The 129969-nt window shown below is 59.7% G+C and overlaps 14 protein-coding genes across 29 annotated transcripts in view; 8 read left to right on the top strand and 6 right to left on the bottom strand.

The window, feature by feature from the left end:
* PITPNM1 (phosphatidylinositol transfer protein membrane associated 1) overlaps positions 1 to 10101 on the top strand; it is a 13671-nt gene extending 3570 nt beyond the window's left edge. The window contains exons 5-24 of one of the 2 annotated variants that reach the window (XM_030332280.1): positions 125 to 349; positions 1824 to 2150; positions 2227 to 2322; positions 2405 to 2512; positions 3180 to 3241; positions 3334 to 3584; positions 3899 to 4088; positions 4171 to 4278; positions 4565 to 4722; positions 4812 to 5017; positions 5484 to 5654; positions 6301 to 6465; positions 6709 to 6857; positions 6975 to 7085; positions 7539 to 7655; positions 7819 to 7967; positions 8054 to 8203; positions 8284 to 8467; positions 8785 to 8913; positions 9552 to 10101. In XM_030332280.1, coding sequence (XP_030188140.1) covers positions 125 to 349; positions 1824 to 2150; positions 2227 to 2322; positions 2405 to 2512; positions 3180 to 3241; positions 3334 to 3584; positions 3899 to 4088; positions 4171 to 4278; positions 4565 to 4722; positions 4812 to 5017; positions 5484 to 5654; positions 6301 to 6465; positions 6709 to 6857; positions 6975 to 7085; positions 7539 to 7655; positions 7819 to 7967; positions 8054 to 8203; positions 8284 to 8467; positions 8785 to 8913; positions 9552 to 9815 — 3320 coding nt within the window. In that variant the 3' untranslated portion in view covers positions 9816 to 10101. Of the gene's footprint in view, positions 1 to 124; positions 350 to 405; positions 542 to 1823; positions 2151 to 2226; positions 2323 to 2404; positions 2513 to 3179; positions 3242 to 3333; positions 3585 to 3898; positions 4089 to 4170; positions 4279 to 4564; positions 4723 to 4811; positions 5018 to 5483; positions 5655 to 6300; positions 6466 to 6708; positions 6858 to 6974; positions 7086 to 7538; positions 7656 to 7818; positions 7968 to 8053; positions 8204 to 8283; positions 8468 to 8784; positions 8914 to 9551 lie in introns of those variants that run through there. The other variant, XM_030332281.1, reaches the window with a different exon arrangement.
* A 575-nt stretch (positions 10102 to 10676) lies between these two features.
* Positions 10677 to 17430, bottom strand: LOC115525221 (aryl hydrocarbon receptor interacting protein). Of its 2 annotated transcripts, none has more exons than XM_030332291.2 (6): positions 17197 to 17429; positions 13576 to 13755; positions 12175 to 12363; positions 11537 to 11713; positions 11301 to 11442; positions 10677 to 10993 (listed from the first exon to the last, which is right to left on the bottom strand). In XM_030332291.2, exons 1-6 carry the CDS (start codon positions 17293 to 17295, stop codon positions 10788 to 10790), a joined length of 993 nt encoding a protein of 330 aa, XP_030188151.1. In that variant the 5' UTR covers positions 17296 to 17429; the 3' UTR covers positions 10677 to 10787. The 2 variants fall into 2 exon arrangements, with proteins under 2 accessions (XP_030188151.1, XP_030188152.1); XM_030332292.2 differs by having other exon boundaries at positions 10921 to 10993; positions 11309 to 11442; positions 17197 to 17430.
* A 9952-nt stretch (positions 17431 to 27382) lies between these two features.
* Positions 27383 to 32371, top strand: TMEM134 (transmembrane protein 134). 5 transcript variants are annotated; one of them, XM_030332295.1, is made up of 8 exons: positions 27383 to 27617; positions 28506 to 28570; positions 29065 to 29154; positions 29307 to 29383; positions 31335 to 31418; positions 31584 to 31628; positions 31847 to 31900; positions 31987 to 32160. In XM_030332295.1, the coding sequence occupies exons 1-8, from the start codon at positions 27444 to 27446 to the stop codon at positions 32067 to 32069; spliced, it is 672 nt and encodes a 223-aa protein (XP_030188155.1). In that variant the 5' UTR covers positions 27383 to 27443; the 3' UTR covers positions 32070 to 32160. The 5 variants fall into 5 exon arrangements, with proteins under 5 accessions (XP_030188155.1, XP_030188156.1, XP_030188153.1 ...); XM_030332296.1 differs by lacking the exon at positions 31584 to 31628; XM_030332297.1 differs by lacking the exon at positions 31335 to 31418 and having other exon boundaries at positions 27384 to 27617.
* A 5432-nt stretch (positions 32372 to 37803) lies between these two features.
* Positions 37804 to 57799, top strand: LOC115525224 (protein tyrosine phosphatase receptor type C associated protein). The gene is made up of 3 exons (XM_030332300.1): positions 37804 to 37810; positions 55609 to 55651; positions 56937 to 57799. The coding sequence occupies exons 2-3, from the start codon at positions 55649 to 55651 to the stop codon at positions 57558 to 57560; spliced, it is 627 nt and encodes a 208-aa protein (XP_030188160.1). The 5' UTR covers positions 37804 to 37810; positions 55609 to 55648; the 3' UTR covers positions 57561 to 57799.
* CABP4 (calcium binding protein 4) lies at positions 38624 to 41192 on the bottom strand. Its single transcript, XM_030332299.1, has 6 exons — positions 40830 to 41192; positions 40429 to 40459; positions 40202 to 40345; positions 39273 to 39382; positions 38768 to 38915; positions 38624 to 38652 (listed from the first exon to the last, which is right to left on the bottom strand). Exons 1-6 carry the CDS (start codon positions 41190 to 41192, stop codon positions 38624 to 38626), a joined length of 825 nt encoding a protein of 274 aa, XP_030188159.1.
* On the top strand, positions 44153 to 45649 carry GPR152 (G protein-coupled receptor 152). 2 transcript variants are annotated; one of them, XM_030332286.1, is made up of 2 exons: positions 44168 to 45415; positions 45476 to 45649. In XM_030332286.1, the coding sequence occupies exons 1-2, from the start codon at positions 44168 to 44170 to the stop codon at positions 45647 to 45649; spliced, it is 1422 nt and encodes a 473-aa protein (XP_030188146.1). The 2 variants fall into 2 exon arrangements, with proteins under 2 accessions (XP_030188145.1, XP_030188146.1); XM_030332285.1 differs by having other exon boundaries at positions 44153 to 45649.
* Positions 48483 to 55165, top strand: CORO1B (coronin 1B). The gene is made up of 12 exons (XM_030332287.1): positions 48483 to 48592; positions 49982 to 50034; positions 50789 to 50991; positions 51249 to 51371; positions 51477 to 51606; positions 51792 to 51973; positions 52061 to 52180; positions 52847 to 52951; positions 53036 to 53181; positions 53426 to 53483; positions 54230 to 54508; positions 54691 to 55165. Exons 1-12 carry the CDS (start codon positions 48570 to 48572, stop codon positions 54814 to 54816), a joined length of 1548 nt encoding a protein of 515 aa, XP_030188147.1. The 5' UTR covers positions 48483 to 48569; the 3' UTR covers positions 54817 to 55165.
* Positions 57800 to 57901: 102 nt separating the features above from the next.
* RPS6KB2 (ribosomal protein S6 kinase B2) lies at positions 57902 to 63742 on the bottom strand. Of its 3 annotated transcripts, none has more exons than XM_030332289.1 (15): positions 63571 to 63731; positions 63224 to 63264; positions 63005 to 63125; positions 62652 to 62720; positions 61985 to 62132; positions 60832 to 60889; positions 60629 to 60729; positions 60414 to 60504; positions 60238 to 60328; positions 60007 to 60114; positions 59227 to 59289; positions 59012 to 59089; positions 58815 to 58919; positions 58596 to 58708; positions 57902 to 58335 (listed from the first exon to the last, which is right to left on the bottom strand). In XM_030332289.1, exons 1-15 carry the CDS (start codon positions 63640 to 63642, stop codon positions 58152 to 58154), a joined length of 1443 nt encoding a protein of 480 aa, XP_030188149.1. In that variant the 5' UTR covers positions 63643 to 63731; the 3' UTR covers positions 57902 to 58151. The 3 variants fall into 3 exon arrangements, with proteins under 3 accessions (XP_030188149.1, XP_030188148.1, XP_030188150.1); XM_030332288.1 differs by having other exon boundaries at positions 58815 to 58922; positions 63571 to 63728; XM_030332290.1 differs by lacking the exons at positions 57902 to 58335; positions 58596 to 58708; positions 58815 to 58919; positions 59012 to 59089 and having other exon boundaries at positions 60260 to 60328; positions 63571 to 63742.
* Positions 63743 to 64685: 943 nt separating this feature from the next.
* On the bottom strand, positions 64686 to 73532 carry CARNS1 (carnosine synthase 1). 3 transcript variants are annotated; one of them, XM_032594937.1, is made up of 9 exons: positions 73160 to 73532; positions 71622 to 71895; positions 70793 to 70882; positions 70055 to 70542; positions 69648 to 69822; positions 69473 to 69558; positions 68540 to 68771; positions 68167 to 68447; positions 64686 to 66880 (listed from the first exon to the last, which is right to left on the bottom strand). In XM_032594937.1, exons 1-9 carry the CDS (start codon positions 73160 to 73162, stop codon positions 65654 to 65656), a joined length of 2856 nt encoding a protein of 951 aa, XP_032450828.1. In that variant the 5' UTR covers positions 73163 to 73532; the 3' UTR covers positions 64686 to 65653. The 3 variants fall into 3 exon arrangements, with proteins under 3 accessions (XP_032450828.1, XP_032450827.1, XP_030188144.1); XM_032594936.1 differs by having other exon boundaries at positions 71622 to 73532; XM_030332284.2 differs by lacking the exons at positions 68167 to 68447; positions 68540 to 68771 and having other exon boundaries at positions 71622 to 73530.
* Positions 73533 to 78364: 4832 nt separating this feature from the next.
* TBC1D10C (TBC1 domain family member 10C) lies at positions 78365 to 84466 on the bottom strand. Of its 3 annotated transcripts, none has more exons than XM_030331038.1 (10): positions 84390 to 84466; positions 83924 to 84102; positions 83073 to 83172; positions 82766 to 82873; positions 82571 to 82677; positions 82257 to 82371; positions 81571 to 81636; positions 81258 to 81447; positions 79348 to 79502; positions 78365 to 79046 (listed from the first exon to the last, which is right to left on the bottom strand). In XM_030331038.1, the coding sequence occupies exons 2-10, from the start codon at positions 84073 to 84075 to the stop codon at positions 78699 to 78701; spliced, it is 1341 nt and encodes a 446-aa protein (XP_030186898.1). In that variant the 5' UTR covers positions 84076 to 84102; positions 84390 to 84466; the 3' UTR covers positions 78365 to 78698. The 3 variants fall into 3 exon arrangements, with proteins under 3 accessions (XP_030186898.1, XP_030186897.1, XP_030186896.1); XM_030331037.1 differs by having other exon boundaries at positions 84372 to 84436; XM_030331036.1 differs by lacking the exon at positions 84390 to 84466 and adding an exon at positions 84238 to 84343.
* A 976-nt stretch (positions 84467 to 85442) lies between these two features.
* On the top strand, positions 85443 to 88704 carry PPP1CA (protein phosphatase 1 catalytic subunit alpha). Its single transcript, XM_030331041.1, has 7 exons — positions 85443 to 85578; positions 86118 to 86249; positions 86402 to 86632; positions 87231 to 87335; positions 87733 to 87956; positions 88040 to 88174; positions 88249 to 88704. The coding sequence occupies exons 1-7, from the start codon at positions 85524 to 85526 to the stop codon at positions 88357 to 88359; spliced, it is 993 nt and encodes a 330-aa protein (XP_030186901.1). The 5' UTR covers positions 85443 to 85523; the 3' UTR covers positions 88360 to 88704.
* On the bottom strand, positions 88479 to 94384 carry RAD9A (RAD9 checkpoint clamp component A). The gene is made up of 11 exons (XM_030331040.1): positions 94199 to 94384; positions 94042 to 94112; positions 93507 to 93635; positions 92965 to 93079; positions 92785 to 92884; positions 91077 to 91186; positions 90846 to 90955; positions 90702 to 90766; positions 90488 to 90610; positions 89518 to 89722; positions 88479 to 89432 (listed from the first exon to the last, which is right to left on the bottom strand). The coding sequence occupies exons 1-11, from the start codon at positions 94230 to 94232 to the stop codon at positions 89337 to 89339; spliced, it is 1158 nt and encodes a 385-aa protein (XP_030186900.1). The 5' UTR covers positions 94233 to 94384; the 3' UTR covers positions 88479 to 89336.
* Positions 94385 to 105302: 10918 nt separating this feature from the next.
* CLCF1 (cardiotrophin like cytokine factor 1) lies at positions 105303 to 114728 on the top strand. Of its 3 annotated transcripts, none has more exons than XM_030331584.1 (3): positions 105303 to 105441; positions 111295 to 111461; positions 113308 to 114728. In XM_030331584.1, the coding sequence occupies exons 1-3, from the start codon at positions 105426 to 105428 to the stop codon at positions 113800 to 113802; spliced, it is 678 nt and encodes a 225-aa protein (XP_030187444.1). In that variant the 5' UTR covers positions 105303 to 105425; the 3' UTR covers positions 113803 to 114728. The 3 variants fall into 3 exon arrangements, with proteins under 3 accessions (XP_030187444.1, XP_030187445.1, XP_030187443.1); XM_030331585.1 differs by lacking the exon at positions 105303 to 105441 and adding an exon at positions 106588 to 108237; XM_030331583.1 differs by lacking the exon at positions 105303 to 105441 and having other exon boundaries at positions 108567 to 111461.
* Positions 114729 to 122160: 7432 nt separating this feature from the next.
* Positions 122161 to 123980, top strand: POLD4 (DNA polymerase delta 4, accessory subunit). The gene is made up of 4 exons (XM_030331586.1): positions 122161 to 122478; positions 122730 to 122819; positions 122999 to 123110; positions 123478 to 123980. The coding sequence occupies exons 1-4, from the start codon at positions 122382 to 122384 to the stop codon at positions 123500 to 123502; spliced, it is 324 nt and encodes a 107-aa protein (XP_030187446.1). The 5' UTR covers positions 122161 to 122381; the 3' UTR covers positions 123503 to 123980.
* Positions 123981 to 129969: the final 5989 nt, after the last annotated feature.

Here is a 129969-nt window from a genome sequence, read left to right as displayed (position 1 = left end):
CACCTCAGTGGGCAGCCTCTGACAAGTCCCAGACTCTGTCCTGGCCTCGGCTTCCTGGCTGCAGGGAGGAGGTGGCAGGGACGCAGGGGGTCCGTGTGGCTCAGTGCCGCTGGAACCCCCTCAGATACCATCGACATCGTGCGGGACGCCGTGGCCCCAGGAGAATACAAAGCAGAAGAGGACCCCCGGCTGTACCGCTCGGCCAAGACTGGCCGGGGACCGTTGGCCGATGACTGGGCTCGCACAGCGGCCCAGACCGGGCCCCTCATGTGTGCCTATAAGCTGTGCAAGGTCGAGTTCCGCTACTGGGGCATGCAGGCCAAGATCGAGCAGTTCATCCACGATGTCGGTGAGCACCCAGCCACAGGAGGCTCCCTTTACCCAGCATGCACCAGGCCCCGTGTTTGAGCCAGGGACGCTCCCCGTCTACTGGGGACACAGAAGCATAAAGCCATCGTTTCCACTTGATATGGTGGCACTGAGGCAGAGGGGAACAGCACAGCCTGGCTGGGGGCCAGGGGAGCCTAGCCTTGAGGTGGAGGTAAGAGTCAGGAGGGCAAGAGGCTGGGGGCCTGAGCTCTGAGGTCCACGCAGGCTCTGACGTTCAGAGATGCTGCTTCTCATTCATGAGGCTTCCCGGATTCCCCAGCGTTCTGCGGGCCCGGGGAGACTTAGAAACTCTCGGAAGGGTCAGCAGCCCCAACCAGCAACACGCGAAGAAGTACAGGCTGTGACTCTGACTCATCCTCTTGGGGTCCCTCCCGCTCCCAGCTCCCCTTCTCACCCTCCTAAAGCTAACCCCACAGCCCCTGCAGCTCAGCCCTGCCCCATCCCCCAGGTCTAAGGGTGGGCCGCCTGTAGGTACAAGAACCCCGGATGGGGGCCTCTGGGGGCCTGGGCTCCACGGGACCTCTATTGAGCTACTTCGCGTCTCTGCATCTTTGTTTTCCCTTCTGTGAATGAGCAGGAGGCCGGGCCAGGTATCAAGAGCTAACATCCACTGAGCATTCACAACATGCAAGTTCCTTTGCCGATCACTTCTCATGCAAGATTTCCTCTAACGCCCTGACACCCCTCCAGAGTGGGAGCTACGATTCCCATTTTACAAATGAGGGAACGGAGCTCAGAGAATAATCCAGGCTCCTTGTCTTGCGTTTGTAAAAAATACCAAAAAGCACAAATAAGAAAACGAAATCACCCACAGATACCCGCTAGTAAGATTCCGATATATATTTCCTTCCAGGAGTTTATAATTATAATCCAACCCTTATTAATTTCTTTCCTAGATATTGAAGCTTCTAACTTTATTCCTCTGCTTAAGATGAAAACATCCCAGAATGGGTATCATCTTTCACTACAAACTTCATTAAGTGCCAACGCTTCCATTAACTATTCACACCTTCATTAACTATCAACAATTTCATTAACTGTTAATGCCTTAATTGTTGACTTCTCGGAAGAAGTCAGCAGGAAGCCAGCTGAAAGACAGCGAGAAGTGGCCTTGGTCCCAGCTGCCCAGAGTCTTGGGGTTGGGTTTGTGCTCCGAGTTGGGGTGTCCAGAGGCACGAAAGAGGCAGGGACAGAGGGAGGGAGCCGGGGCAGGAAGGCAAATGCCCCAGTTTCTAGTCCCATCTCCTGGGTGGCACCAGCCTCGCCCTACTCCGTGGCTCTGGGTGGGTGGTGTGCCCAGGGGAGCCATCACCCACTGTAGAGGGCTGGGAATGTTGCTGCCCGGGGCAGTGGGGGGGGGGGGGGGGGGCAGTGGCAGGGAAACTCGGGCTCGGGGCGCGGGGGGCCATGTTCTGACGCCCGGGCACCTCCAGGTCTGCGTCGAGTGATGCTACGGGCCCACCGCCAGGCCTGGTGCTGGCAGGATGAATGGACAGAGCTGAGCATGGCTGACATCCGGGCGTTGGAGGAAGAGACTGCCCGCATGCTGGCACAGCGCATGGCCAAGTGCAACACGGGCGGTGAGGGGCCCGAAGCCCAGGCCCCTGGGAAGCCTAGTGCTGAGGCCCGGGCTGCGGCCAGCCGTGCCGGCACCCCCGACCGGCCCGAGGCACCCTCCGGCCCCGATGCCTCGCCCGATGCCAGTTTTGGCAAGCAGTGGTCCTCATCTTCCCGCTCGTCCTACTCATCCCAGCATGGAGGTGAGGCTGGGGCACGGGGAAGCCAGGGAGCCGCCCTCGGGCCGGACCCCAGGCTGAGACTGAGGTGGCCCTGCAGGGGGCGTGTCTCCCCAGAGCCTGTCCGAATGGCGCATGCAGAACATCGCCCGAGACTCTGAGAACAGCTCCGAGGAGGAGTTCTTTGATGCCCACGGTCAGCACCAGAGCCCTGCTGGGGGCAGGGGTGTCCCTGAGCGGCTCCTACTGCCCCATGACACGGCCCCCTGTCCTTTTAGAAGGCTTCTCGGACAGTGACGAGGTCTTCCCCAAGGAGATGACCAAGTGGAACTCCAGTGACTTCATTGATGCCTTTGCCTCCCCCGTGGAGGCTGAGGGGCCCCCAGGTAAAGACTGCCGGCCACCAGCGCCCCGCATGCAGGGGGCACTCGGCACCGCCCAGCCCTCAGCTTGATGGGGCCCTAAGTTGAGCGCCAATCCAGAGAGAGTGTGCGTTGAACACGCAGGTGAACGATGGGCAGGTGAGCGAGGATAGATGGGGGCTTAGAATGGACTCCAAGTTCAGACATAGCACAAAACGTGGAGGAATTAACGTGGAGGCCAGGAAGGCGACACGGGCGAGGTAAGATGTGAGCCGGACTTTGAGGGATTGCACCAGCTCCGTCCCACAGAACTTGCAGCCGTGACGGACATCCACCAGCCACGTGTGGTCTTCCGGCACTTGAACTGTGGCTCGTGAGCCTGAGGAGCTGCAATTTGTGTTGTACCTTAATTCCTTCCCATTTAAACAGGCCCCTGTGGCCAGTGGCCACCATATTGGACAGGGCAGGATTAGAAGTTTTCCAGGCAGACGGGCATTGTGGGGAGGAGGCGTCCCTCCCAGCAACGGGACAAACACGTGCAAAGGCCCGGCCGCGTGAGATGCCCCGTGAGAGTCTGGTGAGAGAGGTCAGAGGAAGAGGCAGACAGCGAAGTGAGGGTACCCGAAGTGCCGGATGAGGGGACCCCCGCAGGCCCCTCAGTCTCCTTCACTGGCTATCCCCCGTCCTATAGACTCTGGAACCGAGGCCACCAAAGACATCGGGGATGGGGCCCGAGCGCCCAGGGACTCAGAGGTGAGTACGGCCGGCTTCCCCACGTGTGCAGTTCTGCCCCACACCAGGCAGGCTACTGCTCTGACACCCGGGCACCCCATTGTGCCCCACAGGGCCCAGACGGAGCCGGGGAGCTGGGCGCCGAGGCGTGCGCCGTGCACGCCCTCTTCCTCATCCTGCACAGCGGCAACATCCTGGACTCAGGCCCTGGAGACGCCAACTCCAAGCAGGCGGACGTGCAGACCCTGAGCCTGGCCTTTGAGGCCGTCACCCGAGTCCACTTCCCCGAGGCCCTGGGCCACGTGGCGCTGCGTCTGGTGCCCTGCCCGCCCATCTGCGCGGCCGCCTATGCCCTTGTCTCCAAGTACTGGTCAGGGGCGGAAGGGCGGGGGACACACAGGGTCTCCAAGGTGCAGATAGCCACCGGGGGCTCCCGGGACCAAAGAGGCCCACGGGGGGAGGGGGCGGGGGAGGGGCGAGGCGGGGAGGCCAGCCACCCACCCGGCTGGACTTCAGTTTCTAGTCAGTGGCTCCATCACAAAGGCCCCCTGGGTGCCGATGCTCCCCACAGAGGCGCCGCAGAGCTGGGACTTGCCAACAGGCCGAGGGGACTCGGAGGGGGCGGTGGAGGGGCCGGAGGCCCTCCCACCCACCCACCCGCCGCCCCTCCTCCTCCAGCCTGAGCCCCTACAGCCACGACGGTGACAGCCTGTCCCGCTCCCAGGACCACATTCCACTGGCTGCCCTGCCACTGCTGGCCACCTCATCCTCCCGCTACCAGGGCGCCGTGGCCACCGTCATCGCCCGCACCAACCAGGCCTATGCTGCCTTCCTGCGCTCGTCGGAGGGTGCCGGCTTCTGCGGGCAGGTCAGGGGTCGGGGACGTTCCGGGAAGCTTGCCGCTGGAGCCCTGCGACCGTCCTCCTGATGGCGCCGCTCTCCCCAATCAGGTGGTGCTGATTGGAGACGGCGTGGGCGGAATCCTGGGCTTTGACGCACTTTGCCACAGTGCCAGCGCGGGCACCGGGAGCCGGGGCAGCAGCCGCCGAGGGAGCATGGTCAGTGTGGCCGGACCCTGCCAACTCAGGAGAGGGCTGTTTCTCCAGCTCTAGGTCTCTAGGTCCCCCCCCCCCCCCACCACCACCACCACCACCGCCGCCTCCCCGCAGTAGGACTTCTCTTCGGGCAGCTTCCCTGCTGCTTCGCTCTGTCCCCTCTTGGGCTCTGCCCCAGTTCCTTCCTTGAGTCCCTGCCCAACCTCCAAGCCTCTCTCCTCGCTTCCAAATAAGTAGAAATCGAATCGTCTCCAACCCTAAGGATATTTTTGTCCCCCGTTCTGTCTAGAACAATGAGCTGCTCTCCCCGGAGGTCGGCCCAGTGCGGGACCCCCTGGCAGATGGGGTGGACGGGCTGGGACGGGCCAGCCCAGAACCCTCAGCCCTGCCTGCCCAGCGTACCCCCAGCGACATGGCCAGTCCTGAGCCCGAGGGTGCTCAGAACAGGTGACACTCCTGCCCCATCACCCGTGCCCTGGGCTTGTGCTGGGCCGTGGAGGCAGCAGCGCTGAGCACCCCTCCCCCCCCCCCCACAGCCTGCAGGCGGCTCCCTCCGCCACCTCCTCCGGGGAGCCCAGGCGGGCAAGCACAGCCTCCTGCCCCCCTGCTGCCACTTCTGAGGCTCCCGATGGCCCCACCAGCGCCGCCCGCCTTGACTTCAAGGTCTCCGGCTTCTTCCTCTTTGGCTCCCCGCTGGGCCTGGTGCTGGCTTTGCGCAAAACCGTGATGCCCGCCTTGGAGGGTGAGCCCTGAGGGTGGGGGTGGCAGCCACGCCTTTTCCTTCATCTGTCCCTCTGCCGTCCCCTTCGTCCCCCACGAGATGCTGGTGTTATTGCCATACCTCACTGAACAAATCAAACGGCCTGGCTAGAGAAGGGGAACCCGAGGCCCAGAAACTTGCCAAGGCCAAGTTTCCCAAAGCGCACCAGGAGGAACTCAGGCCCACACACGCTGCTCTGCGTGAGCCGGGGTCTGGCTGGCAGGAGGAAAGGCTTCATCCTGAACCCCGTCGGCAGATGAAGGGTCTGCTCTCTTCTTAGCTGAGTCACCTGTCTCACATTAACAGGACCCTGGTGACCTCTTGGGGAGTACAGGTCGGGAAGGGCCGGTTCAGGGTCACCCCAGCATGCCAGGTGCTGCTTCCCACACCCCCTACCTTCCAGCATGCCCAGCTGAATCTCCTCCTTCCTTTATCTTCTGGGTACCAGTGGCCCAGATGCGGCCCGCCTGTGAGCAGATCTATAACCTCTTCCACGCGGCCGACCCCTGCGCCTCCCGCCTCGAGCCCTTGCTGGCCCCCAAGTTCCAAGCTATCGCCCCACTAGCCGTGCCCCGCTACCAGAAGTTCCCCCTGGGAGACGGCTCATCCCTGCTGCTGGGTATGCCCCCAACCAAGATAAGGGGGAGAAGGAGGAGGGCACTAACAGGGAGGGATGGCGATGGGCGCCCCTCCCCCAGGAAGATGTGAGGTGGTTCCCACATCATTGGTAGCCTCTCGTGTCGCCACTTCCAGGACCAAGGAGCCCTACCCTGGCCCTTTGTGAGGTCTGGATTCCCCAAGACCCTCTGACATTCTCTGCCAAGGAGTGGGGGGCAGCGGTGATGTCTGGGTTAAAGAGAGGAGCCAGGGTGGCACCGGGGTGCCAGTGTCTGAGAATCGCCGCAATGTGGAGGGGCTGCTGTATGTGTGTGGAGGGGTGTATCCATATACACTCGTGTTCACGGATTGGTGTGGGGCATGTACACGTGGGTGTGCCAGTGGGTACCCGTTTGGCCCCATGAGACAAACGGGACTGCACTGGGGTGGTGGTGACAGGCATTCTGGAAGGAACACAGTTGGCTGTCGGCCCCTTTTCACTTCCACCCAAATGTAGGGCACTTCGGCGTCAGCCAAGACCTGACCAGGGAGGGCTGGCAGGGAAGGTGGTGGATGTGTGAGGGCCAAGCTGTCCTGGAACCCTCAGATGGGAAGCCGGCAGGGCGGCCCGGCTCAGACCACGGCTCAGGCTGCCCCACCTTCCCCAGCTGACACTCTGCAGACCCACTCAGGCCTCTTTCTGGAAGAGCTGGAGATGTTGGTGCCCTCCACACCCACCTCTGCCAGCGGTGCCTTCTGGAAGGGCAGTGAGTTAGGCACTGATCCACCGGCCCAGCCAGCTGCCCCCAGCACCACCAGTGAAGTGGTTAAGAGTAAGTCAGCCTGCCCCCCAGACTGGGGAGGGGACCCTTATTCTACCTCCCAAAGCCCAGCTGAAACACCCTTGCCCCCCGCCCCAGCATTTGCTCTGGGACGAGGGGGCCCCGGTACCCAACCCTGGGCTTGGCAAAGAGCAGGCTCGGCAGAAAAGAGGGAGGAAAGAGTACCCAGGGGCCAGACACGTGGGCACGAGGTGGGAGGCCACCCCTGACTCCCTGCCCAACGTGGCCGTGCAGTCCTGGAGCGCTGGTGGGGGACGAAGCGGATTGACTACTCGCTGTACTGCCCCGAGGCGCTCACCGCCTTCCCCACCGTCACGCTGCCCCACCTCTTCCACGCCAGCTACTGGGAGTCGGCTGATGTGGTGGCCTTCATCCTGCGCCAGGTGGGCTCGGGGATCGGGCATACAGGGTGGGAGATGCGCACTGGACAAGGATGGGGAGCCGCCGGCCAGAGGAGGGGCAGACCCAGGTCCCCCGGTCACGTGGCCTCGCGTGCACAGGTGATCGAGAAGGAGCAGCCACAGCTGACGGAGTGCGAGGAGCCGTCCGTCTACAGCCCGGCCTTCCCCAGAGAGAAGTGGCAGCGCAAACGCACGCAAGTCAAGATCCGGGTACGTGCCCGCCCCCTCGGGTCCTCGGGAGATTCTGGGGAGAGAGGCCCAGCCCTCTCTCCGCAGCATCCGCGCCCCTCACCACCTTCCCGCGACCTCCCCGGGTGCCGTCCAGCCCGCTGTAGTCCTGGCCCCGCCCCCTCGAGTCTCGGCCCCGCCCCTGGGAACCAGGAACCTCCTCCCCTCCCACCGCTAATTCGGGCCTCGGATCCCAGCTCTCCCCACCCAGCCTCATCCTCTGCGTCCCGTCCCGTCACGGCTCCGCTCCCTGGGAGCCGAAGTCCGCACGCAGGCACTCGGGACCTCAGGTGGGGGTCGGGAAAGCGCCCACCACCCGGGCCTCGCTCCTCCTGCAGAGGCCCCGCCCCCACCTGGGCTAGGGTCCCCCTCAGCAGCCGCTCCTGCAGCCACGTCGTCTCCCGGCCGCGGTCTCACGCCGTCTCCTCTCGCCAGAATGTCACTTCCAACCACCGGGCAAGCGACACGGTGGTGTGCGAGGGCCGCCCCCAGGTGCTGAACGGGCGCTTCATGTACGGGCCCTTGGACGTAGTCACGCTCACCGGAGAGAAGGTCAGGACGCGGCGGTCTTGGCCCCGGGTAGACCCGCCCCCATCGAGCCGACCTCGCACCCGCAGGGAACTCTCGGTCCCGTCTACCCCCGACGACAGCCCGCCCAGACCCTCCTCCGCTCAGGCTCCGCCCCACGGGCCCCCTCGCCCGCTCTCCCCACCAGGTGGACGTCTACATCATGACGCAGCCGCTGTCAGGCAAGTGGATCCACTTCGGCACTGAGGTCACCAACAGCTCCGGCCGCTTCACCTTCTCGGTGCCCCTGGAGCGCGCGCTGGGCATCGGCGTCTACCCGGTGCGCATGGTGGTCAGGTGAGCGCCAGGCGGGCGGGGGCTTCGGCGGGGCGGGGGTTCCGCCGGCCTCGACCCACGCCGCTCACGCCGTCCGTGGGCCGCAGGGGCGACCACACGTACGCCGAGTGCTGCCTGACCGTGGTGGCCCGCGGCACGGAGGCCGTGGTCTTCAGCATCGACGGCTCCTTCACCGCCAGCGTCTCCATCATGGGCAGCGACCCCAAGGTGCGCGCCGGCGCAGTGGACGTGGTCAGGTAGGAGCGGCGCCACCCGGCTGGTCGCGGTGACCGACCCCACCCTCGGAGATGGAACCGAGCGCCGTCCCACCCCACAGGCACTGGCAGGACGCCGGCTACCTGATCGTGTACGTAACGGGCCGGCCCGATATGCAGAAGCACCGCGTGGTGGCCTGGCTGTCGCAGCACAACTTTCCTCACGGCGTCGTCTCCTTCTGCGATGGCCTCACCCACGACCCGCTGCGCCAGAAGGCGATGTTTCTGCAGAGCCTGGTGCAGGAGGTACGCCTGGCCCCCGCCCCCGCCCCCGTCCCCGCCTGGGGCTGTAGGACTTGTGCAGGCCCATCTGGTCCCACCCCCACGGTCCCGGGACCCTAACTGGCAAGAGGGGCCCCCCGAGGGCCCGGCCCCCTAGTGGTCCGAGAGGCCCCTAGTCCTCTGGACTAACTCCGGCTAGTGTCGGGGCCTGGTGACCTAGGACCCCCGTGGCCCCGCCTCCATCCGGCTAGACCCTCCCGGAAGCAATCGGACCCTGGATGCCCAGCCGAGCGCCCCAGTCTCGCGGCCCTAGGGTGGCTGACTGGCTTCTCCTGCCACAGGTAGAACTGAACATCGTGGCCGGCTATGGGTCCCCCAAAGACGTGGCCGTATACGCGGCCCTGGGCCTGCCCCCGAGCCAGACCTACATCGTGGGCCGTGCGGTGCGGAAGCTGCAGGCTCAGTGCCAGGTGAGAGCCAAGTGCAGGCCGGGATTGGGGGCTGGCCCGGGAGCCGGAGCCTGGGTGTGAGGCCACGAAGACCACCTCTGTGAAGAAGCACCTGACGGGGGCGGCTCCAAAAAGGCCAGCTGGCCTCAGGGGACTGGGCTCCTCCTAGGACAGGAGTCACGAACAGCTCGAAGCTGCTGGGCAGGGATAGGTAGCAGGCGGAAGCGTGCTCAAGACCTTGAACGTTCCTATCCACCCCCGCAAGGCCCTGGCCATGGACCTTGAGCTTCCTGAGCCTCAATTTCCTGTCTGTAGAACGGAAGTGATGAGATGGCACCAACCCCCACAGCTTTCACGAAGGCCACTTAATGCCTACGGGGGTGGGAACAGAGTAGGTGCTTACTGTCAGCCGCTGTTACTTCCCGCCAAGATCCCAGGAAACTGAAGCCCCGAGAGGGGCAGAGATAGGAGGAAAGCCAGGGTGCTCTGGCTCCCGGTCTGGGGTTCCTATCTGCTGAGAGAAGACACCGGGTCAGGCTGTGCCGGGTCCGTAATGCTGCCAGCACTGCCCACGAGCCTGGGGAGGGACGGGGACAGGTGAGGCTGCGTGTGGGCCTGAGACCAGCAGTGCCCTCAGCCCTACCCGTCTCTGCCCACAGTTCCTGTCAGACGGCTACGTGGCCCACCTGGGCCAACTGGAGGCAGGCTCCCACCCTCACGCCCCCACGGGGCCCTCCAGAGCCGCCCTGGCCAAGAGCAGCTATGCTGGGGCCGCCCCCGTGGACTTCCTCCGCAAGCAGAGCCAGCTGCTTCGCTCCAGGGGGCCCAGTCAGGTGGAGCGGGAGAGCCCGGGGACACCGCCCACCACCCTGGCCCGAGGCAAGCCCCGAAGCATCAGCCTCAAGTTGGACAGCGAAGAGTGAGGCCCGGGCCGTGGTGGCCCGGAGTTATTTATTCATGCACTCGAGGGGCCCGAATGGCACACGGGGGGGGGGGGGGGGGGGGGGGGGGGGGGAGGCTGGGGGCCCAGACCTCTGGCCCCCCAACCCCACACCCTACATCTTTGTCTGCCCCTCGGTGTTACTTCCCTTTCACGGGGGAGGCACCCAGCCTCGGTGGGGGGCGGGGGGGGGGGGAGGAGGATGCGGCCCAGAGGCTTTTCCAGTGTGTGTGAATCCATGAAAATAAACCACCTGCATCCCACCTGACCGCCCACCTGTCTGGTACCACAGGGCAACCGAGCCCAGTTTCCAGTTTGATGGGGACACTGAAGGGCAGAGGGGCCGGGATGTGACTAGGGTCACACAGGTTAGAGGCGGGGCCAGGATGGGGGACTGGGCCTTGGAGGTCTCATGGAGGGCTGTGTCCTCCCTACCTGAGGCCTCCTCCTGAACAGTCCTCCCACCTCATCCAGCCCTCCAGACCCGGGCCGGCCTTTCAGTTCGCAGGGGCCCCGACTCGGCTTCCGACTGAATCCTCTGCCTCCCGAGGCGGGGGCCGTGAGGCCACGGGACCAGAGGCTGAAGGGGAGAGCTGCACTGGGGGACCGTCTCACTCGGAGCCCCCGGCTGTGCCTTTGTCTCCCCCTGAAGACTGAAGGCTCCCAGGAACCTCAGCTGGCACGTGGCCAGCAAAACACACTTCCTTTGTGACAGAGACCATCCTCCTTATCTCTGTTGGGGACACTGAGGCCCGGAGAGGGAGGACCCCGATCCTTTGCCTCCCAAGACCACCCGAGTACCGGGAAATTCTCTCTCGCGATGGAATCAGCCCGGCAGGACCAGGGAGAGATAAATACGGCCTTTATATACGGAGAAGCATGACGGAGCGGGGGCAGGGGCGCTGGCGGCAGCAGCAGGGGGCAACGCAGGGCAGGCAGGGCCGGCAGAGCCCCATCAGTGGGAGAAGATGCCCCGGAAGCGAGCCTTGTCCTCTTCGTCCTTCTGCCGGATGCGTGCCTCCAGGGCCCGAAGCTCACGGCTCACGATGGGCGCCAGGGCGGGGTCCAGCTCCAGCACCTTGGCAAAGTCAGCCTGGGCCTCCTGGGCATTCCACACGGCCGCGTGCGCCTTGCCCCGCTTGAAGTAGGCCTTGACGTTGTCTGCAGGGGTAGCAGCGGGCAGCAGGCACGCGAAGGCATGAGTCGGGGGCGGGGGGGGGGGGGGGGGGGGGACCAGCCAGCCGTCCGGCCTGCCTTCTGGCACCACGGGCCCCTCGTGGGGCAGAGCCCTCCCGACCTGAGGATGCCAACCACACCTCTAACCCCATGACACGTTCACAGGTCACCGGCACGGCAGGGCCGGTGGAGGCCTGGGTGGAGGACATCCCTGCGGGCTCGCGCAGGGGCTCGGCGGGGTGGGGGGGGGCGGTCAGAGGCCCAGTTGCGCGGCCCGGTGCCCCGCGCTCACCGTCATACTTGTTGAGGATGGAGGAGCAGTGGTCCAGCACCTCGTAGTACTCCTGGGCCACCAGCTTGCACTGACAGTAGTTGAGCAACAGCGGCGTGATCCGCTGATCCAGCTGGATCCAGTCAGGGGACCCAGGCTGCTCCTGGGGGCAGGGGGGCGGGGAGAGGGCAGGAGATGCCGAGAGCTGGGTCCCTTGGCGCCACCTCGCCCCCTCCACCACAGCCTCTGGGCGGCACCTTCATCTGCAGGTTCTTGAGACAGGCGATGGCGTCGTAGTACTTGGCGGCGGCCTCCCTCACGTGGCCCTCACGGTACAGCCGGTTGCCCTCCTGGTGGATGACCGGCACCGCCTTCGCCTTCTCCTCATCCGTCATGGCCCAGGGGTCCTGCTGGTACGTGCCAGGGCTCTCCACCTGCCAGAGCGCCGGCCGGGTCAGGGGGCGGCCCCAGGGGCACCCCCGCTTCCCCGGCCGCAGACCTGACCTCTGGGCCGGCCGGGCCTCTGGACGCTAAATACCAGAAACAGAGCCCCTTGCTCATCCGGTGACCATTCGACAAACAAACGCTCTAGGAGCACCTCCTACCTGGCGAGCACTACCAGGTTCCAGGGATAGAACAGCGAACAAGATGGGGACGGTCCCCACCCTCACAGAGACGGGTGGAAGCAGAGGGGCCCCAGGAGGGACACCCACGGGGACTGCCGGGGGCCCCGCCAGCTGTTCTCGTACCAACACCCCCGTCCCGTCCCGACGCCCGCCCCCACCAGTGCATCCACCGAGCCCCGCAGCCCCAGGCAGGCCGGCAGGGCCAGGTCCCGCGGTGAGGCCAGGCAGGGCCGGTTTGGTGAGGCACCTGGGGCCTGGCGGCCCCTCACCTTAAGCATCTCAATGTCGAAGATGAGAGGCTGGGGGTTCTGCTGCAGGGCGTCCAGATCGGCATGGCCCAGGGAGCCGTGTTCGTGCATCTGGGCGATCCCGCAGCAGTGCCGCTGGCCCTCCAGGGGGTCCTTGCCAGCCGCGATGTTGCGTAGACTCTTGGCCACCAGCGGATACAGGACCACGTGCTGCAAAAAGGCGAGCGGGCACCAGGGGTTCTGTCAGCAGGGGCTGCCTGGTCACCGGGCCCAAGAGGCCCAGCCCCTGGCCCCACCGCCACCTTCGAAAGGACACTGAAGCCCAAGGAGGGGCAGCAACCGGTCCGGTTGAAACGCAGGAGGGCCTTTCCCTCAGGAGTCCTCCGGCCTCCAGCCTTCTATTCTGGCCAAGTCCCCAGCTCTTGCCACACTCTCTGGCCCCCAAACCAAGCCAAGCACCTACCCCTCCTACCCCGACACAAACACACACTCTCCCTCTCCCTGTGAACCCATCTCCCTGCCCTTACAAGTTCAGCGGGATTCATGCCTCTTCCCCCGTCTTCCTAGGGGTGTGGCCCACAAGCTGGACTTGTCACCACTACTGGGGTCCCCTACGTTCCGTTCTCAGTGTCTCTTCCTTCTCTCCCGCCCCACCCCCACCCGCCTCAGGGCCTATCTCGGGGCTGGGCTCAAGGTAGCGACTCAAAGCCCTCGGCGGAGACCTCTAGGCAAAGAGGACCTGGCCTTTGACTTTCACTAGGAACAGCTGTTGAGATGATGGGACCCAGACTCCCCAGTTCAACCAGCTCCATTCACGGTCCCTACTGTCCGCAGCGGGGGCAGACTGCTACAGTAACATCCAGCCGGCAGACATGTCCTAAGTCTCGGTGCTGAGCATCTTGAGCTGGGGGTGAACACATCCAGTCCCTGCTTTGCTGTAGCTCAGACCCAGGTAGAGGACCAGATCCTGGTCACGCAGGGCATAAGGGGTTAGAGGATCCAGGGGAGGGTGTTGAGCCAACCACCGGCAGTCACGGAGGGCTTCCTGGGGGTAGTGAACCCAGGAATTCACTCTGAAGGATGAGGGAGAATCTTGGCTGAGAAGGGGATGGAAAGGAAAGGCAGGGAGGTGAGTGGGAGGGGAAAACTGACAGGGGTCAGACCCTACAGCTTATATATGTCTAGCCTGGCAATGATGAGGGGCCAGAGAGGACCGAAGAAGGAGTCGTACGGGTCATGTGCAATCCCCTGGCTGCAGTCTGTCTATGAAGAGGAGAAGGCGGAAGAGGCCAGGACCCTAACGTCCTGTTGGTATGGCGCCCTAGAGGGAGTTGGAGGAGGCCTAACCAGGGCAGAGGCCCTGGGATGGGGAATAGGGGATGACTGCACAGACACGACAGGCAGGTGCGGGACACCGGGTACCTTGACATCGCAGCAGAACTGGGCGATCTCCCCTTCACGCATGGTGCACACGATGGTCTCCCACACAGGCAGCTTGAACTTCTTGCCAATGATGAGCTCCATGGGCTTGCCACGCACCCGGCTGTCATCCAGCACAGTGCCCTCCTTGTCGCTGTGCAGAGTCCGGTAGTGGAATGTGGCCTGCGGGCCACACGTGGGATAAGGCGAGGGCACACACTCCCGCCAAGCCCCCAAGGACAAGCCCGGCTCTCAGCCTGCAGATAGCACCAAGGGACAGGGCTCGCCCGAGGGTCACCACCTGACCTTTACCCCACCACCCAGGGGAAGAAACTAAGTCACAGAGAGGGAAGTAAGGGGCCCAAGTCACATGGTTGGGTGGTGGGGGGGGACGGGCTGGGATGGGACCTCAAGCACTCTGGCTCCAGATATTGTTTCCACAAATATTTACTGAGCACCTACTACGTGCCTGAGCTCTGTGCTAGACACAGTAGTAGGTAAAGCAGACAAAAGACCCTGTGCCCATGGAGTTCACGTGGAACTTCTAAAGGAAGGACATGAGCCTCAAACAAAACAGTGGAGCTAAGGGTTATGGATCAGAAAATAAAATGCAGCAGAATAAGAGGGCGAATCTATACACGGGGCGGCGGGGGGACTCTCTGAGGAGGCAACATAAGCCGAGATCCGAACAGAGTACAGAAGAGAGCACACCGGACAGGTGCTGGCGTACAAAGGGGTGTGAACTTTCTAGGCCAAAAGAGCAGCAGTGGGATTGTGTGGTGTGTTCAAGAAGCATCAAGCCAGGGGCGCCCGGGTGGCTCGGTCGGTTAAGCTTCGACTTCGGTTCAGGTCATGATCTCGCGGCCTGTGTCGGGTTCTGCGCTGACGGCTCCGAGCCTGGAGCCTGCTTCGGATTCTGTGTCTCCCTCTCTCTCTCTTTCAAAAATAAACATTTAAAAAAAGCAGCAGCGTCAAGACAAGTGTGGCAGAAGCAGAGTGAACGAGGGGTGCACTGTGGGGTCACCGGGGCCTGCAGGGACGGATCCCGCAGCGCCTGAAGGCTGTGGTAAGGACGTTGTGTCTTCACTCGGGGTGGCTCCAAGCAGAGGAGGACGGGACCCAACTCGGGTTCCAGTGCTGCCCAGATAAGAAGAGGAGGCAGAGAGGCGAGGGCGGGTGCAGGAAGGGGAGTTAGGAGACTACCACAGCCGGCCTGGGGGGACAACGGCGGCCTGGACCAAGGTGGTAATGGGAGAGGTGGTGAGAAGCAGTCAGATCCCGGCTGCATTCTGAAGACTTGTGGAACCGAGGAGAACTAAAGGGGCCGCAGAGACTGGGGGGTGTTTTGCCTGAGCAACCAGAAGGTCGGGGGGCCCTTAACTGAGACGGGGAAGGCTTGACGCAGTGGGTGAAGTCTGAGCTGCTGACCAGACATCCAAGCGGAGATGGTCATTTGGGAGCACGTTTAAGGAAGAGGTGCAGCCAGAAACACACACGTGGGGGACGCCTGGGTGGCTCAGTCGGTCAAGCATCCTACTGGATTTTGGCTCAGGTTTGTGAGATCGAGCCCCGAGTTGGGCTCCAGGCTCCGGGCTCATGGTGCAGAGCCTGCTTGGGATTCTCTCTCTTCCTCTCCCTCTGCCCGCCCCCCACCCCCCCCCCCCCACACACAAGCATGTGCACATGTGTGTGCTCTCTCAAAATGAATAAATTAAAAAGATAGCTTCACATTGAAAGAAAGAAAGAAAGAAAGAAAGAAAGAAAGAAAGAAAGAAAGAAAGAAAAGAAATACACATGTGGGAGTAGTCCAGGCAAGGAGAATTTCTTATTTTTACTTTTTTTAATGTTTATTTAGTTTTGAGAGAGCAAGAGAGACAGAGTGCAAATGGGGGAGGAGCAGAGAGAGAGAGGGAGACACAGAATCCGAAGCAGGCTCCAGGCTCCAACTGTCAGCACAGAATCCGATGTGGGGCTCGAACCCATGAACTGCGAGATCATGACCTGAGCCAAAGTTGGATGCTCAATGGACTGAGCCACCCAGGCGCCCCTACTATTATGTTTTAAATGTTTATTTATTTCTGAGACAGACCACGTGCACAAGAGGGGAAGGGGCAGAGAGAGGCGGGGGACAGAAGATCCAAAGCGGGCTCTGCGGCTGACAGCAGAGACCCCAATGTGGGGCTTGAACTCAGAGCCACAAGATCATGACCTGAGCCGAAGTCGGACGCTTAACCAACTGAGCCACCCAGATGCTTGAGAGTTTTCTAGAGATGAGCCTGGGGGAAATCATCTGGGGGTGAGTGCAGAGAGAAGAAATCTGAAGACTGAACCCTTGGCAGGACATAGGTAGAGAAGCCCACGTCAACAACAGTACCTATCCCACATTGTGGGAATGGAAGGAAATAAACTTGTGTAGCATTTAGCACAGTGCACTCGGAGCATTCAATCTAACCTGGGGATTGTTATTTAATATTACCTGTCCCTGTTTTTTGGTGTCATTGTTCACCTATCTCACTATCTTTACAATGTGTCTCCTCCGGGTGTGTATTCCATCCAGAATCTCCCTTGCCAGGACCTTCTTCAAGGCCATCAACCCCCCAGCCCATGGGAGCATGCATCCACACCCACACCTCTTCTCTCCGCTCAGAAACGATCCCTCTCAATATAACTGATCACCAGAACCATGCAGCTCCCCTCTGCTTTCAGGGCACTCACACCGAGCCAGGCTAGGATCTTTACCTGCCCAACCTTGGCAGAGTTCTACCCCAGGAGCGTGTGTTCATTCACAGCTGCTCTGACTTGTGGAGTCCTCAGTCTAGGCCAGGATCTTTGATCATTCTCTCCCTGTGCATGTTCTGTGTGGCTGCTCTGCTGGGCCCAGGGGCTGCCCCTGGGAAGCTCCTTACTCTACAGACAAGTGGCAACTGGGAAAGGCACTCCAGGAGGAGGGACCTGCATGAGCAGAAGCACGGAAGCCTGGAGGCATAGGTTGTCTGGGGGAGGGGATCAAAGAGGACTGGATGTACCAAGGAGGAGGGTGGTAGGTCCTTTACCTTCCGAGCCCTTGTCCCAGCCCTTGTCCGTCCTGAGCAACATCACTTAGAACTGCCGAAAGGCTCTCGTCTGGCAGACCTGACCTCTGGGCATATTCAATGGGTTTGCGTGCCCTGGGGCCTCACTTTTCCCATCTAAACAATGGGAGCTGGTTTAACTGTTTTCAGTAGGCCCTCCTATCTATACAAGAACTTCAACCTTGCAACCCGGAGGCCCCGGGCTCCCTTCCCCAGTCCTGGGGCACCTCCAAAGTCCCAGGTTTCCTGCTCCGGGTCTCCTCCAGCTCCAGGTCGGCTTAGACACTGAGGCCAAACCCCTGCAACGTTCTTACGATGACTGACGGCCTCCCCGACCAATGCAGCCACACGGCCAAGCCACGGGGCGAGGCAGACGTATCCAAATTCACCCCGTACTGAAATTCAGACCAACCAGCGTCGAGCTCGGCATGTGAGCAGTAGGGTCACCGGCCACTACTATCTGGGCATGCGCAACCTCTCGCCTAAGGCCTCCTCCCGCCTCGCATGCGCACCGCGCCGCAGAAGGGTTGAGGGGAGGGGGCTAGGCACGAACCTTGGTTCCATCCTGAAAGTCAGGGAGTTCTCCTCGGCCTTCCTGTATCACACGCTTCTGGATCCCGTCCTCCCGGAGTCTTGCGATGAGATCCGCCATCCTTCTTCCCCGCTGCTCTCTTTCGGTAACTTCCGGACCCGTTCGGCAGCTTCCGGACCTGCTTCGGCAACTTCTAGAGCTTCGGCAACTTCCGAGATGGCGCCATTTTGGCTGAGGGCGGACGCCAAGAAGGGACTAAACGTAGAAGCGGACGGTGATTGGTTCTCTGCGCGGCGGCCGAGCGCGCGCGTCACCAAGGGGCGGGGCCTGAAACCCTCTGGGGGAGGGACCGGGTCTGTCAGGGAGGCGGGGCCAGGGTCTGCCCGGCGGGGCGGGACGGGGCGGGGCGGGGCGTCCCTAGCAGTTGCGTCCTGGTGTGGCTTTGGACCGGCCCTCGCGAGTGGTTGTGTGCCTGGCCCCCCGCCAGCCCGTTTAAAGTTGTAGTAGTTGAACAACATTACAGGGCTCGGAGAATGGGAGGACCCCATCCGTAACGCCACTCCCTAAAACTACTATTATTGTGTATTCTTTTCAGGCCTTTTCTTTTTGCATCTCTAGCACAATGGTGACTTTTGCGTCCTGGATTATTCTCTTTAAAAATAGATAAGTGAAAAATAAAAAATAAAACGAGGAGTAAGAGGGAGGGGAGGGAGGGCTTCAGTATTCCTGGGAGTACAGTAAACTCCCAAGAAACTGTGAGAGCCCCTTGTGGGCTCGGGAGTAGTGTGTCGTCCACTGAATCCACAGTGACAAGCACACAGTAGGTGCACATTAAATATTAGGAAATACATAACTGAGGGAAGTGAGGTACTTTGTGGGCTAAAACGAGGTTTCCCTCGGCCTCTGGAAACTAGCCGTGAACAATAGCGGTAGGAGTCTTCTCCCAATGTCAAGGTAACCCAGTAAGGGGACTGTCTTGAGGCCTGAGCCGGGCCTTCATCGTATCCTCCTAACTGGGAAGGATTATTGTCCCTCCCTTCTGACCCAGGTGCTAAAGGCTTCAGATATTTACTGTGATTCATTTCCCACAACAAGTCCCGCTAGAGAGTTGGGACCTCAAAGGGGAAAAGGAAATGTGCTTTGTTTGCTTGGTTTTTGCGTTTTACCAACACAGGAAGTTTTATAGGCAAGTTCTGCCAAATTTTGAAGCAACAAGTAGTCTGTATTGTATACACATTGTTACAGAAAATAGAAAAAGTGGAAAAGCTGACCAATATATTTTATGAGGTGAGTTTAACCTTGATTGTTCCTGAACCAGGTAAGTATACCACAAGACAAGGAAAGTATTTTTACTGATAAGTGTAGATGTGGAAAAGACTAATTGAGATATTAGGCTAATTGAATCCACTAGTGTATATAAAAAGGCATCAATGTGCTAAGTGAAAGTCATTCTCAAAAAGACAAGTTAGGGGCGGGGGAGGGGGGCATCTGCGTGGCTCAGTCGGTTAAGCATCGTTGTCGGATTCCTGGTTTCCGCTCAGGTCATGATCTCATGGCTCCTGAGTTCAAGCGCCACATCAGGCTCTGTGCTGACAGTGTGGAGCCTGCTTGGGATTCTCGCTCTCTCTCTTTCTGCCCCTTGCCTGCTCCCTCTCTCTCTCAAAATAAATAAACAAACTTAAAAAAAATACAACTACAATATAATTCCATTCATATAAGGTACCTAGAGTAGTGGAATTCATACAAAGTTGAACAGTGGTTGACTGGGGGAAGGGAAAATGGAGAATTGTTGTTTTATGAATATAGAACGTGTTTCACATTATGCAAAAGTCCTAGAGATTGGCCGTATAACAGTGTGAATATACTTAACACTACTTAACTGTGCATTTAAGAATGTTTCAGATAGGAGCGCCTGGATGGCTCAGTCTGTTAAGCTCTGGACTCTTGATTTCAGCTCAGTTCGTGATCTCACAAGCCCTGTGATCAAGCCCCAAGTCAGGCTCATCACTGGGCCTGGAGCCTACTTAAGATTCTCATTCTCCCTCTCCCTCCCTGCTCCTCTCCCGCTTGTGTGCGCACTCTCTCTGTCTCTAAAACAAAACAAAACAAAAGTTTAAAATAGCAAATTTTATGTTATGTGTATTTCCTCACAATTAAAAATTGATTTTTTTCAGAAAAAAAATTAAAAGCATCAAGATCAAGTACAGCTCATTCCAGTGACAAAGGAATGGTTTAACATTAGGAGTATCTATCATTGCAATTCATCACATCAGTGACCTGAAGGAGAAAACTCATATAGCTATCTCAAAATATTCAGGAAAGGCATTTGATGAAGTTCTGTGACTATTTATGATAAAAACTTACAGTTAGGAAAAAAGAGGAGCTTTCTCAGAATGATAAAAAGCCATATGTGATTAAGTATGATGGAATAAGTATTCACACTTCTTTTTTTGTTTGTTTCAAATTTTTATTTAAATTCTAGTTAACTTACAGTGTAATACTGGTTTCAGGGGTAGAATTTAGGGATTCACACCCAGTGCCCATCATAACAAGTGCCTTCTTTAATACGCATCACCCATTTAACCCCACATTCCTTTCAATATCAGGAACAAGGCAAGGAATGCTCTCTACCGACAATACTGTTCAGCATAGTATTAGAAGTCCTGGCCAGGGGCGCCTGGGCAGCTCAGTCAGTTAAGCGCCTAACTTCCGCTCAGGTCACGATCTCGTGGTTTGTGAGTTCCGACCGCCTCAGGCTCTGTGCTGCCAGCCCGGAGCCTGCAGCCTGCTTTGAATTCTGTGTCTCCCTCTCTCTCTGCCCCTCCCCTGCTCATACTCTGCCTCTCTCTGTCTCTCAAAAATAAATAAATGTTAAAAAAATTTAAAAATTTGGGGCGCCTGGGTGGCGCAGTCGGTTAAGCGTCCGACTTCAGCCAGGTCACGATCTCGCGGTCCGTGAGTTCGAGCCCCGCGTCAGGCTCTGGGCTGATGGCTCAGAGCCTGGATCCTGTTTCCGATTCTGTGTCTCCCTCTCTCTCTGCCCCTCCCCCGTTCATGCTCTGTCTCTCTCTGTCCCAAAAATAAATAAACGTTGAAAAAAAAAATTAAAAAAAAAAATTAAAAATTAAAAAAAAAGAAGTCCTGGCCAAAGCAATAAACCAAGAAAAAGAAATTGTGAGAGTGATTCTATCTACATAGAAAATCCAACAGGATCTATGGGCAGACTTTTTTAACAAATTAAAGAATTCTTCAGTGTTGCAGGGTTATAAAATAAAGCTACCAAAAGTTAACAACACTCTTCAAACCAACAATAACTCACTAAAACATGAACATAAGATGCCACTCACAAGAGCAATAAAAGTCAGAAAGCATTTCGGAAGTAAAAACACAGCCTTGAGCTTTGCGGAGCGAAAAAATTTAAGGACATAAAAGAAGACACGAATAACTGAAGTGACATACTTTTTTAATGATTAGAAGAGCTTAACATTTGAAGCTGTGATTTCTCCTGATATCAATCTAGAAATTTCATTGAAATCTCAGTGAAAATTAAGATGGTTTCTGGAGAACTTGGAAAACACTTTTACAATATTTCTCTAGAAGAATAAAGGTTCATAAAAAGTTAGGTCAAGTTTCCAAAAGATGACCAAAGGTGGGAGGGGGCGGGGCTTGCCCTGTCCTATTAAACCACACCGAATGGGGCGCCTGGGTGGCTCGATCAGTTAAGCGTCCCACTCTTGATTTCAGCTCAGGTCACGATCTCGCAGTCATGAGATCGAGCTCCGCATCAGGTTCCGAGCTGAGCATGGGGCCTGCTGGAAATTCTGTCTCTCTCCCTCTGCCCCTCTCCCCCACTCATGCTCTCTCTCTCTCTCTCTCTGAAACAAACAAAAACCACTATAAACCATAACAATCAATAGCATGTGATACTGACTGAGAATTAGTCAAGCAGATGAAAGGAACCAAAGGAGAGCTTAAAATACGTATGTATGCTAACAACTGCATACTTGTATGATGAAAGTGGGACCACAGTTCCGAGGGAGAAAGAACTGATTGGTCGGCGATGCTGGGAAAACTGGCTCACTCTACGATGAAACACATCTAGATCCCTTCTTGCACCACATCCAGAGACAGAATCTGTGGCCTTAAGGATCTTAATATAAATTGTGATACCTACCATTGATCGAGTGCTCATATGTGCCGTGCCCGTTACTGTGCAGGAAGTCATTTAATGCTAAACGAATGCTATGAAGGAAATACTATTATTACCTCCATCTGACAAATGAGGAAACGAAGGCACAGACAATTTGTGTAACTTGCTCACGGCTGGATGAGGGTGAGGTGGAGGATGTGAGCCGTGCGAAGTCAATTTGTATCTTTATTTAAATTGTTGATATTTTGTTCATCGTGTGTTTTTGCCTTAAATCTGACTTTGAAAAACAATGCATTGAAGTATTATTGACCTTGCTTACTGGATCTTTTGGTATCCACTTAATTTTTTTACACTAGTCCCGGCCCTCCAAATCCCAACACTGGTCTGGCTCCAGATTCCGTGAACTATCTTATTGTGACACTTAGTAAAACTGTCGGGCCAGGGGCGCCGGGGTGGCTCAGCCGGTTAAGCCTCGATTCTTGATTTTTCCTCAGGTCATGGTCTCGCAGTTCATGAGTTCCACTTGGACTCAGCCCCGCATGGATCTCTGCACCGATAGAGCTGAGCCTTCTTGGGATTCTCTCTCTCTCTCTCTCTCTCTCTCTCTCTCTCTCTCTCTCTTCTCTCTGCTCCTCCCTTCCTCCCTCTCCGTCAAAATAAATAAACTTTAAAAAAAACAAAACTATCAGGCCACTAGAATACGACACTGGAGAATATCTTTGTAATCTTGGGAGGGGGGAACACTTCAAACAAAACTCAAAGAACACAAACCTGATGGGCTTGAATATATAAAACGGAGGATTGTTTTTCTTTCTTTTAATGAAGGTTTGTATAAAGTAGAAGCAGAAGAAAATGAATATATTGTCCGATTTCTTTTTCAAAAATGAACTGAATGTTAAAAAAAATTTTTTTAATGTTTATTTTTTGAGAGAGAGAGAGAGAGCGTGTGCAAGCAGAGGAGGGGCAGAGAGAGGGGGAGACAGAATCCAAAGCAGGCTCCGGGATCTGAGCTGTCAGCACAGAGCCTGATGTGGGGCTCGAACTCACAAACCGCGAGATCATGACCTGAGCCAAAGTCAGCCGCTTAACCTCCCTCCCCCCTTCCTTTCTTCCTTCTTTTACAAATTCACAAAGCTTTGGAAGGAAACGCAGTAAATTTTTGTTTACAAATGGCTTGATCTACCTCTTTTCCTGGTGCCTCTGAAGTGGACGTTTAACTCTTGTGAGACAATCGTGGGTCCTCTAGGTCCTGGTCCACAAAACAAACCAGGCAGCGGTCAGCAGCTATCTCTACTTGGACCCAGACACCCGACTCCGACGATACTGCCAAGAATCAGACCTATATGGCTTGTGAGCAAAACAGACGAAAAGAGGGAACCAAACAGGACCAGTTATCATTTTCCACGTATGTCCACAGGTTTTTGTGTTTTGAGTTGGCCTGGAGTACGAGTTTAGAGAAAGCTAAGGAATATACCAAGTGCTACCATGAAGAGATCCTGGATCCACAATGGAAGGGGCGTGCCACCTGCCCCTCTGCTTCCACCGAGAACAAGCCCGGAAAGATGATGAAACTATCGGGAAGGGTGAAGTTATCCCTCAGGAAGCAGACTTCCGGATCAGGTTTGAGACACCGGGAGTAAAGGGATTTCTGGCAGGTGGTCCATAAAAACATACTAGACTGAGGCATGGGAAGAATAAACAAGCACTGTTTTTTTAAAAAGCTCTTCCAGGGGCACCTGGGTGGCTCAGTCAGGCAAGCGTCCGACTTCAGCTCAGGTCATGATCTAGTAATTCGTGGGTTCAAGCCCCGTGTTGGGCTCTGTGCTGACAGCTCAGAGCCTGGAGTCTGCTTTGGATTCTGTCTGTCTGTCTGTCTGTCTCTCTCTCTCTCTCTCTGCCCCTCCCCCACTCATGCTCTATCTCTCTCTCTCTCAAAAAATAAATGGACATTAAATAAAAGCTCTTCTGGGGCGCCTCGGTGGCTCAGTCCGTTGCGCGTCCAACTTTGGCTCAGGTCATGATCTCGTGGTTTGTGAGTTCAAGCCTCGCATCGGGCTCACTGCTATCAGCACAGAGCCTTCTTCAGATCCTCTGTCCCCCTCTCTCTGTCCCTCTCCTTCTTGTGCTCTCTCTCTCTCTCAAAAATAAACATTAAAAACAAACCCAGAAAAAGCTCTTCTGGGATGACCTGTTTAAGACAGAAACAAAACACCTCCCAGTTTAACCCGTTTCTGACCAAAAGTCAAACCAGGGCTGACCCTTGAGAAAAAGTAAGTTCAAACCTCTCACAGGGGCATCTGCCTGGCTCAGTCAGTACAACATGTGACCCCTTGATCTTGGGGTTGTGAGTTCCAGCCTCGTGTTGGGTGTACAAATTACTTAAAAATAAAATATTTAAAAGGAATTAATGAATTAGTTAAAAAAAATACACAAAACCTCTTGCACCCGTGGGTGGGGGGCAAGAAAACATGATGTCTTTTTTTTTTTTTCAACGTTTATTTATTTTTTTGGGGACAGAGAGACACAGAGCATGAACGGGGGAGGGGCAGAGAGAGGGGGAGACACAGAATCGGAAACAGGCTCCAGGCTCTGAGCCATCAGCCCAGAGCCTGATGCGGGGCTCGAACTCACGGACCGCGAGATCGTGACCTGGCTGAAGTCGGACGCTTAACCGACTGCGCCACCCAGGCGCCCCCATGATGTCGTTTTTAACGAATGTTAAAGAGGAATAATTTCGGGGCACCTGGGTGGCTCACTCAGTTGAGCATCTGACTCTCGGTTTCAACTCAGGTCATGATCCCACGCTTCGTGAGTTCAAGTCCCACATCAGACTCTAAGCTGACAGCAGGGAGCCTGCTAAGACTTCTCTCTCCCTCTCTCTCTGCCCCTCCCCCGCTTGTGCTGCCTCTGTCTCTCTCAAAATAAGTAAATAAACAAACAAAAAAAAAAAAGCAGCACACTTTCAAGGCTGAAAGTGGCCTGAAAACTCTTGTTCTTTATTTGCTGATTAGTGATATGCTGTAGAAAATCATGAGTCAAGGGTTTAGTCCCATGTATATCATGGGTCAAACGACTCATGAACACGCCAAGCAAGGCCACGTTCTTGGAAGTTTACACAGTTTCTGGTCTGGTCCTGCCCTCAATGGAAGCTGGGAACACAGTGAGATATTTAGCACCACTTTCCTATAACCTAGTCCGCATCCCGTGGACCCAATCCATCCTTGGGGGATTTGCCTGTTTGTGCCAGTGTCCGTAGGAGGCAAGGGTTTGCTGTGGTCGCTGCCAGAGTCTTCCCCCTGCGTGTTGCTGCCGGGGCGTTTCCAATGCGACTGGAGACACGGGTTCTGAGCAGCCGTCCTCACTCTGGGTCCGCCAGGAACCTGTCCGTGGCCATCTCTACCCTGGGCCAGTGGTATTTCTCTCTCTCTTTTTTCTTTCTTTCACTTTTCTTTCTTTTCTTCTCATACTTGTAGGAGGGGCTCTGCAACGCAAAAAGCAGAAGTAGAAGGATGAGAAAGCGGGAGACAGAGAAGGGTTAGCTGTTCGTGGAAAGTCTTAGGACCTTGTCCTTTGACACCACTGGCTTTAGAGAAGTCCTCAAATAGAAATGTGGAGAGAACTGGAATTCAAGTGGAGGGTGGCAGGGGTGTGGATCCCCAGGCAGCCTCGTTTGAAAAAGGCACAGGTTGCGATGGGCGGGGGTACGGGGCAGCCCAAACAGCCAAGGCAAGCTTGTTTTGCAAGCTGGCAACGCAGTTAGGGCTGAAACCATGCTGGGGAGGCCTGCAGCAGAGGGTCTTTGAACTCAGTATTCCACTTCAGCAGGTTTCTCACCTGAGTCCGGGGGAGGGTTCGTGGGGCGTCCCCTGCAGGTCTTTGAGCGAGAGTGCTGGGGTGTGGGAGAGGAAGTAGCAGGCCCATCCCGGAGCCACTCCAGGGCAGTGCTGACATCCAGAGCCCCCATCATCCATCGGTGGGGGGTCCGGCGGGAGCCAAGGCGGCGCTCACGGAGAACGCCCCCGTGGGACGTGGGCCCAAGCCTGCACTCCACCCCAGGACTCCGAACATTGTTAACGAAGGGAAACTCCGACAAAGTAAGGAGACAAAGAGAAGAGATATGTGCAACACCAAAGCACTGATACTTAGCTGTGTGTAGACATGCAAATCAGTAGAAAGAAGGCTAGAAACCCAATAGAAAAGATAGACAAAGGCTCCCCAAAGAGACAGTTCACAGAAGAGGGAACCACCATGACTGCCAAGTGCATGGACAGCTATTCAAATTCCCTAGTCATCAGAGAACCCAGATGGAAGTTAGGAACCACTTCAGATTCGTCAGATTAGCAAGCATCAGAAAACTGGAAAGCCAAGTGCTAACGGAAAACCAGAACCCTCGCGGTAAGTGTGGAAGTTCCAACAGCCACCCAGGAGAGCATCGTCGGTGCTTTGGGAAGCCGAGGGTGCGTGTACCCTGCGGCCTGGAAGTCCTACTTCGAGGAGAATTCTCCCACAGTCCATAAGGAGACAGTTGAAGACAGGTGTTCGCAGCAGTGACGTATGTGACAGGGGCACTGAGGCCAAGCTAAGGGGTGCATCACTGAAGGGTGTGGGGGATACTAAGAGTACTGGATGCTCAGCGTGGCATATTACATGCAACTAGCAGAAGTAACAAATGAGATGCATGTGGAAAACATTAGTGTTGAGTGTAAAACCGTAAACAGGATGAGTCTTACACACGACAGCATGTTTGTAGATTTCAAGCATCCATATAGGAGCCAAGCCATGTATAGAAGAGAACCAGACAGGATTCAAGGAAGCTGCCTGAGCACACCGAGAGGGGCCTTATTTACAGTGGTGACGCGTCACAAACCGAGGAGGAGGAAAGAGTCAACTCTGCCTATGAGGTCATACAATGAAGTGTGGTGGGTGGGGGATGAGCATCCCTGGAACCAGGGGAGCTTGGGTTCCAACCCCAGTTCTACCACCTGTAAGCACTGGGGATTTGGGCAAAGCATTCATTCATTTCATCCACAAATATTTAACGAGCATCTACTCAGGGCCAAACACTGTTCTGGGCACGGTGGACACGCTGGTGAATAAAACAGTGTAACATAAGTTACCCTCGGATAAGTGCCGTGTAATGTGATACTGACTTTAGATTGCATCATCACGGATGGCATCTCTGACACCTGACTTTCCAGCAGGGATGCAGATGATGAAAGGACCCAGTTGTGAAAGAGCAAGGTTAAGTGCTTTCCAGGCACAGGGAACAGCATGTGCAAAGGCCCCGAGGTGACAATGAGTTTGGCCTGTGTGGCTGGGTAGGTGAAAGAGGGGCAGAGGGGGCTTGAGGAGATTGAAGATGTAGGCGGGGAACAGATCATTCACAGCTTTGTAGGCCTTAGTCAAAAAGAGCTCAGATATTATTCTAAACACAATGGACACAATGGACAAGAGACAGTTTCATACAGAGGAGTGACTTAGCAGCATACTTTAAAAACAAAACAAAACAAAACATTTTTTTCCTTAAGAGTAATACACAGAGAAAAAGATGAGATACATTTTAAAAGATCACTTTGGCTGCTGAGTGGAGACTGGATCGGAGGAGTGGAAGCCACATAAGCTTTCTGAGCCTCAGAGTCCACACCTGCTATGGTGAGAATACCCAACCGGTGCAGAGCCGCGGTGAGTCAAGGTGGGAACACAGTCTGGTCCTAGGAGTCTCCTTGGCACTCGAGGCGCAGGCTGGGACGCGCAACGCTCCATCTCGGGCCTGGGGTGCCCCTCCAAGCCCAAGACGCAGACCTACGAATTGCAAGCGAGCGAGCGCTGCAGCCGCTGTGGCTCGCGTAGGCGGCCGCTGGGAGGCGCCGGAAACTCTGCGCCGTCCCCAAAGGAGGGCCCGCCCACTGGCCCGCTCGGCGCTCGGCAGCTCCGGCCTGCCGAGGGCGAGCAGGGGCGGGGCCGTTACGTGGGGGCGGGGCCTCGGCCGGGGCGCCGGACTGTCGCAGTCTTAAGCCTACAGCACGGGGCGGGGCCTGCGTGCGGGGGCGGGGCCGCGGCGCTCGGGGCTGGCGGGCTCGGATGGCGGCGGCGCAGGGCTCCTGAGCGGGCCGGGGCCATGAGCGCCGCCCGGCCCCAGTTCAGCATCGATGACGCCTTCGAGCTGTCCCTGGAGGACGCGGGCCCGGGGCCCGAATTCAGCGGGGTCGCCCGCTTCGGGCCGCTGCACTTCGAGCGCCGAGCCCGGTTCGAGGTGGCCGACGAGGACAAGCAGTCCCGGCTGCGCTACCAGGTGAACGGCCCGGCCCACCTCAACCCCAGCCCGGGTCCGGGGGGTACCCCAGGCCGAGGCCGGACCCTGGAGAACCCCAACTCAAGGGAAAATCTGTCTAGACGCCCCTGCCTACGTAGCCACTGATTCAAGGCCCTGCCCAGACCCTCCCAATTCTGATTTTGGTCCCCAGCCACCGAACCCGGGAGTTCTTCCCCTAGCCCCAGCTGGAAATCCCACCCGGTGTCCCCACTTATCCTGGGTCGGGACCCAACGCCCTCTTTCCCCGCTGGGCTAGAGAGCTCTTCTTGTCCCTGAACCAGATCTTGCCCAAACTCCGGAGCAGACCCTCGAGCCTTCCACTCTCCCGCTTCTGTTCTGGAAGTCCCCACCCCATCCTGCCCCCGCCCCCACTCCCCTACCCCAGAGCTGGAGGCCCTCACTCACCTGATGAGTCCTTACCCATGCCTTGACTCCCACTAAACTGGGAATCTCCAATCTCCCTGAGGGACTTCCGCCAAGATCCTTTTATTCGAGCCCTGTATCAGATTCCTGCGCCCCAAACCTGAAAACCAGGACTTTTGCCCTGTGGCACTCCAAATCCGGAGCCTCCATACTGAGCCCCTGAAACACCATTCTGAAAGCTCCACCCTGACTCCCAAACTTGGGGGCGCTCCTGGACCTGGGACCATGTTGGGAGCCCTCAACCAGCACCCCGCCCCCCACCTCCTACCTGGGTTTCAGTTTCTGTGAATCATCAAACCCGTTTTGCGGGGAGGGTGGAGGGCCAGGTGAGCAGCTGTCAAGCGGCCAGGCAAACAGCTGTGTGGGCTTGCTCTCCTCTCCCTGAGAAGGGAGGAGGAAGGGCCTGGGCCCAGTAACCCCTCTGAGCCCTGTGTTCTGGAATAGAACCTGGAGAATGATGAGGATGCAGCCCAAGCCTCTCCGGAGCCGGATGGGGGAGTCAGCATCAGGTCAGGGCCAGGTGGGGACCCGGCCTACGCCTCTAACCCTGCTCCCGGCTCCTTTCCCCAAGGTCCCTGGCCAGTTTCCCACCTCACACTACTCAGCTCTGTCACATCCTGTCCTACAAGGATTCCTAGCCCGATCCCCACGCCCCTCATGGGCTCCCCTGTCCTGCAGGGTCACCCTACCCCAGTGCCAGCCTCACCCCCCCCCACACACACCCCCACCAGGCTCTTTCTCCTGCAGAAAACCCCTAACCTGGTCTAGCCCCTACCTTCCCCCAGGTCATCTGTCCTGCAGGAATCCCTAGCTCGAATCTGCAGGTTTTTTCCATCCTCGGTCCTGCAGAGACCCCAGCCCTTGAATCCTCCTCACTTTGTCCCCTCTCAGTGCCCCCTATCCCGCAGGGACACCCATCCTAATCCCTGTACCGACCCCCACCACGTCATTATGACCCCTTCCTCACTTGCCCTGCCTCTCACTGGGCCCACCTGGCCAGCAGGGATTCCAGCCGAACGTCCATCCGCAGCTCCCAGTGGTCCTTCAGCACCATCAGCAACAGCACCCAGCGATCCTACCATGCCTGCTGCAGGTGAGAGCCTGCCCTGCTTAAGCCACCTGCAGTCTGTGACCCAGACCAGGCAGGCCTGGCTTTCCCCCTCGGTCCTCTGGGTGGGGAAGAGTGATGGGAGAGGGTGGGGCTCTTGTCACTTCTCACACTCATCCTGCTGTCCTGCCCCCCAGCTGGACGCAACACCCTTTGATCCAGAAGAACCGCCGGGTAGTGCTGGCCTCCTTCCTACTCCTGCTGCTGGGGCTGGGTGAGTGCCCCTGTGGGTCCCCTGCCTACCCCCGTGAGGGCGCCGTCCTCCCTTCGTGCAGGGTCTGGGTCCCCCTTGGCCCACGGAGCCTCCCTACATCCAGCTGACTGCCATCACCCCACCCCCATTTTACAGGTGAGGAAACTGAGGCCTTAAGAGGAGCAGGCCCGGTCTCCTGGACACACAGCCAGGAAATCACACATAGTGGAAAAGGGAACCTGGTCCCATGCTCCAAACTTTTCTCTTTTTTTAACTTAGCCATTTAATCCCTCAGGGAGCAAAAGAGCCAACAGCTACCATTTATTCTGTGGCTACTTCAAGCCAGCCGCAGGGTAGGCTTATTTCCCGCCTTACGGAGGTCACACAGAAAGTGAGAGGTGGGACCGTGACCCAGAACCAGTACGGAGACAAGTGCTCAGGGATCTGCCCATCCCCGTCGACAGGGATTCTGAGCACCCTGCCGGCCCGGCCCACGGAGCACCTGTCGCGTCCCCATCCCTGGAGTCTGAGAGCTGAGGAGGACCCCTCCCTGGCCCTCACCGGGTACACCTAATGCCCAGATGGGGAAAGCGAAGACCAGAGCAGACAGATCTCCCAGCCAGATGTTTTCTGACTCATTCTGCGGGGCTGAGGAATCAGGATCCCCAGCAGGGACCTAGGGTCGGGATCAAGAGGGGCTCGTGAGGACAGCCCAGCTGTGGCAGCTGCTCTCCATCTTCCAGCACGGTCAGAGTCCCCTAGCCAGAAAGCTGAGCAGCGTCCTCGCCTCGGCTCTGAGTGTCTACGTGTGGGGGGAGGGAGCCACCAACTTCTCCAGTCCCCACTGCAAGCTGGGCACTGGTCATACGGGCCACCTGCCTTATCCCATTCTCTCTCCCAGTACCCACAAGGGCAAGCATTATTACCATCCCAGTCCAGAAATAAGGACAGAGGCTCAGCCAGGTAAAGGGACTTGCTCAGACCTCAGCTGTGAGGTAGATGGGCTGGGATTTAACCCCACATCAGTGACATTACCAGGCCTATAAAGGGCCTTTGTAGGACTTAGAAGACACCTCCTCTGAGTGGGCAGGGTCCCCAGCCCTAAGCCAGGGTGGCAGGTAGTGTTTCAGCCCCCACCATTCCTTTTTTCAGGTGCTCTATACGGGGCACCAGTCACCTAGCAGTCCATGGTGGCCCCTCGAGCCTTCATGCCGTATCGCTCCCTTGCTGGAAAGCCCAGCTCCCCCACCGCCCCCAATCCCATCCTCTAAGCGGGGACCCAGGACTCTGTAGGTCTGAAAAGTTGATCCAGCCATGACTTCCCCAAACCCACTGTTCTCAGCCAAAGTTCACATCCCTCGTTGGGGTCTACAGGCCCTGCCAGACGCCTCAAGCCCGGGCTCTTGCCTCTCCAGTCTTCCACTCTGGAAGCTCCTGGAAAGCCCCAAGTTCCTTCCAGACTCTAGGCCTCTGCCATGCTGCTCCCTCCGCCCGGAGCATTCCAGTTCTTTTCTGCCTGCACCAAGCCCATAGCAAAGCCTCCAGAGTCCAAGCGCCTCCTCCTTCCACATGCAGCTCTCTGCGTCTCAGTTTCATCTTCTGTGAAATGGGGATGATAATACCTGTTTCATTCAGTCACGGTGACAATAAAGCAGTGCAGGTAACAAGCTTAGCCCAGTGCCTGGCAGCACCTGGTAAGTAACAACTAAATGTTAGCTGCTACAGCTGTCACCACCCCTGCTCAGCGTCATTGCTACTGCCTCCAGGAAGCCCCTCCCGATCCCCCAGGCTCCCCCTGCCGCCTGCTCTGGCCTGCCACACCCCCATCACTGGATCGTAGCTTGGAGTTTCTTGTTGGTTGCACCACTAGGGAAGGGCCATGAGGGCAGGGACCTCATTCGCTTTTCCCTGTGGGATTCCCAGTACCAGGCACACAGCAGGTGTTCCATAAATGTTTGTCGATTGACTAAAGGCCACACCACGGAGCAGAGGAAAATCTCACTTCAGACATTTCCCAGGCCCTGCCAGGTGCCCTGCTCTGAAAACACAGAGCTTGGTGAGCTTCCCAGGAAGGGTCCTCTGGCTAGGGAACCTTCAGTTCAGGTTGGGGACACTCCTGGGGCCTAAGCCTTGCTGGGGGTGGTGGGTGGAGTTCCCCGCCCTGCCGCCAGCCCCTGCCCCCGCCTCCCCCCCTCACCCTCGCGGATCCATCTGTGTGCAGCGCTGATCCTGATCGCCGTGGGACTGGAGGTGGCCCCCTCGCCAGGTGAGCGCCCGCTCCTACCTCCGCAGGCAGCGGGGTTCCCCACAAGAGAAAAACTCCTCCAGGACCCGCGAGCCCCCAACCCCCTCGGAAGTTTGCTTCCACCCTCACAGCAGGAAAGGACCCCTTTCACCGCCGCGAGACTTGACCAGACAGTGACCCGCCCCCCCTCGGTCCCGCCCCGGTGCCTCCCAGCCTTGACTCGGCCCCTCCTCCTGCAGGTGTCTCCAGCGCCATCTTCTTCGTGCCCGGCTTCCTGCTGTTGGTCCCGGGAGGTGCGGAAGGGCTCCGGGCAGGGGCGGGGCGGGGCTGGGGGCGGGCCGGGGGCGGGTCTCGGCGCTGACCGGCCCCGCCCCCGCAGTCTACCACGTGATCTTCATCTACTGCGCCGTCAAGGGCCACCGGGGCTTCCAGTTCTTCTACCTGCCCTATTTCGAGAAGTGAGCCGCGGGCGGACCAGCCGCGGGGATCCAGCCTCGCCTGCGAGCGGCCCCAGGGGGCGCTCCTCGGCCCCGCCCCGCTCTGGTTTCCTCATCTCAAGGGAAGGACTGCAGGACCCTCGAGCCCCCCCAGCCCCCTCGAAGTTTGCTCAGGAAGTTTGCCCACTACCCAGGCCCGGGAAACTCGTCCCTCGCCTGTTCTGTGCCTTAACTTATTCTCGAGCCTTGGGGCTGCTGCGTTGTTGTTTTGTGCTAATAAAAGAATGTACTTCACTCCAGGAGAGACCTTGATCTCCCTTTCCCGCCAGCCCTGCCCAGCCCGTCGGCCTGGCCACAGCCCCTCCCGCAAAGCCTGAGGGAAGCGCTGGCTGCAGCTGAAGGCTCCAGGACCACCCGTCTCCCCCCCCCCCCCCCCCCCGTTGGACCCGCGACGGTCCTGATGCTCTAAGACTTGCTCCTCCGTTTTAGGTACGGAGCTGGGCCGGGGACTCTATCCTGCAAGCCTGGAGCAGCCTCCCGTCACCACCCAGCCCTTAGCAGAGCTGGCCCTGCCCATTCTCTACCTGGAGGCGCAGCAGCCTTGGTGCCTGCCCAGGGGGCCCTGGCCAAGGGCACTGGGATGACGCAGGCCTGGGGCCTGGAGGCTGGTATCCCGGTTGCAACGTGGCTCTGGGGCCCTGGGCTGCCACAGCTCTGAATGTGGGCCACGACAAGGCAGCAGCCCAGCCCTCTCCGCCCATTGCCCTACTTCCGGGCTCAAGGGTTGGGAGAAGCAGGGGTGAAGACAATGAGAGGCAGGGCGCGTGTGACAGAACCTCCGTGATCGAGGACTCTCCACAGAACAGTGGAAACAAACCAACTCAGAATTTTGGGAAACCAAGGCATCTCAGAATCTCACGAGCCAGGAAACAATCTTTGAGAACCCTGAAATCTGAGATCATAATAGCTACCATTTATCAAACTCTTAGAAGGCAGCAGGTCCTGTGTTGAGCACTTCGCACAGGTTATTTCTGATAATCACCACCTCGGTCCCATTTTACAGATGAGGAAACCAAGATCCAGAGGGACGGATTCGCCCAAGGGCAGGGTTGGGAACATAACCCAAGGCTTCCAAGACACCTGGGGGTGGGAGGGAGAGGTGAGGGCACCCAGCCTGTGTGGGCCCCAGCCGACCACCCCAGGGAGGGAGGGCTGACTGAGGAGATCCTGTTCATACACTTAGAGGTTCATACTCTGTCTTCCGAGTGAAACACGAATGGCGGTGAGAAGAGACATGGGCTGTGCCGCAGCAGCCAGGAGAACGTCTTTGGGTTTCTGTGACTTTGCTGAAAGAGTTAACACCCAGACTCCTGTTCCCACTCCTGTTCTCCTGGCCCACCCAGACTTCCCAACCTCAGCCCCCAATCTGGGCACTTTTGGGGGCACCAGCCGGATACAGGAATTTCTAAATCAGTGGTTCTCAAAGTAGCTGTAGGAAAGGATCAGTGTTCCTTTCTAATCCATCATGGACCAATACTGTGGTGAGATCAAATAACAATTGGAAAAGTGAGAGAACAATGACGTTCAGAACATAAGCCCACAATTTGTGTTCCCAGATTAACCAGACCTAAAATTACATCTCAGTGAATATAATCAGACCAAACAGGAAAGAAGGAAAATTATGAAAACTATTCATTGTGAGCAAACAGGTAATTAATACAGAGTTGCTACTGTGCTCATAACTTTTTATCATTTCACAATCTTTTTTTAAGTTTATTTTATTTTTTTATTTTTGAGAGAGAGAGAACGAGTGCAAGCAGGGGAGGGGCAGAGAAGGGGGCGGGGGACAGGGGATCCAAAGAGGGCTCTGTGCTGACAGCAGCGAGCCCGATGCGTGGCTCAAACTCGTGAACCATGAGATCATGGCCTAAGCCAAAGTTGGATGCTCAACCAACTGAACCACCCAGGTGCCCCTGTCATTCCACAATCTTAACACCAAGCTATTCCAGAAGTAGTGGAGTCTCCATGTAAGACTACGGCAGGTATAAGCAAGCTATAGCCCACAGGCCCAATACAGTCCCCAAGATAAAAACGGCGTTTACATTTTAGTAACAGTTGGGGGAAAAGTCAAAGAATAGTAGGATTTCGTGAGACAAAGAAGTTTACAAAATTCAAATTGCAGTGTCAATAAACCAAGTTTAATCAGTTAATTACCAAATTTCCACCCCAGCCATCCCTGTTTGTATGCGGACTGGGGCTGCTTGGCAATTTTAACTACAACCGCAGAGCTGAGCAGTTGTGACAGAAACCGTAGGGTCCTCAAAGCCTAAAATCTTTACACTATCTGGCTTTTTACAGAAAAAGTTTGCCAACCCTTAGTCCGTATGAACGTGTCGACAGAACACTGAATCACAACATTTAAGGTTTTCACGAGGGGCGCCTGGGTGGCTCAGTTGGTTGACCCTCCTGCTTTGGCTCAGGTCATGATCTCACAGCTCGTGAGTTCGAGCCCCGCGTCGGGCTCTGTGCTCGCGGCTCAGAGCCCGGAGCCTGCTTCGGATTCTGTGTCTCCCTCTCTCTCCGCCCCATCCCCACTCATGCTCTGTCTCTCTCTGTCTTAAAAATTTTTTTTAAAGAATTTAAAGTGCTTGATTTTTTTTAAAAAAAATTTTTTTTTCAACGTTTATTTATTTTTGGGACAGAGAGAGACAGAGCATGAACGGGGGAGGGGCAGAGAGAGAGGGAGACACAGAATCGGAAACGGGCTCCAGGCTCCGAGCCATCAGCCCAGAGCCTGACGCGGGGCTCGAACTCACGGACCGCGAGATCGTGACCCGGCTGAAGTCGGACGCTTAACCGACTGCGCCACCCAGGCGCCCCTAAAGTGCTTGATTTTTGCTGGTTAATTTTTGAAATCCAAACTGGGTTGACAGTAACACTATCCTCAGGGGATCATGAATAGCTAAACTCTAAATGCAACTTTCTTCTTCAGTTGAAAAATACATCGATCGTTGTGTCCAGACGAGGAACGTTGGATTTCTTTAGTGAATTGTGACTCATTTTATCCCTAATGCTTTTTGCCTCCTAGCCCATTTCTGTCTGCTATGCCTGTACTTTTATGAGTTTTCTTTGGTTCATTTTCTCCTAGTAAATCTGTGTTGCAAGCCATCACTTTCAGCCTTTTGATTCTCATTATGCTCCTCGAATGTGCCTTAGATCCTACACTCCGCTGTGGGGAAGAGGCTGCTCTCTGCCCCCCAGTAGAAGAACCTTTGGTTTTTAGCTGGGCACGTGGCCACCCCAAATAAAGACTGCATTTCCCAGCATCCTTTGCAGCCCCCTGTACCAGGTGAGGAGCCCTCCCTAAGAGAGTATAAGTGGTTCACGCTCTTTGTCCCTCTTTGTTCCTTGTTCCTGCCTCCATCGTGCCACCTGGAAAACATACAAACTTGGGGATACCCCAGCGCCTGGTGCAAGGAGCTTGGGTTCCTGAAGACCATACGGCTGGATTTCACCTAAGAAATAAACTTCTCTCCAGTTTTAAGGCGTTGCTGTTTGGTGTCTCTGTCAGTCACAGGGAACCCAATCGAACATTGAAACTTTCTTCTGGGACTGAGACTCTCTTTTAACCAAAAAGCTTAATCTGCTTAGAATTATTGTAATTTTGATATGTTTAGGGATTACTCCTATCTTCTGTTTTACTTTGTTTTAATGTTTTCATGAGGTTTTTCTTTACTTCCTCCCCCCACCCGCTGTCTAGTCTTCTGGTTTAATCAAGAATTATTCACTTTCCCTCTTTTCTTCCTCTACGGATTGGACCATTGAAGGGAACATTCTATCTCTATTTCTGGTATATTAATGGCTTCAAAATAAAAGATGAAGATTTGCACTGTTTTGAAGTTTATTGCGGGGGAGGGGCAGAAAGAGGGGGACAGAGGGTCCGAAGCAGGCTCCGCGCCGACAGCAGAGAGCCCGATGTGGGGCCCCGCCTCAGGAACCGTGAGATCACGACCTGAGCCAAAGTCAGGCACTTGACCGACTGAGCCACCCAGGCGCCCTGTATTAATGGCTATTCTTAAATGGTTAACAAAGTCTGAAGCTGACCAATGCATCTATTCTCCTCTAGGAAAGATGAGGAAAAGATTTTAGCATACCTAAAGTATTCCCTCCCGTCTTCTGTTTTATTTTGTCTATTATTTTAGTCCCTCCTTATTTTTAAAATCCCCCAACTTAACCTTTTTATCGTTACTGCCTCTTTAGCTCCACAAATATGTTTACTGATCTCTTTCCTGACCATACTTTAGTACATACTCGCCTTTCTTCTGGTCTGAATTTCCTTCTTACTGAAGGAAATTCCCTTCAATGAGAGCACATGGGTAGGAAACTCTTACCAGCCTCTGTTTCCTGAAAAAAGTTGATATTTCACCTTCCTTCTTGAATAACGATTGAGGGAGGTAAAGTCTCCTTGGCTGGCAATCGTTTTCCTCTGCATGCTGAACAATTTATTCCACTGTCTTCTGGCAATTATTGTAACCAATGAAAAGTCTTTGTAGAGGGGCTCCTAGGTGGCTCGGTCGGTTACCGACTTCGGCTCAGGTCATGACCTCACGGTTCATGAGTTCAAACCCCACATCTGGCTCTGTGCTCGCAGCTCGGAGCCTGGAGCCTGCTTCGGATTCTGTGTCTCCCTCTTTCTCTCTGCCTCTTCCTCATTCGCATTCTCTCTCTCTCTCTCTCTCTCTCTCTCTCTCTCAGAAATAAATAATAAAACATTTAAAAAAAAAGAAGAAGAAGAAGGCTTCGTAGGGCCTAATTTCTGCTCCTCGGTAAGTAATCTGACTTTTGTCTCCAGTTGAATTGTGTATAAGGTTTTCTTCTGTGTTCTGAGTTCTGCTGGAATGCATCTAGATATATATTTGTTTCTGTTCATCCTTCTGAGGCTCCACTGTGTTCCTTCCATCTGGGCATTTGTCTTTGTGGAAGTCTTTATGGAAGGATTTCAGCCGTCACGTCTTTGGGGGTTGCCTCGTGTCCATTCTTTGTATTTTCTCCTGAGACTCCTGATGATTTTTAACTACTCTTTAATATTTGCCACCTGTTTATCCCTCAGGGCTACCTTATAGGTAGATGTAGCTTCCCGTTCACTAATCTTCTCTCAAATGGTGTCTAATCTGCTGTTTAACCAACCCGTTGATTTTTTTTTTATTCCAATGGCTATCTCCTTTATTTTCAGAAATTCTTTTATTCTTTTTAATCTTCCTATTCTGTTTCATACCATCCCGTTACTACCTATTGGCCTCTCTCCCTTCTTTTTTTTTTTTTTTTTCAACGTTTATTTTTATTTTTGGGACAGAGAGAGACAGAGCATGAACGGGGGAGGGGCAGAGAGAGAGGGAGACACAGAATCGGAAACAGGCTCCAGGCTCCGAGCCATCAGCCCAGAGCCCGACGCGGGGCTCGAACTCACGGACCGCGAGATCGTGACCTGGCTGAAGTCGGACGCTTAACCGACTGCGCCACCCAGGCGCCCCTTTCCCTTCTTTTATATCATTTCTGTTTGCATTGACTTTGTGGCCTCTTTCGGATTTTTCTGTTACTTACACTCGGGGGTGCTGATTTTCCTGTTTGTTGCATCTGCCTCGTCTCCCTCACGGGGACTTGTTTTCCCATGTGATCTGTAATTCTTTGTCATGAGTTCATCTTCAGAAGGGACAGGGCTGTTGTTTGTTAAGTCCCATGTGCTCTGGGTTGAAGAGTGCTCTTCCGGTAGCTTCTCCCTATTTCTTCAGCTTCCCATACCGTGGAGATAGACCACACTCCTGCCTAATGTGCCAGCCTGAGTCCCAGGTTCCTTAGGGTAGCTTTGTCCACTCAAGGCCCTAGACGTCCGTACCCTTGCTACTTCCTCACGCTGGTAGATGGAGGTATCTTTTGGTCCCCTTTTCAAGAACAGGGTAGCCCTCTGAGACCCGGGAAGGTGCTCAGGCTCCTGTCCTGTTCCCCAGCCTCTTACAGGTCTTCTGTCATCCATGGGTGTCAGAGCCCAGGCTTCCGAACCTCTCTCCATGTCTGAAGCCCCCATGCTGTCCCCTCTCTCCCGCCACCCGGCTCTGAGTTCTTGCTTTGTCTTTAGTACTGGGGTCATCCCTGGCTTTCTTTCAAGTTCAGTTTTTGTCTTTTTAACATTTTTACACGGGTAGTGGGAGGCATCCAGCCACGCTCTCAATTCACCATGTTTCCAGAATCCCCCCAACTCCACGCCCCGCCCCTGTCTTTGATACTGCGGTGCCGGGGAGCTTGCTACCCACCGAGGGTGTGGAGAGATCCAAATCTTGCTCACCCTGGAGAATGATGGACGGCAGAGTGCAGGTTCCCTCCGGGCAGCTCAGGTGGGAGGAAGGTGAGAATGAAGGGGGGTGGGTGACATCGAGCAGGCTCTCCAGCCAGGTGTTGTCAAGGACCGAAGAAGCCTGAGGGCTGCTGGGTGGTCTTCCATTCTGAGGCCTCAGGGGGAGGGCGTACGGCATGAACCCTGCTGGCCTGGGGCCAGCGGGGTAACGCATTCTCCCTTCTAGAACTTCAGTGGGTGAAAAGCATCATCACAAACTCTGGGGGAGAGAAGGGCAGGGCTTGGGCCAGTCCTGGTCAGGGATCCCAGGACGCGCTGGGATCATCCTGGGAGCTGGAGGGGTGGGGGTGGGGTCGTCTGGGAAGGAGACTCACCGTCAAAGTCTACGGTGCCATCCCCGTTGAGGTCCACTTCTCGGAGCATCTCGTCCAGCTCAGGACCCGCCAGCGGCTCCCCCAGCAGAGCAGGTGCTGCCTGCCGCAGCTCTGCCACTGTAATTCGTCCATCTCTGTCCCTGTCAAACTAGGATCCCAGCAGGGCTCAGTCCCTCCCACCCAAAGCTGGCTCTGCCCAGACCCGTTTCCACCTTGCCACATCCTGTGCCTGGATGTCCCCACCTTCGCCCACCGAAACCCTCCTCCTCCTCCCAGGCTGAGACAATAGGCCCCTCCTCCAGGAAGTCTCCTTGGGTGGATCCTCCAGCTGAGAGCGAGATGGCCCCTCTCCAATCCCTCCCTGGCCCAGTCCCACCATCCGCAGGGCTCTGGGCCTCCAGAGGCTGGGCCCCCCCCCCCCCACCGTCTCTCTGGCCCAGATGGGAGGCCAGTAGGTCTGCCGCCCAGCTGCCCACCCAGCGCCCGACTCGACCACGCTCCACACCTCTCGGAAGGCGATGCGCAGCTCCCGCACCCCCAACATGTGTGCTGTCTCCTCCCTCAGCTTTGGGCCCATCAATTCCACAAACTCCTCGAAGTCCACACGGCCACCCACTGCGGAGGCAGAGTGTCACAATGGAGAAGGCTGGGGCCCCGAGAAAGGACTTCACAGGCGCCAGCCTCTCCCCAGCTCTACATCCAGGAAGGAGCACCCAGCATCCATGCCCTCGGGGACGGGGGTAGGAGGTCAGAGCCCCGTTCTCCACAGAGATGACAGGGCCAGGTGCCTGAGTGCTCTCAGTGAAGCACCTGTGTCAAGGGGGAAAGAGGCCAAGGTTTGGAACCAGGCAGCCCTAAAGTTAAACCCTGGCTGTGCTGTCGATGGGGCATGGGTGACCTTGGGTGCCGGCGGCCTTGGGCGACTTACTAAACCTCCTTCCTCATCCGGGGGCAAGGGTGAGAGAACCCACTCTTAGGTGCTTCCGGGGGTGTGCAGTTGGTGGCTCTGACATGCTGGGACCCCGTGGGCAGCCATAAATGCCTCTTAAGGAGTATGCCCACGTAGTCCCGCCGTTCTAAGACGCCATCGATTACGAAAAGCACCGGTGGTCAAATAACAGCTTTGGGGAAAAGAAAAGCATTGCGCTAAATGTTCACATCAAGCGTAAGCCACATCCCATTTTGCAAACCACAGAGCACATGCAGGTGTCCTGGAATGAAGGGAATCTGATATTTGACAATTTAGCTAATGATAATCACACAAGCGCACGCCCATCCGACATTTAATCGCCTGCAGCGGCCAGGGTTCTGTCACAGTCGGTCTCACTGAACCTCAGGAGGTTCTTTTCAGGAGCCTCAGGAGGGTCAGAGAGACAGAGAGCCAGATGGCTGCCGCCTCGCCCCGCCCCGGGCCGGTGGGGGTCAGCCACTGACTTCGCATCTTGACGTGCTGGGAGACCTCGATGAGTTCCATCTCAGTGGGCATGTAGCCCAGCGTCCGCATGCAGGTGCCCAGCTCCCGGTAGCCGATGTAGCCGTCACGGTCAGTGTCAAACTCTTCAAAGGCGGCCTGAAGCTCTGCAGGGGAGGGAGGTCAGGCCCGGGCAGCCCGGCTCAGGGACACCTCCCACCCACCACTGCCGCCAGCAAGGGCCACTCACCATCCAGCTCCTCGGGGCCCAGCTCGCGGTCCTGCAGAGGCACAGTCCAGCATGTCCCTGGGGGCCATCCTGCCTCCTCCAGCCCTAGCCCACGATGGCCTGGGTAGGGCCAGTCTCACAAGGGCAGGAGAAGGCAGCTGAAGTCCCACGACCCCCAGAGAAAAGATGACCCCCCACCACTTCCGGTTCCTGGGGCCCAGAGCTCTCCCAGAATCCTGGGTTTGAAGACTAGCCCAAACCAGCCAGGCCCAAGACCAACCCTTCCCCAAACCCTGCCTCTACAGCTCAGGCTCCCGGGTCTGGAGCAGAGGCGCCAGGAGGCCTGAGTACTAGGGGCAGGGTGGGCGGAGTCCAAGGGCACAAGTGTGTCCCCCTCCTCCCCAGCCCGGGCCCCACCTGACCTTCCCGAAGATGCGGTTGAGCAGGGGCCCGTATGTCTTCTGGGCAGCATCGTGCTGGGTGCCAGTGCGGTGTCGGTGAGACTGGCGACGACCGGCTGGCCTGGGGGCTGCAGGGCCTGTCCCCTCCTGCCCTTCTCCATTCCCAGAGAGGCTCTTGCTGCTCCCTGGGGCCTCGGGGCCAGGGATGGGGGTCTGCTCCTCGGAGCCACCAGCACCCTTCCGGGACCCTCGGGGTCCCCTGTCCTTCTTGCTCCTCCTCCTGGTCAAGGGCAGGCCCTCAGCACCGCTCCCGGAAGCCACAGCCTCCACAGGAGGCTTCTGGGGGTCTGGGCCACGCTGCCCCTTCGCCTGTTCTGTGGCCATGTGGAGAGGGGCGACAGAACTCTGAGATGCAGCACCAGGGAGCACCCTTGGTTCTCAGGGACCATAAAGCTGCTTACGCACCCCTACCCTGAGAGCTGATTGCCTGGGATCGAGCCTTGAGGGGGATTAGGGTAAGTGAGGCAGGCAGCTCCGGGCCCTAATCCCGGCCCTCTGCCTGAGGGCAGAGACAGATGGGTCAAGAGAACTGCCCTCAGCGACAAGGGTGCCGGGACACGGTGAGCTTCGCACTCCGGCTCCTAAGTGGCCTCAGGAGCTGGGACACCCAACCATTTCACCTCCCTGAGCCTCAGTCACCCGATCTATAAAACGGGGGCAATATTGCTGGAGTCAAGGACTCAGCCGGGTTGTGTGACACGAGCAGGACTCAGCTAAGCAAGGACGAGGGACGTCATCTCAGGAGAAAGAGTGTGGGAAAGGATAGGAGAGGTGCCCCTCACGGGGACATCGTGGCTGGGGCAGAGGGTCTGTGAAATTGAGGAAGCGAGGCCAGATCACAGAGACTGAGGGACATGGGGGTGATTTCGGAGGAGGTGGCCTCCGGGGGGACCCAGAGCCCGCCCTGAGGCACAGGGGCCCAGGGCGAGGAGGTTTTAACCACGTGGCTCTGTCAGGGATGGGGTGGCCTGGCTGGTCACTCGGCCCTGCTGAGCGGGGGTTAGGGTTTCCCAGGGAGCAGCCCCATGCCCATGAATGTTTGATGTCTTCTCAGCTTGGGTTTCACGTCGGCCGCCTTAGCGCCGCCAGGCGCCATGTCCCAGGCCCCGGCGTGGGGCCCGGCAGATGGCCGGACCACTGGGCAGGCAGGCACGCCCCTGCTCCTTCCGGCCAGCGGCCTGCACCTCACAGGTAAGCCAGGCCTCACCTGCTGGGGCTCGGGGGAGCCCAGGGCTCTGATCCAGTAGAGGCTGGAGCTTGCAGAGTGGGGTCTGCCTGAGCACTAGGGGAGAGGAAGCCACGGGGCTGAAGGCCAAGGGGCTGGAGCCATGGGCCACGGGCAGGATCCAGCCTTTCTGGGGCACCTACTTCCCCCCCCCCCCGGCTCAGCGCTGCCATGGGGACTTTCTCCGTGTTCCAAGGGAAACCCCCTGGGCCAGTGAGGGAAGGCGGGCGGAGTGGGGGGGGGAGGGGTAGCAGGCCCCTATCATCACACTGCCGAGCCCCCTTCTCCTTCTGATGGTGGCCTCAGGGGCCACCTTCTGCCTGAGCTGTGAGAATGAGGACGGGGCCATAGGTGGGGCTCGAGGATGATGAAGGGGCTCCAGCTGCTTCCAGGACGGCCCTTCTGGCCCCAGGCTGCCGGGCCCTGAGTTGCAGACCTCACCCTGAGTTCATGAGCTGCGCTTGCTGTGGGGAAGGGCCTCCTCTGGCCCAGGCTCCTGCCCACCCTTGGCCTCCTACAGGCCCACGGGACCCTGAGCCTCCCCTTCTTGGAATCTTAAACACTTGAACTCCAGGATACCAGAAGGAAAGGGGCTTGCGATGATCCGATGATCCGATGATCCGACCGAGTGGTTTTCAAATTGTCTTCCCTAGAGCATCCCCGGGGCTCCACTGTAATATTTTATTTGAAGATTCACCAGCTTTAAAAATATGTTTGAGGGGCACGTGGGTGGCTCGGTCAGTTAAGTGCCTGAATTCAGTTCAAGTCATGATCTCGCGGTTTGTGAGTTCGAGCCCCGCGTCGGGCTGTCTGCTATGAGCAGAGAGCCTGCTTTGGATCCTCTGCCCCTCCCCTGCTCTTTCTCTCTCTCTCTCTCTCTCTCTCTCTCTCCCTCTCTCTCTCTCAAAAATAAACATTTTTTTTTTTTAAAGAGAAAAAACTGGGGCACCTGAATAGCTCAGTCGGTTAAGCGTCCAACTTCAGCTCGGGTCACGATCTCATAGCTTATGAGTTCGAGTCCCACGCCGGGCTCTGTGCGGACAGCTCAGAGCCTGGAGTCTGCTTCGGATTCTGTGTCTCCCTCTCTCTCTCTGCCCCTCCTCCACTCGCACTCGGTTTCTCTGTGTGTGTGTGTCTCTCAAAAATAAATGAACGTTAAAAAAAAATTTAAGGGGCACCTGGGTGGTTCACTTGGTTAAGTGACCGACTTCGGCTCAGGTCATCATCTCGCGGTTCGTGAGTTCTAGCCCCGTGACAGCTCAGAGCTTGGAGCCTGCTTTAGATTCTGTGTCTCCTTCTCTCTCTGTCCCGCCCCCACTCATGCTCTGTCTCTCTCTCCCTCTCTCAAAAATAAATAAACATTAAAAAAATTGTTTTTAAAGGATGTGGATATGACATCTTTATAGAAAAGCATTTAAGGGGCGCCTGGGTGGCGCAGTCGGTTAAGCGTCCGACTTCAGCCAGGTCACGATCTCGCGGTCCGTGAGTTCGAGCCCCGCGTCGGGCTCTGGGCTGATGGCTCGGAGCCTGGAGCCTGTTTCCGATTCTGTGTCTCCCTCTCTCTCTGCCCCTCCCCCGTTCATGCTCTGTCTCTCTCTGTCCCAAAAATAAATAAACGTTGAAAAAAAAAAAAAAAAAAGAAAAGCATTTAAAAAATTAAAACTAAATAAAGGAAAAAGAAAAAAATGTAAAATATATAGGTATATACATGTATATATCTGTTTAAAAGCCTCGGTCCAGTCTACTTGGGCACACTGGGATTCCGCGTGGCAGAAGGCTTAGGTCTGAGTCTCAGTCCTGGCGCCTCTCGTCCTGTCTCTGACCTTGGGCAAGTCACTTATCCTCCGAACCTTCCTCTCCTCACCTGTAAAATGGAGTGTCTGAGGACTACGCGAGGTAATCTGTGTAAAGTCCCTGGCAGAGGCTAACTGCCCCGAAGGTGATGACGATGGCTCAGAGAGGGACAGTGACTTGCCTGGAGGTACACAGCACCCTCTCTCATACTCAGTCCCTCATGATTTCATTGGTTCATCAGGCACCCGCTCCGTGGCCAACAGCACACTGGGGACCTCGGATGGACACTGCTATGGAAGCCAACCTGGGTGCCGCTGGCCACGGGCCCCGCACGGAGCCGGACGATGAAGACGACTACCCCCAGGGTGGCTGGGACACGGTCTTCCTGGTGGCCCTTCTGCTCCTGGGGCTGCCAGCCAATGGGCTCATGGCGTGGCTGGCCGGCTCACAGGCCCGGCAGGGAGCGGGCACGCGGCTCGCCCTGCTGCTGCTCAGCCTGGCCCTCTCTGATTTTCTGTTCCTGGCGGCAGCGGCCTTCCAGATCCTGGAGATCCAGCACGGAGGCCACTGGCCGCTGGGGACGGCCGCCTGCCGCTTCTACTACTTCCTGTGGGGTGTGTCCTACTCCTCCGGCCTCTTCCTGCTGGCGGCCCTCAGCGTGGACCGCTGCCTGCTGGCCCTGTGCCCGCACTGGTACCCCGGGCGCCGCCCGGCCCGCCTGCCCCTCTGGGTCTGCGCCGGGGTCTGGGTGCTGGCCACGCTCTTCAGCGTGCCCTGGCTGGTCTTCCCCGAGGCCGCCGTCTGGTGGTACGACCTGGTCATCTGCCTGGACTTCTGGGACGGCGAGGAGCTGCCGCTGAGGATGCTCGAGATCCTGGGGGGGTTCCTGCCTTTCCTCCTGCTTCTCGTCTGCCACGTGCTCACGCAGGCTGCGGCCTCCCGGACCTGCCGCCGCCGCCGGCCAAGGCCCACGGCCTGCCGGGGCTTCGCCCGTGTGGCCAAGGCCGTTCTGTCAGCCTACGTGGTCTTGCGGCTGCCCTACCACCTGGCGCAGCTGCTGTACCTGGCCTTCCTGTGGGACGTCTACCCCGGCTACCTGCTCTGGGAAGCGCTGGTCTACTCCGACTACCTGACCCTGCTCAACAGCTGCCTCAGTCCCTTCCTCTGCCTCCTGGCCAGCGCCGACCTCCGGGCCCTGCTGCGCGCCGTCCTCTCCTCCTTCGCCGCAGCTCTCTGTGAAGAACGGCCTGGAAGCTTCACGCCAGCGGAGCCACAGACCCAAGTGGACTCTGGGAGTCAGACTCTTCCCGGGCCAGTGGCTGGGGCCCAGCCCCAGGGGAACCCAGCGGCACAGCCACGGTCGGACGCTGTGTCCCAGCCTCGGGGGAACCCCGCGGCACAGCCACGGTCGGATTCAGTGGCCCAGCCACAGGCAGAGCCCGCGGCACAGCCACGGTCGGATTCAGTGGCCCAGCCACAGGCAGATTTTGTGACGCAGCCTCAGCTGAACGCCTCCGTTCGGCCACAGGTGAACCTTGAGTCCCAGCCCCATTTGGACCTTGTGGCCCAGCCACAAGTGAGCCCCGAGACCCCCGGACCTGCCTCCGGCCCAGCTCTCAGCCCCTGTGATGAAGCGTCTTCTGCCCCATCCGCGGATCCCCCCCCGGAAGCCCCTGAGAACCCAGCGGTGCCTGCTGACTCTGAGGGAGAAAGTCCCGGCAGCGTCCCCCCAGAGGAAGCCCCTGGAGCAGGCCCCACCTGAGGGTCTGGGAAAGCTCAGGCCCATCAAGGCAGTGGAAGAGCCAGAGCCAGTCAGAGACGAGGGGAGCCGTGGAGGAAGTCATCAAAGAAACCCCCCTCAAGTCCCTTGGGGCTGGCAGGAGGACTTGGGGGAAGTGAAAATGAAGCACCAAAAGTCCCAGGCAGTTTGTCGTGATCGTCTCGTCCCTACCCAGGTCCCCCTCAGTTTCTCCATGCTTGCCCCCCCCCCCCAGTAGCCCAACAGTCACAGCCGACCGGGTGCTGCTGGGCTCTGTCCTCCAGCACCCCTGGACCGCACTGCCCACCTCCCCCCCAAGTCTCAGTCCTGCGGGAGAAAGACAGCAGGGGTGACTTCCCCGAGCTTGTGCCGATCTCCCCGGAATCCTTCCTCCACTCTCTCCTCCCTGTCTCACCCTCTAACTCGGGCGCGAGGAGGATGAAGGAAGAAATCTCTGCAGAAAAGGAGGCACTTAAGAGCCAGAAGGAACCTGGGGTCCTGGGAGCCCACGCAGGCTGGCCGAGCCCTGTCCACCAGCCCCCCGGCCCCCACAGGCAGTGAGCCTGGCGCAGGACCTCCCTCAGCAAGGCAGCGGGAGCGGAGGCGATGAGAGCCACCGAGCCCGGATTCAAATCGGGGCTCCGGTGACGGCAGGAGCCTGGCACACAGCAGGGGCTCAGGGAACAAATGTTCTCCATTCGCCGGCATCCAGGGAAGTCCCTGCAGGGGCCGGAGACGGAGGAGAGGAGGCGCCACCTTGGCCTGGGCATCTGGGGTCTTGTGAGCTTTGGGGCAGATCGGCTGTGCCCACGACAGTCCTGGGCCACGGATGCCCAGGGGGCCTGAGAGAGCGTCTGCTCCACTGAAGGGTTCAACTAGCGTCCACCTGCCCCCCCCCCGCCCCCACCACGGGGGGCTGCAGGTAGAGAGTGCTCAGTCCTGCCTCCACCTGAACCCCTCCTATGCACTCAGCCCACGCGCAGAGATGGGCAGACGTCCAGACAGAGAGCCCTGGGGACCAGTGGCTCCAAAAAGGGTACAGGCCCCCATCACACAGCATCTCTGGGGCAGAGCCGGCCTCTTCCGTCTCAAGGCGCAGACACGGCAAGAAAAACGGGGAAGTGCCGAAGGTCTAATTCTGAACCCCCCACCCTACTTCCCTTCTTCCCTTTCACCCTTCTACACCAACCCCCTGCTCGCTCGCCCTCCACCCCCGCTGTGTTCCAAAATCGTGAGCCTCTTCCCCTTTGCCCCCCTCCCCCAGTCGTTTCCCAGTAGCTCAGTGTTGTGACCTGTAGCAGCTGAGAGCCGCCCCTACGGCAGACACTTAAGTGCTATGCTTCCAGGGTGCTTCCCTCTTAAAAAGGCAGCAGGCTGTCCTCGATTTCCTCCTCTGTACAATGCGGTGGTCATGTTCCCCTTGCAAGGGCTGCTGCTATCATGAACTGAGCCCGGGGATGCCGAATGGTGGCGGGCGCGGTGTTTGTGGCGGGGGCAATGCCAAGGGCACAATTAGGGCATGTCCTGGTGGTGGAACTGTGGACACCGAGGCCGAACGACGGACGCCGTTCAGCGATTTCTGCACAGGCACACATTTGTTGAATTCGGTCCTTCAGCAAGTGTTTATCGAGCACTTGCTAGGTGACTCTCCAGCCAGCCTCCCATTCTGGAGACACATGGGTGGGGTTAGGGGCATGGCCGCTGGTGTCCCTCGGCGGTCTTTTGAATCCCAGCTCCACCGCTCACCAGCTGTGTGATCTTCAGGAAGGCTCTTGGCTTCTTTGGGACTCAGTTTCCGCATCTGTAAAATGGGGGTGATAACAATGGTTCCCGGGCCAGGCCTGGGAGCAGGACGGACCCACGGGCCAGAGCCCACGTGGGAACATCCTGCCCGCTAGGCTTTGTCTGCTCCACCGTACTGCCTGCCCCTCTGCAAGAAATGCTTTCACCCTGGCCCACCCCATTGGGTGCACCCTCCCTGGAGGCAGGGGCTGGTCTTGCAGTGTCCCTCCCCTTTCTCCCAGGTAGCGGTCCCAAAGCTTTTTCAACATGGCGGGCAGATCAGGCACTCAAACCCCAGCGCCAGCCACCTGCCATCAACTCTGGTCCCCACTCCAAACCCAGCATTTCGGAGAGTGGGGCAGCCCCATCTCCAAGGTCCCTGAGGGGGAATCTCGCCCATAATGGGTAATCGCGACCCAGGAGAGAGGGCAGTGCCGTGAAGGGCTCTGTGGGATAAAGAGGAGTTCTCCTGGTGACCCACAGAGTTTTGTTTTGGAGGAAACATGCACACCCGAGGCCACAGAGGTTGAAAGGAGGGCTCATCCCTGACATTCCTCAGTCCATCTACCTCACCCCTAACACACCCCACGGGGCTGGACTCCTGTTGCCTTCTGGGAGACTCACGCCTTCTCCAGGTGAGAGGTACCCCTCATGGAGAGACTCATTCTGAGAGCTGTGAATACGAACATCGTCGATCCTACATTCAGGACTGCTGTTGGTTCTTTCACTCAACGTACACGAATTGAATGCATGCTGAGCGCTAGGTCTCATTCTAGGTGCTTCGACACGGTGGGGAACAAGACCAAAGACCGGGTGCTACCCTCCACTTGCTGACATTCTAGCGGGGCGAGGCAGACAAAAAGCAAACACACAATGGTTACACAAGACGACGTCAGATCGTGATTCAGAAGGATATGGGGGGAACAAGTCAGGGCCAGAGAGTGACCAGTGAGGGGTTGGTTGGGGAGGGCCCTTTGAGAAGGCAACATTTGGGCAGAGCCCTGGAGGAAGTGAGGGTTGGAGCCTTTTCACAATCTGAGGGAAGCGTTTCCAGATGGAGTGAACAGGATGTACCCAGGCCCCGCAGTGGGAAGGAAGGTGGTTTGTTTCGGGGACAAGAGGATCAGTGTCACTGGGCCACATGCAGGGACAGGGCAGAGGAAGGTAACAAACGGGGGAGGGGTATGCAATGACGGCGCATGTTATTTCAAGTGTGACAAGGAGGAGGGAAGGGAGGGCTTAGGGTAGGGGTGTCTTATCTGGGCTTTAGACAGACCTCTGGCTGTTGCCTGGAGGGCGCAACGGAGAGAGAGGCTAATGTGACACTCCCTCTTCCAAAGCACCCTCATTCCTGTCCTTTTTTGGAAGGGTCTGCCTGCCCCACGGTTTATGGAACAAAGGGAAAAGCAAGGACTTTGGAGCCAAACAGATGGGAACTAAATCTCGGCGGGGTGACCTGGGGCAGGCACCCCTCTCTCTGAGTTGTTTCCTCATCAGGGGAGGAAAGCAGTGAGTAGGGTACGAGCCCCAGCCCGTGTCAGACACACAGTGGGGCCTCCTGCAGCCCCAGATAAGCCCCCTTCTAGCTTTGCTCTTCCCTCCTCTTCCCACCTACCCCCCCCCCTTTTTCTGGGAAAAAAGAAAAAGGTGACCAAGGGGTGATGATCAGGGTCTCAAGGAAGGACTGAGGGAGGCGGCCAGTGCCCTGGGGACACCAGCCCCGGGCGGAGGGGGCAGATCTGCCTGTCCGACATACAGAGACACCTAAGTCCCCCCGGGGTGGGACACGGACAGAGATAGGGTAGATCTAGGGAGGCCAGTCTGGGCCCCGTCACAGGAGCTAGCTAGGAGGGAGACATCTGCAGACAGACCACTAGGCCTCCGTGGGAGATGGTCGGGAAGAGAAAGGAAGGTGTGAGCGATCTGGCAGAGGGCATGTCCCCGTTTCTATTTTTAATAAGGAGGCCCGGCAGACCCCGGGGGTGCTCAGGGGAAAGAAGGGGTTGGCTGGGGCCTTCCGCTCACCCCTTAAAACACCGCACCGCTGGTGCATTTACACTGTTCATCAAGAGCGTGTACTTTTGTAACCCTTAAAAAGAGGCACGTGAACACACGGGCTGTCAGACCAGATACTGTATTTTTGGAGTGGGGGGTGGGCTGGGGGACCCGGAAGAATGCACCGGGATGGGGATGGGGACTGGGACGGCGGGCTGCACCCAGTGCCCGTACTCCCGAGGGCTCCGCCAGAGGAGAGGATGGCGAAGGGGCAGCGGTCTGCGGGCGGGCAGCGCCTCGCACCTGCAGCCCCTCTGGCCCCACCCCTGCTCCTTTGCCCTAGAGGGGCCCGGGTGCCTGAGGGGCAGGGCTCGCCCAGGCCCCGCCCCTGCGCCCCCGTGGCCCCGGTGCTCCCGGCCTCCTGGGGCGGCTCGCAGCCTCCCGCCCCGCCCCTCCGCGCGTGACCTCGGCCCCGCCCCCGCGAGCCCCCGCCCCGCCCCCCCGCCCCCTGCCCCCGGCTCCTCTGTCACTTCCTGATTCCCGCTTCCTGCTTCCCAGAGGCCGGGATCCGGAGCCGCCCGAGGCCGGTGCCGCAGTCCCCGGCGTCCCCGGTGAGCGCGGCGGGCCGGGACTGGGGTCGCGGGCGGGGGACCCGGCTGGGCTGCGGGGGCGGGGCCGCAGGAGGCTGGGGTGGGGGTCGCGAGTCCGAGGAGCCCTTCCCCTCCGCGGCGCCCCACCCTCTGTCCCCACTCCCTGTGGCCACCCAGCCTGTCCCCTCTTGGTTCACCTTGGACCCCGCTCCGAAGGCGCCCTGGGATGCTCTGCGGCCGGGAGCGGCGTCCTGACCACCCCCCTCCCCCCCCCCCCCCCCCCCCACGCCCAGTCCTGCCAGGCTCCCTGGGCCGGCCTGGGGCTCCCGGCAGCTCCCTGCCCATTCCTGCAGGCACTGCACATTCCCTGGGGCTCGGAACTGGGGCCGAGTGCGGCTCCACAGAGGAGTCCTTTCCTGCCTCTTGTGGCTGTCCAACCCATCAGCCAACTTCCAAATCCTGGGCAGGAAGGAGCCTGCTCGCAACTGACCGGGACCCTCCGAGGAGCTTGCCCTGCTTTGGCACCTCCCACTTCCCCCACACATACCAGAGTCAGGGAGGGGCCTGGGTAGGGTCTCCGCAAAGCCCCTCCCCACTCAGCAGCGTGGGCCTTGGGTCAGTGCATTTACCCCCGCCCCGGAGTAACTGAAAGCCAAGAGGGTTACAATGACCAGGCCCCTGGTTGCATCCTCCCCACCTCCCTTCGTGCAGCCCCTGGGAGGGATGGGGGTTGTTGGGGTGGGTGAGGGCTGATCCAGGCCTCCCCGCCCTGCAGACATGTCCTTCCGCAAAGTGGTCCGGCAGAGCAAATTCCGGCATGTGTTCGGACAGCCGGTCAAGAATGACCAGTGCTACGAAGATATTCGAGTGTCCCGTGTCACCTGGGACAGCACCTTCTGCGCAGTCAACCCCAAGTTCCTGGCGGTGATCGTGGAGGCCAGCGGCGGGGGTGCCTTCCTGGTGCTTCCCCTAAGCAAGGTGGGCCCCATCAGGGCTGGGGGAAGGACTGGAGACTCGGCCACACCTGCCGGGCCTGTCTGCTCACTTCACATTCCGTATCTCGCCCATCCCCACACTGTTGGACAGGTGTCATAATCTACATTTATTGCCCAGGTGGTATTAGCACAGATGGAGAAAGTTTTTTATTGCCACCGAGGCAGAGTCAGGGCCAGAGGCAGAGGCAGAGGCAACAAACATTTCCTGCTCACCCTTGACTGCCCCTCTCATGCCCGCAGACGGGCCGCATCGACAAGGCCTACCCGACGGTGTGTGGACACACGGGACCCGTCCTGGACATCGACTGGTGTCCCCACAATGACGAAGTCATCGCCAGCGGCTCAGAGGACTGCACAGTCATGGTGAGGCACGGGGCTGTGGTTGGGCCCGGGTCACAGGTGTGGCTCGAGGCTGCGGGCAGCGGGGCCGAGCAGAGGCCTCCACGGGCATCCCCACCCCTCCCACAGGTGTGGCAGATCCCGGAGAACGGGCTGGCCTCCCCGCTGACGGAGCCGGTAGTGGTGCTGGAGGGGCACACCAAGCGAGTGGGCATTGTCACCTGGCACCCGACCGCCCGCAACGTGCTACTCAGTGCAGGTCTGCGCCGCCCGCCCCCCCCCCCCCCCCCCGCCCCTCTCTACGCACGGTTCCGGAGCCCCAAACCCTCACCCGGGCCCATGTGACAGGTGGTAAAGCTTGACCGCAGAGGTCAAGAGGCCGGGTCTGGGCCCGGGAGGGTGGTCCAAGCCAGCCTGGTGGGCTGATGGCCCCCTGCCCGGCAGGCTGTGACAACGTGGTGCTCATCTGGAACGTGGGCACGGCGGAGGAACTGTACCGCCTGGACGGCCTGCACCCCGACCTCATCTACAACGTCAGCTGGAACCGCAACGGCAGCCTCTTCTGCTCTGCGTGCAAGGACAAGAGCGTGCGCATCATCGACCCCCGCCGGGGCACCCTGGTGGCGGTACGTGGCCCTGGAGGGCCGGGGTGGTAGTGGACAGGCCCAGGGGCTCTGTCGGGGTGCTGTACTGACCACTGTGTCCCCGGACAGGAGAGGGAGAGGGCTCACGAGGGGGCCCGTCCCATGCGGGCCATCTTCCTGGCGGATGGCAAGGTGTTCACCACGGGCTTCAGCCGCATGAGCGAGCGGCAGCTGGCACTGTGGGACCCGGTGAGTGGCCGTGGCCAGCCTGAGGGGGCAGGCTTGATCGAGACTTGGGCCCCACCCTGGGCACGGAGGGCAGGAGTCACCCCGGAGAGAGGCCTGTGGTTCCCGGGTTCTCAGCCTAGCACCTGAGGCTCCCGGGACCTGGAACCCTGCCAGCCTCTCCTGTCCTTGCCCCTTGCTCTCCAGCCTCCCCGACTGCCTCCAGCTTCCTCCGAGTCTCAGCCCACATTATTCTTGCCAACCGAAAGGCCCTTCCCTCCTTTGCTTGCCTGTTCCCATCTGGCTGCCCTTCAGGACTCCGTGCAGAGGCCCCCTCCTCCAGGAGGCCTCCCAGCCCTTCCCCTGAAGTGCTCTGTCCCACAGCCCCGTGCTTCTGTATGGTGACCTCCGCAAGTCCCTCTGAGACAGAGCTGGTGCTGCCTGGTGCCCCCAGCTGCCACGTGGTAGGGACTTTCTCAGCACCGGCTCAGTGGCCCGCAGTAGGCTAGGAAAGTGAGATCCTGGGAGTGGAGGGGATCCAGGAGGGCGGGAGAGAACCCGTCTGGTGTGGTGGGGGCAGTGCCAGCTGGCATGCGAGGCTGCTTGGGGCCAGTCCTGATGGGGGGCTGGGATGGTGAGGAGAGGCGGGGGAAAGACTCTGGCCTGACTGCCCCCCACCCCACGTGCCAGGAGAACCTCGAGGAGCCCATGGCCCTGCAGGAGCTGGACTCCAGCAATGGGGCCCTGCTGCCCTTCTACGACCCGGACACCAGCGTGGTCTACGTGTGCGGCAAGGTGGGGCTGGGCAGGCCTGACGGGGGGGGCAGGGAAGAAGGCTGCCTGCCTGAGCGCTGACCCCTGCCCCCTCCCCCGCCACAGGGTGACTCCAGCATCCGGTACTTTGAGATCACAGATGAGCCCCCCTACATCCACTTCCTGAACACGTTTACCAGCAAAGAGCCCCAGAGGGGCATGGGCAGCATGCCTAAGAGGGGCTTGGAGGTCAGCAAGTGTGAGATCGCCCGGTAAGAAGGGCCTCCCAGGTGGCTGGCTCCAGCGGCAGAGGCCAGGCCATGGCGGCCGTCCAGGGTGAAAGGTCAGATCTCCGGAGGCTGCTCAGAGCAGGAACCAGCCCACAGCAGGGCCAGGGTCAGAGGTCAGAGTGTGGAGGGGCTGGGGCGAGGCCTGGGAGTGGAGAGTGCAGGGAGCCGAGGGAGCCAGTGAGGGGGAGGCCCCACCCATGGCTCCTCCCTCCCCCGCCTTTCCCAGGTTCTACAAACTGCACGAACGCAAGTGTGAGCCCATTGTCATGACCGTGCCAAGAAAGGTGAGGCCACCCGGTCCCCCGCCCACCCACTCGGGCAGGCGTGTGGTCTGTGAATGGGACACGGTTGAGTATGGATGTGGTCAGTGGGCTGGTCATACCCAGCCGGGTGTTGGGCTTTGCCAGACAAGACAGGCAGGGCTGGGACAGGTTGAGCTGAGGCCCTGCTCCGGAAGAGCCACAGGAGATGGGACAGGAGCCGGGCAGCTGTGGAGGGCTCCCTGTAGTAGGACACGGGACCGACAGCATGGCTAGGGTGGGCATAAGCCAGGCAGGGGGAACAGAGGTGAGAATGGAGAGCGGACGGGAGTCTGGCCGTAGGGGGGACTCCCATGAGGAGGGCATCAGTCCCGTGTGGCCTAGCCTCAGATGTCCAGCCAAGAGCCTTGGACGAGCTTCGTCCTCCACTGAGTGGGCCGTTGTGCGAGCCGGGCACGTCCCAGGGAGCAGAGCTGTGAGGGAGGCTGACTTACACGGCTCCCGGGATCCCGTGAAACCACGTAGCTGGCCCCTGCTTAGGAGTGTTGGGAAGGCTTCTGAGGGGGTTGTTGGCGTGTCCCGAAGGGAAGTGAAATGACAGGTTTGTGCTTGAGAGAGGCCGCTGGAGGCCAGGCCATCGGAGGATGGGTTGGCAGGGTACAGGCCTGGAGGCCAAGGCAGTGATGAGAGGGCGGCTGCCCAGGGTCCCGATGAGAGGACCCTGACACTGGGCCCCTGACCGATCCCGACCTCCCCCACCCCCCGCCCAGTCGGACCTCTTCCAGGACGATCTGTACCCTGACACGGCTGGGCCTGAGGCGGCCCTGGAGGCAGAGGAGTGGGTGAGCGGGCGGGATGCCAACCCCATTCTCATCTCCCTGCGGGAGGCCTACGTGCCCAGCAAACAGCGGGACCTGAAGGTCAGCCGGCGCAACGTGTTATCCGATGGCCGGCCTGCCGTGGCCCCCAGCTCGGCCCGCCTAGGAGCCTCCACATCCGCTGTCGCCACTCACGCTACCGCCCCCAGCGGCGGCCTCGCCGGAGCCGGGGTACGTGCCTCACAGTCGGGGCGGTGTTGGGAAGCCCCAGGCGTCACCCTGGTCTGCTGTGTGCGCCCGAACCATTCGCCGCCTGTCTGCCGGGCTCAGGCCCCTGCCTGGTAGATCTGGGGAGGGCTGCAGCTCCACGACACCTGACCGCCTATCCCCCCCCACCCCCACTGTCCCTGCAGGAGGCTGGGAAGCTGGAGGAGGTGATGCAGGAGCTCCGGGCACTGAGGGCGCTGGTCAAGGAGCAGGGGGAGCGCATTGGCCGCCTGGAAGAACAGCTTGGCCGAGTAGAGAATGGGGACGCTTAGGACCGTAGGCCCAGGGGGTGCCACTCCCCCTCACCTCCTCCTCCACTCCCTTCTCACCCAGCCTCTGTTGGCAAGTCCCACCGCCAGCTGGCTGCCTCCTGCGCCTGCCCAGGGCCTCTCGGGCAGGTTCGGGGGCAGTCCACACCCTGTCCCATCCTGTGGGCCCAGGCTAGAGCCACCACCTGGCTCTTGTCATTGTTACCGTGGAGGGTTTTTGTACCAAGGCAAGCTTCTACCCTGAGGGACCATCCCCCCCCCCCCCCCCCCCCCAGTTCCCTGCTCCTTCCGCAGAGTAAGCGGGAGGCACAGGCTCTATATTTTCATTCCAAATAAAATTCTCTTTCTAAAAGCCAGGTTTGCCATTCTGCAAAGGGTGGGGCTGGGAAAGGAAGTCTGCAAGGCTGGGGACAAATGAGGCCGACGGGGATCCCAGATCTGAGGGAGGTCTGGGGGCCACGGGCATCCCCCACAGCCGGCGCTTCCCTGAATTCTGCCGAGTAGAGAAACTGAGGTCGCAGACCTGTGGACACCCGGGACGGCGTCCTGCTTTGAGCTGGTGCCATTCCTCCTTTTGGAGGCCTGGTCACAGGCCCCAGAGCCCAAGCGTCACCCGGCGAGAGACCTATGAGGCTCTGGTGTGGGTCAGGGTGGTCCCGAGAGGCCCAAGGCCCCCCACCAGGGGATATGGCAAGGGAGTGTTGGGTGGGGTGTTGTGGGCAGGAAGCGGAAGCGTCGAGTAACCCCCAGCTGCCGCTGAGCGCGCCAGAGCTCACTTCCACTCAGCACAGTCAGAGCTGGCGGTGGGCGCCTGAGCACTGAGGCCGGCGGACTGATGGTGAGCCCGGGAGCCCACTGGGCCCTGCAGTGGGGGCGACAGGTCGGGGCTGGAATGTCTGGGCCCTGGGAGCTAAGGGAGGATTTCTCCCCCACGCCCCATTGGGGCCCACGGGCAGAAGCAGCCGGTCAAGGGCAGAGGCGGGAGACCCCGGGCGAGCGTGGGGCAGAAGCCGGGCCTTCCTCTCCCCTTACCGCCGAGCTGGGCCTCCCTGGGATTCAGCATGTGCCCCTAGCACCCCACTCCGGGCCTAGACCCCCTTCAAGAACCTTTGCTAGACCCTCTCTCTCACCTGCTCTGCTTGGGACCTGGGACCTGGGCGGAGCCTGCCTGCATCCCTGGAGCCCAGGCAGAGAGAGGGCCTGGGGCGCGCGAAGAGGAGGCTTGCTTGAAACCTCGGCACCCCTCCCCCCTCTGCCACCTCCCCCCTCTGCCTTTTTCCAACCGCAGGCTTCCTCTGTTAGCAGCACCAGCCTCCCCCAGCCCCTGGCCCTGCGAACCTAAGGCCCCCAGGGGACGGGGAGTTGAGCGGAAGTGGTGCAGCTGGGGCAGTCCCACGTGTGGGAGGGAAGAGGGGCTTCAGGGGCCCCCATCCTGAGGCCTGGCCGGGTGGAGGGTAAACAGTTGTCCTGGAGGTGGTCCCTCCATCCCAGGCCTCAGGAAGAGCCAGCCCCGACAGCCAGCCTCGCGGGCCACCTCTCTCCTTCGACACCCCACGGGCAATGTGGACACTTTCAACCAGTATTAACTGAGCACCTGCTATGCGTGCTGGGAATCCAGTGCTGGAGCCGTAAGGATCCCTGTCTCCCTGCTGCTTACGCCGCTGGGGCAGAGACGGGGTAGACGGCAGGCACCTGCCGGCTGTGTGAGGCGCGCAAGGGAGAGGAAAACAGAGCCAGGCTCGGCCAGGCGCGGGGGGGGGGGGGGGGGGGGGGGGGGGAAGCGGCAAGGCAGTACTCCGGGTCAGATCGGGCCTCACGGAGATGGTCTGAGCCAAGGCGAGCCGGCAGCCGTGTGGCTCTCGGGGATGGGGCATCTGGGCGGAGGGACCAGGCGGCGCACGGTCCCCTGGCAGGCGCAGGCTCGTACAGCGCGGGTGGGGTGGCGAGGGCAGGGCATCGGAGGCTCCGTGGCCAGATCTCAAAGGACCGGGGCCCTGCTAAGGACTTGCGTTCTTCTGCTTGACTGTCCCCGTTTTGCCCAGGAGGCAATTGAGGACCCAGGCACCGACTCCCCCCGCTCCCCGCCCAGCCCCGGTGACGAGCCCCCGCCCGTCTCCCCGCAGGACCTGCCCTGTGCCCTAGGGCTCGGGACACTGCTGGCCCTGCCGGGGGTCCTGTGCTCGGGCAGCGGCGCCTCGGACGGCGAGGGCCCCAGCTCTGGCACGGTCGTGCTGCTGCTGCTCCTGCTGCTGCTCCTGCTGGCCGCCGGCCTGGCGCCGGCCTGGCGCCGCCTCAGCCGCGACTCGGGGGGCTACTACCACCCGGCCCGCCTGGGCGCCGCCCTGTGGGGCCGCACGCGCCGCCTGCTCTGGGCCAGCCCGCCAGGCCGCTGGCTCCGGGCCCGGGTTGAGCTGGGGTCACCCGATGAGGACCCTGAGCAGCAGCAGGACGAGCAGGACGAGGAAGAGGACTACCACCTGGTCGGAGGCCTGGGGGAGACACAGTCCCGGGACGAGGACCAGCCGCGCGGAGAGGGGCCCGGCCCACGGCGGGCGGCAGAGCCCGCCGAGGCAGCACGTGACAGCAACGCCGACGGGGGCCTGGGCCTCAGCTCCCAGGGGCCGGCGGGCTCAGGGGGCAGCGCTGAGGCCCTGCTGAGTGACCTTCACGCCTTTGCTGGCAGCGCGGCCTGGGCTGGCAGCGCTGAAGCGCCCGAGGGCCAGGGCCTCCACGTCACCGCACTGTAGGAGCCCGCGTGGTGCCACATCCCCGTCGCCGTGCCTCTGCTCCCCAAAGCCGCCACGGCCGCTTGGACACAGCCCGCCCCGGACCCACTGTCGCGCACATCCCCAGATGGAGAGTCTCAGACCATCACTCCCCCACCCATTCGGGCCCCAGAGCCGCGCATGCCTGTCCCCATCGGGAAGGCCACCCATCCCTATGGGCACTGGGCAGCCACCTGAAATAAAAGCCCTCCAGCCCTGTGGCTCTGTGGTCCCGCAGCGACCCTTTCCATCTCTTGGCAGGGGCTCCTCCCGGCGCCACCCCACCCACTCCTGCCCCCAGAAATCCAAGTTCAAGAGCCAGGTCAGTGCCATGATTCGACATTTTAATTCGCCAAGGGCACAGCTCAACTGCAGGAGGCCAGCTGGGCGGCAAGGCCACTCCACCGACAGCCACAGCCTGTGGCCCTCTGTGGGCACGGTCCAGGGGCACAGCCACCCCCAACAGAGACACACCCTCACACACACTCACTCCTGTACTCTTGGTCTTGGACACACCTCCAGGCCTCTGGAACCGGCCCAGGGTCCCGCCTGCCCTCACAGCCACCCGTCCTCCTAGCGCCCAGGGCGCCCACGGCCCCTCTTAGACTTCTTGGTCCCTGAGGGGGGTCGGATGGGGAGGGGGGCAGAGCTCGAGGGTGGCGGTGGTGGTGGCAGGAGAGGAGGTAGAGGGGACTCCGTGGGCTCCAATGGGCCAGGGCTGGGCCGGAATCCCTCAAAGGGTGAGAATTTCAGGGGGCTGCAGGGAAAACCAAGGCTGAGTCAGCACCTACTGGCACTGGGGTCAGAGGGCCAACTTCCCCACCTGCCTGGGCACACAGACTATGAGGTCAGGTGCCCAGCCAGGCAGCCTGTGCCACGAGGGGTCCCCAGTGGCAGATGACAAAGCGGAGGCTAGCACTGAGATCCAGCCAAGGCAGCCCTGGGGTGGACGGGGCAGAGCCAAAGCTAGAACTGGCCTCCTGCTCCAGCTACACGCTCCCTTCTGCCCTGTGGTACCTGACCGGGGTCCGGGGGCTGCTGTTCAGGCGCCTGGGGGAGCGTAGCTTGGGCTGGAAGGAGAAGCCCTCCTTGCTGCTGTCCAGGACGGAGGGCGCCACGTACGTGAAGCCCTGGGAAGGAGGTGCAGGGCAGGGATGGGCAACGCTCAGCGTCCCCCGCTCCTTAGCCACAATCCTTCCCGTGTCCCCATAACCCTCGGGCCACAAAGGACCTCACCAGGAAGGCCTGGTTGGCGCTCTCACTGAGGGCCGTGTCATCTGGACTGTCCACTGGCGTCTGCCGTGTGAAGTGGATGTCAAACTGGCTCACGTCCTCCTCCGACTGCTGTGAGCGACCCGAATGGGGAGGAGGGGTCAGGGAGCGTCCAAGATGGGCCCTCCACCTGCCCCCAGGCCGGTGGGACCTCCACTCACCAGACAGGGCCTGAAAGGGGGGTCTACGCGGCGAGCCAGGAGGTCATCCCAATTAATGTGTCGGAAGAAGGGGTGTCTCTGTGGGTAGAGTGCCCCCAAACACCACCATTTCACCCTCTTCGGCTCCCTCAGTAACTCCCTCTGCCCTGAGGCCCTGCCTGCCCCCTGTCCTTTGGGGGCTCAGCCCCGCCCTCTCCTGATGGTCCCAGACCCACCTGCACATCAGCAGCGTCTCCTGGGCCGCCACCCATCCGTTGGCTGGGATTCCGCTTCAGAAACTGCGGGGCGAGGGCAGAGGGTGAGGGTCTGGGGGATAGACACTGACTGTGTGTTCCCCTGTGTTCCTGGGGGCTGGCTGGGGCGGGGAAGGGTGGAGGAGGGAGAAGGCCTCTGGAGTTGGGTCTCCACCTACGGGCCACCCTAGGACTTCCGAACTTGGTCCAATGGGCCCTCTGCCACGAAGCCTTCGTAAAGGCACCTTAGTCACCGGGATCACTCCAGGGCACTCCAGCAGGGATCCAGTCTCCAAACCCACCCTTCCCACTTTTATCCCTAATGATTGCCTTCGTGATGGGAGAGCAGCTAGCTCATCGTGAACCTTTTCTTTGGCTGATGAGAGCTTGGACTACAAATATGTACAGGGTCAGCAGCTGGTCTACAACAGAGCTAAGGCACAAGCTCGGTGTCTTGGAACCCAAAGCAGGTGCCGCTTCATCCCAAAGGCATACTGCACAAGTGGGGATGTCGCACAGCCCAGAGGACCCCGTACGGGGCCTAGAAGACATGGGGGCTGGACCAGGGGCAGGAGGGAGCCCAACCCCCCCCCCCTTTTTTTTTTTTAAGTTTATTCATTTATTCTGAGAGAGAGAAAGAGAATCCCAAGCAGGCTCTGCACTGGGGCTCGAACTCATGAACCGTAAGATCATGACCTGAGCTGAAATCAAGAGTCCGGACGCTTAACTGACTGAGCGCCCCCAGGCGCCCCCGGAGCCCACCTTTTTGACGAGGTCCCGGGCATCCGGGGTGAGGTAGGGGGGCAGTGTCAGCTTCCCTTTGATGATCTTGTCCATGGTTTTCTTCCGGTTCTCCGCAGTGAAGGGTGGCTGGAGAAAGCAGACAGTGAGAGGAGACTTGCGGGCTTCACCCCAGGCCCTGCCCCTGGCCGGGATGGGGACCCCCTCCCACCCCTCTCCCCCCTCCCCTCCTCCCAAGGAGGCTGGACTTGCCGATCCAGTGAGCATGTCGTACATCAGGGCCCCCAGGCTCCACCAGTCCACCGCCCGGTTGTGGCCACTGCGCACCAGAATCTCAGGGGCCCTGAGGGGACGGGTGAAACCATCAGCCCGGCCAGGCCTTTCCCGGCAGTTCTCCCCACCCCTGGTCCCAGCCAGGTACCACCTACATGTACTCAATGGTGCCACAGAAGGTGTGGGTGACGGCACCCTCATGGATCGACTCCTTGCAGAGTCCAAAGTCTGTCAGTTTGATGTGGCCTGGGGAAGATGTTGGAGAGGGTGGTCAGGGCCCTGGCTCACTGCACGGTGCTCCTCGGCCCTCCCGGCAGATTCTGACCCGCCTCGCAGCTGCGGGGGGCAGGGTGCACGCGCGCATGCGCACCCTGGCTGCTGAGCATGATGTTCTCAGGTTTGAGGTCCCGGTAGATGATGCCTTGGGAGTGCAGATGGCCCAGGGCCAGCGTGATCTCTGCCAGGTAGAAACTGCAGAGACAGGACAGGGTGAAGGCAAGGGTAGGGGTGGGGCTTGCTCCGGGGAGAGGGGATCCCTGGAGCCCCTCAGGAGAGGCAAGAAGTAATACCGACCAGGCCGTGTCTTCCAGGAAGATGCCCTCTCGCTCCAGATGCGTGAAGAGCTCACCGCCTGCGACACAAACACGTCAGCAGCTGTGTGCTGGGAGCAAGTGCCTTCGCGCTCTGAATCTTGGTTTCTTCTTGGGGAGAGTGGGACTCATAATTCCGGCCCTACCTGCCTCACAGAGCTGCCGTGGGGATTCAATTCAATTCAGCAAACATCTACCGACGCCTACTCGGTGTCTGGCCCTGTGCTGGGTGAAGCTGGGGACACAGAGATGAAGAGACCCAGCCATTGCCCTCAGGACGCTCAGTCTAATGGGGAGACAGACATGCACACAGGTGCTCTAACATGCCAGACTGAGGCAACAGCTCCAAGAGCTTACCCCAAAAAATCTCACAGAGGCGGCAAAATTACTCCTAATGTGAGGGGACACAGCCCACGGTAGCAATGAGAATTAAGGGGGCGCTGAGACAGACACAGATACTGGAGCTCACAGGGCCCATCTGGTGCAGATGGGACAGGGGGAGGGGTCAGGCCCCACCACTTCGTGGCCAGCAGGGGGCACCAGGCCAAGGAGGCCAGGCTTATCTGAGCAGTTACAAGGAGCCATGACTGTGAGTGTTGGGGACAATTCCATGCCGACACGACGAGCACCCTGGGAGTTCGTGGAGGAGACATTAGGAAGAGGGTGAGCTGAAGGCCTCAGGCCCGGTTTGGAAACAACTGTGACTCGTGCCCTCCCCTCAAGAGAGTGGAGATGATGGAGGACGCTGCCAAGAATGAACCAGCTGGATCTGGGACCTGATGGGACACAGGGCACCCAGGAGAGAGGAGCAGGACATGAAGGGGTGGTGGATGTGGACAAAACAAGCCCCTGGGTTTCTGTACGAACTCCCACTGTTCCCGTCCACCCCCAATACAGGTGAGGGACACAAGAGGTGCTGGACAGACGTTTGCTGAATGAATGGATGGATGGATGGATGGATGGATGGATGGATGGACGGACGGATGGATGAAGGGATGGATGGACAGACGGATGGATGAGTGTGGGGGCCCCCTAGCCATTCTACACACCACATCTCTCCGGGCTTCCCCCAGAGCTCCCAGTGCTTCCTGGCTGGTTCCCTGGCCCTGGTTCCCCCGCTGGGCCCGCGCTCATACCACTGAGGCACTCGAGGATGAGGTAGAGTTTGCCACCAGTCTGGAAGGCATAGGCCAGTTCCACAATGAAGGGGTGCTTCACTGACTCTAGAATGTTCCGTTCAGCCCGCGTGTGTGCTGTGTCCTTGGCGTTGCGCACAATTTTGGCCTGAAGAGGCGGGGATCACAGTCAGAAGGTGGGTGCCTCGGGCTCCTTTAGTCCCTCCAGCCATTACCCTTCCGCCACCCTGTCTCACTCCATTGTATTTTTTCACAATCCCGCTAACGACGGTCATCCTTCTCAAGGACTGATTTATCCTCTAGAGGTATATCTCCACTTTAGCACGGATGGCATTTGGGGCAGGTAATTCTTTGTTGTGGGCGCCGTCTTGTACATCGGAGGATGTTTAACAGCGCCCCGGGCCTCTACCTACTGGATGCCAGGAGCACCCTCTCCAGCTGTGACTCAAAAATGTGGAAATTGCCACATGTCCCCTGGGAGGCAAAACAGCCCAAAGGCGAGAACTACTATACAATAATATAGCCGCAATGGACAATAAACCAGCAAATGCCCAAGGCTGGCACCGTTTCCACCATCACGTTCACTAGTGTCTTCCCAAAGCCTGGAAGAGTGCGTGGGGAATGGCAGCCACCGAGTAAGGATTTGCTGGCTGAACCAATGACTCACCTTCCTCAGGACTTTCATGGCATATATTTTTCCCAAATTGGTGCCCTGCACCTTTCGCACTTGGAACACCTGTAGGGCAGGGGAGACAGGATTAACCTCCCTCTCCATAGCCTACCTTCACAAAGCTCCACCCTAAAGTTCCGGCCTTGAGAGAGAGAGAGGCCTAGGCCCACCCAAGGGTGGGGCAGGAAAGAGGTCGGGGCAGACTCTGAGAGGATTTGCCTTTCCCTCCTTTATGTTTTTACCCCAGAGATCTACAGAGGCTCTAGTGATCTACAAGTCTAATTTGTTTTGAGACCCTCTGCTGCTGCAAGACTGAGGCGGGGAGACCAGCAGGGGAGAAGGGCCAGTACCTTGCCATAGCCCCCCTTGCCCAGCACACGCAGCAGCTCAAAGCAGTGGGGCCCGATGCGCTCGGGGCCCAGGTTCACACTGGTCTCCGTTAACTCCACCTCCTCGCAGTGTCCCACAGGCCTATTGACGCAAGAGGTTAATGGGGGCAAGGCTCCAGTTCGCCCCAGCCCTTTCCCTCCCTGCACACCGCCCCCCCCCCCAACACAACCCGCACTCACTCCAAGCCAGCCGCCCTCAACTCGCCATGGGGCCACACGTCCTGTGAGAAACCGAGGGGTAAGAGCCAAGGAAGGTACCAGGAGCCCTCCCCCTCAAGCTGGACTACTTGGCCCGGGAGAGGAGGGGGTCAGGAATGGGAGCTAGGGGGCGACGGGCCAGCACTGGGGAGGAGAGGCCGAGGGCAGAAAAGGGAGAACCAGGGGAAGGGCTGGGGTGGGTGAGGATGGGTCAGAACTTAATGGGGGCCGGGATCTGAGACACCGGCTGGGGGGAAGCCAGAGCCATTCCACCGCCTAGGGGGTGGGATCGGCTCCGGGATCGAGCCGCGCCCAGGAGGACCACTCACCGAGGGGCTGAACTCTGGCTCGCCCTCGCTGCCTTCCTCCGTCTCCAGGTCCAGGTCAAACACGGCCGCCATAGCGGCGCCGGCCCGGCGGGCCCCTCGGCCCTTGCTCGGCCGCGCTCGGACTGACAGTCCGGGGGGCGGAGGGTAGTCTGTACATCATCACTCCGCGACCGAGGCCGCGGCGGCGCGCGCCGATGACGTAGGGAGCTGCCCCCTCCCTCCCCCAGGGCCGCTTAGTCAAGGAGGGGAGAAAAGATGGCGCCCAGCGCAAGGCCTCTCGGGAACCGGCTTAACCCTCTTGGGCGGGACCTTCTCAGTCTTGCCTGCACTGTTCCCCCGGGGCGGCACCGGACAAGGGCTACCTGGAAGGCGCTCATCTTGGTTCTGGGGAGAGTTTGAGTGTGCCTGGGACAGAGGCACAGGCAGGTATGGCTGTAAACTTAACTCCCAGCCCCGTTCAAGCCGTGCGCTGGCTGCGTGGCTGGGTGGCTGGGTGCTGGCTGGGTGGCGAAAGGCAGGTCGCGTCTCTCTGTTCGGTCCTGAAAGAGAGGTAGCTGCATCTCAGTCCCCTTAACGTGCCACCTGACTCGAGGACCCTGCAAGTCAAAGCATATACTGGGTGACGACGGCTCCACGCCCAGGTCAGGCTGGGCTTTTTTGCCAGCTTCTTGCCAGAAAGGATTTGGGTCTCATTGATCCACCCGTAAATACGGGCTTGTGTTGAAGTTTGCTCCCATGCCAATTTAAGTACATTTCTTAATTTTGCTACTGGTACAGAATAGGTGCTTAATAAAACTTGGTTAAAAGAATGAATGAATGAATGAATGAATGAATACACCAAACTGGGTCTGTGACTTTAGATTTGGGCATGGATTCTTGTTGGGGTTCTGGGCGGGGGGGGGGTCCCGTTTGGGTCCCATTTGGGTCCCGTTGTGGGTGACCATGGCAGGCCCCCGCTCATGGTCAACCCAGAGGCCCGGCCGGTGTGGTGTTTTATCCTTCGCTCCAGATGCTACAGGTATCCCGTAGCCACCTCTCCCTCCTCCCTTCCCCACCTCCCATCTAGCTGAACCTGAGAGGTGTTGTCCAAGTCACAAGAACCAGATACCAGATACTTCATTAGTCTAGAAGCCTTTATTTGGGGAGGGATGCTTGTGGAGCTGGCCACAGCTCCTGTGCTGTACAGAGGCAGAGTTATTAAAACAGCCTCCCCTGAATTAGGAAGGGAGTGTAGACTCTCCTCTGCCAATGCTAGTTATGCCAGAGGCCAAAGCACCAAAGCTTGGTGGAGAAGGTGCATGCTGCATGGGAGAAGGCGTTCGCTCGTCTTAAGGCCACATACGAGTGAGGGCGGGGAGGTGAGTGGGGTTTAGAAGCTGAGTGGGCACATGAGGCTTAGCAGAAGTGGAAACCTGAATCTTGTATCTCGTCCCTTGATCCTCTATCTACTGTGGTATGACCTTGAGGCAATGGTTGTTCCTCCCTGGGCCTGTTTCCTCATCTGTAGAATGGGGCGGTAATGTCTGCCTGGAGAGGAGATGGTTACTGCTGACCCCAGGCCACCTGCTTCTACCGTTGAGGCCAAATGAGGCAGGCCGGGCACTGCCGAAAGTTGTCAGCAGGCTCTAGAGAGATCCTGGAATTTGCTAAATGAGGGGTGAGAGGAAGAGGACAGGGTTTAGTCTCAGGTTTTCATAGGATTTGTCCAAGGCCAGGGGCCAGCCAGCGTCTGTCTTCCTGTAGGCTGCAGGAAGAGAGGCAGGCAGACCTGGAGGGATGACAAGGATGGGCTAAGTTTGGGCCTCTCTCACCTCCCTGGGGCAGGTGTGCGTGTGTGTGTGTGTGTGTGTGTGTGTGTGTGTGCAGCTGCTGTTGCTTCTCCACGGCTAGAGTCTTGGGACAGGATTGGGGCCTTTGGGCCGGACTAACAGCAAAAGGGGCCAGCGGCCCCCCCAAGATACTTTCTTTTGTGGCCCTCAAGCCAGGATGCCTTAATGTCAAATGGCCCTGCCACTCTGGAACAGACCTGAGGCCTCCGGGTGAGCCAGGCCAGAACTGGGGCAGGGCTATAGGAAGAGAGGCACTATTTGAAGTGGGACAGGAAGTGGGCAACAGGGTAGTGGGGCCCATCGATGCCCAGACCCTGGCAGAGGCCCAGCAGGCGGAGACGAGCCTCAGCCAGGCTGGGCCCGGCACAAGCCACACTGCAGTAGGGCTCCTCGTAGTCACCAGGCACCAGGACCTCCTCCAGCAGATTGAAGCGCAGCAGGCCTTGGTCATGAAGAGCCTGCAGGGTCTCACGGCTGGCGGTGGAACTCAGCGTCTGAAGGTGCTGGGAAGCCAGGCACATGACGCCCACCAGGTGGCCACGGGCGCGTGGGTGGCTGGGCAAGGCAGGCCGCAGGCCACAGGCCACCATAGCTGCAGCCAGCAGCAGGTCCACACCATAGAGCTCCAGGATCCAGTCTCTCAGGTAGAAGCCACCCATCCGAGGGTTGATCTCGATGAGTTTCGGCCCGGCCCTGGTGAGCTTGAGCTCCACGTTGAAGACCCCATCCAGCAGCCCGCAGCCCAGGCAACAGCGGAAGGCCGCCTGCACCAGCTGTGCCTCCTGCTCCGGTGCCAGCCCAGTGGGCATGCAGGCCGCCGTCTCAGTGAAGCCAGGCAGCCTCGTGGGGCCATTGTCGGAGACGAAGGCGGCCAACAGTCGCCCACCATAGACCACCAGATCCACGTCGTGCTCGGTGCCCTCGATGAACTCCATCAGCAGCATGGCATTCCCCCAGCCCAGCCCGATGCCGGGGTGGTCGGCCTCACCCTGCAGGTCGCGGGTGATCCGGGAAAAGTGTTCGTGGCACTGCGGTGCGTCCTCCACCAGCCGCACACCCACTGCGCCTGCCCCAAACTCCAGCTTCATGACACCCGGCAGGGGCACCTGGTGGACGGCCCTCTCCACATCGGCCTCACTCTCCAGCGGGCAGCAGGGCACGGCATGGAGGGAGGGCGCGGGCCAGGGTGGGCCGTGGCAGCGCAACAGGTGCAGCTGGGTGCAGCTCTTCTGCTTGGCCAGGCGCATGGCAGCCGGGGGGCTGCAGGGCAGACCCAGCTCCTGGCAGAGCAAGGCCGTGAGTACTAGGCAGTCGTCCCAGTAGGAGAAGCAGCCATCGAGCTGCAGGCCACGTGCCCGCACCAGTTCCGCCAGCAGCCGCGCATTCTCTTCGTCCCTCCGGTGCTCTGTCACATCAAAGTGGATGAAAGTCTGCACCAGTTGGGATGCAAAGTGGTTGGGATCCGACTCCACTAGGTGCAGCTGCAGAAACCACCAGAGGGCAACACACCCAGGTCAGCCTCTGCCGGACGCTGGGGAGATAGGATGGGGCCGCGAACGTGGTTCTGGCCCTCAGAGGCGACGGAATCACCGGTTCTAAGTGCTCAAAAAAACATCTGTTGATGACTGACTAAACGGAAGGTGCAGAGATAACACACTTAACCCAGCCTGAAGGGGAAGGAAGGCATCTCAAAGGAGGCAATACTTCGGTCGGGAGCTGAGTAAGAATCAGCCAGAGGAAAGATGGCAGGAGGGAAAGGGTGTGATCTGAGTGGGCAGGGGCTGGAGCAAAGAGAGAGAGAGGGCTGCTGGGCTCATTCTCACTCTGACCAGAGCTTGTAGGGGAACCACCAGGGTTAGGGTTTGGGACAGGTGGTCTGGTGGCTTTGGGCATCATGTTCTTGGCCATCATTCACCCAAAGAGTTCTGACCCTCAGGGGGTGCCCACAAAGGAATCCAGTGGGGCCCTGTGCCCCAAATCTCACTGCCTGCTGGGGGAACACAGACACAAAGCAGCGGGTAACCAGGGCAGAAGAGAGGGGAGGGTGGCTGTCTGCACAGTAACACTAGGCGACGGGAGGAGTGGACATTCCAAGTGGAGAACACCGTGTGCAAGGCAGGGAGTGAAAAGACGTGGGAATGGCTGGGGGGAGAATTTCCTAGGGCGCGTTGTACTGCAGAAGAGGGAAGAGGAGGCCACTGTGGTAGATTAGGGCCGCAAAGAACCTAGACATTTGGCCTGTTTTATCTGTTCAGTGCAGATAAGAATGTCTGCGCCGCCTGCATGGCCCCGGATTCTGTGATGTGAGGCCACTGCTCTGAATCTGATTCGCGATGTGTGAGCTGCTCCCCAGCACTCTCCTCACGCCCTCGGGAATCCAACCTCGAAGGGTCTGCCCTTCCTGCAGCATAGGGCCGGGCTCCTCAGCCTGGCATTCGGGGTCCCGGTTCTGATACTAACACTGAATGACCCCCTCCCCCCACCACTCCAGCCCTTCTACGCTGGTTTCTTTTTGCCCCGAAGGGCTCTATGCCCTCCCGGGGGGCCTCTTACACCCGGCTGGAGCAGAACGTGGCCGGAGGCCAAGAAGTTTAGACTTCTAATCTTGGGCGGGGCGGTGGGCCCCACCCCTACTCCTGGGCTCTAAAGCCCCCAGCGGACACGCCCGGCTCAGGCTCCGCCCCTAGCGGTGCTGGCCCCGCCCCCGCGCCCAGGGCACCGCCTCCACCTCCACTGAGGCCCGGGGGGCAGGCCCGGCCCCGCCCACCTTGAGCCCGTAGTCGCGCGCCGCCTCCCACACGAACTTCTTGCTGACGCCGCCCGCGCCGATCAGCAGCAGCTGCTTGCCCTCCATGAGGCAGTGCGCCGAGCGTCGCAGCATGGTCTCCACGAGCGGCGCGGCCGCGGCCTCCCGGGCCGCCGGCTGCGAGCGCTGCGCGGCCCACAGCCCCTCGAGCGCACCGCACGCCTCCAGACACAGGCCGCCGTTCAGCTCCAGGGCTACGGGGGTCAGCGCGCGGTCTGCCACAGTCAGCGCGAAGTCTACGCCTGGGCCGGGGCGGGAGGACGCGGGCTCAGCGCCGCGCGCCCTCCGGCCTCGACCCCCGCCCCCGGCCCCGGCCCGGGCCGCCCGCGCTCACCGAGGAAGTCAGTGCGGGCCCGGCGCCCGCCGCGCTGCTCAGCGCTCAGGCCGGCCTCCAGGGCCAGCACGGCGGCCAGCGCGGCCTCGGCCGCTGCCTTGACGCGCCGCCGCACGACCGCCACCTGCGTCGCCTCACCCAGGCCGCACCGGGCCAGTGCCACCTCCAGCGTCTGTGGCAAGGAGCTCCGGTGCCGCAGAGGCCGGTCCTCACGGCCCACACTGCACACCACCTGGGCAGGGTGTGGCTGAGGGTGTCGGTCCGAGAGCAGCCCTCCCAGGACTGACACTGCTCCCCCACCCCCGCCCCTGCACTCCTACCCCGGTGCCCGGAGATCCAGGCCAGACCTCTCACTGCGCATTCAAGTAGCCCAGTCCTCCTTTGTGACTTACGCTGCACAAGCCACTTTCTCCTGCCACTGCCCATCTGGTCCTTTACACCCTGAGGGGCGTCTACCCAGGCTTCCGGGCCCGGCTAGGGTCTCTGTTCCCTGAAGGCTCCAAGCCTACTTGCTGCTGCGGGCCCCGGGGGCCCGTGCCACCCCGCTTGGCTCAGAGCTATGCTCCCCGGAGGGTCCTCAAGCTGCCCTAAGTCCCCCAGCTTGGAGGCCCCCTCCTAAAGGGCCCCGGACACTGGAGGTTCAGGGACCCTCCGTCAGCCCCTTCTGTGGGCAAGAGCTCCTTGGGAATAGGATTCAGCCCTGGGCCCTGGTGCCTAGTATGGAGCATCAGAGCTCCTGATGGAGGAAAGGTGCAGGAAGGGGAGGGAAAAAGCTTCAGACCCAGGAGTCCTCCAGGACACCACCAAGATTCCGCCCAAAGATTTTGTCCTCTCTCTACCCAGGGGCCCTCAGCAGCTCATTGGAGCTGGGCTGCGTTGGGCTGGCCTGGGCTGTGGCAGCAGGGTCAGGACCCGAACCCGGGCCACGCTCACCTTGCTCAGCAAGGGCCTGTCACCCTGTGTCCGACATACCACAGCACAGATCCGCACAGCCAGCTCAGGGCCAGGTGGGGGACTGCCTGGGGAAAGACATGAAGCCTGAGCCCAGCACAGAGCAGCCAGGAGGCTGAGCCGGCACCCACTCCTGGCTGGCGCAGGTGGCTCTCACCTGGGAAGGGCAGCCGGGCAGGTGGGCACACAGCCTCCACCAGGACACTCTCCTCCTCCTCCAGTTTCTCCAGCAATGCCAGCACCATGTCGACCACTGTGCCCAGCTCCTTTCGCGAGTACAGACGCAGTGCCTGCCGCCCCCGCCAGCGCCAGCCACTGAGCTTCACGGCCACCTGCAACAGGGAGGGGAGGGGGGCCTCCTTACCACCCCACGTACGTATGGGGTGGGATGCTCACACGTAGGATCCAATGTGTAAACTGAAGTAAGAAGGCAAGGGGTCGCCACAGAGGTAGGCCAGCGGCAGGACCCCAAGTTGGGGACAACTTCCCAGCAGGACTTGGTAACCATCCGTGGGTCCCATCCCGCTGGCATCTGCACAGACCTCGGAGGCAGGAACCTGTTACCTGCAGGGCATCACCCAAGGCCTCGGAGTGCAGAAAGGCCTCTACTTCCTCCTTCACCAGTGTCTCCTGGCCCTCTTTGCCACTCAGCTCCACCAGCCGTAGTCCTGGGCTGGCATCCCCTACCCGCAGCAGTGCTGGTGGCTTGTAGGTGAAAGCCAGGGTAGCTGGCACAGCCACGCCACCCTGCTGAGCCAGCAATCTCCTGGTCAGCAGCCTGTCTTCCAGCAGCCGGGCCAGCTCAGCTGAGGCTCCTGTGGGGCAGGTCAGGTCACGGGCAAGTTCAGCCGCCTCTCGACCCCGGCCAGGTCCCAGCCCCAGGCCCGCCAGGAAGTAGGTGGCTCGGCGTGGGGGGACAAAGTCATCCAGGAATGTCAAGCCCCCCGGGTAGAAGCTCACGGCCTTGGAGACCAGCAGGGCCGACTCGCCCGGCTGCCCAGGTGCTGGCACCTTCATCAGCCAAGCAGGGGACAGGCAAAGGAGCATGTTTCCTGCGGGCAGAAGGAGGACGGCTGCTGGCCAGGGAAGGCTTAATGCCCCCAAGCCCTCCACCTCCAGCCGGGGGACCCCGGGTAGTAGGGGGCAGCTGCTCCCAGAACCCACCCCCACTCAGAGCATGGCAGCTGGCCCAGTGGAATGCAGGCAGTTGCCAGGGTCAGTGGGTATTTTGGGATGTGGCCGGGCCAGGGCAGGGCTGCCCTTTCTGCAGGAGGGGGTGGGGGAACTTGGGCACACACTCACCCGGGCTCTGGACCCCTCCTTCCAGCAGCACGGACAGGAAGGTGCCGGGGGATCCCAGAATGCATAAGGTCACCTCCGCACCAGGGCAGCCTCGGGAGGGGAAAGAATGTGGCCAAGCTCAACAGGGGCTCCCCCCGATATCTTTCTGCCTACCCTCCCCTGTTCCACAGCCCTGCCCTCTTCTTAGGCCCCCAAGTCCTTCCCAGAGTGGGATGAGAAGAGTAGAGAGGACAGAGAAGAGACTGGAGAGAGAAGGGGCGCTGCCTGCCCATCCCACCCCATGAGGGTGGCTCCCTTCTCTCTGCAGCTGGCCTGGAAGATACTGGAGGCTGGGTGACCGGAGACCTGGGTTCTAGCCTGAGCTCTGACACTGACTTTCTCTGTGACCCAGGGCCCCCATGTCTCAGTTTCCCAGTGTGTGATCCCCAGGAGAGCCCAGTCTGTGATTTTCATGTCTTCTACCTGTGAACCCCTCTGTCCACACAAAACCTTTGTGGCCATCTAGTATATTAAACAGATAAAGCAGGGGAGGAGTCTTGAGTCCCAGCTGTTAGCAGCTCCCAAGGCACTTCTATAGAAGGTTTCGCTCCACAGAACATGGATTGCAAATCCCATGGCTGGGTCTTCCGGGATACGAGGGAAGTCTGGATCTCTGCTTTACTGGTGCCAGATGCCCTTTGAAACAATACTTGCCTGCCCAAAGTTTACTGGCCTTGCTTCCCTGGCTTCAGATCCAGACAGAGCCTGGGGGAAGGGGCTGACCTTGACAGGGAGGGGAAGCAGGCCGGGCTGAGGGTGCCTCCCTCCCCTCCGCGGAGCCCTCGGATACCTGTGCGGGGCACCTGGCTGCGGTCCTGGGTCTCCGGCAGGCCAGCTTGCTGCAGACAGCTCTGGAGGAGGCTGTAGTGGTAGACGGTCCACGCCCGGGCCTCCGCTCCCTCGAGGGAGCCCTTGCAGTCCAGGCCCACGTCATGGCGCCAGGAGCCAGAGAAGCAGCCGGGGGGTGGCAGGCCAGCGCCTCCTCCCCGTGGGCCCTCCTCTTCCTCCAGGTCCTTGGAGGCCAGCGGGCAGTCCCACGCGGGACCCAGTGGATCCAGAGAGAGCTGAGAGGGGCAGAAGCGGTGGGTCTTGGGCAGAGTGGGCAAGGGGCACATTAAGTCACCCAAGGGTACAAGCCCGCCACGCTCCTGACCGTGGGTGATGTTTGGGGCAGACCCTGTCCTAGGAACCAGGAGAGGATGGAGTCGGATTAGGGGATGAAGGCCTGTCCCCAGGAGCAGGCAGGTGGGAGTGCCCCGGGGAGGGAGGGGTGGGTAGAAAGCAACGTGCTGCTGGCTGGACCACTGCCCCCCATCCCACGCCAAGGTCTGCCCTAGCTTGGTTCACAGGACCAGAGGTTTTGGTCTGTTTGTTCATCAAGGCAGTCCTGGTGCACAAGACAGTGGCACGCCATAGCTCCTCGACCAATGTTGACTGAAGAAGAAATGAACAAACGAGCCGAGCGATCACTCTCGAGCCGCTCATTTCTCTCTGCTTGTCCGTAACCTGCCATCACAGAGTTCTGCTGAGGCCTAAATACGTAGACGGATCCGGTCCACTGCCATCAAAGTAGGTCTTGAGGACCTACTGTGTGCCCAGCCCTGTGCTAGGCATTGGCAGGGGAAAAAGCCGGTGCCCTTTTTTACAGATGTTCTGAGTCATGGAAATGCTTTCTTTGGGTGAAATTTTACACCCCTGCCCCTCTCTGAGTCTGGCTGACTCCCAGAGGAGGCTGCTCAGAGGCTCAGTGTGAACACAGTGGGGGACACAGGTGGGCCTGTCCTCCGGGGGACAGGCTGGGCTACCTCGTGAGGTTCCTTTGGGCTCTGTGGGGGCCTGGCATCTGCCCTGTCCCACCCCAGGATGCCAGTGAGGCTTGGACTACAGTCATGGGGAGACCGCGTGCTGTGGCCCCGGAGGGCAGGTCTGGGCCCGAGACCTGGGCTTGAATCAGGGCTAACCAGTGCCAAATTCGGAGCCTCGTGCCTTCTCTTGGAAGGTGTGCTCCCCGAGAGCCCAGACTGTGTGTTCACTGATACATCCCCACCCCCAGAATGGTGTGCACAGATGTACGTGCACGATAAGTGTTGCAGGATGAATGGGTGCGTGCCAAAGGGGACCAACAGTGCCCATCCCCGGGGCTGATGGGGGAGCGCCTGGCACACAGAGCTGGGAGGCAGCAGGGGTGTGTGCAGCTGGTCGCAGGCCCCAGTCGTCTGCACGGGGGTGCCCCCAGGGTTAGGCTGTTGGATGCCAAACTCTGCCCTCTGAGCCCTCCCTCTGGCCAGGGGCTTGGGCCTTTGGGGGGAACGACCGGAGGATACTCACCATCTTACAGGTGGGGTGGCTGGCAGACTAATGGCAGAGACAAGGGGAGAGAGACCAAGGCGGGAGTCAGGGCAGCGGGGTCTGTACCCCACTGCCCAACCCCTAAGACGGGAAGAGAGGTGGCCGCCGCGGTGCCTCCCCCTCACCCCGTCCCTGACAACAGGTGTCCAAGGCTGCCCCACCTCCACCCCAAGGAGGCGGGGAGATTTCAGCCTCTGGGACCCCACGGATCCTGCACCCCTGAGCTCACACATCGCGGGCTGAGCCAGGCGGTCCTGGGCCCTTCCAGCGGGCGGCGAACTGGGTCCCCGAGGCCCCTGCCCCCGCAGCCCCGCTCCCTGGCTCTCCCCGGGGCGCGGGCAGGAGCCGGGGTACCTGGAGGGCGGGGGCGGAGGCGGCGGCGGCGGCGGCGGCGGCGGCGGGGCTTGGCGGGCGGCGCGGCGGCGGTGGCAGCAGGGCAGGAGCGGGTGGCGCCGCTTTATATAGCAGTCCCCGGGAGGGAGTGCCCAGTGCGGGGCGGGGGCGGCGCGGGGCCCCAGCCAGCACCCCACCCCCCACCGCCCCGCCGCGCGCGACCCAGCCGGAGACCTGGGCTCCAGGGTGGAGCCGGGGAGAGACGGACAAAGTGGAACAGCCGGCCAGGTGCCAACGGACGGGGATGGTCAGAAGAGAGGGTCACAGACACGAGGCTGTGGGGAAGAGAAGGCGCAACCGGGACAGGGGCGGAGAGAGCCCGAGAGAGGGACAGAGGGAGAGAAAGTCCGGGAATGAAGGAGGGATGGAAGAAAGGGGGAGGGAGGCGCGGAGGGAGAGGGAGAAGCCGGAGAGGGCAGAGACCGGTGGCCGGGCTGCCCTTGGCCTTTGGGGGTGGGGTGGCCAGGAGAGCAGTCGGGGCACACAGTCTGGAGTCCTGCCCTTGGATAGAGTCCTGGGCTCCCTAGCGCATCCAGGCCACAGCAATGTGTCTCAGCCAGAGCGCTCTGGCCTAGGGCAGACTGTCTCAGAAGCCCCTGTTAGGCAGGGGTCCCCACACATCTGTGGGGTTCCTGCCTCACCTCTCCTGGCCCCCGCCAGAGCAGGCACCAATCAGTAAGAAGACCCCACGAGTGGGGCAGTCCCAGTTTCCCAGGGTACCCTCTGCCCTGCAGGGGGCCAAGAGGGAAGGGGGTGCCCAAGCTGTGGGGTTCCCAGTGGATCTGAGCACCGGGGGGGGGGGGGAGTATAGGATCTGCTTCGCCCAAGTCTGCTGGACGCCAGCGGTCACACCCAGCCTCCCCAAAACAAACAACATGACGCCCAGGTGCACTCACCCAAGCACCCACAGAAGAACACCTCAAGAACTTCTCGAGAAGTCCGTTCTCTTGCTGCGCGGGTAGCCCGAGCTCCACTGTGATCCCACTGGTGGGTGCAGGGGTGGGGCACGGGTGTCACCAAGGAGCACGAGCCTTGGCAGTTAACAAGAGTTAAAAACTGAAACTCAACCGAGGAAATTTTAAATATTCTATTGGCTTTACCCAACGATGCATAAATTGGCAACATCCCATCTAGCAGATAGAAAGGAGCTCTGAGAGGCTGTGCAGAGTGGAAGACTTATGGGCAGAGGGGAGCAAGGGCAAAGAAGTTGCACTGGGCAAAAAAAAGTGGGTTCTTGTAAGATCACTTTCCTTGAGGGAACGGAAGTCTATCAAGCACATTGCCCAACTAGTGCTGACGGGTGATTCCCGATCCTGGTTTAAGAATCCATTTCTGAGGGGTGTCCGGGGGGGCTCAGTCGGTTAAGTGTCCGACTTGGGCTCAGGTTATGATCTCGCAGTTCTCGAGGTGGAGCCCCGCATCAGGCTCTCGGCTTTCGGTTGTCAGCGTGGAGCCTGCTTTCGGATCCTCTGTGCTGCCCCCCCCCGACCTCTCCCCTGCTTGTGCACATGTTGTCTCTCTCAAAAATAAATACACATTAAAAAAAAAATTCATTTCTGGGAGAGCTGAGACCGGGTTTGGCAAAGTGGGGCTAAGCATAAGCATCTCCATTTTGAGCCTCTGGGGGTTTTTTGTTTTGTTTTGGCTTTTAATTTTTAATGTTTATTTATTTATTTTTTAGAGAGAGTGTGAGCAGGGGAGGGGCAGAGACAGAGGGAGACACAGAACCTGAAGCAGGCTCCGGGCTCTGAGCTGTCAGCACAGGGCCCCACGCGGGGCTCGAACTCACAGACCGCGAGATCATGACCTGAGCTGAAGTCGACTGAGCCACCCAGGCGCCCCGAGCCTCTTGTTTTTAACACAAGCCATGCAGCCTCTGCGGACTCAGGTTTTTCATCCTCGAGTGGGGATTATGATGCAAACGTTAGCCCAGGCTTGGCAGGGCAGGGGGCACCTAGCAGAAGGTAAGCGCTCCCCCCTGTAGCGTGTCTTGACTTTGTGCTGTGCGGAGGGCTTTGCGTGCTGTATCTCCCTTCACCCTGTGAGGTGGCAGTTACGAGTCTCTGCCGCTTACAGATGAGGCAAGCGAGGCTCAGAGGGTAAGAGGGCATTTCCTGTGTGGGGACTGCGGGGAGCCCAAGTTTGGCTTCCGGATGGTGGATGGTGTGGGGATGGGGGGACCCCTGGGGTGGGTGGCGGCCCAAGATGGGGGCCATGGCGGGGATCCAACTGCCTTCCACGAGTAAGTTTGTTTATTTCAAATGTTCGGTTATTTTGAGAGACAGCACACAAGTCGGGGAGGAGTGGGGGGGGGGGGGACAGAAGATCTGAAGCAGGCTCCTCGCTGACAGCAGCGAGCCCGACATGGGGGCTCGAACTCACAAATCATGAGATCGTGACCCGAGCTGAAGTCGGCCGCTCAACAGACTGAGCCACCCAGGCGCCCCCGTTTATTTGTTTATTTTTAAGTAATCTCTCCACCCAATGTGGAACTCAAACTCATGACCCCGAGATCAAGAGTCACATGCTCTTCCGACTGAGCCAGCCAGGCGCCCCTGCCCTTCCACTTTTTTGCTTGGCCCCTACTCCTGTCCCTTGGGCGGTCCCAGGCCAGTGGACATCACCGGGCGCCATCCCAGCTTCAGTCCCTGCGGGCTGAGTGCTGTCAGAAGTATGGCTTGCCTTCCCTGAGCCCCCTTCCGAGCAGGTTTGTCAGTAGCCGGGGCTGCCAGGTTTAACTGAGTGTGGTTGTGCAGGTTGCTCACTGCACAAAGGTACCCAGCTCAGTGGTGACCTTCCCTCTGCCACGTGGAGCTGCATGTGCCTGGAGGAGACAGATCTTTTCCCAAGTAGCGTGCAGGTGTCCTAGCGGCTAGCATAGTCTTGTGAGGACGACGTGCGCAGGTAAGGGTTTACGTGAGGAGGGAGCTAGTTCTCTTCTGGTTGGACGCCCCCCACACCCCGCCTGGCTCGGGCTCCCCACGTAGATGGTTGATAATGGCACCTGCCCACAAAATGCTTCCCCGAGTAGAAAACGCAGTGACTCAGCCCTAGCTGGAGGAGTCCTGCCGGAGACCATTTGCCCCTAGGGTCTCTAGCCAGTGGGACCCACTGTCACCATGGCCTCCCTCCCAGCCTCACGACAGATTCCCCGGGCCCAGGGCCGAGATTGCTGCTCTCCTGCTTCCCCACTCTCCCAGCAGAGGAGCTGAGCCCATGGAGGGTAGGGAGTTTACGAGCAGACTCTAGGAGCAGATCCCCCCACTCTATCTGCTACAAAGACTGCATTCTATGCCTTAAGCCTAAGGTGCCTAGAACTCACTGAGCCCTGTACCCTAGTAGTGGCTCTGCTCCTCACTGTGATCTCGGGCTGGGCACTCAGCTTTGCCAGCCTCCACTCCCCCCCTTTTGTAATGAGGCTATCAGTGCTACCTGTGGCGGCGGGGGGTGGGGGGGGGGGCTCTGAGAAAGTATTCTGGGAACTGCAGATGACTAGGTTATTGTTAAGCTACAGACAGGTACTTTAGTGGGGTGGGGAGGAGGAAGGGAAGGCCCTGGAAGCTCTCTTTAACTCACAGGGGCCCAGCCGCTGCCCCACATTCCAAGGGGCTGGGGCAGGGCTAGGGAGTGGGTGGGAGCAGGAGAGAAAACATCCCCAGGAGGACAGAGCTGGGTGGGCGCCCAGCTATAGGGGGGACAGGTTCATGGCTGCCGGTACGGAGGCAGGGATAAACCTTGGGTCTGCCATGGGCAGCGAGGTCTTGGCCAAGTTCCCTCCCTTTCTGAGCCTCGGTTTCCCCCAGGAAACTCCGCAGATCTGGATCCGGACCTCTGTGTTCTCTCTTCCGGGCCACAGGCTCCTTGGGCGCAGGATGGTTGGCCCCAGAGCCAGGGCCTGGCCAGGCACATAAGAAGCGCTATATGAACATATGTAAGAGCAGGTGCGTGCCTACAGCCGGTGGCCCTGTCACCAGAACATTCCAAATCAGGGGTCTGACCAGTGGCCAGGCCGGTGTTCCAGCACAGCCATTGGGGGGAACAGATTGAATACTCCACCATCTAAGTAAGTGTCCAGATGCTTTGTCCCAGTACTCCAGAGTCCCACCATGCCCTGCCACCCTCCACCCTCCACTCTCCACCCTCCACCCTGCAGGGGCGGGCCTCCAGGGAGGCAGGGCACCCGGGAATGGGCACTGTAGGGACACAGCCTGCATCGGAACCGGCCCTGTTGTCCTGGCGATGGCTCGTGTCCCAGGCACCCCAGGCACCCACAGGGGCAATTATCGAATGTGGGAGGGAGTTTCCATGGCGGCAGTCCCGAGGGGGTGCAGTCAAGGCTTTGGAAGGGGGCAAGGGGCCTTTGTCCTGGCACAGTAGGCTTTTGTTCTTGCCCAGCTGTCTCCGAGGACCAGACCAGGACCATGGGTGGGGGGCGGGCTTGGGTTAGAGTACCCCCATCCTTGGGGGTCCTGAACCAGCCTGGTGGGGGGGAGGGGAGGAATAGGGGACAGAGCCCCCTCCTGGGCCCAGCATCCACTGGGGGAACCTTCCTTCCACAGGTGCCAGAGCCTTACCTGCCCCGCCCCCCACCAGAGGCCGGGCAAGGCGGCTTACCATTGGCTCCTGTTGCTGGCAACCACCTTTCATCAGCCAATGGGCAGCCTCAGTGTATCCTGTTCCAACCAAACCGGGGCTGGACTAGGAGAGGCCGGGCTGTGAGGGGGTGAGGGTGGGAGTGGAGGGGCAGCTGGTCTCCAATCGGGGGTGGAGAGCACTCAGTCCAACTCCAGCCAGGTTTCTGCCCAGACTTTATTCTAGGCCTCCCCAGGAGCCCCGCGGGGGCCCCTCGCCCAGCCAGCTGCCCTTAACCCCACAGTCCTTCAGGTTCCATTCTTGCAAGGGCCCGGCACCGGGACGGCTCCGCGGGAGAACGGCAGGTCTGGGCCCCTGAAACCACACCGCGTGACCTTCCTTCACCCTTGTGTCCGACACGGTCTGCGGGAAGGGAGCTGATTTGCCAAATCCCGGCGGTAAAGTGCGGTGCCCATTTGTGGGGCAGGCATCAGGCAACCGGGCACTTGGGGTTAGGGGACGCCGAGTCCATGGTACCTCAGAAGTGAGACCTTCAGAATCGGGTATCCAGGAAGGAGGTGGAGCTTCGATGAGACCTGGAGGGGCCCTCAACAGGAGGGCCCCGGGACCGAGTCAGGAGCCCGTGGAAAGTCTTGCCTCGGGTCTGGGGCTTGCGCCGTGGTGGCCTGGGCTCCTCCGGGGGCTGCACCACTATTCGGGGCACCTCGGGTCTGGCGCCTCCCCGCGCTCCTGCCAGCTGCTGGGCCTCGAAGATGGCCTGGGCCCCAGGCAGGCGGGCCTGCGGCCTTGGGGGTGGCCCGGACGTTGACTGAGGCAGCTGGGCCAGCTGGGCCCTGATCTCCCGCTGAAGGTCACGCTCAGACAGGGCCACGCTGTGCACCTGTGAGGGGCGGTTGGCGCTGAGTGTGCCCGGACTGGGGGAGGGCAGGAAACCGTCAGGTCCCCACAGGGCGGGCAGGACCCAGCCCCAGGAAGCGGCTGAGGGCTGAGGGACTGACAGCCTGACTCGCTAAGGGAACCATAGAAAGCCGCTTGAAGCCTGGGGTTTTCACATTCTCTGCTGCTCAGAGGACAGGAACTGAGCTCCGGGGTCTCACTCTGACTTCCTGCCGTGAGACTCAGTTTCCCCAGTTGAGCAGCAGGAGCTGGGCCATTGTGGAAGGCAGGCAGGGGGCACCCACCTGGGACATGAAGACCTCCTCCTGCAGCTGGGTGGGGGGGATGGCTCGTAGGGCACCGAGCGTCTCCAGGAGGCCCGGGCAGGCCAGGCGCTGTTCTGTGGTGCCCAACGCCAGGCGCACCAGCGTCAGCCCCACACGGAACAGCACCTTCACACCTGCAGGCCAGGGGCTCACTCAATGCGGGGCCAGCCCTGCCCCTCCTCAGTCCTGCACCTGAACCTGCTCTTGGCCACACTCCTTCCACCCTCCTGCAGCTCTGCGGCCTTGACTCAGACCAGGAGCAATGAACGACGGTGGGGCTGCAACTGGGGGCACTGATGAGTAAGTCTCCGCAGCCGCAGACACGTCGGAGCAAAGCAGCCCGCCAGGAGCCGGGGGCTGCCCCCCCGCTTCACCCAAGCCTGTTCTCTGGGCCTCAGCAACTCGTCCTTACGAGGAAGGGCCAAGTGGGTGCCAGTTAAGACCAGTGACCTTCTTGCTCTGGAGAGATTCCAGCCAGAGCTCTTCACCCCTGAGCCAAGAGCACAGTGCACACGGGCACACGCACATGCCTGCACGCTCTCAGGCACACTCCGGTGTGACCTCGGGCTGTTCCCGGGGCCTCAGAATCCCTTCCGGGCAGCCTCGGGGACCAATGAGGCCCGGTGACAGCTCTGACTCATAAAGAGATGAGAGCCACCAGTCATGCCACCATCACGATGAAAGGAGCCCCTCACAGTGCCCGTCCTGTCCTCAGCGGAGAGGGCGGAAGAGGGCTCAGCCAACTGATCCAGCCCTGCCCTGCCGGGCCCCGGAGGTCCGAGGCTGGAGAGGCGGTGATGCGTACATGACAACTTGAACACCTGCGGCCAGAACTCCAAGGGGGCCGGGAGCCGATGGGGCACACAGCAGGTGCTCAATGAATGTACCGATTGACATCTACCAGCTTTTAGTTGCGACTGCCAGACAACCCGCACAGAACAGGACGCAGGTGGGTTGCCCATGGGGGTCCCGAGGCAGAGCCCCCACGTCCTGAAACGTCCGGCTCAGCTGGGCCCCGACTCCACTCACTCTCGGCCCGACCTCTCTGGCTTCATCTTTCTCCACGCCCGTGCCCGCCAAGTCATCTGTAGCCGCGACCCTGTGGACAGTGTCTCTCCTGGCCTCGCGGCCTCCACACGGGCCCTGCCAGTTTATGCCTCCCCCCATGCAGAGGCCAAAAGCCTCTTGAAAACAGCACTCTCCTCCCACTGCGCCCCTAACACTCTGTCACATCCCTTGTTTTATTTTCTTCGTGGCACTTAGGACAATCTATAAATACCTGCTCTCTTTTTTTTTTTTTTAAGCTCTATGCTCACCGTGGGGCTTGAACTCACGTCCCCAAGATCAAGAGTCGCATGCTCTACGACGGGGCCAGCCAGGCACCTCTATAAATATCTTGTTATATGGTTACTGCTGTCTCCCCCGCCCCCCACCAGAATGCAGGTGTCCTTCATGCTGGTGATCCCAGTGTCTACAGCAGCGCCTGGCACCCAGTGCCTGTGGGCTCCAGGGATGAGCGCTGTTGCGCTCCTACTGGCCGCGTCCCTGCCGCTGGCCGTGCCTACCGAGCCCAGTCCCTGAACAGCTCCACTGCTGCGATCGATCTCCCCACCTCTGCCCCCAGCCCGCCTCCAGGCAGAGCCTGCCCTCCCTAAGGGGGTCTCACCACAGGCGCAAAGCTGGGGATGACACTGGTGACGTGCAGGCAGGGGCCGCGCTGTTCCCCCAGCGCCAACCCGACGCCATCACCCTGAACACACTCTGGCACCCCCACCCGGGCCGGGATTGGCAGCGGCAGGTGGGGCCAGGCGCGGCTGGTGCGCCCGTCCCCGTGCGCGCACCCCAGGCTCCCGGCCCTGGCCACGCCCCGCCTCCAGCTGCCTACTCACCCTCGCTGAGGAAGGCATCCCAGACGCGCAGCACCGTGGGGAAGGGCAGGGAGCGGGCGAAGAGGCACAGGAACCACTCGGGCAGGTACAGCAGAGGCCCGACGCCCACCTGCTGCAGGTGCTTGTGCACGCGCGGGAGCAGCCGCCGGAGCAGGGCCGCGAACACTTCAGCGTCCAGCTGCACAGCCTCCTGCAGCCACGTCCGTCCGTCCGTCAGCACGACTCGCAAACCCCGGGCTGCCCCTCTCAGTCCCTAGGCCCCTGCCTGCCCAGCCCCCCCCCCCGTGCCCTCCGACCCCCTCCAGCCTCTCACCATGTGGGGCCCGTAGTAGCCAGGGAGGTAGACCTCACAAATCTGCACCAGGCACCAGAAGGCCTCCTGCGGGCGGGGCACAGGCCGTGGATGCCCGCTCCGAGGGGACCGCAGAGGGAAGCACAGGGCAGGGGAAAAGAGCACGGGGGAGGGCCTGGGCATCATCTGGGGGTGGCTCTGGAGCCTGGAGCCTAAACGCAGCCCAAACTCGGGCTCTGACCGAAAGACTCCTCACTGCCCAGGTAGAGGCCGATGATGGGTTCAGGAAGGTGGAAGTCACAGGGCTCACGGTATCGATTTTCAGAGTCACAGAGTTGGGGCTCACTGGTCAAGGGTTGGGAGGGTCCCAGAGTTCAAGTCCTGGGTTCTTGGGGGGTCACAAGGGTCAGAAGTCATGGTCACGGGGCTCAAAATCAGGAGCTGTGAAGTCAAGGTGATGACTTCCAGATTCTCAGATCACCGGGACAGGGGTCAGGGACCAAGGGTCCCAGGTTTCTGGAGTCAAGATCGTTGGCCTTGAAGGTCACGGAGGTTGGTGGTCATGAGGCCCCAGGTCACTAGGACAGGATCTGGGAGTCAAGGATCCCAGGTCCCTGAGTCCAGAGTTCCTGGGGTCGGGGGTCACGGATCACTGGGGTTGGGGTGTCAGGGTCTCGAATCCCTGATGTAGGGTCTAGGGCACTCACCTCTGGGGGCAGGTGCATGAGCAGCACAGCAGCCACAGGGCCCTGGGCCTGACAGTAGCCCTGTTCGGGCCGATGCAGCGTGTAGGCCTTGAGTACCTGCAGGAGCCCCTGCTGCCTGTACCAGAAGACCCCATTAGGGGTCAGTCCTCCAGGCACCCCTTCCCCACCCACTGGCGGCCCCTTCCCAGGCCTCAGCCCCCTGGGCCTCACTGGGTCCCCCGAGATGGAAGGATATAAAGCTGAGGTGGGGGCCTGGGCCGAAGTGCCCTGGGGATCGTGGGGCCGGAGGTCTCTGGGGGTCCCTGGCCTCCTACCCATGACCCTGAGGTGACACAAACATCTCGTGCAGAGGAAACTGGCGGTGCAGGTCCCTGCTGATGGTCTCCATCCAATGTGGGTCTCCAGGGGCCTTGGCCAGTTCCTGTGGGTGGACAGGAAGGTGGGGGTGAGGGCTCGGAGTGGCGAGGGGCTCTGAGAAGGGCAGGCAGGACCCCTGCCAACTCTATTACCTTATAGGTGTCGGGGCTGTTCTTTTGACACACGTGGGCCCCGCACAACAGAGGCCAGCACCGGGCCCGCAGAGCCGAGGGGATGCCTTTCCGGCACTGCATCTTTACCTGTGGGTGAGGCCAAGGAGTCCCGTTAGAACAGCGAGGCCAGCCTCTCCTGCTTCTGTTGGCAGGTCCCAAGCCCCAGCCTGTCGTGGGGCAAGGGTCACCTTGGGCGGTAGGGGAAAAAGGCAGGAGGTCCCGGGATCCGGGAGGGGTAAATTTTGCCAGGGCACGGGCAGAGGCAATGGGACCCTCGTCCCCTCACCTTCTTGTATCGCCGAGACATGGTTTTCTCCCAGTGTGAGGTCATCTCTACCCACTTCATCTCTCGCTGGCGGATAAGGTCTGCAGGAGGGTGACCGGGCCTGAGGGCACATGACACAGGTGTCGAGGTGTGGGCCAGCTGTTACCTAGAGCCCACATCTGCCACCCTTCATGCTACCCAGGTAAACTCAGCTCCTGGCCCTGGAGATCTCTGGGGAGCCCTGGGGCGGGAGGGGGGTGACCTGTCACCCAGGAGTTGCCAATCGTTGTCATGGGGACAGGAAAGGATGTGGCTCTGATGTGGGCAGAAGCAGGAGAGGCTGAAGGGGGTGTGTAGGTGTGTGCTGGGGGAGGGGCTGGTTGGCCGTCCCCCAGGGTAGGAACACAGACAACTCCTAAGAGAAGCTTAAGTGGACAGAGCCCCGGACTAGAAACCAGGAGTCCTGAGTTTGAATGTAGTTCTATTTGGTCTCCGCGGTGACCTCGGGCAAGTTCCTATCCGCACTTGTTTTCCTGTCTGTGTACTGGGAAAGGGAGAGGGTGAGGGAAGAGGTGTGGGTTCTTTGGTTAGGTTCTGGGATTACTGGGGCAGAGATTAAAAGGGGAAGGATGTTTTGGCCTTAAGGATAGGTGCAGAGCATTGGAGGTTCAGGGTAAAAGAGACAGATTAGAGACACTCTTGTCTCAGCCCTGCTGGCTTTAGGATTCTACCTGGAGTGTGAGAAGGGGTGACACTGGCTGAGCCCCCAGACCCTCCAGGACCCTCGCGGTTGAGCCTCACTCTAAAATTCATCCCTCAGCCCCCATCCTCAGCCCCAGCACCCCGCTGCCCCCCATCTCTCCCCCACTTACCCTGGCTCTGCTGAGCTGCCCCCAATGAAGCCATAGCGGTCAGCCTGGCGATATGGGCCGGGCCCACTCAGCTCGGAGTCAGATCCCAAAGAGCTGGAGTCATCCTGTAGCTCTGAAGTTTGCACCAGGTCCTCCCCTAGGGCCTGGGCCATGGTGCCCCAGACCCCTGCTACAACAGGCTGCAAGATGTGGGGAGAGCCAGGGTGAGAGGCAACTCCTGATCAGCCTGGGGCCTGGGCTCCCATCCAGCCGGTCCCCAGCCCGAGGACCTGACTGTGTGAGGTTCAGAGGGAAGAGGCTTCGGGGTATCTCACCAAGCTCCTTCTGTCCCCACTTTTACTGCGGGAGGGGAGGGTGGGCCCTGAAGTGGCAGAAAAGCCAGACCTCTGCATAGAGGCCCAGCCCCAGGCCCAGCCCCTGCCCCTGCCCCCCCCCCAGCCCAGCTTACCTCCCTGCTGCACCTCACCTCCTCCTCTCACTTCCTCCTCAGTAGCAGACAGCAACCCGCTGGGGGCCCCTCCCACACTACCCTCCCGAGTGTGGGGGGGGGGTCACCCCTTCCTCCCCGAGGCTCTTCCGGTCTGCCCCAGTGCTGTGGGCTCCTCCCACCCTTCCCGTGGGCTCTCCGTGGGCCCCCGTGGGCTGGAGGGCGGCAGGCTTACGTTTCCGCCGTGGGTGTGACGGGTCAGGGCCCAGCAGAGGTACAGAGGCCAGGCCACCTCCAGTTTCGAGGTTACCGGCACGTAAAGCAGTTCAGGATTCCAGTGAGAACTATGGTTTATTATAGTTTTGCTCTTTACAAAGTAATGCTTTGGACACGCACATCATGCAGCGTTATTATGCACTCAAGAAGCAATGACGGAACTTATAAAAAAAAATATTAACTTAGCGCGCACCACAGTGTGGACCATAAAAAAAATATTAACTTAGCGCGCACCACAGTGTGGACCAAAACGCGGTGGGTGTCTGAGTCTGGCCAGCTGCCTGGGGGCCACAAAGACTCAGGAGGTAAAGGTCCTCCATGAATGTGAAGCTGGGGTTTTGGCCCAGCCCCTTGCTATCTCTGAGCCTCCGTTTCTTTTTCTGCACCTTGAGGACTTAATCCGTAGTGTATGGGGAGACAGTTATTAACGTACTCACACCACACTCCCGCCCAGGGTGGGTGGGAAAGACTGGTCAGCCTTTGATAGAGAAAAACAACTTCCACAGTATTTCCGGTCCCATACCCTCGGAACTGGACTCGGTCATTCGTCAGGGGAGGGACCAGACTCGACCCCGCCCCACCAAGCCCCACCCACTGGCCGGGCTCCGTCCTGATCACACACCCAAACTCAGCGCAAGCCCCGCCCCGCCCCGCCCCGTCACCTATGCCCCGCCTCCGGACCGTCGCGGCCGCTGCTCCCGGCGTCCGGCGGGGGCGCTAGAGCGCGGGGGCAGCGCGCGCGGGGCGGGGCGGCAGGCCGAGGAGGCGGGGCGGCAGGCCGGGGCGGGCTGGGGCGGGCTGGGGCGGGCGGAAGGAGCGCCAGGCCGGAAGGAGGCAGCGGGAGGGCGGGCGGCAGGAGTGGGCCCGGAGCTGCTGGGCCGGAGCGGCGGCGCCGCCATGTCCGACAGCGAGAAGCTCAACCTGGACTCTATCATCGGGCGCCTGCTGGAAGGTTGGCCGGGGCGGGGGAGGTCGGCGCCCGCCGCGCCCGGGCCCCCTGCCTGGCCCGGAAGTGGTGCGCGGGCGGGCCTGCCCCTCCCAGGGCCAGCTTAGACTGGGCGGGGACGGGCCGCGAGGTCCCGCCGCTGCGGCTGCCCCCCAGTCGCAGCGCGCCTGGGGGGGCTCCAGGGACCCTCTGGCTCGAGGGGACAGCCCCCTCTCCTGGGCCCGGGGCGCACGGGTCGACCTGCGCTCTCGGGGCGAGGGAGAAACCTAAGAAACCTAGCTCCACCCCTCCCAGGGGTCCTGCGCCGTAGGGTGGGGTGTTGGATGGCAGGCCCCTGGGCACAGCAGACCCCCCCTCCTGGAGGGGTCCCGACCTGGGAGGCCCGAGGCGGAGGTCCTGGGAGGCTCAACAGCGACAGCTGCCCCTGGGGCAAGGAGGGGCCCAGAAGGCCCTTGAGCCCCCAGATGTGCCCATAGGGCCACTTGCGTCGTCCACCTTCCTCCTGCCTGAGGGACCAGAGTCTTGATGCCCCATTCCGTCCCCAGTGCAGGGCTCGCGGCCTGGAAAGAATGTACAGCTAACAGAAAACGAGATCCGTGGTCTGTGCCTCAAATCACGGGAGATTTTCCTGAGCCAGCCCATTCTTCTGGAGCTGGAGGCACCCCTCAAGATCTGCGGTGAGCCCCCTGCCCAGGCCCCTTTTGCTTTCTGAAAGTGGAATCTTCCTCCCCTCCAAGTCCTTGGATTGCTCCTTCCTGGAGCCCAGACTTGGTCCTGGGTTCAAGTGTAACCCCTGCACCTAGCGCTGAACAGGTTCTCTGGGTCACAGGTGACATCCATGGCCAGTACTACGACCTTTTGCGGCTATTTGAGTACGGCGGCTTCCCTCCAGAGAGCAACTACCTCTTCCTGGGGGACTACGTGGACCGGGGCAAGCAGTCTTTGGAGACCATCTGCCTGCTGCTGGCCTATAAGATCAAGTACCCAGAGAACTTCTTCCTGCTCCGTGGGAACCACGAGTGTGCCAGCATCAACCGCATCTATGGCTTCTACGATGAGTGTGAGTAGGCAGAGTATCTGGGGTTGCCCAAGTCCGTGAGGGACTCCGCTACTCAGTGGGACCCTCACGTTGGCCTGGCAGTAGAGGTATTAGTGTCCGACAGGTACCTGCAGAGTACGAGCTCTATGAAGGGTGCACGTCGGTTCATGGCTCTCCACCCTGCCCTCCTGGCACGGGGCCTGGCACTCAGGAGGGGTCTGGTGAATGGCTGTTGACTGAGGACCATATATATTCTCATGTGGGGCCCTGCCTGATGACACTCCCCTCCAGTACATCCATTAAGCACTTAGGATGCCTATCTGGACTGGGTTCTGTCTACCAGAAGCTGAGATAAACCAGACCTAGTCTTGGCCTGGCCCTGCTCACCGGGTGGGGGTGGGTTGTTCCATATTGGAACTCAGGTTCCTGTGGACTCCACTGCTTTAGAATTCTTCCAGGACGCCTGGTAGGCAGTGGAGTCGGGGAAGGGGGGCAGGGAAGGGGGCTTCTCTTGCCTTCCATTCTTCCCCCGGCTGTGTCTGAGCGGCCCACAAAGTGTGCCGGGGCGGGGGGGGGGGGGGGGGCAGCTGGGCCTCACGAGGCATCTCCCTCCTGGCAGGCAAGAGGCGCTACAACATTAAACTGTGGAAAACCTTCACCGACTGCTTCAACTGCCTGCCCATTGCTGCCATTGTGGACGAGAAAATCTTCTGCTGCCATGGAGGTGAGGGTGGCTCTGAGGCACGTGTGGAAAGAATGTCTGAGAAGGAAGAGCCCCAGGCCACTTCCCAGGGGTCTTGGTTTGCATGTCACATCTTCCAGAAAGCCCCCCCCCCCCCCCCCCCCCCCCGGCGTTAGGTCGCACTCACCCCCATTTTGGCCTTGGCATCGTGAATGTACTTTGTCTCCTTTGTTCAGAGAGCTCTTTGGTCCTTGAGGGCAGGAACCTGAAGAGGCAGAAGGCGATGACTTCTGCCCACCTGGCCTCCTGGGACTCTGGGAGAGAGCCAGGTGGTGGTGGGTGAGGGGAGACTGACCGGCAAAGGCTTTCTGGAGCAGGAGGGCTTCGAGGCTGGTTTGAGAAAAGTGACCCGTGTCCCCCTTCCCCCCACGCGCCCCAGGCCTGTCCCCGGACCTGCAGTCCATGGAGCAGATTCGGCGTATCATGCGGCCAACAGACGTGCCTGACCAGGGCTTGCTATGTGACCTGCTGTGGTCGGACCCTGACAAGGACGTGCAGGGCTGGGGCGAGAATGACCGTGGCGTCTCCTTTACCTTTGGGGCTGAGGTAGTGGCCAAGTTCCTACACAAACACGACTTGGACCTCATCTGCCGGGCACACCAGGTGGGCTGGCCGCCCTGGGCTGGGGGGGAGCCGGGGCCTGGTAGCTAGCACCTACTGAGCTAACTGCCCCCATCCTCCTCCAGGTGGTGGAAGACGGCTATGAGTTCTTTGCCAAGCGGCAGCTGGTGACGCTCTTCTCAGCTCCCAACTACTGTGGCGAGTTTGACAACGCAGGCGCCATGATGAGTGTGGATGAGACGCTCATGTGCTCCTTCCAGGTGGGGATGGGGAAGGAAGGGGCCCGTGACCCCACGGCTTAGCCCGTGAGCCTGACCAGCTTTGTCTCTTTTAGATCCTCAAGCCCGCTGACAAGAACAAGGGGAAATACGGGCAGTTCAGCGGCCTGAACCCTGGAGGCCGGCCCATCACCCCACCCCGCAACTCCGCCAAAGCCAAGAAATAGCCTCCACGTGCCCGCACTCTGCCCGATGGTGGATTGTACAGAAATTATGTGGCCGTTGGGGGGTTCGTGCTGGCTCCCCCCAGGCCCACCTGTCACGGGGAGCACGGAGCCTTGGTATATTTTTCTTTTTCTTTTTTTTTAATGAATCGATAGCAGCGTCCAGTCCCCCAGGGCTCCTTCCACCTGCACCGGCGGTGGTGACAAGCAGGACCCTGGGGCTGAGGCTGCAGCTCAGGGCAAAGCAGGGCCAGATGTGGGTTTCCAGCCTCGCTTGGCCTCAGGGCCAGCAGACAGATCCTGGGGCGACCCATCTGGTCTCTTGAATAAAGGTCAAAGCTGGATTCTTGCCACGGCCTCTGTCTCCCTTGTCCCAAATACTGAGCCTGGCAGCCCTTCTGCCCAGAGCCGCTTGGGAGGACAGGCTTGCCGGGCATGGGGCGCCAGCCAAGGCAACCCCAGCCACAGGCTCGGGTCCACAGGGGCTTAGAATTCCAAACCAGGGCCAGACAGCATAGAGAAAGCAAGAAAAATAGTCTGCCGGCTAAAGGGATCCCAGGGGCGTGCCCAGGGTTTAAGGAAGGGACACGTCATGGTTGGCAAAGCCGGGAGGGCAGCAGGGGCCAAGAGCCCCTTTGTGACTTTTGTCTTAGGGAAGGCAGGTGTCCGCCCTGGCTGCGTAGTTAGGAGTCTGGCCTGAAGGCCTACGGGGAGGAACAGGTGAGGGACCTCCCATCAGGTGGCAGCTCAGTGCCAAGCCTGGGAACAGACACGATTGGTTGGGAGTTGGTGAGGGAAGACAGGACCCAGGCTAGTCACAGACAGCTGGGAGGGGTCTGAGGTGGGGACAAGACCAACCAGCTCCACTCCAGCACAGCCCGCCTTTACCACCCACCAGGGCAGAGATCAGCCCTCTGGGGGAAGGGGGAGGCCGTGGCTTCGTCTAGTCCAGGGCCTCTGGACACGGGCTTGTTCTCAGTTCAGCCTTCACCCTCACTATCTTCAGCCAGCACAGGGCTGGGGCCGGGAGGGGAGTGTGCAGGGGCGAGGACGGAGCCAAAGAACAGCGAGCGGAACTGGAAGGGAGCAGAGGAAGCGGGGTGAGTTCTGGAGGCTGCTCCCTGCTCGCCTCCCACCCCTGCCTCCGTGTCCAGCCCCTACCTTCTTGGGGGGGGGAGTCCCAGGCTCTATACTGGGCTCAGTGTCGTTGTCCTCTGAGTAGGGGCCAGGGCTAGAAGGGGGCTGGTGGCCAGGTGAAAAGGACACAGAGGGTACTGCCCGGGAGCCCTCGATGTCTGCAGTAGTTTCCATGGCGATCATGTAAGAGTCAATGTCGTCATTGGCAAAGTCATCCAGGTGGGGGGTGCTGTAGGCAGGAACACGGTGTCAGGAACAGGGAGAAAAGAGGGTACAGAGGCAGGGCCCCTCCTTAGAGGACTCAGAGGGGGCTGTAAAAGCCTTGTGACCAGTGATGATCCCTTGGCTTTACTACTTTCTCATTTAGTTGGAGGGGAAAAGACGCAGTGGTTAAGTGGAGGCTTCCTGCAGGGAGTGGACCTGGAATCCATTTGATCAGAGTTCAGATCAGGGCCCGAGGGAGGCATCCTGGGAGCGAGTTTAGCTCAGTTTGGGTAGGGGAGCATCAAATCCTCTGAGCTAGACCACCTGGGGCCAAAGCCTCCACCTTCCCGGGAGACAGAGCTGGAGAGCACTGGGGCCCAGGGACGTGCTGGGCGGGGGGCCAGACTAAACTTCCTCTGTTGCAGCTACACTGGGCCCACCCTCCCCATCCCACCTGCCCTTCCAGCCACCTGCTTTCCCCAGCCCCAGGCAGCTCCCTGCCTCCCAGCAGCCTGTTCCCTCCCTGGCCTGGGAAGAGGCTCAGAGGGGAGGACTCAGCCGGAGAAGGAAGCCAGCCCGACCTTGGGGACACTTCCCTGGGTGGGAGGGATCTCTGAGCACAGCTGATCAGGAAGGCCGAGCCTGCGGGGCTGGAAGGGGCTGTGAGTACTGTCGGGGCTGGGGCCTGACAGGAAGCGTGTGTGCTGGGGGTGGCACACGGGCGGCAGGCTCAGGCCAGGGTACAGAGATGGCAGTGGGGAGGCGTGGGCAGGCGGGTGGGCATCCTCACCTGGGAGCCTGGAGCGGAGGCGCCAGCCTGTGTAGCTCTGGGGAGCGCAGGTCCGACTCGGACATCGTGGCCAGGACGAAGTGTCCGTCCAGCAGGGAGTCCTTGATGGCAAAGATGGCTGGCCTAGGCAGATGACAGGTCCTGGGCCAGGTCAGGGCTTCTCAGCTCCCGGCAGCCCAGAGCCTCCCCTCCCACACCTGAGGCTGGGAATTACCTGCCTGGCACATCGAAGTGAATGCTAAGAGACAAGTTTGCGGACTCTGCGAAAGTCAGGAGTCCCTGGGAGTGGAGAGGCAGAGCAGTGAGCCTGGGCGGGGCTGGGAGGGCAGGGTGGGGAGCGTGTTGGGGGGAAGCTCACCCGGAATTCCTTGAGGCAGAAAGTGATGGCCACCCCTTCCTGGGCCTGCAGCTGCTGGAAGTCCTCCTCCCCGATGCTCATCTCCGTCACCATGGCTTTGACAGTCCTGTCTGGAGGCAGGAGCAGGAGGAACCCAGGCCTCTGGGCCCTGTCCCCTCTTACCCCAGCTGCCCCCCCTCCCGCCCCCCCGCCCCGCCCTGAGTCATCCCAGGCCGCATCTGGCTCCCTCACCTGCCTCCTCCTCCTGGTAGCTGCGCAGGATGACCCTGCGGCCAGAGCCGATGCCCAGCGTCACTTCTGCCAACGTGGGGGGGAAGGGCTGAACAGCCTCCCCCAGGACCCTGTGAGGAGGGCACAGCATCACACCAAGGCTTAGCCCTGCCCAGGGCCTTCGCTCTTGGTGAGCTGAGGCAGAGCCGTGGCACGGGTTATTAGCGCACGGACACCTACCATGTGCCAGGCCTAGCACGCCCTGGGAGGGAGGACAGGGTGAGGGGGACCCGGTTCCTACCCCATCCAAAGCTCTCGGGCTGTTGGAGAAAAGTCCACCGCAAAGGATGGGGCAGACCAGAGCAGAATCCAGAGGAGGTAACAGGAAGGATGGGCTGTTGCATGGGCCGAACCAGGCAGGCAGTACCTGCCCACCAAGGGGTGGGAAACCACAGCGGCGCCATCTATAAACTCGGCCTTCAGAAAAAGGCCTTAAATCTTCATCTTTTTAGAATACACGTTAGCAAGTGTTCATGTACGAGACAACGTCTGGAATCGGCCTCAAGACAACTGAGACAGGAGTGGGCATCTGCTTCTACACATACTTGAAATTGTCCATGAAAGAAGGAAAAACAACTGCTCATTAGAAGAAGAAAAAAATAGCACCCAAATCCAGACTAGAGGTGATACCCTTCCCTCTTCCTTTACCCAAAGGAGTCCTGAGCGCACTATCCCAACAGAACTCAGGAAAATAGACTGTAGGGACTCAAAGGGGACTTCAGATACCACACCTTATGGCTACCAGAATGAACATGACCTTGGGCCACTCAGATACAAGCAGCATCCAGCAGAGGGTGGGAGGGGAGCTACCCCTCTCCACACTAGTGTTCTCCACTGGAGCCCCCATCTGCCAGGTCCTGCCCTGCCCCTGGGTGTTCAGATTGTCCCAGAACAGGGCCCCACCCCCACGGCTGCGTATCCAGGCAGCCGTCCTGGACCATGACCTCCCTGTCCAGCCTCCTTCCTTGGGCCGCGGACTCCTCAAATCTACAGTCCAGGCGGATAGGAAAAGAGGCTGCTCTCGAAAGAACACAGTCCCAGAAGGATGACCCCACCAGAGAAGGGTTTTGAGCTCCTGGGCCACAAAGCTTAAAGATGGACGTTCAAGGCTGTTCAGGCCCGAGAGAGGATTTACGTGCAAACCAAAGACATGCTTGGTTGGTTGCCTGCTTGCTTTTTTTCTTTCTTTCTTTTTAAATATTTTTTAAAGTTTATTTTGAGAGAGAGAGAGAGAGAGAGAGAGGGCAAGTGAGGGAGGGACAGAGAGAGAGGGAGAAAATCCCAAGCAGGCGCCACACCCGGCACAGAGCCCAACACGAGGCTTGATCCCATGACCCTGGGATCGTGACCTGAGCCAACATCAAGAGTCGGATACTCTGAGCCACCCAGGTGCTTCAAAGACCTGCCTTCTAAAAGAGGAGTCAGAATGGGTCTGAATGGCCAGAAAGCCAAGCTGGATCTTTGGGGTGGAGAACACAGGCTCCTGAAGATACTGAGGACCCTGGGGCACCGCCCTCCTCCATTCCAGCCTCTGCCTAAGAGCCAGACCAGAGCCCGACAGCAAACGTAGAAGAGAAAACGAAGAAGGCATCTCCTTAAATTGACTCTTGAAGCTCCAAAGAAGAAAAAAAGGCCAACGGCTCAGCTTGTAGCCAGCCGACAGACTCACCGTGCGGGGGCACGGAGCACATGGGAGCACAAGGCTGGGTCGAAGACGGCCTGCAGGGACTCGCATTCCTGGAAGGACAGGTTGTGAGTCTTCCTCACCCCTGGATGGGCAGACAGGGTCTCAGTGGGTCTTGCTAACCTCCACCCCAGGGACCCCGCGGCCAGCCGGCTGCCCACTCACCGTATCTGCAGTGCAGCTGGACCACCAGGCGGCTGTTCCTGCCATTCAGCGAGATGCAGCATCTCTCCACGGTCTTCTCCACCATCGCCAGCGAGCGGAAGACGGCCAGGAACGACTGAGCGGGGCAAATCCATCGGCTCAGTGCTGTGCCTCCACCGACCAGCTTCCACATCCCGTGGAGGACCTGGCCATCCCAGGCTCAGCACTGTCACAGCAGGAAAGGAGCTCCACAACGTGCAGAACGTTTACGCCTTTCTGGGCCTTTGTTCATGCTGTCACACCTGTCTGGGATGCCTTGAAAGACCTACTTACCTTTCAAGGCCCAACTTGAACATCACCACTCTCTCCAAACCCCGGCAGAATCAACCACCCTCTCCGTATCTCCCGTTATGCTCTGGGGTCTTTACTGTGCCCCTCACCGCATTTGACACTGGCTCGCTCCTGCAATACCTCTCCCTCCCCAGTCAGTATCTACTGGATGTCCCAGAGCAGACACATTCCAGGGCAGCGGCACAGGGCCGCTGATGAGGGAAGGGCCTCACCTTCATCAAGATCTTACAGCGCAGGGCTTCCTGACCAGGGGTGGCTGCCTGGTACTGCTGGAAGAAGAGTGGGGCAAAGAGGAAGCAGGCATAGGCAGAGCGAGAGGAGTTCACCGTCCGGAGAGAGAGCTGGGCCAGGAAGAGCAGGGAAAGGGATGCGGTCAGGGGGCAGAGACGGCCCTGCCCTCTGGCTGGCTTTTGTCGCACACTTGCCCTACTGTCCTCCGCCGGCACCTGTGGAAATCCTCCCTCTCGGTCCCGTCAGCGGATGCCTTCTCTCCGAAGCCTTCCCTGAGTCCCTGGCGGCACTGCTCCCACAGCAAGGGGTCTACATACTCTGCCTTTTCCCCTAGTCACCCCCCCACCCGCCACCGGGCACTTCAGGGACCAGGGAAGATGACAGGGCCCAAACTGACGCCACAACAACGGGGTGGGGGGAGGGGGGAACAAACTCAGCAGACAAATCTGCCCAAGGGCGTCCGGCCTGATGGGAGGCGAAACCGGCTCCCTGCTGTAATCCCACCCACCCCCTCACCCCGTCTTCCAGGGGCTCCAGGTAGAGCTCATCCCCGATACGGGACAGGGAATGGACGGCCTTGCCGAGCACTGCGGAGAGGAGAAAAGAAACGGGGGTTAGGCTGGCATCTCCCGCGGTTCCACGTGCCCCCGCCCACCGGTCGCCCCCAACTCACCCTTCACGTTGCCGCCCGTGACCAGACACTTCATGCTGTGCCCAGGACCGGGGCCGGGCCTGGCCCGCGACCGAGCTGAGACTGGCGGCCGGCCCGCAACGGATCCCTACCCAACCCCGGGGAGGCGGCTGGTCCCCGGGTCTCGCCTGCCGCCGCGGGGCCCCCGGGGGTTCCCTTCCCGCGCACCGCCCCCCGGAAGCCCCGCCCCGCATTCTCATTGGCCCACACGCCGGCGCCTCCGTCACGTGAGAAAAACGCTCGCTGGCTCCGCCGTCACGTGACGGAGTCCTCGGTCGGGAGGCGGGCCGCGCGGGGACTGGAGCCGGGAGCGCCGGCCCCTGCGTTTTCGCGCCCCTGGGCAGCGGGCCGGCCGGCTAGGCTGGGCCTCGGCGGCTGCGCACCGGCGGCCGCCATGGAGCGAGCACCGGGCTCGGAGCCCTGAGATGTACGGGCTCGCCCGCCTGGCTCGCTTAGTACAGATCTCCCTGGGTGTCGTCTGGATACCTGGTCGAAGCTGGACCTTCCGCACGGACACAAGCCGCAACCACCAGTTCTAAAGAGACTAAATTTGCTTCAGGATCTCAGGGTGGGAGGTTGGGAGGTGGCTGTGCATTCTGGCTTGGAGGATCCGTCATTGATCTTGAAAAACAGATTATCGGGGCTGAAAGGGGTAGAAGGGTGTACCTAGCAGGGGCAAGCGGGAGTAAAAGGTCATTGGTGCGTGGGCTTTGCCCCTGGTCGGGGGGCGGGGGGAAATGCTCCGTGAGCCTAGCAGAGGGGTGGGGGCTGCCAGATGATGAGGGACACCAGTGGGGAGCGCTGGAAACATCTTCCGAGCGTAGAGTCACATTTGTGTGACCATTTTTTAAAAGACCCCCCCCCCAAAGGGGCGCTTGGGTGTCTCCGTCGGTTAAGCGTCTGACTTGATTTTGGCTAGGGTCATGATCTCACGGTTTGTGAGATTGAGCCTTTCCTCTGGCTCTGCGCTGACAGGGCGGAGCCTGCTTGAGATTCTTTGATCTCTCTCTCTCTCTCTCTCTCTCTCTCTCCCCCCCCCACCTTCTCTCTCTAAAAAAAAAAAAAAAAAAAAAAGACTCCCAAGAGCGTGCAGCCAGGGAAGTTTCCCCCCTTGCCCTGGGCCCCAGGTTGCAAGGCTGCACAGTGGAAGGAAAGTCTTGGAGGGACTTTCTGAGCTCTAGCCCGCACAGCACCAGGGTTCCTAGTGCTCTGAAGGGACTTGGGCATCGCCGAGTTCCTTAGGGTCGGGGCTTGGCCTTGTCCCTCTGGTATTGTCTGCAGTGAAGAATCTATTTGTCTACCTGCCCCTTGCCCTCCAGCTCCTGGCCTGCAGTTCTGGATCCCCCTTTGTCTCTCCCTCTCCTGCCCTAGGTGCAGTTTCTCACCAGTCTTCCCTAGAGCACTGGTGGAGGTTGTTTTTTTTTTTTTTAAGTTTATTTATTTATTTTGAGAGAGAGAGAGAGAGAGAGACAAGAGGAGGGGCAGAGTGAGAGAAGGAGAGAGGGAATCCCAAGCAGGCTCTGCTCTGTCAGCGCAGAGCCGCTTGTGAGGCTGGAGGTCAAGAAATGTGAGCTCATGAGCTGAGCCTAGATCCAGTTGGATGCTTAGCCGACTGAGCCACCCAGGCACCCGTGGGGGAGGTTAGTCTTGCCTTCCAAGGGGATCAGTGCAAATGGCACCACCTTTACCCAGGCGTTTAAGTCAGTACTCTGGGAGTCATCCAGTCTCCATCATCCCACGTTACAGTCCTTCAGCAAGCCCTGACTACTCCACCTTCCAAACGGGTGGCACCCACTTCCATGGCCATGGCCATCATCCTGGCTCCGGCCACCATTCTCTCTCACCTGGATGCCTGTCTTCTCCAGTCTACCCTCCATACAGCACCAAAGTGACCTTCCTAAAATGTCCCCCTTCTCACATACTGGCTCTTGTTCCTGGGGCTCAGCTGCACTTGCTCGACCTCAGGCCTTCTCTGTGCCGCTCCCTCCCCCCCTTGAACTTGAAATAATGCAACATTATTTCATACACGTCTGCTTAAGGTGCTGTGATGAAACTTCCAGCTTCTTCCCACAGTCCCATCCTTCCCTGGACAGTAGCTGCCCTTCCCCCCACCCCCACCCCCACATTCTGTCAAAAAATAAAACCCACAAAAGAACCTAGCATTAGCTATTCTCTTCCTTCCCTTTCCTCCTCTCTCCATATCCCTCACTCTCTTTTTACCCCAATGTAACTCAGCTTAGCCTTCACACACTCTCCACCGTGGCCCCACACCTGTCGCCTGGGCAGCCCAACTGGGACGGGAGCAGATGTCAAAGCTCCTGGAAGGCGAGGAGGGGGCACAATAATCACACAGTTGTGCCTCTGCCCCGACACCTCTGACGCTGTAGGGCCCTGTGGCCTTGAGGTCTTTGGTGCAAGGCCTGGGGGAGGAAGAGAGAGACATAAACTCTCAGGATGTTTAATGAATCTTCAGACATACACCCACACACATAAAGTCTTTAGGATTTTTTTTTAAGTAATCTCTGCCCAGCGTGGGGCTTGAACTCACAACCTCGAGATCAAGTGTTGCATGCTCTCCTGACTGAGCCAGTCAGGCACCCCTCTTTAGGATTCTTAATGAGTCTTTTCACTCACACACACACCCTGCCAGAGGTCAGTTATCACCTGACCCTTCCGAAGGGCTCAGACCAGAAAGGAGCCTGGAGCTGGGAATCAGGGGTCCTGGGTCTCTAGTCTGTGCTTCACCACTGACTCGCTGTGTGACTTGAAGGCCCCTCTCTGTCTCTGCGGCTGTGTCTTCATCTGTATGACGTGGCTGGCGGTGTGAGATGCTCACTGAGGTTCCTTCCAACCTTGACGTGTCGTGATCCTGAAGGGGCCCTCGGCTTTCCTGGGCCCGTCATCTGGCCGCAGTTCCGGGAGGAGTTGTAATCGGCTGTCCTGCTCCCCCTAGGCTGCGGGACTGGAAGGATGTTCTCCTGTCTGAAACCAGGCAGCCTCTCTGGGCTTGCAGTTGGCATAGGCACCGATGCCTGTCAGGTCCGGACGGAGCAGGAGGCACAGTTGGGGGGGGGGGCGGGGGAGGGCCTTGCAACCGTGAGGCGCACCGTGTGTTGGGAGGGGAATAGGAACCCAAAGGCAGTTTGGGGTCTGTGCCGGAAAAGACCCGGGACAGCCCCAGCCCTGCTCACAGTCTCCAGCAAGTCAAGGCCTTTTTTTGGGCCTCGGCTTCCTCCCTGATAAAATGAGAGGGTTGCACGAGATGCTCTCTCAGGATCCTTTCAACCCCCAAATTCCTAATCCTCACCCCACAGGTACCAAAGTATGTAAGATATGGATGCAGGAAGGTGGTTACCATTTCAAACGTTTAAAATAATTATCTGCTGGGGCGTCTGAGTGGCTCAGTGGGTTAAGCGTCCAATTTCGGCTCAGGTCATAATCTCACGGTTCGTGGGTACGAGCGCCGCGTCGGGCTCTGTGCTGACGGCTCGGAGCCTGGGGCCTGCTTCGGATTCTGTGTCTCCCTGTCTCTCTGTCCCTCCCCTGCTCGCACTTTGTCTCTCTCTCTCTCTCTCTCAAAAATAAATAAACATTACAAAAATTTTTTTAAATAATTATTTGTTGATGGGGTTCCTGTGTGGCTCAGTCAGTTGAGCTCCTGACTCTTGATTTTGGCTCAGGTCATGATCCCAGGGTCGTGAGACTGAGCCCTGAATTGGGCTCTGCGCTGAGTATGGTGCCTGCTTGGGATTCTCTCTCTCCCTCCCTCTCTCTCTGCCCCTGCCCCGTTCACACTCTCTCCCCAAATAAATAAACCGAAACAAACAAAAGCATGTACTGAACGACAAAGAGGCGCGGTGCTGGGAGCCTGTGGCTGCCGCCACGGGGCCAGCACGAGGTGCTGGCTGTCCTCGCTCTGCCGGTCGCCCCGCGTGCAGGCCGGAGACCCGGGCTCCTGAGGCTGACAGGCTAGAGGTGGAAGGCAGAGGGGATGGAAACTTTAAACCCACAGCAGGGATGCGGAGGGGAAGCTCCGGCTTGTTCACCAGAACCTGGCATGCTGGAGTTACAGGGCCCCCTCGGAGCGCGAGTGAGGTAAGTTTCGGACGAATCAAAGGCAGCGTGCTTCACCCAGCAGGGGAGGACCCCGATGGAACTCATTACTCCAAAATGTGGTCTCGGCTGGAAATATAAATAGCTGCACAAAAGGTTTAGATAAATCCATGGATGACAGTTCCATTCATGGGTTGGAAGGGGAAGGAGGCTGTTAGGGGCCTGCTGGCCTGCGGGGAAGGCATCGGGGAGGCCACCTGGCCTCCCTCAGACCACCCCTGGGGGCCCCTGTCGGAGACCGGCTTCTTCGGGCCGCAGAGACCCAGGAGGCGGCGGTGCTCCTGAGGGCGGCAGCCGGGCCTGAGTCCCCGGGCCCTCTTCGCCGCCTCCCCGTGCTCCCCATCCACTGCCTGGGGAGACCTGGACACCACCAGCTCTGCGCCAAGCGTCCTGGCCAGGCTGTCCCTTAAGGGACCAGTAGAGGGAGACAGACACCGCGTACAGCCCCGGCTTCCAGAACAGAGACCAGGCTGCTCTGCCCTGGGCGAGGGCCCGTGGGTGCCAGCTGGGTGCCCAACGCTGTGCTATGCACCCAGGGAGAAGGGGGCCGAGAAGCCGTCCTCCCTGGCCGAGATGGGGTCACCAGAGGGCAGGGGGAGCGCGGGGAGACTTCAGGCAACCGGGGTCGGGCAGGGGGGAGGCCACTAATTAAGAGCAGGGCCCCGGCGACTCTGGAGCCATCTGGCCCTCCGTCCCAGCAGCCCCAGAGCCCCTGGTGGGCAGGGTGTGGGTCTCTCTATGTCCACGCTGTTCCTCGGGGCACATATGGGGGGGTGCTTCCCGAATGTTTGTTGGGGGGCTGCGCCCCACCTGGCCTGAGTGCCAGCTCCTCCCCAGCCCCAGGCACGGCTTCCAGGCCAGGTGTGGCCTTCCCCTCTTTGCCACCCAGACCATCCTCGGCCCCTTTCCAAGCCCTGCCTGCCCTCTCCTTCCTCTGCACCACAGCCCTTTGTGCGCCTTGAGTTCTCGAGCCCTCTGTCATTTCACGCATTTCGCAGCGGCTGGAGAGCGCTCAGGGTGCTCTGGTGGGAAGGACGGGACCTCTGAGAGGTGCCTGTGGGGGCCAGGGAGGGGTGAACTCCTCACAGACCCAACCACCACTCGAGTGTTGCAGACAGATGGCCTGGAAGCCCGGACGGAGTTGCGCCCAGTACAGCCCGGACCCCTTGACTCCACTCAGAGACCCCTTGTGCCCTGAGTGTCCACCCTTCCCCCTCTGTCTCTCCCTCAATACACGCAGCACCCCCGGGGTTGCATAGTCAAATGCTCCGAACTGGTCGTCGTGGGAGGAGGGTTGAAGGACGGCCCAACTCTCCAGTCTCGTATCTGTGTCCTGTGGTCTACGCCCAGCGTCACACGGTCAGATCACGTTGGGGTTGTGGGGACAGGCTGCAGGAGGAAAGCAGGGTCTGAAGAACAGAAAAGGTGCAGACATGTGGGCATGGGGACTGGAAAGGGGGAGGTGGCGTCATTAGCCGAGACAGGAGGATAGGGCACGACGGGGCAGATAACAGTAATATACAACGTTATCAAGTGCTGAGTGCCAGAGATTTGGCTTGTATTAGCTCAACTGTCCTTACTCCGAGGAAGGTACCATTATCGTCATTCCTGTTCCGTGCAGGAGAAAAGTGAGGTGTAGAAGCGCCAAGTGACTTGCCCAAGGTCACACAGCTAGCGACGCCCTTACTCCTCGTCACTGTCCCAACAGTGCTGGGATGGCGGTCGCTCGGGGTGGGACTCCAAGTCATCTCAGGGAGATGCTGTCTGTCCTCTGACCCCTGGGGCCCCTGAGGAACCCAGACAGTCTGGAGAAAGCCGGAGAAGTCTGAAGGAGCGAGGCCGGTAGGGAGGGAGGGGACAGAGCGGGAGGAGCCGGCAGTGACTCAGCAGGGCAGGATAAGGATCTTCCAGCCCAGGGAGAGGTAACCCCGCTCCTCTGCCAGGGGAGACGGAGTCACGGAGCCCGAGGCATGGGTTGGCCAGGAGCGATAGGCAAGGGAGGAGTTGAGCATCTGGGGCTACCCCTTTTGCCCCTGCCTTCCGGTACCCACTCATCACCCAGACATCCTTGCAGACGGGGAGACGAAGCCTAGGTCGGGCAGGGGAGAGGCAGGCAGCAGGGCCCGGTTCCCCTCAGCTTCCCGGGGAGCAGGGGGCAGGTGGGCGCGGTGTCCTCTGGGAGGCTGAGCCCGTCCAGGTGTGGGTGCAGGACGCGGGGCAGGGTAGGGCCGTGTGGCTGAGGTAGGAGGAGGTCCTCAGCACCCCGGGGTTTCCGCTGACATCACCGCCGGCTCAGGGTGAGGCAGGGCCCTCTGGGCTCGTGCCCACTGGAGGGAAAGGGAAAGTGCACAGCCCTGCTGGTGGCCCCCAGGCCTGCAGCCGGTGGCGCGCGCGCGCGAGGTGATGGAGAGGAGGCCTCCCAGCCCAGGCGGAGCCTCTGAGCCTACCTGGCCCTCACTTTGCAGGCTGAGTAGTAGGGCCCTCGGAAGCCCAGGGAAGCCCTCTCCCTGGCTGTGGGTGGGTGGGGACCTAACACGCAGTTCGGTCCTCATTCCGTGATTCGAACCCACTCGCCTGCTCCTGGAATCTACAGTTCTAGCTGAGGGGACTGGAGCGCTTTTCAGGGGGCTGACTCTCGCCAGCCCAGGAGGGTCCAGGTCAGGTGCCTGCCCCCACGTGCCACACAGTCCGTGTCAGCAGTGGGCAGAGAGCAGGAGGGCCCAGGTCCCCCGCTCCAGGCACAGGGAGATTCTCTTCCTGTCCAAAGGGACATCTTAGTGTCCCATAGCGGCAGGCTGGCCCCAGCTTAGATAACCTCGTAGCCAGGGGGCGCTGGCTAGACCTGGTGCCTCTGGAGCCCGCTCTCGGCACCCAGCCCCTTCCCCTCTCGGCGTGCCCCATGTTGGCGTCTGAACGGTGTAATTCAAAGGGCAGACAGTGCTGGGTTCCAGTCCTGGTTCCGCCACTTGTGTGACCTGAGACAAGTGACTTCATCTTTCCAAGCCTCAGGGACCTCACACACAAAATGGGTAAATCACAGCTCCTGTTTTCTGGGGTTACAGTAAGAGTCAAATGGTCTCGTCCACGAAAAACCTTAGCACAGGACCCAACACGTGGTGAGAGCTCAGTATGTTTAAACTATTGTCATCAGTTAAGCCTTAGGGTCCCAAAAGGAGTAAAAGTGTCACCAAGAAATGCCAGGCATTGCAGCAGGCACTGGCAGGCCCCTGCCTCTCCTGCCAGCACACAGGTCAGCCTCCACCCCTCATCCCCATGGCCCCGTGGGGCTCCTGTCTGTGTACTCAGGACATGTTTGGTCAACACGTGAATGAATTAGTGAGTGTCCTCACTTACCTCTGTGGGCTTCGCCAACACTCTCATTCCTGCCGACCCATCAGGAGGGGACTGGATCAGAGGCTTCCCTAGTTCAGGAATCCACGACATCCTTGGGGCCCAGGACCCCTTCAGTGCCAATTTTCTGCAGCTGTGTGGGACATGGGATTTTGGGGGTGTCTGGAATGCCTTTCCCGGGGGTACCAGCTATGGGAGTAGGAAGGGAAGGTGAGAGGGAGAGGTCTAGCCGGTCCCTGAGCCCAAACTGACTCACCCCAGCCCCTCGGAGGGCAACTGAAGCATCGCCTGGTGCCAGACCCGCCCCCCTCCCGGCCACATCCCTTGGGGTCTGGCCTGCCACTCCCTGTGGAGAAGGCCTAGAAGGCCAGAGAGGCAGCAAAGCGGTGTCCTCCTCATGAGCTCCCCGATCTCCCACCATCCTGTTGGGGAGGAGGGCACAAGGGGTCGTACCCCATCCCACGAGAGGCGATGGCTTTTCCCAAGGCCGTGCCGCTGGCCAGTTGGAAGCCCCTCGTCCTGACTCCCAGCTTGACTCTCGGCAGAACAGGGAGCCCCGTGGGCCGTGCCCCTTGTCACCAGACCATGACATTCTCAAAGGCAGGGGCGGGTTTTCCTTCCCTCTTCTGTCTTCGTAGCGCCTAGCACCCGGCAGGGTTTCGGAAACTTCTTGCACGCCATGTACCAAGACAGATGGCTCTGGGGCTCAGGGGGCACGAGTCTCCTGTAACCTCTGCCCTGCCCTCAGCAGCAATCCCAGAACAAGAATCCCAGTCTGAGAGCCACAGGGGAGTGGGAAGTTGACATCCCCAACTGGAAATCAGAGGGCAGTCCCCTGCGCCCCCACGCCACAGAAATCCTGGAGGGGGAGCTATCACGCTCTGCCTCTCCTTTCTTCCTCCTCTCCCCCAATTCCCACAGCCCACCCTATTTAGGATTTGGCAGCAGAAAGGCAAGGTCTTTATTCCAGCCCCCACCCCAACCCACCTGGCAGCTCCTAGCCTCCTGCCTTTGCCCAGACATGGCAGAGGGGCACTGGCAGCTTGGAGATGGAGCTGATTTTCCCCTTGGCAGTGGGGAGGATGGGGGGGGGCTTGGCCACCCCCTGGTTGAGGGGAGAGGGCAGGGATGCAAGTCTAGACAAGAGGCAGAGGGAGAAGGCGACTTCTCCAGCGTGCAGTGTCACCGTAACAAGCTGGGTGGGTGTGGGGGGGTGGCTGTGTGTAAAGTCAGTTGTCCCTGCTCCCCCTTGGCCTGGGTCCCCATTTCGGGGCCACGGGCCCTCAGCTACTGCAAAGCAATGTTTTCTGGCCTCCCGAGGCAAGTATTCGCTGGGCGTGTGGTGGGATGGGGGGGGTGCTCCCCTTCTACTGCAGTCTGTTCCTCTTTCTCCCTGGGCTCCCGCCTCCTCCCTCCTTCCTACTCCCACCCATTTACTTTTCTGCCCCTCCCTTCTCTCAGCCCCCCACCTCCTTCCTTCAGCTCCCCTCTCCCTCTTTTCCCTTTCTCTCCCGGCCCCCTCCTCCTCTCCCGAGTGGGGGCTGCTTTCTCCCTGACTCAGCAAGGTGCTTTATAAGGTGCTGAGGGGGCTCAGCCAAATCCAAACCACATTGTCTGTGCAGACACTCTCCGCAAGGAGCAGGCTACAGACGAGGGGAGGACGAATTGCATGCCCCACTTCCCCACCGTTTGTGGCTCCCTCCTTCTGAAAGGGAGGCTGCTCGAGGACCTCATGGCTGGCCTCAGTGCCAGTCACCCACTGGACATCTGCCTTCTTGACCTTGGCGTGGGCATCAAAAGATCTCAGGGCTCACCCGCCAAGAATGTCATTGAAACTGCAGAGTTCTGGCTGAGGTGGGGGGGAGGGTGGGGGGAAGAGGGAGGCCCTGAGCACTCTTCAGAAGGACACCCCCCCAAGACAGGTTTCCTTAAAGCTGCTACTGATGCCCCAGAAAGCCCCCTGCCCCCAACCCCCAGCCAGCTCCCCTTTCCCAGCTCTTTTTCTCCTTGTTTAGAAAGAAAAAAGAAAGAAAGGAGGGGAAAAAAAAAAAAAAAAAACAACCCAACAACAAAGTCTGTCCCACTCCAGTGAGGTAATTGAAAACAAACTTCTTCCCCACCCCCCCACCCCCCCACCTCAGTCCACACAGTGCAGAAAAGGGAAGAGCTGCCCTGGGAACCTAGCGCTGGTCCTGACCATGCCGCCTGCTCTGACCCGCAGGCTGGAGGGGCTGTGGCAGGGCTGGCGGGGCACCCTCCTTTCTTCAGGGACACGGACACGGGGCAGGAGTCGTGGACTGAAGAATCTGATGCTGTTGGGGGGCGCGGGGAGGAATCACCTTCCAGGGTTGGCCCACCACCACCTCTCCCACTTTGAAAAAACAAATAAAGGACAGAAGCAACTTATTACCAAATGGTTTAATTGGTGGTCTGGATCTAGAGTACTCAAGCCTTGGGGACCAAATGACTGTCCCCCAAGAAGTCACCAAAAGGAGATGTCTGGAAGCCCCAGACAGGGAGAGCTGTTTCCTCTGCACTCTCCCTGGCAGCTCTCCGTCGGGGGGGAGGGGGGCGGGGGGGGAGGAAGGGGGCAGGAAGGAGACCCTCCTGAGAGGGTCTAGGCTTAAGGGTCCCCCAGGTATCCCACAAAGCAAGTCCCAACCCAGGCCTGGGGAAGGAAGGAGGGAGAGCACTCCACAACACCAACAACCCCAAACCCCGAAGGCGAGAGAAAGCCAAAAGTCTTCATGGGGAAGCGTTTCACAAATGGGGACTCTGGGTCTGTCCATCGCCTTGAATGGGAGCATTCCCGCTGAGTCACCCATGCAGCCTCTGGTGTTGAAACTGGTCCGGTGCCTCGTGCTGATTAATGAACTACAATTCCCCCACCCCTGTGCGCTCTCCCGGCCGCTGGGAAGAACGAAGAACCTAGTGAACCTGAGAGAAAAACCCTCGGCCAAGGGCCCTCTACTCTCCTCGGAGCTGGGCAGTGGGCCTGGGGTGCCCTCTCCCTCCCCCGCCCCAGGGGGCATTGTGAGGCCGTTAGTCACCTGCCCCAACCCCAGCGCCTCACTCAGCCCCAGCTTTTGGAAATGGGACTGGCGGCGGGACAATAGGCCAGGGGGGCGGTCAGCCCAGACAAAGGGCAGCAGGAAAAACACCATCACTTGCTACGAGGCCAGCTCGCTGGCATTTGGGAGAATGTGTCATTGCATTTACTCAGGGGGAGGGGGAGGAGAGGGAAGGTTAGAGATGAGGAGTCCGAGGTAGGGTGAGAGCAGGGACCCCGCACCCCGGGTCCACGCCGTCGGAGAAGAAAAGGAGAGGGCGGCCCGCTCCCCCCAGCTCGGGGAGTCTGCCGGCGGACTGATGCCCTCCCCGCCCCCTCCCCCAGGAGGCCCAGGGTGGTACCGCCGCAGCCTCGCCTCACCTCACCCCCCCTCGGTGTTGTGGGAGGGAGAGGAGCCCCAGAAGCCCTCCCTTCCCTCCTCCCCCCTCCTCCCCCCACCCCGGGGAGGGCCGCTACAATTTGTGGTTACAGCTTTACACGTCAGAAAAAAAAAAAAAAAAAGTTTGCAGAATGTCCCACACCGAAAAAAAAAAAAATCCGAAACCGAGCGAAAAAAACCTGCGAGTGGGCCTGGCGGATGGGATTATTAAAGCTTCGCCGGAGCCGCGGCTCGCCCTCCCACTCCGCCAGCCTCCGGGAGAGGAGCCGCGCCCGGCCGGCCCGGCCCCCGGCCCCATGGACCTCCGAGCAGGTAGGAGCCTGGCGTCCGAGGCCCCGGCCCCCGCCCCCGCCCGGGAGCCGCGAGATCCGGTTCCCGTGCTTCCCCCCGGGAGCCCCGAGCCGGGGCCGGGCGGGGGAGCCGGCAGCTACCCCCGCCAGCAGGGCTCGGGCCGGGGGGGGGGGGGCTGGGGGGGGAGGCACGGCCGGGCGCCCTCGAGAGGGGCCGGGCGGGGACGCGGCATTCCTGAAGTCCGCTCGCCGGGGCCAGGAGGTGGCCGGGAGCGCGGCGGGAGCCCGCGCGACCCGCTGACCCCGGGAGCCGGCAACCTGGAGCCCCAGCGAGGCGGGGTGCCGGGAATCCCGGCGGAAAGAGCCCCGCGCGAAAGTCGGGGAGAGCGAGTCCCAGGCGGGGAGCGGGGCTGCGGGAGGGAGACGCGGCGCGCGGGGAGGAGGGGGCCGGGGAGGAAGAGGGGAGAAGGGCGGGGAGCCCGAGCCCGGGCCGGCGGGAGGCGAGGGGAGGCCGACACCTCGGGCCCGCCGCGCTCCCTCCCCGGCCCGCCGGGGAGGGGAGGGCGGGAAGGAGGGCGGGCGAGAGGAGAGAGGAGGGCGGAGGGCAGAGCCGAGCCTGGTGGGGCCGGGCCGGGCTGCGGGACTCGCGGCTTCCTCGCTGCGCGCTGCGCGGCCGGAGCCCACCATGCTGCCCGCGGCCGGGGAGCCGGCGGCAGGTAGGGCCCGGGCGGCGGGGCGGGCGGCGGCGGCGGCGGCAGCGAGCCCCCACCCCCACCCCCCCCACCCCGGCCCGGCCCGCCGTGGCCTGGGAGTGATTAGTGCGGGGGGACGGGCGCAGCCCGGCCGGACCGGGCAGGAGAAAGCCCGTCACCGGCCGGGGAGCGGCGGCGGCGGCCGCTCGGCCCCGGCGGCCCGCGGGAGGGCGGACGGGCAGGGCGGGGAGTTGACGCGCGGGAAAGGGCAGCGGCCCGGCCGAGCCCGGAGCCCGGCGCCCCGGACCCCGCCCCCGCCCCCGCCGCCGGGAAGGGAGCGACCGGGCGGGAGCGGGCCGGGGGCGGGGCCGGGGGCGCCGAGGCCACACAGGGGGAAGGCGCCGCCGCCGCCGCCGCGGGGAGGGGGCCGGGAGCGAGAGGTCACCGCCGAGGGGGAGGGCCAGCGAGCGGCCGCCGCCGCCGAGTTCTCGGGCCGAGCCCCTCGAGGGGAACCCCGGGTTCCCCCCGCCTCGCCAGAGCCCCATCTCTTTCCACCTTCCTTCCCAGTTACTCCACACTGCGCTCCAGAAGCCCTCCCCACAGACCCCCCAGTCCCAGAGGACCCCGTCCCGGTTTCGTCCGGTGCCCGGCCCGGCCCTCCCCGCTGGGGTAGGAGGGAGCTGCCGGGACGGGAGGGGAAGCTGGAAGTCCCCAGCCTTGGAGAAAGGTTGTGGGTGAGGACGCCGGACCCCACACCTCTGTCAGGCACTCTCTGGTCCTGACCTTGACCAGCTGACATCTCCCGGCTTTCACAACCCCCACAGACCCCCTTTCCGGCTTGGAGCACACACTGCCCTTCCCTGGGGACACAGGGATACATTCCTCTGACAGACCGGACACCCCCCCCACCACCACCACCACCCCGCAGTTTGGCTCTGGCACCCTCACTGCCCTGAGCCCCGCACTCAACCGGAGGAGGAAACAGGCAGATGGCAGCAACTGTCACCTAGCAGCCCCCCCACCCCCCGTCTCTCTCTCTTCCAGACTGGTCTAATGGCTCCCTCTCCCCTCCACGGAGCCCTGCACTCCTGCCCCGTTCACACTTGTGCACACCACCCAGCCACACCAGCTACTTTATTGGTGACACTTCACATTCCTCCCCACAATCCCACCTGCCTATTCACACCCTGGCTCCTGCCCGCTCCCTCCCAGCCCCTCCCACGCCTCTGAATAACAACACCCTTTCAACCCACACGCCGGCCGGGACCGTTTCCTTCACTGGGTCCCCCTGCCTGGCTCTCCGCCGCCGGCTGCCTCGCCTAGCTCCCCTGGCTTCATCCTGCGCCCCTTGGGAACAACTGGGGTCCTCTTGGAGCCCAGTCCAGAGCCCCCTCACTCGGCGACAGCCCGGCTCCTCTGTCGGTACTGGCTTCACAAGGCAGGGCGGCCGGCCCACTGGCCTGCTTCTTTCCCTGGGCCTCAGTTTCTTCTTCTGTCACTTGGGCTGGAAGAGAAGGGCAGGGAGGGGGCTGCTGAAGATAACAGCAGAGGTGGAACCCCACGCGCTTGGGCTGAGAGGGACCTTAGCGTGCACAGCACAGCCCTCTCCTGCGAGCCCAGTCTTGGGTTGTGGCAAAGCTAGGTCTCCGGACTTCTGGGCCTATGCGGACTCGCTCACTAAGCCACTTCTCAGTGGCCTGGGGCACAGGGAACCAAAGAGAGGACGAAGGGGAGAGAGGACTGAGGGAAGGGCAGCTAGCCAGAGGACAAGGAAAGATGGGCTATTTCCGTGGGCCTTTCCCCGAGGAGGCAGGTCAGGAGGAGCCCCCGAGGGTCATTGCCTACAGTCTCAGTGCCTGGATCTCACACTACGGCAGACACACCACCCCCTAAACCACTTCCTTCCCCCAATTCCCCTCAACACGTCCCTCCAAGGTCGCCAGGAAGCTGGCCCTAGTCTGGCCTGAGGGCATCCCAGGTGCAGAGTCTCCTGGACAATTGTCTGACTCACCCTGGCCACCCTGCACGTGTGCCCTGCCGAGCCCCCGACCCTTGCCGGAGGAGTTCAGCCTGGAGGACACAGTCCAGGGATCGAGGGGCAGCTGGCTAAGGACACGTGGACCCTGGTATGCCTGCCCGTGCAGCCGTGTCAGGGTGGCCGTGCGCTTGCGTGGGCTGAGTGTGTGTGTGTGTGTGTGTGTGTGTGTGTGTGTGTGTGTGTTCATGAGGGGGGCCTAGGTTCCCAGGGCCCAGGGATCTGGATGGAATTAGGGGCCGCTGGGGCGGGGGGCCAAGATGGGGGGGCAGGGGGCTCCAGCAGGAAACGTGAGCTGTGAGCTGCACTCATTAGCTCCTCACGTGCTCAGCCGGATTTATAAACACAAGGGAAGCCGGGATGTAAACAACAGTGGGCAGCAGCCAGAGGCAGAGCTGGGGGGGGGGGGGCTGGGCTAGGGGCCAGGACTGGGGGAGGGGGCCCGGTCCACCTGCAAACCAGGAGCCTGGAGAGAAGGATGGGAGAGGGCTCCACGATGCCCACCTAATGCTCCCTCCTAGGGACGCAGGTGAGCCCAAGCCTCACTGAGTTCCGGGGCTCACAACTAAGCCACAGGTGTTCTCTGCCCCAGATGGCCGTCAGTTTGCCGCCTGAGATATGGGGACATCTTGCCCAGAGTGGAAGCCAGAGCCTAGAGCCTAGAGCCCTGTCTCCTTTCTCCTTCCTAGCCTCTTCTCCCTCTAGATACCTGAGACCCCTTCCTTTTTACTGGTTCTCTCCATGGGCCGGTCAGTCCGATCTTTCTGCAACTTCCCCTGCCCCCCCCCATCCCCGCCTGCAGTGACACAGTTACCTCAGAACTGAAATATTCCTGGAAACACCGGCCTCGTCTGGTTAATTTCATGAGCCGTTTTTCTGCCCAGATGACTTAGTTCTTGTTTATCCAAAGGCTTCTCCCCCTGCTGTCCCTGTGTAGGGAGCCAGTTCTCCCCAGGGATGTGCCACAGGGCCCAGAAGAGGAGGGGAAAACAAGGCCCAGAGCTGGGTTCCTGACCTGGTGCCCCCCCCCCCCCCCCCCCCCCCCCCCCCCCCCCCCCCCCCACCACCACAGCAGAGGCAAAACTCAGTCCCAGAACTATGGACCGAAAGGCTGACCAAAGCAAGGTCGGGGAAAGAGGTGAGCCCAGCTCCCAATGTGGGCTTCAGCTGGGACCCTCAGCATGCTGCTAACTGTGAGTGGGGCCAGACTCAGTCCCGAAAGCTACCTCAAGCCTGGAAGGGCTGCCGCTCGCCTCAGCAGGTCTCCACCTCCAAAACACCCCATATTGTACCCTTAGGATCTTGGAGGTGACTCTGCCAGATATCCAGGCTGAGGGTAGCCCCAGGCTTCGTGCAGAGAAGGGCCTGGAGTTGTCTTGGAATATGAGGAAGAGTAAATAGAAAGGAACACAGAGTCAGCAGGAAAAGGCCAAACGAGGAAAGAAGCACCGGGAGGGAAGCCGCGGGCTGCAGATGCGGACAAGGACAGGGGAGCAGTCATGTGCCTGACACCGCGCTCTGTCCTCACGCACGCACGCACGCACCCATGCACTCAGACCAAGTCCCTCGTCCCTAAGAGCAGGGTCTCTGAGACTGGTGTTCCCCCCACCCGACCCACTCCCCTGCTCTATCAGTAAACTTGCCAGCCACCACGCATCTTAGTGAGTCTAGACTGATGGCCTGGGCCGCTGCGCAAGTCCCCACCTGACCCCTACACTCTGTGAGAGGCATTCTGTACAGTTTGAGTCTTAAGCCCTCTCCAAAACCTTGACCCAGCATTATGACTAACTCCAAACTCCCCCTAACTCAGTACAGTCAAACTGTCAAACCCGTATCCAACTCATTTCTAACTATCACAGCAACATATGTCATGATAAAAATTTGAAAGTCGAAAATAGAAAGTAGAAGAAACGACTCATGAGCTCAACACCTACCCAAGCTTAAAACCCAGACCAGCCCTACTGTTAGTGACATGCCATGCATTACCCCATCTGACATCTAAATCAACACATTAATAAACCTTAGCCCCAGCCAACCCTGTGCCTGTCCAAACCTCACCACATCCCCCAGCTAGACTCAAACCTCAACCACACTCAGTCAGCCAAATCCCAATAAACTAACCTGAAACTTTAAAAGTAACCCAGTCCTTAAACCTAACCTAGCCCCGTACCAATTATAGCCTTGCCCTATCCTAACCCTAATTGCCTTTACCCAGTCCCGGTGCCCACTGACTCCTGGCCTGGTGCTCTTTACCTTGGCCCACACCTAAAAGCTGGGAAAATCATGTTTCCCAACTGCCTATGGGTATCTTCACATTGTCAACCCCTGGCCTCTGGTATCCCAGGATGTCCAAACTCTCCGGCACCATCAGCTGACAAGCCAAACCCATCAGATACATCATATCCCCCCTCTTTCTCTCTTTCACATCCCCCACCCCGGCCCTCTTTACTGTAGGTTCATCAGAAGACCTCACTCAGGTCAAACTTTTCCCCATCCAACCTCCTAGATAAGAATGGGGCAAACCTCCACCCCACAGCTCCACACCCAGGAATCCTGTTCAAGAATGTACCCACCACTGACTGCATGAGCCAGCCCTCTGTCCTTCAGCCTGACCCCCTTCAAGCCTACCCCTTGCCTCCTGTGGCTCTCTGTGTGGACTCATCTCAGGGCGGCCTCTCTCGTGCCCTTCCCGGGGCTGACTGCTGGCAGCTGGCAGAGAGACATGTGCTGTTTCCCACCCCTTGGCTCCCTAAACTGCAGAGGGTCTGGATTCAGAGTCCCTAGGCCTGGCCCCGTCCCTCCACGCACACACACGTACGCATTGGCATACGTATACTGGCTCTTTCTTAGCTGACACACAAATATGCTTTCCGATATATACTGGTAGATACACACACAGAGGCCAAGTTCTCGTCCTCAAACACATACATGCCTCCATACACACACACACACACACACACACACACACACACACACCCAGGCCAGGAACGCTCCCCTCCTCCATCCCCCCTGCCTCCCATCCGGCGGCCCACCCTCACCAACCCTGCGCCCGACCCAAGGTGGGGACAGACACCTGAGGGGCTGCCAGCTGGGCATCCTCCACTGGGCCTGGGCCCGCCCTCATGTTTCTCGCCCCTCCTGCCCGCAGGGGACTCGTGGGGGATGCTAGCTTGCCTGTGTGCTGTGCTCTGGCACCTCCCTGCAGTGCCAGCCCTCAACCGCACGGGGGACCCAGGGCCTGGCCCCTCCATCCAGAAAACCTACGACCTCACCCGCTACCTGGAACACCAACTCCGCAGCTTGGCTGGGACCTACGTGAGTATCCAGGGCAGCTGGAAGGTCTGGGAATTGGCAAAGAACGAGGAGAGAAGATGGTGGAAGAGAGACAGAATGGTGGAGGGGTCCCGGTGAGCAGTGGTCACCAGGGGGCCCTTTGGTTCCAAACGGTCCCCGTGTCTGGCCTATCTCCTACCCTTCCCTCTGAGGTGCCCCCCTCCTTCCCATCCCTGGCCCCAGGACTAGGCATGTGGGCAGGCCTCGCACCCGCCTTGGCCCACTGCCCCACTGGCTGCCGGCCCAGCCGCCCGCCTCCCCCTGGGGGCCGGGGAAGTCTCTTCTGTTTACACCGTGTTGTGGTGTCTCTTGCACGGGCGGGGCTGGGTGGGGATGGAGGGGCCCCACCTCCCATGCCTGTGTTCCAGCTCGCCTCTGCCCCAGACCTGGGGCCCTGCTGCTCTGGACCCATGGGCCTCCCTTCTGTCTGCCTCTCCCATCCTAGCTGGGCCTCCTAGGGGGGACTTGGGGGAAGGGGGCTGTGGGGAAGATAGGCCAGTAGTGGCGGGAGGTTCAGGGTGTGGATGGAAGTTGTGCCGTAAGGATTTGGGGGCAGTCCAGAGGTGTTCAGAGAGCCCAGGAGAGAAGGAAAGAGGGTCAGAGTTGCCGAGGACCATGGGGAACCGGCCCCCTCTTCCCGTGTTCCTCTTCCACATCCCAGACCCTACTCTGGAGCCAGGGAAAGAAAGGGGAGGAGGGTGGCGGGGGAGCTGGCTCCAGCCCCAGGATACACCGAGGAAATTAGTTTGTCTCTGTGCTTGTCAGCGTGTGAACCTCCCCCTGGGCCCTTGCCTATCCCAGGCCTCGCCCCTCTCTTCTCCCTTTCTCTCCAGCTGAAACGTCCCCCTCAGCCCTTTCCCTGGGCCCCAGGCCTCTCCCTTGAGGGTTGGCAAAGCTCCGTCCTCTTCCCTAGACTGCCTCCTATACCCTTCCTCCTGCCCAGCTCTTGAGACTGCCTCAGTTTCTTCCTTCTGCAGCCCTGCTCCTAGGAGCTCTTCCTTGGGGGGACTTGCTGCTTAGTGAGTACCATCTGCCCCCTGCCCTTCTGCTGGTGGGACCAAGCGTGTTGGGAGGCAAATGGAGCTCTGATTCCCACGGGCCCCTCTGCCTTCCCACCCGCTTTTCCCTTCCCTGGCCAAAAACCTTTGCCTGACTCCGCTACCCCCTCTAGCTCCCGACCCTTTTTCTCTCCTGGCCTTCCCTGCCAAATTTCTCGAAGGAGTGGTCTACACCCTCTGCCTCCGCTTCCTCTCCACCCACTCACTCCTTAACCCCCTGCAATCTGGCCTCCAGGCCACTGAAACGGCTCTCTCCAAGGTCGGCAGGCACCTCCTTTTCGCCAAACCCAACAGAATTTTCTAAGGCCCATTCCCCTTGCTCTCTGTTTTGCAGCCACACTGTCGAGTACTCCTGCCTTCTCGAACTCCTCTTCTTGGCTCTGCACTCTTCTGGTCCACCTTCCACCTCTGCGGCCTGGCCACCTGGGTCCTTCCGGCTCCTCTTCCTCTCTGCTCTGCCCCGTGGTGGGCACGCTCCCAAGGCTTGCACACACGGCCAATCAGCACGTCCTCCCCGAGTATCTCCTGCGTGTTTTTCTCTTCCTACACCTCTCATCAACCCCCACTGCCTCAACCGCCACCTCCATGCAGATAACATCCCTGGAGAAACTTAGGGGAGGCCCTCGCACAGAGAGGCCTAGCGAGGAGATGGGGCCAGTGTCAGGGGACACAGGAAATAGGAGCTTTGGGAGCAGGTTATCTCCCGGTGGCCCTCCTCCTCCTCCTCCTCCTCCTCCTCCTCCTCCTCCATCGCCCTCTCCTTTTCACAGCTGAACTACCTGGGCCCCCCTTTCAACGAGCCTGACTTCAACCCACCTCGGCTAGGGGCAGAGACTCTGCCCAGGGCCACTGTCAACTTGGATGTGTGGCGGAGCCTCAATGACAAACTGCGGCTGACCCAGAACTATGAGGCCTATAGCCACCTCCTCTGCTACCTGCGTGGCCTCGACCGCCAGGCTGCCACGGCCGAGCTGCGCCGCAGCCTGGCCCACTTCTGCACCAGCCTTCAGGGCCTGCTGGGCAGCATCGCGGGCGTCATGGCAGCTCTGGGCTACCCGCTGCCCCAGCCTCTGCCCGGAACCGAGCCCACCCGGGCCCCCGGCCCTGCCCACAGCGACTTCCTCCAGAAGATGGACGACTTCTGGCTGCTGAAGGAGCTGCAGACCTGGCTGTGGCGCTCGGCCAAGGATTTCAACCGGCTCAAGAAGAAGACGCAGCCCCCGCCAGCGGCGGTCACCCTGCACCTGGAAGCCCATGGCTTCTGATCTCTGACCTTTACCGCCTCCTCTCTCCTCTCCTCCCTCAAATCCTGCTCCCACTCTGGGAGGGAGAAACCCGTATGCCAACATCTGTTGAGCCAGGAGACGGAAGCCATGGGCCTCTGGCCCTCTCCGGACTTGGAAGAGGGCATGATCGACAGGGCCTGTCCACTCCCCGCTTTCCAAAGCCCTGCAGGTCTCTTCCACAGGGAGGAGCGCTCCCGGGGGCAGCGGTTCAAGTTGGTGCGAAGGCTCTCACAGCTTCCTGCTTCCTGCCCGGCACTTGCCGGCGCCCACACGGCCCCTCACGCGGCACTTCCGGGAAGCATGCCCGTAGGCAGGGAGGGGGGCCACCGCAGCGTGTGCCTTTCTGGGGCGGGGGGAGCCCTTTGGCTGCCCCACTCTCCTTGGATGGGCGTTGTTCCCCTATCCCCAAATAGCTCAGTACATCCAATTCAGGAAACACACACGGTGGCAAGTCCAAACGGGAAGAGACGGGATTTAAAAGCGGAAGAGGTGGGATCTGCATTGGAGGTCATACTAAAAGCATAGGGGCAGGGACAGAGCGGACCCACGGCTCACCAAGGCAGTCGGTGGCACAGGACGGCAGCCAAAAGGACCTTGCCTTGCATCTTCTTGCCGGCATCATGGTGCCTCCTCTCCACCCCCTTTCCAGGGTATCTGTGGGTTGCCCAGGCTGGGGAGGGCAACCATAGCCACAGCCACAGGGTTTCCTGAAAGTTTACATTGCAGTAGCATTTCGGGGTGCGGGGGGCAGCTCCCCCAGGCCCTGCCCCCCAGCCTCACCCACTCATGACTCTAAGTTTGTTGTATTAATATTTATTTATTTGGAGATGTTATTTATTAGATGATATTTATTGCAGAATTTCTATTCTTGTATTAACAAATAAAATGCTTGCCCCAGGACTTCATCTCTTTGCTTGGCCTGGTGCTTCCCCTCCTGGGCCCCCGCGTGCCTGGTGGCTTGGAGCCTGGCAGTCCAGGGCAGAGCTCGGAGAGGCAAAGAGCTGGGGAAGAGGCTCTGCCCTGTCCACGGAGCGCGGTGCCCACAGCACACTCTGTTCCTCCACCCACGGTGCGTCCCTTTAGTCCTTCCAACATCTTCTTGTCTGGCCGCGTGTCTTCCCCCTCCCGGCCTTTGCTCGGCCCGCCTCCCCTCTCTGGATTACTTTAAAGGTCTCATAGGTCTCTCTCCCTGCGAAGCTGTCCACCTGCGCCTCTGGTCAGCCACGCGCGGTCAGCCCTCAGCTTCACCGGGACCCCCACCTGTGGTGGCCCCCGGGGGCCCCCGGCAGTGACCCTTCCCTTCCCAATACCCTTCATCTCCTAGGGAGCGTGACTGACTGTGGCCACGTCACAAGTCTCAGGCGTGACTCCCTTCTTGTAGACTCTTTTCAGTGTAAGACAGCAGGTTGGGGGGGCGGGTGGGTAAGAGAAAAACTCATACTGGTCTGCAAAGCGAACGGGATAGATGTGACTCAGGGATGACCTCAGCTCCAAGCCCAGCCTCACGGCCTCCTAGCTGAGTGACCGTGGACAAATTACTTACAGCTCTCTATTCTCCGATTTCCCCATCTGTGAAATGGGGGTAATTAAATACCCTTCTAAGACTGTTTGAAGGATGAGAGAGACAATAAAGGTAAGGTGCCCGGCCGCAGCCGCAGCCGCAGCGAATAGTGATGTGATCTCCAGTTATTTGTGACAGACTGGCCCGCACTGACACTCTCGTGAAGAGCCACTGGGTGAGCTAGGGGGCTAACTTCTCCCAGGTAACACAGAGGTATTTCACCAGGGCCTCCGCGAGACAGTGCCCTAAGCACAGGAAGTAACAAATGATGGTGACGTCAATCAGTTGACGAATCTTGCAAAGGTCTGCCCATCACTGCGCCGACTGGAGTAGGAAACCCAGCACAAGTCTGAGACCTGACTTGGCTCCTGCCCTCATGGAGCCTGCGATCTCTCTGGGAAGAGAAGACCAGCTGACCTGAAACTACTGACAGGTGCGTGAGCGTAGGTGCATGAGCTATTGGACTTGCTTGTGGGCGAGCCAGGTCCTGCTGAATGTCCCAGAGTCACCTGGCCCAAGTTGGAGGGCACATGCCCCGCCAAGGGGTCCGGGCCCTTCAGGCGGACACATCTGCCCAGACCCTGTCTAGATATCCTGCGGGCCTGCTTTCTGCCTAACGAGAGGGAGGAGAGGGCATCCGGGCTGTCTCCACATCGCAGCAAAACCTAGCAGCCTGTAATGTGCAAGGCAGCAAACAAGGGGGCTATGCAGAATACAGGGAGAAGGAAGGTACATCCCACACCACTGTACTGTGTGTTTCTTAGGGGCAGACTCTGAGTTTTCCCCACCTCTCTATCCCAGTTCAGGCTCCAGCCCACGGAAGGTGTTCAGTTAGCGTGTCGAACAAAACACTCGAGAGAAGGGACTGGGACTCCCCCCGCCCTCCCTTGCTCCAAATGCTAGAATCCAAGGCAGAATTGGATCAACTGTGGAAAGACACAGGCAAAATACTTGGAAGTCAGGGAAGGAGCGATCGCGTCCCTTCAGCGAGGGTGCTGGTCTGTAAGTCCTCTCAGGGAGGCAGCGGTGTCTGCAGCCACCACTGTCCTTCCAGTGCCCAACACACAGTAGGTGCTTCTGCACAGACTCTCAGGGTCGGGTATGGACAAGGGCAGGGCAAGGGTCAGTTCAGTGTGTCTGTCTCCCTTGTAAGCAGATAGCATCTCGAGGGCACGTTCCACAATTTATTCATCTTTGCATCCCTCTAGCATTTCAGCACAATGCCCTGCACCGAACTAAAGTACTTGATAATTTAATATAAGCCGATTTAAAGAGTGTCAAGACAATAGTGTATGAGAAGCCAAGAGAAGAGAGTTTTAGGGAGGCAGCTGATCAACAGTGTCAGATGCCCCGGAAGCGCTAAGAGAAGAATTTGGGGGAAACCCACTGGGAAATTGGGAGGTCACAGGTGACCTTTGCGGGAGCATTTGGGAGGTAGACTCCAACTGTGAGATTAAAGGAGGGGGTGAGAAAGAAGGAAAAGGGGTGAATGTATTCTCTCAGGCATTTGGTGGCAGGATCAAGGAAGGTTTTTTGTGTGGTTGGTTGGTCTGCTGTTGTTTTTAAACAGAAGAGATGTAAACGCGAAATGGCTGCGGGAGGGGTGGGAGCTGGAGAAGAATGGAGAGGGACAAGCAGAGGAAGGGAATCAAAAGGGCTGCTGGCCAGCCACATGGAGCCAGGTGACACCAGCACACACATCTCTGTCGTGGATTGTGACACCCCCTAGCAAGCCAGGGATGGCAGGAGGAGAGGACAGGGTGAAAAGAGGGCACTTCCCAAGGCCGAGGACTGACAGGGCAGGAATGGCAGAGACTCGAGGGTCGAGAGACTCCAGAGAGCTCGAAACGGTGCTTCTGAGTGGCCGGGAGCTGCAGCACACGCGGGGTCTCAGAGCCGGGCCTGCAGCAGCTGGAAACAGAGGAGGAGAGCAACCGGGGAAGGGCGGGCAAGCACACAAGTTCGCCCGGCTGAGGACACAGAGGGGGCGTCATAAAGAGTAAGGTGGGGGAGGCGGACACAGGGGACAGCTGAGCCGGAAAGGGCATCTCAGAGTCTGAATTCTTGAACTCCCCCCCAGATAGCCCCCTACTGATGGTGACTGATGGTGTCGGGGTAGGAGCCCGGTCCTTTGGGTTTTGGAGCTTCGGACCGTGAGCAGGTGGCTCTGGGTAAATGACAAGTCATCAGGCTCTTCTATGAGTCCGTTGTTGGTTCTCCACCCACCACTGCTCCGGGACCGGTGGTGAGTCTGTGTCGGTTACTCAGGTTCCACCTCTTAAGTGTGGCCTTAGCGTCAGGGGCCCAGGTTCTCAGAGGTCAGCTTAAAAACCTGGAATGCCTAGGGCCTGCGGTGCCATGGGAAGGAGGACATTATCTCTGGAAGTCCTTCTGTCCCAGGAAGGCTAGGGAGAGTAGGAGGGAAGGAGAGAAGCTCTCCTCCCCATCCTCTCCATCCAGACAGCACAGAGCGGATTAGGAAGCTCGGCATCCTCTTGGGTATCTGGAAACGCACCCGTGTGTGCGAGGATGGGCACGAGTTGGCGAACGGTCCCTCGGGAGAGGCAACTTCGGGGGCAGGGGTGGGAGTGGGTGTGGAAGAGGTGGAGGGTGGCCAAAGGCTGGTGACGCCTTGCCAGCTTCCTGCCTTTGCAAAGACTGACCCAACATCCAGGACTCAGGGCCCTCGCAGTATGTGAAGAGACTCATTCAAGTGCTCGTCTTACAGACACACGCACACATTCGCCCACTCGCCACAGCCACCCCGAATGGGGAAGGGCCAAGGGAGGCCCTTGTTCCCCTTAACCTAGAGGGTAAGGGCCAGTGATCCGGGCCCCTGACTGAGTGCTCTGATGGGTGGTTCCCTCTCAGCTCCCCCTTCTTCTCTGGAGCCACAACTGTCCCTGCCTTTGTCCCTTCAGTTCTTGAGCTCCCTGACTCAGCCTGGTTCCCCAGTTCCCAGCAGTAGACAAAGCCCTTGTCAGTGGGGTGGGGGTGGGGACAATGAGGAAGTAGCTGTGAGCTTTAGAACCAGAGTTCCAGCCCTTCCTCTCAACCTTCAGGGTCTTCCAGCCTCCCTAGTGCAGAGGTCACCTCTAGGCCCCTCCCCAACTTGCCCTGACCTCTAAGGCCTGGCCAACCGGGTGGAAACGAACTAGGACCTTCCTCCCAGCTAGACAAAGTCTGACACCTGGTGGCCAAGGTGAGAAATGGCCAGAAGGATCCCTTTTCAACCGTTCCCAGAATTTCTCCAGGGCCAGCTGGCCAAGGTGACAGGGGCAGTAATGGGAGAAGGCTCCGAGGGCATGGTTGGGACATAGCAGAAAAGCCAGCCAGTGGCAGAAAAACCCAGATGGAGGGGGACCTTTGCCTTCCATCAGGCTCCTGCCCCTCAAGGCCCACAAGGCCAGAGAACCTGGAGCCGGGAGAGGTGGGGTGTCTGGGATGGACTAGGAGGAGTTGCCTGAAAGAATTCTGGTCCGCAGGGTGGGGAATGGAGCCCATGGTGTGTGGGCATGTGGGTGGGGGGGGTCAGGGATACGAGTCTGGCTGCCCAGAATCTCTAGCTCCGGGTGGGTGGCAGGGCCTGAGGGCCTGAGGAAGGGGATGCTGGCGAGAGGGAAGGAGAGCAGGCTACACCCACAGCCTGCTGGGCCCCAGGCAGCTGCTTCTCTATACCTGCCCCAACCTTCCTGGCTCTAGCTGACTCTCTCCACGACGAGCCCCACTGTGAGCCAGGGGAGGGAGAAGGGGCTCCTAGGGCACCTGTGCAGTGCTGAGGCCCCCCCACCCTGCCACATTGTCTGAGCTAAGCCAGGCCTAATCCCCTTCCCCTCGGAGCAGTAGACAGTGGGCCTCAGCCTTCAGGAAGGTGCTGGGCTCCTGTTCCGGTCTTCGCTCTCCTTTTCCCTTGGGTTCCCCCAAGACTTTGGTCTTGGCCCCAAGCAAGGCCCTTGAGTGTTCCCAGGCTGACATGCATCGGCCACTCCTGCCAGTCCCATAACCATCCTCTGGGGGTCAGAGCTGACCCGGAAACAGGCTCCTGGGTCTCAGGAAACTCCCTGAAGGAGGGAGAACTCAGCTCCTAACTCAGACCTCTGGCCTGGCCCTCCAGCCTGAAGCCCAAATTGTGGTAGGCCCCACGACAGCAGTTTGGGGGATAGGCTGGGAGGCTGCTTGAGTAGGGACAGGGGTTCCAGGAAGAAAGGAGATGGGGGCAGACAGGAAGGGAAGGAAGAAGGACAAGACCTGTTGGGTGGGTAGGCCGAGTTACAGAAGGATGCCAGTTGGACAGGGATGGCTCCAAAGCTCCTGGGTGGCAGCTCCTTTGAGCCTTGGAGCTTGGTCCCACTACTGCATGACTAGGACAGGAGGGCGATGCTGCCTGCGGAGAGTTCCCTTGACTCCAGGCCAGAAAAACAGTCCTAGGGTGCCTGCACTTGAGCCGATTGCCTTGATGGGGGAAAGCTACAGGCCAGGCTGGGTGAGAGAGGCTAGCAGGGCCTGGGCCAGGCAGAGCCGGGGGTGGCTGGCGGGGACGGCCCAGACAGTGCCCACAGAGCAGGCCAGGGTGCCAGAGGAGAGAGGGAAATGGGCTCGGGCGGCAGTAGGAGCCACTGTGGCCTCCCAGCGGCACACCTCATTTCACGCTCCCTGGGCGGTGGCAGGGCCCCACGGCTATCAGCTTTCAGGGGTGGGAAGGACTAGGAATGAGGAGGGGTCTGCCCCGCCCATGGCTTCCTACTCCCTCGGGGCTCTGTGGACTCAGGAGTGAGGTGCCACACACCTCTGGGACGCCCCCTGGGGAGAGAGTGGTCAGTCCCACCGAGCCCGGGCACGATCCCTCCGTGGCGTGCTCAGTGCCTGACTGGACTCCGCACCTCAGCCCTTCCCGGGCCTGGTGGAGAGGGCCTCCCTGCTCCCCTCCCCAGTGCAGCAGGGCCCCTGTCTCCCTCAGTGTGGGCCCCACTTAGTCCATGAGGCAGATGGGGGATTAGGCCAGGCCCAGCCCAGAAAATAAAGCAGGGAAGGGCCCTCCAGCTCTGTGCAGTGCATTCGCGAGCTCTGACTCCCACTCGGCCCTCCTCAAGGAAGTGGATGGGGAGAGCCAGGCAGGAGGAGGCCCCTGAAGACATGTCCTGTCCCTGCTCCTCCCCTTTGGCGGTCCACTCTGCAGACCATTTTCCTCTCTTGTGCCCACCTCACTCCTAACGCAGCGCACCCGCACCCCAGAGCAGTGGAAGAGGGGGCAGGCAGAAGCCTCTGAGCAGGCCCGGCTCTCCTGGAAGGAGGAACTAGATGGATCTCTAGAGGGCAGTTAGAGCTGGGCTGGTCCCTGTGCCGATTCCCAGACTCCCGCTGACCAGCGCCGTTGCCTGCTGCCAGGAAGTTGGTGAGGGGGAGGAGGGTGTAGGGGTGACTCAGCGATGACAGGAGCCCAAGGGACAAAGGTCATGGGCGGAGAATTGAGAGACACTGTTTACAGCAGCCTGCCTCCTCCAGGAGGTCTTCCAGTGCTAAGGCAGCCCTGTGGTCCAACTCATCTCTGACCCACCCTCTCCCCTATCCTTGTTAGGAACTTTATCCCCGCACTGACAACTTGTGCGTCCTGTTTGCCTCCGCTATTAGCCTCTGAGCTCCTGGGAGGGGAGGGCACGGCCTGTGGTTTAACTGGGGCCCCACAATGCTGTGACTATCAGCACTTCCTACTTTCAAGAACCATTTTATGGGGCGCCTGGCCGCTATTAGCCTCTGAGCTCCAGGGTGGGGAGGGCACGGCCTGTGGTTTAACTGGGGCCCCACAATGCTGTGACTATCAGCACTTCCTACTTTCAAGAACCATTTTGTGGGGCGCCTGGCTGGCTCAGTCAGTGGGGCATGTGACTCTTGATCTCAGAGTCATGAGTTCAAGCCCCATGCTGGGGGTAGATATTACTTAAAAAAATAAAATCTTAAAAAAAAAAAGAATCATTTTACATCTATTTTAGTTGAGCGAATATGTGGGGAAATGCTGAGAACAGTACTTGGCATACTGTAAGCGCCATATAAGTGTTTGGTTTAGTGTGGGTATTTTCTGCTCATACTGTCATATTAGTGAGATGGCAGGTTTTACTGATGAAAAACTAGGGATACCAATACACTCTGGCCTCCTGCTCAGTGTGGAATCTTCCTGACTGGTAGGGTGGGCATGGGGCAGGCTGCAGGACTCCGGGAGAGTTGACAAGGCCAACGCTTGCCTGGACTAAGGGTGGGCAGGGTCTTTGGGCACAGACTGTGAGAAAGGAGCTTTGGAACCCATGGGCTTTTCCAGCCAGGTCTCCTGGGGCCAGTGGGGGTGGGATGGGAGCAGGGAGGGGGCTGGATTAGCCCAAACTCTCATCGGACCTCCAGACCTGCCCCCACTGAGCTCTGCGGGACAAGGGGTGGGAGCGGAGGCTCCAGCTGGACTCTGGGGAGTTACCAACCGGCCACGGGGATTAGTGAGGCTGAAAAGAACATTTGCCTAGGAAGGGCAAACGGGAAGTGAGAGGCTAAGGATAACGCTCTATTAAGTCCCCCGAGACCCACTGCAGACCAATGGGGCGGAGGGGGGGCAGGAGGAGGTGGTGCCGTCTGGGGCATCTTGACAGGTCTCCCACCCCAGCCTCGCCCCTTCTCCCCCAGAACACAGCTGCAGCAGCTGCCCCGCCCCCTCTGCCTGCGCCGCCTGCCATTGGCTGAAGCCGGGCCCCGCCCCGCAGAGGTGGCCAGCCATTGGCTTAGGTCTTTAATGTTTGCGTGCTTGTGGGGGTGGGGGACAGGCGTCATTCCCTGGAACCAGCGGACTTCCTCTCGGCTAGTCTGGGTCACCGTGTCTGCCTGTCGCTGGCCCCAGGCTCGCTCTCTGGCCTCAGCCCTCTCTCACTCTCTCTCTCTCTCAGCAGCTGTCTCTCTCGTGCCCGCTGGCCTGTCTCCTTCCTCGCAGTCGCCTCCTTCTTTGCCTGCCTGGGTGGCCGCCATGGGCCGGAAGCGGCTCATCACTGACTCCTACCCTGTAGTGAAGAGGAGGGAGGGCCCCGCTGGGCACAGCAAGGGGGAGCTGGCGCCAGAGCTAGGTCTCTAAAGATTGGGGGACGGGAGCAGTGGACACCACCGAGGGGCATGAGAGGACGTGGGTGGACGCGGGCAATGGCAGGGGAAGTGAAGTATGTCCTCTACTTCCTAGTCCAGGCCTGGCAACGGCCGGCGGAGGCCAAGGGGTGGCGAGGGCCGGGGAGCAGTGGGACAGCTGTGAAGCGAGCAGCAGGGGGCTGGCCTTGCAGGGCATAGGCCCCGGGCAGGCCTGAGAAGCAGCATGTCATTGCAGGGGAAGAGCCCCAGCCTCTGAGCGTGGATGAAGCAGAGCTGGAGCTGCTGAGGCAGTTTGATCTGGCCTGGCAATATGGGCCCTGCACAGGTGAGAACCCCCTCAGGCCCCAGGAGCACATCCTGGAGACAGTCCTGTCATCCACACGTCCCTGAAGCAAGCCAAGCCCCTGCCTGGGTCTACTGAGACTGGGGGGTGTGGAGGTCCCAACACACCCCTCCACACACATTCTCTAGCCTGGACTCAGTGTCTTCTTCCCACCCTGGCAGGGATCACGCGGCTGCAGCGCTGGCATCGGGCCGAGCAGATGGGCTTGGAGCCCCCCGCCGAAGTGCGCCAGGTGCTGCAGACCCACCCTGGAGATCCCCGCTTCCAGTACAGGTCAGAGACAGGCCAGGGAGGGCTTTCAGGGGGGCCAGGGTTTTCGTCAGGCACCAGCAGCCTGCTGGCCCCAGGTGGGGGCTGCCCTGACCTGAGGAAGAAATGGGTGAAGGCTCTTGGGCTTTGCTGAGCGGGCGAGAAGGCTCTACAGGGTGCCTGGCTCAGGAAGGCAGAAGATGGCTTTAATACTTCTTAGCTCTGAGCTAATGGTGGGGGAAGAGTGCACCCAGGGCCCAAGGGACTCTCTATTTAGTACAGAGGGGTTGGCCAAGGACTACAGGCCATGGCCAAGAATTGGGGCTGGTGAAATCAGATCAAGGACTTAACTGACTCGCTCTGATTTTTCCCTCCCCCTCCCCTTGCACAGCCTCTGGCATGTCTATCCCCTTTGAGGCACCGCCCAAGGCCTCCTGCCTGCGATCCCAGGACCTCAGGACACAAGCGGGAGCCAGTTTGCTGCCCCCTTGGCTCAGTTCTGCCATGAGAGTGTTTGGCTGTGAAGAGTGTGAAGAGGAAAGAGGCTGAATCTGGAGGTCTCTGAGGCTCAGCCTTCCATCTAACCAGCAGGCTCCTGGAGCCCCCCCTCTGGGAGCCAACACAGCTGAAGTTTGCACTTCCCACATGGAGAGTGGTCTCTGAGGACCAGGACCTGACCATGACCCTTCAGATGCCTGCTACACACCTCCCTGACCTAAATGCTGTGCTCTGGGGAATAGCGTGGCAAAGGGGCACAGCCTTGGACAAAGCCAGACTCAGGCAGGTGTCTAAGAGGCAAAGACACACTCCCCACTTAAGGCTGGGAATCCGAGGGCAGAACTGGCAAGGGGTTCATTCATGCTTATCAATAAAGAACAGAGTCTGGAAGCTTGACCTCCAGTGCCTCAATGTGGCCCTGTTTGGGCTGGCAGCAATCAGCAAGTTGATAGGTGGGAAAGAGCCGGCACCGTGCTTTCCCTCTGTTGTCCCATCCTAGATCTGAGATAGAAGAAAGACGCCTTAATAGATGGTGGGACAAGTCCTCATTAGAGCTGAGCAACCTCTGGCGCCCCCTGGTGGTGTACAGGGAAACTACTCCTTAGTCACCTTCAGAGAGTCGCCTGACTCTCTACCTGACCTGCCATCCAGCCTGTCCAGTGTAGCCCACCTCACAAAAATGGGTCCTTTGTCAGAGGGGACTCCATAGGCCCACGCATCATAAAGCCCAGACCTACGCATTCTGAGCAAGCACCTCTGCTTCCCCACACTGGGGCCACCTGGATCCGAAGTATATTTGGGGAAGTCCAGCCTGCAGGCCCTGCTTGGAGATGGGCATCATCTGATGGGCTTTGATGGGGAACTGGGTGGAGCAGAAACAACGCTTAGGGGACCTCGGGATGGCATGGAGTCCGTACTCCTCATACTTGTTTACCTTCACTCCATCCTGAGCGGACGGAGACCGCACGACTATAACTCCTTGGGGACAGGCCTACAGAGCAGCCAAGTGGCCCCCTCAGCCCCCACTGTACTGGGCGCTGCCCATGCCTCAAGCTCTTTTTTTTTTTTTTTTTTTTTAATTTTTTTTTTCAACGTTTTTATTTATTTTTGGGACAGAGAGAGACAGAGCATGAACGGGGGAGGGGCAGAGAGAGAGGGAGACACAGAATGGGAAACAGGCTCCAGGCTCCGAGCCATCAGCCCAGAGCCCGACGCGGGGCTCGAACTCCCGGACCGCGAGATCGTGACCTGGCTGAAGTCGGACGCTTAACCGACTGCGCCACCCAGGCGCCCCTCAAGCTCTTTATTTATTTATTTTTTAAAATTTTTTTTTTTTCAACGTTTATTTATTTTTTGGGACAGAGAGAGACAGAGCATGAACGGGGGAGGGGCAGAGAGACAGGGAGACACAGAATCGGAAACAGGCTCCAGGCTCCGAGCCATCAGCCCAGAGCCCGACGCGGGGCTCGAACTCACGGACCGCGAGATCGTGACCTGGCTGAAGTCGGACGCTTAACCGACTGCGCCACCCAGGCGCCCCTCAAGCTCTTTATTTATTTATTTTTTTAAATTTTTTTTTTTTTCAACGTTTATTTATTTTTTGGGACAGAGAGAGACAGAGCATGAACGGGGGAGGGGCAGAGAGACAGGGAGACACAGAATCGGAAACATGCTCCAGGCTCTGAGCCATCAGCCCAGAGCCCGACGCGGGGCTCGAACTCCCGGACCGCGAGATCGTGACCTGGCTGAAGTCGGACGCTTAACCGACTGCGCCACCCAGGCGCCCCTCCTCAAGCTCTTTAAATGAACAATCTCTAAAGTTCCTAAAGGGCCATCAGGGTACGTTTTACGGAGAAGGAGCCCGAAGCCCAGAAGGGCTCTGCGGAGTTGCTCTGCAGTGCCAGCAGGTCCGTGGTGGCACAGAGATGAGAGGCCACGTGCATCAGGCTCTTCCCATCCATACTCATCCATACCCGTGCCCCTGCCCATTTGCTGAGCATCCTCCGTACGCCGGGCTCTAGAGGTCCTCTTGGGTGTTGTCGGTGGTGAGAGATGAAGGAAGGCCCACAGGCAAATATTATGTCACGTGGCGGTCGGTGGCAGGCCACATCAGGGTTAGAGGTCAGAGAATGCCAGGGGTGCTTAGAGAGGTTGATCAGCGAAGTTCCCTGACAGGGCGGCATTTGAGCAGACCTGAGCGAAGTACAGGAATGAGCCTTGCACCTCTGTGGTACTTGGGACCGAAGGAGCACAAGCACACTCCCCAAGGCGGGAGAGTTCGCAGCCTGGTCCTGGAGCAGCATGGAGGCCGGCGCAGCCAGGGCAGAGGGAGCGAGGGCAGTGCCAGGGGAGTGCGAGGGGAAATGAGGCCAGAGAGGTGGCAGGCCGGTCCCACAGGGCCTCTCAGGCCTAGATAAGGAATCTGGATTTTATTCTGAGTGAGATAGGAAGACAGTGGTGGGTTTTGAGCCAATAAATGACACAATCAAGCTTATGTGTTGAAAACATTACTCTGGCGGTTGGTGGAGAACAGATTGTGGGGTTGGGGGAAAAAGAGGCAGCAAAACTGCTCAGGCTTTTGGGGTCGGCCTCGAGAGAGGTGACGGTGATTTGGACCAGGGTGGGGAGATCAGTCGGTTGTGGGCTTGAGAGAGAGAGGAGCGAAGGAGAACTCCAAAGGCCTCGGCCTGAGCGTCTGGAAAGCCAGAGTTCCCGTGACTGAGATGGGGAAGGCTGTGTGAGGGGTGGGGGTGGGGGGTGCTGGGGAACCAAGAGTCCGCGCCTGAAGTGGGTGACACCCCAGCGGAGCTGGGGAGTAGGCGGTGGATACGCCAGCCTGGAATTCTGGGGAGCTCTGGATGGGAGATGTAAATGAGGACGTTTCTTAGGTGGCATTTAAAGCCCTGAGCGTGGATAAAGTTACCTCGGTGACTGCAGACAGAGACAAGAAGTGGTCCAAGGACAGGCCTGGGACTTCTATGCTTAGAGGCGAGGAAGGAGACTGTGGGCGGCAGGGCCGGAGGAAAATCAGGAGTTGCAGGCCCGGGGGGCCTGGACAGAAGGCATTTCAGGGTCTCAGGTGCTTTGGAGAGGCTGGTACAATGAAGCCGGAGGGCCGAATGCTGGACTTGGCCATGCAGAGGTCACCAGAGACAAGAAGTTTCCATGACTGCCAGGTAAGAGTGTGCTGCAGGGGGCTCAGAGCGAGTGGCAGAAGTGGAAAGGGGAGCGTGCCAACTCTTTCAGGGAGTTTTACTGGAAAGGGAGCAGAGGAATACAGCGGTGACCAGAGGGACGTGGGATGAAAGGAGGGGTTTTGATGTGTCGTTTTGTCTTTTGCTTTAGAGAGAGTGACACCACAGCATGATCACCCAGTGAAGACGGTGAGCAGACAGGGAGGGTACTGATGCCGCAGGAGACAGAGCCAGCAGTCATATGAGGCCTTTGTGAAAGTGACAAGGGCCAGGACTAGTACCCAGGGAGAGGCTGGCCTCAGGTAGGAGCAAATCCAGCGTGACAGGAAGGGAGGCCACGGACGTGGGTGTAGATGCAGGTGGGAAGGTATAGTTATCAGTGGGAACATTCGAGAATCCAATGTTTGCTGAGAGCCTCACGTAGCTCGGAGGGGTCTGATGTTTACCAAGTGCCCTGCGTGCCATCTGCTGAGCTGAAAGCTGCACATTCCTTATCTAGTTGACTGGAGTGACTCAAAACGCTCTCATTGGTAAGTATTAGCCACAGTTGACAGATAAGGAGGCTGGAAAGAAAAGCAACTTTCTCCATCACTAACCCCGGGGCAGGACTCACACCTGGGGCTGCCTTCCGCAGTGCGTTACCCAACACCTGCACCCCGCTGGGCCTGCGCCCTGGGTGCTGAGGGCGCTGTTGGAGAGATGAGATCTACCCATGTGGAAAGTGAAGAAAACAATATACAGGCTACTTTGGGGCAATTGGGAGTGGTATAGATACTGAGTCTTCAGGAAGGAGAGAGCCCTGCACTTAAAAGGACGCTCATTGTGGGGACCCTGAGCACAGAGACAGCCACCTCCCGCTACATTGGCTGTCCCTGCCTTACTTTAGCACCTCACCCCTTCCGCTGCAGAATGAATGAAGACCCCCTACCGCAGCTGGGGGGTGGCCTGAGACACCTCCACTCTGAATATTCTTTTTAAAAAATGTTTGTTTATTTTTTTTTAATTTTTTTTAACGTTTATTTATTTTTGAAACAGAGAGAGACAGAGCATGAACAGGGGAGGGGCAGAGAGAGAGGAAGACACAGAATCTGAAACAGGCTCCAGGCTCCGAGCGATCAGCACAGAGCCCGACGCGGGGCTCGAACTCACGGACCGCGAGATCGTGACCTGGCTGAAGTCGGACGCTTAACCGACTGAGCCACCCAGGCGCCCCTGTTTATTTATTTTTGAGAGAGACAGAGAGAGAGACAGAATCCAAAGCAGGCTCCAGGCTCTGAGCTGTCAGCGCACAGCCCGACGCGGGGCTCGAACTCACGAGCTGTGAGATCATGACCCGAGCCAAAATCGGACGCTTAACTGACTGGGTCACCCAGGCGCCCCTGAATATCCTTACTAGTTGCATCTTTTTCCTTCAAAATCTTCTGCCAGTCTTGCATTCTACTCCACGATATTACTGAGGTAGCTGCTGCAGCGTTAAAAATGGGTGAACTCACTTGTCAAGTAAAACGACCCCTCCAGGAAGATGTGCCGAGAGTGGCCTGCGGCTGGCTCGACACGCCCAGCACCACCCAACCAGGCGGAGCAGCCCTGCAGGAAGTGGCAGAGAAACGTTTACCAGAAGCAAAATGGGAGGTCAGGGGCCCATGAAGGGTGAGTAAGAGGAGATGGGCAGAGAAGAGCATTCTAGATTGAGGGACTGGGCTGAGAGCAAAGGTAACAAGGAGAGGCGGACGTGTGCGCCCAGATTGCGGCACTTGCTTAATGAGAATCGGTGCACTAAACAGCTAGCATTTCAGTGCCTACTCCAGATCCAGACTGTTCTAAGTGCTGTTTATCCTCTCAGATGCTAAAATATTTATAAAGAGACTTTGAGGAAGAGATTCAGGCACAGTGAGGTTAAGTACTTGCCCAAGGGTCACACAGCACGTAAGTGTCGGGAACGGAATCTGATGCCTGCACTCACGCCATGTGGGATAAAGCCAGCAAGGAGGGCTGGGCCCAAACATAGGGCCTGGAGCCTGAGGTGAAGGAATCTGCACTTATCCACAGTGAAGACAGCGCCTGAAGGTTGTTGAGCAAGAGAGACATAGGGTAAAAATAATCATTCCGGAGAATGTGTCTGGCCAGGTAGGAAGAAAGACTTGCAGGGAAGAAAGTGCAGGCAGGGAGACCACAGCAGAAGCTATTAAAATTTCAGGGCATGGGTGCTGAGATGCTGGGTTAGCAGTCAGAATGCAAAGGACAGAGAGCAACGAGAGATGTTGCAAAGGCAGGTGGCAAGGCCCGCGTTTGGGAAGGGAGGAGTGGGGAGGAGGCGTCGAAGATGACTCAGGATTTGAGCACGGGTGCGTGAGAGAAGGCTGACGCCATGGGCAGGAGACTGGAATCTGGGAGGAGGAGCAAGCTCGATTTCATGCCTGTTCAGTTTAAGACGATGACAGGACTCCCAAAAGGAAACATCCAGTAGGCAGCGGCAACGTAGAGGTCAAGTCCAGTGGCGAGGTCAGGGAGAGGTGGCATCCAGGGCAGGGGGGACCGCCTGCACAGAAGCGACAGTTGAGCCCATGCGCGTGGAGGGGTTCTCAGGGGGTGAAGAGAGACAGGGAGGTGGCGCGACAAGACCAAAGATGGCGCTCGGGAAATCCTCTCTAGAAGGTGGAAGACCAGCAAAGGAGAAGGGAGAGTGGCCGAGTGGCAGGAGAGCCAAGGCAGAGCAGTGTCCGGGAGGTTCCCGAGAACTTCGCAAACGGCTGGTGTCATGCTGCCAGACGTCAAGGGAGAGATCATGAGGAGGAGATGGAAAGAGGAGGACGGCCCACCCTCTGCCCTCACATTTCCTATGTCCCTCTGTCCCCATTCTGCCGTCCCCAGCTGCCACAGTGACTACCAGTGCCACACCCACCGATGAAGGCCACACTGATTCATTCTCTAGTGACTCAGGTGTGGCGGCATTTTTCCACCCTCAAACTCAGACAAACGCACCGGTAACGTCAGGCTTAAGGAGCTAATTTGCCAAGAAACTCAAGTAAATCAGGGAAAGGAGCATGTCTCCGAAAGGGTCTAGAGGTGGAATGAGGCCACAGCAGTGGCAGCTTGACGTGGTTTGGGGTCAGCTCCACCTCCAGGACTTACGGGATCCTCAACATGACGGCTTGTGTTCTCCATAGTTCGTTCAGCCGAGTGCTACACTA

This window comes from Lynx canadensis, chromosome D1 (assembly GCF_007474595.2).
Source record: "Lynx canadensis isolate LIC74 chromosome D1, mLynCan4.pri.v2, whole genome shotgun sequence".
Classification (NCBI taxonomy): domain Eukaryota; kingdom Metazoa; phylum Chordata; class Mammalia; order Carnivora; family Felidae; genus Lynx; species Lynx canadensis.
This window is presented reverse-complemented; position numbering and strand designations above follow the sequence as displayed.

Coding starts and splice junctions, on each gene's coding strand:
- LOC115525221 (XM_030332291.2), bottom strand. CDS start 17,295: ATGGCGGATCTCATCGCAAGACTCCGGGAGGACGGGATCCAGAAGCGT. Junction 12,364..13,575: donor AGTTCTGCTGCGATGTCAAG/GTACCCGGTGTC, acceptor GCCTTTTTGCAG/CACGTGGTCCTGTATCCGCT. Junction 10,994..11,300: donor CATCCTCAACAAGTATGACG/GTGAGCGCGGGG, acceptor CTACCCCTGCAG/ACAACGTCAAGGCCTACTTC.
- TMEM134 (XM_030332293.1), top strand. CDS start 27,444: ATGAGCGCCGCCCGGCCCCAGTTCAGCATCGATGACGCCTTCGAGCTG. Junction 29,155..29,306: donor TCCTACCATGCCTGCTGCAG/GTGAGAGCCTGC, acceptor CCTGCCCCCCAG/CTGGACGCAACACCCTTTGA. Junction 31,901..31,986: donor CCTGCTGTTGGTCCCGGGAG/GTGCGGAAGGGC, acceptor CCGCCCCCGCAG/TCTACCACGTGATCTTCATC.
- CABP4 (XM_030332299.1), bottom strand. CDS start 41,192: ATGGCCACAGAACAGGCGAAGGGGCAGCGTGGCCCAGACCCCCAGAAG. Junction 38,916..39,272: donor TGCGCATCGCCTTCCGAGAG/GTGTGGAGCGTG, acceptor CTGGGATCCTAG/TTTGACAGGGACAGAGATGG. Junction 38,653..38,767: donor TGGCACCGTAGACTTTGACG/GTGAGTCTCCTT, acceptor TCTCTCCCCCAG/AGTTTGTGATGATGCTTTTC.
- GPR152 (XM_030332285.1), top strand. CDS start 44,168: ATGGACACTGCTATGGAAGCCAACCTGGGTGCCGCTGGCCACGGGCCC.
- CORO1B (XM_030332287.1), top strand. CDS start 48,570: ATGCAGGGACAGGGCAGAGGAAG. Junction 48,593..49,981: donor CAGGGACAGGGCAGAGGAAG/GTAACAAACGGG, acceptor CCTGCTTCCCAG/AGGCCGGGATCCGGAGCCGC. Junction 51,974..52,060: donor GCCGGGGCACCCTGGTGGCG/GTACGTGGCCCT, acceptor GTCCCCGGACAG/GAGAGGGAGAGGGCTCACGA.
- RPS6KB2 (XM_030332288.1), bottom strand. CDS start 63,642: ATGGCGGCCGTGTTTGACCTGGACCTGGAGACGGAGGAAGGCAGCGAG. Junction 63,265..63,570: donor AGCCAGAGTTCAGCCCCTCG/GTGAGTGGTCCT, acceptor GGTTTCTCACAG/GACGTGTGGCCCCATGGCGA. Junction 60,329..60,413: donor TGTGGCACCATTGAGTACAT/GTAGGTGGTACC, acceptor CCGTCCCCTCAG/GGCCCCTGAGATTCTGGTGC.
- CARNS1 (XM_032594936.1), bottom strand. CDS start 71,946: ATGTGCCCCTTGCCCACTCTGCCCAAGACCCACCGCTTCTGCCCCTCT. Junction 70,883..71,621: donor CAGCCAGGTGCCCCGCACAG/GTATCCGAGGGC, acceptor TCCCCTCCCGAG/GCTGCCCTGGTGCGGAGGTG. Junction 69,823..70,054: donor CCTTGGGTGATGCCCTGCAG/GTAACAGGTTCC, acceptor TCCCTGTTGCAG/GTGGCCGTGAAGCTCAGTGG.
- TBC1D10C (XM_030331036.1), bottom strand. CDS start 84,315: ATGCAGAGGTCTGGCTTTTCTGCCACTTCAGGGCCCACCCTCCCCTCC. Junction 84,103..84,237: donor GTGGGGACAGAAGGAGCTTG/GTGAGATACCCC, acceptor CACATCTTGCAG/CCTGTTGTAGCAGGGGTCTG. Junction 81,448..81,570: donor GCTACTACGGGCCCCACATG/GTGAGAGGCTGG, acceptor ACGTGGCTGCAG/GAGGCTGTGCAGCTGGACGC.
- PPP1CA (XM_030331041.1), top strand. CDS start 85,524: ATGTCCGACAGCGAGAAGCTCAACCTGGACTCTATCATCGGGCGCCTG. Junction 87,336..87,732: donor AATCTTCTGCTGCCATGGAG/GTGAGGGTGGCT, acceptor CACGCGCCCCAG/GCCTGTCCCCGGACCTGCAG. Junction 88,175..88,248: donor CGCTCATGTGCTCCTTCCAG/GTGGGGATGGGG, acceptor TGTCTCTTTTAG/ATCCTCAAGCCCGCTGACAA.
- RAD9A (XM_030331040.1), bottom strand. CDS start 94,232: ATGAAGTGTCTGGTCACGGGCGGCAACGTGAAGG. Junction 92,885..92,964: donor CCAGCTGCACTGCAGATACG/GTGAGTGGGCAG, acceptor CTGCCCATCCAG/GGGTGAGGAAGACTCACAAC. Junction 89,723..90,487: donor CCTCCGCTCCAGGCTCCCAG/GTGAGGATGCCC, acceptor TCCTGCCTACAG/CACCCCCCACCTGGATGACT.
- CLCF1 (XM_030331583.1), top strand. CDS start 111,075: ATGCCTCCATACACACACACACACACACACACACACACACACACACAC. Junction 111,462..113,307: donor GCAGCTTGGCTGGGACCTAC/GTGAGTATCCAG, acceptor TCCTTTTCACAG/CTGAACTACCTGGGCCCCCC.
- POLD4 (XM_030331586.1), top strand. CDS start 122,382: ATGGGCCGGAAGCGGCTCATCACTGACTCCTACCCTGTAGTGAAGAGG. Junction 122,479..122,729: donor GGAGCTGGCGCCAGAGCTAG/GTCTCTAAAGAT, acceptor ATGTCATTGCAG/GGGAAGAGCCCCAGCCTCTG. Junction 122,820..122,998: donor GCAATATGGGCCCTGCACAG/GTGAGAACCCCC, acceptor CCACCCTGGCAG/GGATCACGCGGCTGCAGCGC.